General features: G+C 44.7%; 2 protein-coding genes and 1 long non-coding RNA gene across 5 annotated transcripts; all 3 read right to left on the bottom strand.

Annotated features, from left to right (window-relative positions):
• Positions 1-24,969: 24,969 nt before the first annotated feature.
• LOC142084390 (uncharacterized) lies at positions 24,970-41,048 on the bottom strand. The gene is made up of 4 exons (XR_012674350.1): positions 38,763-41,048; positions 36,580-36,774; positions 32,917-33,120; positions 24,970-30,063 (listed from the first exon to the last, which is right to left on the bottom strand). It is a non-coding gene; the product is annotated as an uncharacterized LOC142084390 (long non-coding RNA).
• Positions 41,049-43,030: 1,982 nt separating this feature from the next.
• Positions 43,031-75,131, bottom strand: SMC3 (structural maintenance of chromosomes 3). 3 transcript variants are annotated; one of them, XM_075155031.1, is made up of 29 exons: positions 74,902-75,131; positions 70,637-70,712; positions 69,051-69,089; positions 68,152-68,219; positions 67,704-67,775; positions 67,439-67,518; positions 66,780-66,858; positions 65,302-65,419; positions 64,075-64,250; positions 63,809-63,889; positions 63,387-63,551; positions 62,726-62,847; positions 62,089-62,302; positions 60,332-60,435; positions 60,006-60,105; positions 59,349-59,509; positions 57,857-57,998; positions 56,446-56,596; positions 55,288-55,440; positions 52,806-52,957; positions 52,432-52,590; positions 51,622-51,729; positions 51,111-51,219; positions 50,203-50,450; positions 49,869-50,081; positions 48,978-49,169; positions 48,633-48,810; positions 47,943-48,049; positions 43,031-46,511 (listed from the first exon to the last, which is right to left on the bottom strand). In XM_075155031.1, the coding sequence occupies exons 1-29, from the start codon at positions 74,914-74,916 to the stop codon at positions 46,485-46,487; spliced, it is 3,609 nt and encodes a 1,202-aa protein (XP_075011132.1). In that variant the 5' UTR covers positions 74,917-75,131; the 3' UTR covers positions 43,031-46,484. The 3 variants fall into 3 exon arrangements, with proteins under 3 accessions (XP_075011132.1, XP_075011131.1, XP_075011133.1); XM_075155030.1 differs by lacking the exon at positions 43,031-46,511 and adding an exon at positions 46,576-47,633; XM_075155032.1 differs by lacking the exons at positions 43,031-46,511; positions 62,089-62,302; positions 62,726-62,847 and adding an exon at positions 46,576-47,633.
• A 13,709-nt stretch (positions 75,132-88,840) lies between these two features.
• On the bottom strand, positions 88,841-99,394 carry DUSP5 (dual specificity phosphatase 5). Its single transcript, XM_075155029.1, has 4 exons — positions 98,831-99,394; positions 94,356-94,498; positions 92,731-92,950; positions 88,841-90,455 (listed from the first exon to the last, which is right to left on the bottom strand). The coding sequence occupies exons 1-4, from the start codon at positions 99,222-99,224 to the stop codon at positions 90,055-90,057; spliced, it is 1,158 nt and encodes a 385-aa protein (XP_075011130.1). The 5' UTR covers positions 99,225-99,394; the 3' UTR covers positions 88,841-90,054.
• Between the last annotated feature and the right edge of the window lie 44,785 nt (positions 99,395-144,179).

Here is a 144,179-nt window from a genome sequence, read left to right as displayed (position 1 = left end):
ACTTCTTTTCGGTATGCAGTAAGATTCAAAAGTGTGATGGCATTTGAGAGCAACACAGAAATTTAAGGTAACTGCCCCAAACAGGTCAGTGAGTGGGTGGGACAGGCTGGCAGCAGACAGAGCCACTGCAGCCACAGGGGCTATAGGTTATTCCTGTGCTACAGGTTATCCCTGTGCTGGTAGGGGCAGAAATGACTGCTGATGGTCAGCTGCTGAAGAGAAATGCTGTCCAAAGAATGCACCGGAGAGCAACTCAGCAGCCAAACATTGTGTTTTGTATAGTCATAGTTGCCTTTAGTATCGCCCACTTTTCCCATCAGGAATGCCCAGCATCCTATGTTATTTCTGGCCCATGATGCGTGTGCTGTAGGGCTCGCTCGTGCTGCAAGAGAAGCTGGACGTGCTCCTTGCCAGCAAGGGACTAGCACTACTTCGGACATGCAAAGCAGAGTTTATACAACAGCACTTAGATCCATTTCTGTGAAACTTGCTCCATGGCTGAAAGCCAACAAGGGTCAACAACAGGCAGCAGTTTGGTTTCACAGTGGATCCCCTTTACAGATAGCCCTGGGCTGACACATCCCACCGCGCTCCTTGAGGTCTTTTGTTCCAGGAAGACAAAGCCAAGCCCTTGACAGGGCAACCTGTGGAGTGCTCAGCAAATTAAACCTCTGGACTGGCTTTCCCAGGCAGCCATTCCCATTTTACTTTCAAGACTTCCAATATCCCTAAGGAGATATGCAACAGGGTTATTATCCACAGCTCAAGAAAGCATATTTAAGGATGTATACATATACATACACACTATACAAAGCCACTCTTCCACAATCCCCAACCCTCCAACAATCGGGTCAGGCTAACCTCATCACAAATTTATTAAAAATGTGGTAAAACCTATAGAAGGCGTACCTTATAGAAGTTGCCGTAAAAGTTACATTGTGCCACAGGCCATGCAATAATCTGAAATCTCAACTGACCCAAAAGTCAAAGCATTAGGGGGACTTTGGAACATTTCGGGTCTGTCTGGTTTTAGAATCACATCTTGAAAATATAATGACAGTTTCCATCACACCAATGCTTTGACCCAGACTGCCCCAGAAACGTGGTAAGAAAGCAATGGACCTTTTGGGCAACATGTTTTATTGTATACATCATCATCCTAACACCGTTTTTACACAATTCCCTGGTTAAATGAGCACAGGTCTTTTTGGAGGACACAACAGCTGTGTGTGAGACCACAATGGAGTATTTATATGTTGGGAAAGCTTTGCAATATTAATAGCTAAAATTGTGAATGATCTCTAAAATAGGAGTTCCTTAAAATAATAAAAATGTATATAAGTGCACAAACACACACATACCAAAAATCATATGTGCATATAAAAATGTTGATACATTACATACATATTTATTACTAATGTTGAAATGTTTTCTATTCCACCTGTGTGATATGCTACACAAGAAAGTTATTTCCTCTGGTTTTGTTATCAGATCACGTGACAGGAATCTTTGTATTATTTCTGTACGTTTTAGTGAACACCACTTTATGACCTGGCTCTTTAGTTTTATTACCCACTTAAACAAATATATTTCACATACCATTTTTGGAAATAAAAATGAGGATGCTTCAAATTCTTCAAATAAAGTCTACTATTAAAACTATGTAAAGCCACAATATGAAGAAAACATAAGAATTTTTATAGTCTAATTTTAAAACCATATGTTTAGCTCAGCTAATAAATCTGTTCATGTAAACTCTACAGCATTCAAACAAACATATAAATGCTCAAGCCACTAAAAGCCAGATATAGTTTCTAGTTCTCCAGTTATTTAATCCAATCTACTGAAGAGGACATTAGAGAATTTAAAGTGTCTGCTTTAAAATGAGACAAAGCTGGTAAGATATTTTCAAACAGGCGTACCAATTCCAACATAGTTCCTTTGGCCACCTTGAGAAATGCACTTTTAAGATTATCTCGAAGTAATATTAGCAATTCCACTAGATTTGCGTCATACCCATAAAACTCTCCTTTCCCTTTCAGTGCTTTTCGATCAATTTTGAAGGTAACTGCTGTGCTGATCTCCAGCTTATATTGAACAGATGAGCGCTAGTAAATCAAAAGCTGTCCAAATCTCCTACTGTGGATTAACATATACATAATGGCTGCTTGCCCATGACTGGAAATCCTTCTGATCGCTTAATGCTGTCAGGTGCTTCATTTCCAATGGCCAAAACACAATGTAAGATTCCAGAGGACAAATTCTTCAGGCTCCATTTCAAGCACAGAGGTATGTTAACGCCATTAAAACCCACTGATTTTGTCAAGATGCTTTTGTCAAGAATGTGTTTCAGTAATGCATGATAACTATGTTCATTTACAAAAACAAATACCCAAAAAAATCAGTTTTGAAAGCTAAACAGCAGCAGAAGAGGCAAAGATGACAGCAGCAGAAGTTCTGTGGGTACTCTTAGTATAACATTTCTAATATTGGACTACAGTCTCCAGCTGGACAAAAGAAAATCTTTGACTATAACTAGACTTATAAAAAACCCATTGTCAAGGTGAACGTCGTGTCCATATTTCAGTCTTAAAATGCAACTTTTCATTTCTGAAAGAATAAGGGGTCTGTGTATTTCTTTACAAGACGTAAAATGCTCACATAAATCTCCGTGCTGTCAAATTTTCAGTCTTAAGTCAAAAATGGGCAACAGGACAGCATGAACAGAGGCAGCGGCCAGCCGAGGCAGGAGGATTTACAGAAGAGATGGATTGCCAAGGGTTTTCTGGAGAGGGCAGGGAGACGGTGGAAGCTTGCAACAAATTAATGAGCAAACTGTTCCAAGCACCAAGACTGGTATGGGAAGATGTGTCCAAAAGACTGCGGCTCCAGGTTTGCATTACTTAACATCACCGTCTAGCTATCTAACTATACTGTCACTAAACACCGTGAATAGCAACACGTTTCTCACCAGCAATACAAATGCGCTGTCATCTAACACCCAAGCCAATGAAATCTCCAGTATTTCTGGGAAGTGGGAGCGGGAAGTATGTGGAAATACACCAGTCAGATCAACAGCGTATGGGATTTGCCTGGGGAGGTGTAACCACACTTATTGCCGTCCCCAGGTACCAGCCACCCTGAAGAAAGTTTGCAGCAGGTGGTTTACTCATTTAGCTGTCAAAGGCAGGACTACATATGAACTCCCACATGCACACTCCAGGAGTATGTGGATGCTGAAGGAAATGCCTTTCAAAACTTACCACCTCACCCAGCTTCAGGTACCTGACAAAACACCAGTGACCCAGCACAGTGGAGCCTGATCACTGCTTGACCAGACACGGGAAACTGCAGGGAAGACTCTCCCGAGATCTCTGACACCACAGCTGCTCCCACTGACAAAAGCAAAGGAACCAGGAAAACACTGAGAAGGAAAGAGCACGTATCTCCATTTTGTACTACGTCTAGGGTCAACAGCCAGTCCCGAAAGAGGATGCAAAGAAACACTGTGTGCTCTCAGGAGTGTCCTTTTCACTGTGAAAGGGGTCAGCTGGGAAGAAGTCCCACAGCCTGTGCTTCAAACAGCTGATAGTCAAAGAAATCGAGGGACAGATGTCACAGGGGACAGAGACGGACAGATGCCCTTTTTCCTGCGTACCTCTGGGTGCAACGCACAGCGTTAACGGGACGGTGTGTTACGGGCACTGCGCTGGGAGATGATGGTTTGAAGGAGGAAAGCACACCCTCTGCAGGCTGAAACTAAGAGACTGGAAAACATTATTTCTCTACGCAAGCAAAGAGGATTCAATTTAATTTTGAAGGTGGTTGACAGAGATTTTTCATAGACTCACTGAAGTGCAGGAAGAAGAATTCAGTATATCCAAATCAGTAGAAAAGAGGGACAAATCTATGGTTTATAAGCAGTTCCACTGCATCTCCTGTGCTGGGGCCACATCACCCCTTCCACCCAAACAAAAGAAAAGGCGTATAAACAAAATAAAATAGGAATAAGCTTGCACAGAACAGAAGATTTTAAGAAAAAAAGTGTAACAAAACATTTTCATATATTACATAATTTTCTGTTATTAAGGTCAAACGAAAATTATTTGTTTGAATTCTTTTTACTATTTTTTTTAAACTGTGCTTCTTCACAATATTTTCCGAAAGAAAAACATGGAACAGATACACAAAAACATCACCTACTTGCTCATTTTTTAACAGAGCAAAATAGATTTTAAACACTTACCACGAGGCTTCCATCACTGTAAAAAACTACAGAACTACAAATTAAGCATAACACTAATTAAACAAACATGGAGTAGCTAAAGTGTGTCCACAGAAAAGATGAATATAATTATAGTTCAGCAATTTGAGAAGAGAATATTTTGAATAAGTAGGTAATTAAGTTAAGAGAGGCCTAAAGAAAGATTTCACACTCACATTCGTATGCTGAAGCAGTTTAAAAATAGAGAGCAAGAACTGCCTGACTTCACCTTTTAATTTTAGCTGGGTGATGAGCTGGTCCCAAAGACAGAAAGGCACAGCAGGATTTTTTCTCAGCAAAGTGCCCTTCGTATTTTTATGCGAAGGAAATGCGGTATGTTCTATTAATATCCTGCTGTAGCCCTAGATAAGTCTAGGCACCCTTTCAATCATCAAAAAGTTCTGGTTTCTTCCTTCAAATCGCTTGTACTCTCAAAGACGTACACACAAGTTGGAGAACCTCCCGACTGCCCCGGCCACTTCACAGGTAAATAATGTCCACACAGAAAAAGACACTTGTTTAGTTTCCCATGGTCACCTCTTGCAATTACTAAAGCTATAAGTATGCCACTTTTTCTCTCATGAGGAGGAAAAAGCAAACGACAGAGTTTGCACCTTGAGAAAAGTTTAACTTCATTCTCACTTGAAATTAATAGGCGGAAAAGAAAACGTTGATACCAGCTAGACCAAGACTACATTGCAGAAAGGAAGGAAAAAAAAAAAAAAGTTGTTTGATGTGATGTAATGCTGGTATATTGCCTAGGTTCTTCCGAAGAAGCTGGGGAGACATACACAGGCTTTTCCCAGCATAAAGAAAGATTGATTCTTCTTTTGGGTACGCCTCCCTCACACACCTCACCTTCCTGACATGCCTCTGATTAACCTAACCCAAACACAACCTTCCCCACAGCAAGTCCCAGCCCATCCAACACTGTTTCAGTCTGGCAAATTCTTGCAGCGCAGCAGGGCTGAAACCCTTCCTGGTCAATAGCATCTCAGGGAGAACTTTTCTGTCCTTCAGGGAATGGTGGAAATGGAGGATAACCAGCATGCAGATTATTTTTCCAACATATTCTTCCCAAAGTGACAGCTATCCAAGTGAAGGTCAGATTCTCCCCAAAATCCTCAACTGTCTCAAAAGTACCTTTTTAACTAAGACTAATTTTGCTTGATAGATGGTAATGGTTAAAACCTAGGCAGGAGTCCGAGTTAACACTGCAGTGAAAACAAGCCTGCTAAACTCTCCCCTCGTCTTCCACAGTTGCATTCCCTTGCTTGTATTTTAGACCAACAATCAGCAGTAAGACTCTAGATTCATCTGCCCACTCTTACGTTTAGTCTTTAATTATGGATTCATCTTAGGCTCCACCTGTAAACTTCTTACATGTGTAAATCCTGGTCACTGATTCACTCCAGCTACTTCTGTGAAAAAGTATTTGCAAATTTTATTTGCCAGGGAGATGAAATGCGAGTTAGTGCAAGTTTGCATTAACATCCTGCTGGTCAGCAATTACTAGGCGAGGATGCCCTGCCATTCTTATCTGTAGCCCACTGTCTTGGTGAATTGTTTGCCCAAAAGCATAGGAGGTCCATGCTGTCCTCTTCGTGACCTGCTTCCCATCCATTCAGTTCTTGAGGAAATAAAGCAGAGCACACCACTTATGCAGGTGAACCTAGGAAGATACATGTAGTTTGCTTATACCCATATACCCGATATCTTTTGTTTTTTAAAACCATCTTGCATTTTTAATTACTGTATTTTTTTCCACAATCCTACCCCAACCCCAATTCATGTTAGAAGTTCCATATTGTTCTGAAAACTTTTTTCCATTATGAGATACAGATGAAGGGCATCATCTTTTCTTCCAGGTGAAACTGCTCTGCATTTCATTTGTACACATGTAATTAGCTCATTTACTCTTATCACTCCTAGCATTTCTAGTTTAAGTGTCCGATACCAAAACTGGCCTGGGCATCAACAGCACTCTATCCCCACCACAGGAATGACATCTTCCACTTGACTTCTTGCATTAAATGAAGTTAAAGCACTTGAAACTAAGGATTGAAGAGATGACCAATTCCGTTTCTTTTACTGAAGATCCCTCTAATTTAATCAAAAATGCCTCCTTGCAAGAAGGTTGTCAGCTGATATTTTTACCTTCTCCTGCTTAAGTTCAACACAAAGTTTGTAGGGCGGGAGCATCACTCACTGTATCACTATTTATAGTTACTTAATCTATCCTTATCCTAACAAGACCCTAATCAACAAAGCTTCTGATCCTCCTAAATTAAAATTTTAACATGAAGGAATTTTTGTTTGAAGGAGCTTTTAATATGAATGAAATTTCTGCTTTTCTTGCTCTAAAAAAAAATTATTTGAAAATTCAATTAAAAGACCACCACCAATCCTTCTTCCTTTCCTTTTCATAAATAGTTCAGATAATGCTTTGCTATCACCCTCCTGTGTAAAGAAATCATTCATGGGTTATAGGTATGAGAGGCTGGTTTTAGGTAGCAGATGATAAAGAGATTCAATTTATCCTTGCCTCTTCTAGAAAGGGAAAAAACATCCCTTTGGAAGCGTTTACCATGCAGTAAGCATCCCTTCCTTCTACACAGTCCCTTCAGCAAGGTAATACACTGGACTCCACCAAGTGACAAGTACATCCTTGGCAAAGCAGTTCAGATTTCAGAAGGAAACGTACAAAGTATTCATTAATTGCTCAAACAAGCAGCCAAATCTGAGTTTGCTACCAGAGCCCATCCAGCAGGATCCAAATCCAGGGGAATGATAGGAACCTCTCCTCTGGCTTTATTAGGCTGCCAGGTAGGGTCCTAGTATATAAGAAGCATTCTTCAGAGTTTATCAAAGATGTGATACAGCCACTGGTTTTACTGCATGTGGATAGAGCAACGAGCCTATAGGGGATGTGGTCTTGAAGCCAGTTTTCCAGCTGCTCCAGCAACATCATTACCATCAAACCCTGGCACGCGAAAGAAACGCCTGCTGCTCTCACCACTGCCACCCATGCAGTTCTGTTCTTAGAGTAGTGGTCACTCCTAAAAGCTGGTCACTCTGCCAGCTTCGCTACAGATAAATAAGTACAATTACCTCAGGGAATTTAAATTAAGAGCTGTCTTTCTGTCTCACAGAGTTATATATGACTCTGTCATGTTTAAGCTTAAAGAAGCATTTTTTCTACCTCCCTTGATGATTCTGTTACTGCTTAAGAGCAGGGGCTGGAGGTGGGGGGCGGGAAGTGATGTACTCCAAATCCCCTCGAATTACTGACATGTTTAACCCCAGATCTGGGTCCATTTGTCACAAGTCACACCCTTGGACAGTCTCTGCCTTGTCCACTGGGAGTCAACCAGCAAGCCCTCCTCCCACACTGTGCTATTTGCACAAACTGCTGACTTGGAGGAAAAAAGTAGATACAGAACTGGTTTGCTTCTAGAGAGGTCCCCCTGGCATCCAGCTAAGAAGTGAGAAAACTAAATATAACAAACTTAAAACTACAATTATTGTAGGGGAGCTTGCCAGAGCCGCTCTGAAGCTCCTAATGGTCTGTCAGGGATTTATGGATCAGCTGTGAAAATTTACTCACAGCTAAAACTTGCCAATCAAGTCCTCGGCTTTGGAACACTGCTACCAACTTTCACATAATACAGCTTGAAATTGTAGAAGTGCCAAAGCAAAACAGTATGGTTTAATGCTTCAAAGAAGGACACAGAAAAGAAAAATCCATCATACTAAACAGATCAATAAGAAATGTGGGGGGATTCTCTCTTCTGAGTGTTTGCATCTTTGTGTAAAAGGGTCTTATATTCTACAGAGCGGGGGGAGATTACAAACAGACCAGTGCCAAGTACCGCCAAAATGGACAGTAAGAGACAGGATGTTGTACAGAAAAGGCTACAAATGGCTGTCTTGCAGTTCAGAGCAGATTCCCCCCGTAAATTATGCCAGCAAGCCAGAAAGTAATCTTAGTTGCTGATATTTTATGTCCTTGCCATATGGATTAGGATAAAAGGGGATCTTCATAAAATTTATAAAATTTTTGAATATAGGGGGAAATACCACAAAATTGTTATTTTCCTGTTATTACATTAAAAAACAGCAGCAAATGTAACAAAAAAAAATCCTGAGAACTTACACAGAAAACAAAGCAAGTAGCCAACTTAAACGAGAGATGTAAGACAGTGCAATATATAAGGCGTGTTGACTTACTCTGCACAGATACACTTTAACCATCTAAACAAAATGACTAAATCACTTCTAGCGTTTGCAAATTTCTATTTTACTCCTTTTTTTTTTTTTAAGGAAATTCAATCCTTTAATACTTTGCAATGAAGAAAATCTACAAAGCCTAGGTTGAACAGTAATGATCCCTTGTCTTCTAGAAGTCTAATCTACCAAAGATACACTGATACGTGATTAACTTAAATTTTATTGTCAAATTTGAAGTAGTTAATTAGCACTTCTTACTTCTCCAGGAGCTGGAAAAAAGAAGGTATGTTCAACTAAAATCCAAAACAGTAGAGGAAATACAAGAGTTGACTTGGGTTCAAGTACCACAGAACTTTTATTCTTTTGTTTACACCACTTTACCGATGAACCTGTTTGCCCACACTGCCAACAGAGGTATCCCAGTCAACCACTATTCTTCTGTATTACTTACGAACATATTCACCTCTAGACACATCAATGACACTCTCTTAAGCGTAATGCACATCAGAGTAACTTGAGGCAAACCTCCTGGGCCATCTCAAAGAGAGTCAACAGAAAGATGCCAGCAAAAGGGTAAGCCCTGCCTCTAGCGTGAGGAGAAGGTTGCTACAGTACAGAATAGTGACCTTGAATGAAGCAGTAAATAAAGAAAAGAGCCCAATGTTTGGTTGTCAGTTGGCAGGATGGTGGAAAGCTGTAGGTGACCTTACAAGAATGTGCCATGAGTGGAGCACAAATGGATGGCGCGGAGCACATGGATGGCAGGGGTGTGAATGTTAAGATGTGTTAATGGAAGAGTTTGGAAGATAAGAGGAGCCTAGGGCTGAAAAAAAATCTCACCCTAGTTTGCTAATATTTCTCTCTATGGTTTTAGGAGACAAGAGTCATCTTTTCTCCAAATCCCATCCTCAGTCTGAATTGTGCATAATCTCTGACTTTCCTCTGCTCTCCCCCAAAAAAGAATTTTATGGAGGGGAGCAGAGGAAATCTCTGACAATCTCTGGAGTGGCATCCAGACTGCAAAACACACAAACACACATAGCTATGCACAGCTCTGCAGAGGCTGGAGCAAACTTCTCTGTACCAGAAATTAATCTGCTCTCACTCTAATTCCAGGCAGAGCAGAAAGCACGGTGAAAAAGACATTATTAAAGCATTATACGGCATTTTGTTCTCAATAAGTATTTTGTAATTTTATTTTACAGTTTTTTAAATAACTGAGGCCAAAAGTTGGTCAGTGTAATGAACTGTATGTGTCATCAACCTAATAAAACTACTCAGTGCATCTTCCCCTAAGAAGAGATCATGTTAATCTGCAGAGACAGAAATAATATTTCTTACTGCAGAAACAGACTGTGGTCAATTTACTGCTGCTTTTCAACTATACAATATGCAAAAGTCCACAGAAGAGTATTTGTTTTCTCAGTAAAGGAAATGTCAGCCATCAAGCCACTTGTTGCAGAGGTACTTAAAGTCTATTTTTTAAAACAAAGATTCAGATGTCAATAAAAATGCAAGAGCAACTCCTGCACATTTCCAGAAGTGGCCCTAGCTCACAGACACCATCAACTCACACATTTCCCCCCTTGAGGAAAAAAGCCACAATGTGTAAAACTGTAGCTTTTGACACTACCAAATTCAAGACATTTTACATTGCCTGAATTCTAATACTCTGCAGCCTACTGTACAGAAAATCATAGATTTATGGCAAGTTAAGGAAAGCTGAAACTAGATAACATCAGATGCTTTAGGTATCTCAAAAGCCAGTAGGCCAGGGAAGGGACCAGGTGATCAGAAGTCAGCCAGGGAGCTTGCTCATAACCTGCCCACGATACCATTTTCTCTGTCCATCCTGGCCAGCAGAAGACATTACTCAAGGGAACAGGAGTTAAACACTTCCCTGTCTTTTCCTAGAAAGAAGTATAAGGAGAAGTGAAGAAGCAGAATATTACCCCAACCCTCTGAAAGCAGTCAGCATCATTAACATTTCATGTAACACAGGCTTTAGGGTTAAAACCATGCAGGAGATGGACTACACTTCACAAGCAGTATAGCTGCAGATTCGTATCACCCTCAGAGGCAGGCAGGGCTCATGGCATCTCTGGAACTTTCTGCAAAGGCTGGTGAGACACCTGCATGTCTTCAAACAACGGAGATGATGGAGGACAAACATGAACAGCATCATTTACTGCAACAGCCTCACAGCACAACTCCATGCTGGTCCTGCTCAATGCCCATTTAGCTCACCTCCCAACACGGACACGCAGAAAACTAACAACAAATCCATCTTCCTTGTAGTTCCTCAGATGCACAAGATAAATACGCAGCTTGTGGTACAATTAATATCAGTTAAACACACATTTCACAAGTTTACATACACGCACACATAAAAAACCCTACAGTAAGCCTGCAACAAAATAAGTGCCTGTGCAGTCATAAATACTGATCCTTTAAGAAAACAAGCCTTTGCCCCCTTCCTGCAACAGAACACCCAATGCTTTTATTTGGCATTTTTTCTAAACAGGCAAGAGGCATTTGTAAAACGGGCTAGGCTTGGGTTGTCAGAACAGGACAGATATTAAACGTTTCTAAAACCCAAAGGAGCAGGTTTTCTGGTTTCACCCAGTGTGTCAAGTGACAGCTTCATTGTGACGGGTCATTAATGTGACAAAGAGAAGGCAGCTGGACATAGAGGGGCAGAGGCTAACAGAGCTATTACATCCTTAAATCAACAATAAAATGTTACAAAGGATGAAGACGGAGAAGAAAGGGACAAGTATATTCATGGGAATAAAGTCAGTCTGATAAAGTGTCTAGCTGCAAATGAGATCAAAGGCGATTGTTTAAATTAAAAAAAAAATCAAGACAGCTTACTCTTCAGAAAAGGCAGATTCTATTTGAAGGAGTATTTTAAAGTGACTAAAATTATTATTTCATGCAAACAATCCATTTTTTACCCTCCTAAATAAATTTCTGTAGTCCTCTATGAAGTATAAATATATCTTTGAAGATCTAGTTCCTCCCATTTTGACAGCCCCCAGAAAGGATCAGAACTAAAAGATATTGAGGTTTTTACCCATCTCCATTTTCCTTTCCTCCAAATGGGGTCAGAAAGATTTTAGCATCATGACCCCAGTAGCTCAGCAGGTCACACGTAGCTACTCACTCTCAGGTGCACACAGCTTTGAATGGATAAGGGCTGAATTAAAAGGAAAACCAAAAGAACACATTTCCCAGTCTTCCCATTGATGGGAACAGTAGTATTAAATTTCCAATAAAAGAGCAACATCCAGGCAACTTAGTTACAGTAAAGAGGACTCCATTGCCATGTGTTGTGGTCCAAAAACCACTTATTATATTGCTTCTTATGAAGTATGTATTATTTAACTTTTTACTAAAGTCAATATCACTGCTGTTATCTCTCTCTCCACTAAAATAAGTGAAAGAATTTTGACATTTCTGGGCAACTAAGAATTGATTGATAACTGATAATATAAGCCAGATTACATGGAGAAGTTTGCATGCAAGGCATTCCTTCTAAATTCTTTTTTCTGACGCTTTTCCACTCTGTACCTCTGTGCTCTCTCTTTAAGCCTTAAATTCAATTTTATTTGCTTTTCTCCCAATAAGCTGTTAAGTTTTAAATGAGAGTTTAAAAAAAAAACAAACAGAAAAAAAACCAAAGACAAACACAAAAGATTTCAAGACAAAGAAACCCACACTTTCAGTCATTTTTGTTTAAAACAGAGAACATCCATATGATTAATCCATCTTTAAGCTCTGGGTCACACCTGATACACAGGAGGGGTCATTGGTTTCCATAAAAAAAAAAAATTTTTAAAAAAGTATTTTAAATGAGAAATGTTAAGAAAAGGAAATGTTAAGAGAAAAGAGAAATTATAATTACCTGACTTTAAGGTAGTTATCATCGCTGATGCTACTTTTTGTAAGCAACTAAACTTAAAAGTGAAGCACCCCCGGGTCTCCCTGTCCCTGCCCCTCCATGCACACACAGATTTGGTACACACATTCTAAGTCCTGATTTTAATGTCGGGTGAGGTCTAAGAAGAGTCTCAATAATTACACAGCAAGGAGACAGACAATTCCGAGAAAACTGAGGTTCTCTCGCTGTGTGTTTCATAACATACTGAGACGATGAATGGGAAACACAAGGAGGAGTTTAATAACGCGGGTTTAGTTCCCACATTCTCTGGCGAGTCCCACACCATGCAGTCTGCTTTTTCAGCTCCTGTCCCTTGTTTTGGTAAGGCTCCTCAGCTAAGACAGCTACAGCACTTTCTGTTTTGTTTTCATGTCCATTCAGGGCCGTTACAGTTGTCACGAATTATCTGTCGGCTAGGGAAGCAACTCAGATTTTGGAGATGTACTTTTAAAAGGCAAATAAATATGGAAAGCCTGGATCAGTAACAGTAAGAAGAGAAACAGTAAAACTAGTGTTTCTCCTAATATCCCCTTGTTAAGTATCAGTTTAGCCTTTGCCATATATGCCAAACTATTTGCCATGACTAATGTATATAATGGGAGTACATTTCATATTTTATCTCTCCTGAGAGACCTTGAGTTGGGAAAAAAAAAGAAAGAAAAAAGAAAAAGAAAACCTCACACTTCACACAAAGTAAACACACATGGAAAAAATCGGAAAGCACATGCTTAAACATAACAGGTTTAAGTTTTAAATAAAAAAAAAGTTGGAGGTTATTTTTCCCAACAACTTTCCTCCTCGCTGCTATAGGAAATAAAGGACTCAAAGCATTCAGCACCAGCCTGCTTACTCCTGTCTGCCCCCAGAACTGGCACAAACTGATGACGACTCTGGTGCAGATGTTGGAAATTCCATCTTCCTTCCAGAGAAGCTCAAAATCTCCAGGGCACAACCCCTTCGAAAAAAAAAATTAACTTTGGTTTTCCCCCCATTGTTTTAAGATGTCTTTATTCAATTTATAAAACAAACATATGCTCCTGTATCAACACAGGAGGTTAAAAACTGCTCCATTGCCACTGGACAGATATTACCCATGACAAATCATTAGAACCGAAAGCATGCAACCAGCCATTAAAACATACAAAGAGATTGCATTTCAATACAATTAGGTCTCAAAATTATGGAGTTTACTTGCGGCATGTTTTAAGCAAGAACTTTCACAGAAAGCACTCTTCATGCAACACCTTTATAGTTAGCTCACAGCTACCACTCGGTCCTTTCTCTCAGTTATTTCCAGCTAGTTGCTCCATCAGACTGCAATGAATCACACACCTGAAATTATTAATAGGAGTCTCCACTCTCTCATGCTGCTTAGGCACTGCAGTCAATCTAACAGCAGGTGCTAAAATTTGTCACACACTGAGCTGTCATCTAAAACTTACATTTTGCAATTCCACCTCCAAATTACAAACAAAAATCTTCTCGTAAGAGCAGACTTACCTAAAGAGGGAAAAAAAAACCCAAACCAAAACAGCAGTTGCAAAAACGTATTAAGACCTTTCTGTGCAGAACCGGTATCTGAGGTCTTTTCAGAGATTTCCCATACGTGTTTCACTTGCTAGTGCTACAGGCCCTACCCTGCATTTCCACTCCTTCCCTACAACCGCAGTGGAAACCAGTTATGAACTCTAACCAACACCATCACAACCGTCCTTCTCAGTCTTCTCAGTCTTCTGCTTTATTTCATATGCAAGCGTATGGTTTTGTAAGTCGTCATCCTCTGTAGCGTGTAAATTCAGGTTTCCCTTCCCCACCAGCTTTTCATTTGCAGCTCTACAACCTAAGGGCTTTGACTGCAATAAGGTTTTTACTTTTGGAAAATAAGAAGTATTCTCCCATCAAACATCAGAACAACCTGCGCAGATAGAAAGCTTTAACTGCTCTGTAAATCTTACGATTGGACCTTTATTATCAACTGAAATGACGTTGTCACTCGGGGGAAAAATACAACATGTAGACAGCATATTTCAATTTATATCTTATAGTATTTGGGTACTATCAGCAGGGAATTTCAAAGTAGAGATTCGGTTATATTTTAATATTAAAATTACATTATAAATGTTAAACAGAGAGACATTTAAAGAATATTGTACATGCTACCTGCGTTGCATGAGTTCAGCCAACGTAGCTGCTACCACAAACATTTCAGATCTCCAGTTTTGCTAAATTTTAATCCTTGTTCAATGCTCAGCGTTCACAGTGAAAGTTTACCAGCTGCCCATGTAGGAAGTAATTTTTTTAAATTATATTGGTTGTCACCTAACATCTGTAAAAATTTCTAACAAAAGTACTGGGGGAAAGAAAGAAGGAATCCAGGGAGCATTTTAACTTTAAATGGTATAAGAAAAATAGAAATGTTGAAACAGGGAGATCCAGTTAAACACCACACAATATTCTGACCTACACCGCTCTGAATTAGCATTCTGCGACTGCACACTTGTTTACTGCAGCTCGCAAAGCAAAAAGACTGCAATTATTAAAAAAAAAAAAACAGTCAAGAAAATCAAAATGCTCAGGAAAAGAGGCCAATGTTTCTTTTCCTAATAATGAAACCGCAACTTTGTTTTGTAGAAGAATCGCTGCTTTCCTTTCCATCCTATTTTGCCAGGCATAATAGCTGTTCTAGCATATTAGAAATAAATTCAGAAGAGCCATTTAATATATTTCTTAACATCTCACTTCCTAACAATCACCGAATATCTAATTCAGATTATAAAACACCAGGTTATTATCAGTAAAGCAAAATATAATTTGTCTGTGTTTCCAATTAAATGCAGGGTGGAAATTTATTAATTATCAGGTAAACGCAGGGCGCACACCAAATTATGCGGCACGGTTACAAAACTGTATGATCAAGTTGCAGGACCTTAGATGGAGATGTTCGACATTTGCCATTCTGCGTCACGTTACCATGACAAGGAGCGGTCAGAACATGGCACCTCTCTCAAATCTTTCCATTAAAGATAGGCTCAGAAGGAAACGATTTCAAGTTTTCCTACCTATAATTTGCTAGCAGGCACGACCGGCAAAAACGCGATGCCTTTGTACATAATGTGCGCCACATGAGAAATACAATCACGAAGCAGCCTCAACAGATTTACCTATTGGACTTGCAATACACATCCACATAAAGTCTCGATAAACGTGAAAAAATAAGGGCTGTCTTTAGAGACCGTAGTTTAAAATTCAAGACTGATTTTGAGTAAGTGTAAATTACCTTCTGGTTGCACAAAACTCATACGTAGCACTGCAGCTGCCCAGCGGAGTTAGGAAGCGACCATTAGTATTTCAGTTTCAATGCAAACTCCCAAGTCTATATTTCCAAGTAGGAATAAAAATGTGGGTAACAAGAACCGTTAACGTTTTCACGATTAAGTTACAAAACATAATTTAAAAGCAAACAGACAAAAAGAAAACCAAACATCAAGAAATTCATGGGCCACACTCCACAGCAACTTTAGAAGTTGAGTTTCATACATATTTACAAAAGAGAACACGATTCCCAACTTAAAATAACATTCATACTCTTAAGTTTGCTGTAACATTAAAGCATTCGTGCACATATATATTTATATACATGTAGGTATGTATTTTGCAAATACAAGTGAGAGAATGGAAAGCATTTCCTCCGTTAGTTACGTTGTTGGATTTTGTTGACGAACTGATAAAGGAGATGCCTAAGCCAGCGCCTTTCACAAAGCGGTTGTTGCAGGAAAGCAGCGCAAGCCCAGCTGCGAGGCCGCCGCAGCTCAACAGTGCTTTGTCATACTGGCGTTTTGCTTGACGGCTGAACACAGGCTCAGTCCAGTTGGTGGCCTGGGACATAATGTCAAAAGCGTTTCTCAACCTATGCCGCTGCGCAGCGCCCTGCGTCCTGATCGTCAACTCAAGCAGCAAATCTTAAAGTAATAGAATGCAATTCTGATGGCTCCGTAACTGGGCATTCGTTAGTAGATTTACTGCTCTGTTAAAAGCCCCTATCTCTTTTAACACGTTAAGACTTGGGAAAAATCAGATACAGTGCATGCAACCATCTTGAATCAGCACAGATCAACTTATGGGTTACTCATGCTTCACGTACTAACTACGGAGCATTTGGTTTGTCTTCAAGCTTCTCATTTAGCCAGAAAAGTATCGCTCACACCACTGCATCTGCATGGCAAAAGTACTTTTCCCCTCTTTCCGGATGGAAAACGAAACAGCAAAATGCCATTCACATCGTTGCCCCCATTAACAAGCCTTCCACGCACGGACGGGCTACTCTTTCTGTGACAGTTTTGCAGAGATGCGATCGCTTCTGGCACAACACGAGCTCCCTCGCTCCGGGCCTGGCGAGGAGACGCCTCAGCCCGCAAGCAGAGGAGCGGCTGCAGGTCCCGGCACCCGGCAGCAGCCACGGAAAGGCGAAGAAAACTTTCCCGACCGAGCTGCCGGGCGGCGCGGATCCCGAGGAACCGCGGTTGCCGGGAAGAGCCCTCGGAAAACCGACACAAGCGGCTTTTCGGGCGGAAAACTTCTGCTGGGAAGCAGGACCGGTGCCGGTCTTTAGAGGGGTACGTGTCCCGCATCAGCGGGGACGGCCCCGCCGCCTACCGCACGCCCGCTGCGCCGGGCGGCGGAGGCGAGGCTCAGCCCCGCGGGGCACCGCTCGGCCGGGGCCGGGCCGACCGTCCGCCCGCCCGGCTGTCAGTCTGGGCGCGGGGGAGGGAAGGGGGGAACCGCCGCCGGGGAGGGAGAGCGACCCGCGCCTGCCCGCCCGCCCTCCCGGCCCGGCGGAACGCGGGGCGGCTCTTACTTGTGGAGGAGCTGGGGCAGGCTGGGCGGCGGCGGCATCCCTCGACCGGGGCCCCGGCTGGGGGCCCCGCTGCGGGCATCGCTCTCCGGCGGGTCAGCGCCGCGGGGGGCCGGGGCCTGGCTCATGGCAGCGGTGGGGACCATGCGGGGAGGCCCCTGCGGCGGGAGGCGCGGGTGGCCGCGCAGCCCAACGCCGCCGCGGTGGCGGGAGGGAGGGGGCAGAGGACCGGCCCTGGAGGCAACCGCGCTCCCCCCGCCGCCCCCCCGCCGGGCTGCGGCCGGGCTGGCGACGGCGGGACAGGCAACCCCCTGCGGCTGCCGCCGTGGCTGAGCCCGCCCTGCGGGAGGGCTGCCGCTACCGGCCGGGGGCGGCCGGCGCCGCGCGGGAGCCTCAGCGGCGCTGGCGGGGCCGGAGGGGCGGGCGGCGCCCCCGGCCCGGCCCCCCCCGCGGGCCGCTCCCGCCGGCCCCACCTGGGCGCCGGGCCCGCTCCCGCCCGCCCGCCCCCCGCCGGCACCTGCCCGGCGGGAGGGACCCCCGCCCCGGGGCAGCCCGGCGGCCGGCACAAGCGGTTTTGTCCCTTGTCCTGGCCGGGGCGGGGTGGCCGGGGTGTACCTGGCCGTGCCGGGGCTCGCCCCGGGGGCTGCGCTCGTAAAAGAAAGGGCAGTGTGGTGAAGAGCCAGCGGCGCCGGCCTGTTCGCGCTCCGGCAGTGGTTTACATCGAATCTTTCCCCTTCCCAAGGGCAGGGGGAAAAAGCGTGCGCATTATTTTAATCTCTCACGATAACACCTCTGCAGAAATGTTATTAGTCATTTATCAGACATAGGCTCTGTCAGCTGATACAAAAAGGGAGAGTATGCCCCAGCCAACAATACAAACCTTCTCAACTAACAGAGTCATCCCTAAAGCAAATCCCCAGTCTGGGCCCAACCAAAGAACCTGCTTTTAATAAAGGATCGTCAGTCTTGGGCTCCCCCCTTCCAAATACATGCATTAGCGGGATCAAGACCCACTCAGCAAGGCTTTACTCACTGTTTTAATAACACAGGATTAAAGATTAGAATTGCCGCACGATGATACGGTGTGACAAAAAGGTTTTACCTGCACATATTTTGGGAGGACATTGCAGATGACCGATGGAGCAGAAATTGTGCTGCTTGTGCCAAATAAGTAACACTGAAAACGTTGTTTCCAGGTCTTCTTGCTTCCTTTGTAACGTGCTCTGTCTATTAGAGAGGGCCGAGTCAAAGACCATTTCAATACTTGCTCCTGCGCTGCCTCTGTATGCCATGCACCCTCCCCCCAACACACTCACACACGCACAGAGGAAAGCAGAAACATCCCAGCTTCTTTGAAAAATTAATCCTAATTCAGGGGAAAGATTAATTTTGGAGGGGGTCAGGTTCTCCTCCCCTCTGCACCTGGCATAGTCATTTACAAGTATGTAGCCTTGTAAATGGGTACAAAATACTGCCACCAGTGACTGGAAAATTTTAAGTTATTTGCATTTATCACGTACTTTGCACTTTGCAGATGGAGAGCGCCAACCAGGTGCAGGGCAGTGGAGAATCGGGCCATATTTCAGTTGCACAGTTACTTAGTAGTAACGTAACACCAAATGCACCTTCTAAAATGAATGGCAACCAGCACTTGTTTAGACACATTGACTTCCACACACTATATTCTGAGAAATACAAACAACAGAGACCACAGAGCTCCACATCCTTTCCCCCAAGGATTTGTTTTCTGGTTCAGCGCTGTGCAGCTAATAGATGGCTGATTTTCCAGCAAAGGAAAGGTAAGATATGGCAGACAGGTGAGGCGATGCATGGAAACAAAAAGTTTAGCATGTGGTGCTATCTTTGCCTGAGGTTTGAAGTGAGTCTCAGGTGTCCACTGGTCATCCACAGAAAAGTGGCTTTGTGTGAATTTCCTTCTTGTTACAGCAGCAGAGAAAGCCCTTGAGAGACCGAGCGACAGCCACTTTCTGCTGCCTGTAATTATTTGAGGAAGTGAAAGATGGTGACTCATGGCTCAGAGGGCAGCAAGAGCACAGCTATGACACTAATGCATGGCCCTGGATTAGAAGGTGGATAGTCACAAGAACGTGTTACCTCGCACAGACAGTTATATTACCTCACTTGCAAAAATGGATCAAGTGTGTTTTACTAGGCACTACTATTTCTGCATTTAATACATACAGTGTACAACCTGGCACTCAGACTCAGCATGGGGTCTTAAAACTCTGCAAAGATTTTCTCCATTCACTCTCTTTAAAGCCACAGTCCTCATCCCCACATCTGCTTTTTGTCAAGGTTTTTTCTCTTTTTCTGTCATACCATGGTGTTTGGCTTGGCACAATGCAGTGTGGCAGGAGCACTGTCCCCTCACCCCCAGCTGGTCCCTGCCTTACCAGAACACACCAGCACAAGGTCTCTCGGATACCGAGGTATTTCACTGGTTGTCCTACATGGAAATAAATGGGTGGGTGTATTACTGCTTGTGAACAAGCACACACTGACTAAGGTTCACAGACTCTCTTATTCAAGAAATCAACACGAACAGTTTTCTCACCAAGCCTTACAGTATTTCTGGAGCGCTGCCATAAGAGAGGAATAACAGTAGCTGGGCCAAACAACATAGTTTTAGGGTCTGGATTTTGCAGTAGAACTGAACAAGTGCAAACTGCTATACAAGCTCCTATTCTCCTAATATGGAATGTGGTTGCTTACGCACGTGAGAAATCGTATCCGTAGTTTTTTTTCCCTTGGCTGGAGTCACATTCTGTGTTACTGTAACTGTCAGCTAATGGTGATTTTGGCAACGAACTTGGCAAAACGCTGACTTTCCTGTTGCTGATGTCCAATTTATTAAATATCTACGATTTTAGATTAAAACTGTTTTTTCAAAATATCCATGCCATGGGTGTTAATGAGTACTCATGCAAAAAAAGCCTCCTAGCTAATAATTTCAGCTGAGAGTAATATGCTTAATAATATTTGGAGATGCAGTAAAAACAACCCCCACCTTTTACAATGCCTTTTTTGGTTTTCCAGTTGTAGGAGTCTGCATGCTAAAACTGAAATCCTGATTTAACTGCTGTTCTAATTTGCATGAGTATAAATCAGAAGCAGCTCTCTGGTATATGTGAACTCACGGCCAGAATATTTAATTTTTAGGAGGGTAGATTAACAAAGGCACAGGCAGAACCCAGAGAAAAGAAAGGGACCATAAAGAAGAAAAGTGATGGAGCCAGGCACACACGGGATACTGTGTCCCCAAATAGTTCAGCGTCAAATAATAAAAATAGCTGTAACTTCATTGCTTTAAGAGCTTAATTAACCATAGAGTTACACAGTAGCAAGGAAACATCTAAGAATAAAAGATTATGTCAAGTCAATATGCCTATTAGTCCGACTAAGACCTTTCGCTGGTTCGTGCCTGAACCTGTCTGTTTCTCTGTGACCTGAAATTTAATCTTTTTTGAATTCAATACCCTAAATGTAATCATCTGTGAAATTAATATATAATCAACCCTCCATTATCAGAGGAAACGGGGTTGAAAAAACTGAAAGAAAACCTAGATAATGGTTGGCCTGTTCATAAGCATTGTGCCCTAGCGTAAACGTCCTGCTCAGTTAAGCTGCAAAGTGCAGAACCACTGCATGTCTAACATGGCTTATTCCCGAACTGGGTAAGGCACCCAGAAATAGTGAAGAATAAACTCTTTTTTTTTACTGTTACTACAGTGCACAGGAATTTTAATTCATGTTTATAAAGTATGATCTAGATAGTGTTGTGATGGTTCTGCAAGCAGCAGTAAAATAGTCATTAAAATACAAAAATGATTTCATGAAGAATAAGATGTCAGCTCTTAAATAGGATTGAAGTAACATAAGTATCCAGTTGCAGGAATAAAAAACTTCATCTAGGAAGAATGGCAACATCGTACACATCCAAACACACTGTGGAGGGAGGCAGGGAAGTACTCTCTTACTCGACTTCCAAAACTAATGAAGGAAAATACCTACAAATTCTGGAAAAAGGATGAAAAACACTTCAGGCCTGGCAGATTATGATTATTAACACATTAGCTTTTCCCAGGTTACACTGAACCCTGTTTCCGGAGCTTGCTGTGCATGTTTGCTTGTTGTTCTCGCCAATCGTTGTTTGGATAGAGAAGCTGAAGACTGAATCAGAAATTTCCAGTGCCCGGGTATATGAAATCTGCCTTCTGGGTAAGTCTCTATTCACTTCTATGAGCTTTTGCTATCAGCCTCTCCTGAAAAATATTTCAGTCAGCACCACTTTTCACTTGTTCCTTTTTGGTGATTTTCCTTGCACTGGATGTGAATGGAAACAAGTAGCCACAACTGGTAGTTCTTTTGCAGTTACTCTTGCTTTGCCTTTTCCTGCACCCACGCAGGCTCTGCTGCCAATGGCTGCATGTCAGTGGAATGCTGATGTTTAGAAATACTCAGGGTACATTACAAAGGTCCAGGTAAAATTTAGCTCAGGGGCGCAGGTTGCTTTATAAGCAAACAAAAAAAAATTTCTGACATTTGAAAGTACCAGAAAGTTTCCTAATGGTTTGAAAGGAAACTACAGCAGAGATCTAGTGCTTTAAAAGTGTTTGGCTATAGAGCTGATGTTTTTATAGGGGAACAGCATCACCTGAAGAATTTGACTAAACACCTTAGGTTGGAAGCAGAATAATCAGCCATGAACAATCAGAAAATGAAGCTTCATGAATGACACAGCCTTGTTCCAGATCTGCGAAACGAGAAAGACAAAACTCAGGAGCTGGACTGACCGCTGCAGTGATAATCACGAGGCTTCAAGATTCAAGCAGATCAAGATGCAAAAGGATAACCTCTGGAGACAAGCTAGCAGACACTCAAGCACGGAGAGCTAAGACTTTCAAATATGCTGGGGCAGCCAGCTCATGAAAGACAAATACTGCAGAATTTTAGACCTGATGCAGAACAATGTGGAATAAATTAATGTTGCCCTTTTGTATTTACTGTGAAAAGCTATACAACCCCTCAGCACCTCAAGCTGGTGACAGAGTAATCCTCAATTCACATATTGTAAATTTAGAAAAGATTGGAATGTGCAACTGATCATACCTAGGATGTTTACACATGCTGTTTGATCCCAAAATACTGGCTTATGTCATTCATGGCTTGTGTCATGCTCCTTTCTAGCTTCAGAAATGGCAAATGTTTACCATTTTAACTACGTTAGCCAACTGCTTAAAGAAAAGCAAAAAGGAAGCAAAGAAAGCATAATGGGCACAGTAAAAAATGAATGTTAAATTACCCTGAGGAACAACTGTGCTTTTAAAAAAGTCCTTGATGTTACTTTCGGCTCTTGAGATAACCAAAACGTGCATGTTAATAATGCAACTTATCTTTCCATGCCTTCACTATTACATACTTCAATTCATATCATGGCATAACTGGTCTGTTTCCACTCATCCTCACTTCTGGTTCTCATCCTTCGTGACCCCAGAAGCACAAGAGAATTTACAATAATTGCTTATTTATTTGTTTACCCCACCCCTTTCTAATGCATGTGTGCTTATATTGGGAATTTTCTCCTCTCATGCCCAAAGTTGTGGATAATAACTGGTACCCCTTTACTATTAGTGAATATAGCCATAATTAATATATTTAGTACAGATTTTACTTCAGTCATTTTTAATTTTTAAGCGTATTAGATTAGAAATAATATCCAGCCCTTAAAAAGCTTAATTTCTCAAGCCTTTAAATACTAATTCTTCTTTATGTGCATGCAAGTTCTATGCTGGAGGCAAAGTCTAAACCTTAATGGCTTCTTTTCCCATGGAAAAACATTGATTTTTGCAAAACTGCTGAGTACCATTTGATAAGGATGAATACTACTGATGCTCAAGGACAAACTGAACATAATTTAGAACGCAAAGTAGGGCATTTTAAAATTTTATATGAAGACACTGATTTCTAAAAGTATGCATATGTAGTTCAGTACCAAACACTGCACATCTTATGTGCCTATAACTGGTATTTGGCCATAGTGATTTTATCATCTTGTAGAGTTGGGCCCTTATTAACCAAGCAAAATATTAAATTTTGTCATCAAAGTCCTGCATGAATTTTGCTGCAAGTCATTTTAGTAGCAAACCAAACCCCTCTTCACTTAGAGGCCCTTGATTATTGATAGTTCTTGTACACTTGTTCTCGTACTGATGCTGAACACCAGCAGGGACTAAGCTGAGCATTTAAAGCATCTGGGTTTTAAAACAAGAAAGAAGAGTGGGTAGCTATCAAGAAAACCTTGTATTTCCTTAAGTAGTACAGTTCATGGGGGGTTTGTGCTTGGCATGCTGTCTCCAACACAAAATCAGATTTATTTTTTATTATCATTTTTCTGATGAAAATTTTCTCATATTGGAAACATCTGGCGACCGATGGGGTTATCATACCTAACTTCTGCTTTGGTGTCTTTAGAGCCAGCATGTGATGGGCAACAGGAAAAGATAAATATCACTGAAAGCAGGCAGGGATGAGAGACCTATCCCTGTCAGGAAGACTGGTCTGGACTAAAATGACTGACACACACTGATCTGGTCTCTGGCAAACAGATCTATTCCTGGGACCTCTCACTTGCAAAAGATGTTCCGCAGGACTGAGTTTTTGACAGGCCACTTGTCCGAGGCCTGTCTGCTGGTGTGAGCTGCCTAGGTGCTCTGACTCCGGGAAGGTGCAAAGCTCGTGCCGTGCGAACGCCAGAGCTGCAGTGCCTCCCCACGGACCGAGGGAGAGCTCCGTCCCCCTTGTCTGCTGACAAATTGCACAGCTGTGGTGTTACATGTCAGCACTTGCATTGCGGATCTCCAGAGACAAACCAGGAATGTTCTGCATGCCAGACAGTGGCGCTGAGCCATTACATTGAGACAACCTTCTTGAGGGAACCGTGGGCCCTGAGTGAACGAGAAGAGTGGGGAATCCACTGACGTTCTGACCCGCAGCCATGTAACAAGAGGCAGCCTACTGCAGCGAGGCCAGCTCTACAGCTGAAAGAGAAGATGTCTTACAAAAATGTGCTAAATCCATGCACCATTTGCTGCGTAGATACTACGCTGATTTGAAACGACTCGCATGGCATTTAGATAAGGTAGGTGAGACTGTATGTCCCTGAAGTCTGAGGTATGCTTTCATCAACATTCATGGTGAGCCTGAAATTATTTGATGATGTTTATCATCACCTGGAATGCTTCCAGTGGAAAACATGATCTTGCTGACCTGGAATCTAACTCAGATCCTGCAACCTATATATTCGGAGTAAGAGTCAACAGACAAATTCACATTGACATTTAATGCAGAGAAGCAAAAGGACTCTGAAGTTACCTGAAATGATCTGCTCACCTGTTGAGGTAATCTAAAATTAGCCTTTCCGTTCAGAACCTCCAGTTCTTCCTTGTTTCACTGAACTATGACAGCTGCTAACTTTTCTCCAGCTCCTTCCCCTTTAGAAAAGCTAAAAGGGCTTTTAAAGTCATATTCCTACTGGGAATCTGAAGAATCTCCATTGGATTGTAGAAATAGATTTTGTAAATAATTATCACAGGGACTGAAAAAATGACAAAGCAGTCTTGAGAGATAGACAATCATGGAGGGAAAAAAACCACCCATTATTGTAACCATGGAGGAAAAAAGTAACCGCTATTATCTGTGATGACAGATTAGTTTACTGAAACATATGACATCTAGGATAGGGAAAGAATAAGAATAAAAAAACCTTTGACTTGAACTCTGGAGGGCTTCCTTTGTTGCTTCCCACTTTAGCAGCAAGTTTACCTCTTTCTTTATCAGCATCTTGTGAGAAAGGGCATAGAAAAAGAAAAGCAAGGACAAATACTGGGATAAAAAGAAACACGAATTGAAGAGCAATAACGCATGGTCACAGGTAACACAGCAAAAGCTTCACTGTCTCAGAAAATGTTCTTAAAAGAAAACTAGTGACACACTGTAGATGAGGCTACAAGATGAGGGATGCCCAGCTTCTTGGAAAACTTCACTCACAGCTGGTATGAGTGTTTGCTGTCAAACTAGAAAGGTGTATCATTTGGGAATCTGTAAGGGTTAAGTCCTTTTCCTATATTGTTATTCGACAGTCTGGGTAACAGAACAGAAATCTGCATGTGGGGTAAGGTGTTGTAGGCAAACTGGAGCAGAGAAAGAGTTTTCAGAATGATTTGGAGAGATCAGGGAAACGGTCTGAAAAATACAGGATTCAACTGAGCAAGGACAGGTGCCAACTCCTGTACTTAAGAAGGAAAAATATTGTCTGGGAAAGTACAGGATGGGGAATAACTAGATGGATAACAGTTGTTCTGAATAGGACTTGGGGAGTATTAGAGTATCAGAGCTGAACATGAGTTGGCAACATCATGCTGTCGCAAAGAAGGCATCCATCAGCCTGAGCTGTACAAGTAGGAGTTTTGTCTCATATAATTCCCTTATTTTTCTTGGTGGTGACAAAGCCTAAGTAAGAGCACTACATCCAGTCTGGCAGTTGCACTTTAAGTAGGAAGTGGATTGAGCAATTCAGAAGAAAGGATAAGACTAATCAAAAGCCTACAAAAGAAGAGCCACAAAAAAAGGATGATGGAAAGGGTATTGTTCAGTCTAGAAAGGAGAAGTCTGAAGGCAGAAAATAACCTTTAAAGAGGAATGGAATAAATTGTTTTTGATACCCAGGGTGGAGAAGATGGAAGAAAGCAGTCTTAAATTACAGCAACAGAAGTTCAGATGAAACCTCCTAATGGCAAATGAGAGAGTATGCCGAATTTTGAAACCTCTGACACTAGCAGTTTTAAAAAAACTGCACAAAACGTCTGTCAGGAATGATTTAAACATGATCCACCTTTGGGGCAGGAGGAGGGATTAGATCACTCCTAGGTGTCCCATTTTGCATGATTACAGGAGTGAGCAGGCTCTGGGGTGGCAATGAAATACGCAAAATCCCTTGGAAAGCAAGAAGTGCAAAAGTTGATATAACTCATGTAGTTTACAGGCTCCAGCAATTCTTCACAGTCCTTACAAGTCCATGGTTCAAGAGATTTTAAGCTGGCCAACAGTTTATGTTAATAAATGGCAAGACGCATCTGAAGAGGGTCTTGAAGGTAACGAATAGATACAGTCAACGTAAAGAAGAATAAAAGGCCATTTTATTAGGGAGAGAGACAGAAGCAGAGATCACACAAACATTTTAAATATTTGTATTTGTTCCTAGTGAGAAGGTAAGTCATGGAGTGTCTCTCAGAAATGCATCCCTCTCCCAGACACAGAAGCCATTGCAGGCACAGGCCCTTAACAGACAGCAAGATTTCACACATGGAATATATCTTAAATTCAGCTCCATCCAGGAAGTCCTAAACCAGAGCCTAAGGAAACCTTAGTTTAACTGATGCTTGTTTAAGTCCAAATTATTAAATATTTTAGCTAATAGGCAGTATCTGTTTAAGCAAAAGCCCTGAAGAAGCCATATAAAATACAAAATAAATACTGTCATGTCAGGATACTCCGCACTTAAAAAGAATCCTGGCTGAACAGTCAGATGCTTTAATCCACTCATAAACCCAGTACCTTTTCCCTCCACTGTTAAAAAAAGACGCGTGATGAGAATGTGGCTAGTAATCCTGGGGTGAAACAAGCAGCATAAAACCCACCCATCAGTCACAGTCCACAAAGCTTTTACTTGGACTGCCCTTGGCTGTTATAACACATCATTACTAATCTTCCAAACATTACACACATACAATGTGGAATGCAAGAACTGCCATGCAGTCCATCAACAGAGTGAAGCAAAGCCATTGGATTAGTTCAGTCTCAGGAATCAAGGGAAAAAAAAAAAAACAAAAAACAACAACAAAAGCACCCTACCACCCTTCAGTCAGGGAAAGTCCTTACCTGAAATCACTTACGAAATTAATTCTGATTTCCAGAAATGCTCAGTTATAAAACTGGGAAAACTCACAGTAGTCTCCTTGAACCAAACAACATTTTAGGCACTGAAAGCCCCCTTAGCTTTAGTAGTTTACAAGGAAATTAATTAGATTGTAGTTACAATATACAGACTTTTCTGTATTTTTTTTCTTTAATTGGGCACCTGCAGGACGAAAAGCTATAAAAAAGAAAAAGAAGCTTTTAAAATCGTACCTTTCTTCTTCTTTTTTTGCCTTTCCACTTGTTTTTTCATAGAGAACTTGATATTTCACACAGTTTTTTCCAGTAAGCAGATCAATTACTGAAAAAATGCAGCTTCAGGCAAATTTATCAATCAGCTCATGTTGAACTCAGCCCATGAGAAAGGTATTGATATCATTCATCTTCATTTTTCTCACAGTCACAGTTGTATCCTTACTCTCTTTCAAGAGTTTCAAGAGACACACTAAAACTTTAAGCAGCGTCACAGACATTACAAGTGAGGTCACATGCTTGAGAGAAGCAAGGAAACTTCTCAGGACCTCTGAGATATAAACAAAAACCCAGTGATAAGGACAGACAGAGGGAAGGTAAGACAGACCTAAAGGAAAAATTTAATCCTGAATAGTTCCAGTTTGATAAAATTGTAAGTAACTAAAAATAGGTTCTTAGTAAAGACAAATGTCAGGAAAGTTCAAACTCCTCTGCCTTTTCAGAGCATTAATTTGAACTGCAGGTTCCCATCTCTCCAAAGATACCTCAATTACCAGTCTGCTAGGTTTCTAGGACTGGTCTCTTTTTTTGTATTGAATCTACTTTCGCTAATATAAACATGCAAAAGGCAAAGCAGCAGGAATTCATTTCGCATGCATGTCACCTCTCCCTAGGTCTGACTTCTGGTGAAGCTTCCGTAAGATCCGAGGTTCTTTTTTCTTTCTCTTTGTTTTGGAATAAATATCTAAGGGTAAAACAACTTCCTTCATTTCTCAAAATATTCTCATAAAAGTTGCTTTTTGGGTCAAGCTGAAACAAAATAGAGTTTGGCCAATGACCAGAAGCAGTTCTTTGGCTGCAGTATTTGCTTCCAGTTGACCTTTCTGAAAGTCTCCAGCTAAAACGTCTGTCCTTTCCTAGGACACGATTACAGGACAATATATTATTTGGTTCACATTGCGAAAAACAACTTTCCGAACTTTTCATCAAGAAATTCAGCAGCTCCACACTGTGGAGAAGAGACATGAAGAAGGCAGGAGATCCAACTGCTCTTCTTATATTTGCTTTTCCAGGGCATATTATGGAGTAGGAGAAGCAATGGGGAAAAAAAGAGTTTGTCAGTATGGAACCAAGCATGCAGCCTTCTTCAGTACAAATGGGTGACAGGAGTTTGCTCAGCATGGCTTGTATTATACACCCTATCTGCCTCGGCATTGACACCAAGCAGACAAGTCAGCCACAGGCCCTTCCTAGAAGGCTTTAAGTGCAAAAGGCATATGGGATTTGTAGGCAGCAGGAACTAAGGCTGCTCGTCTTACACTGGCTGCAGCACACAAAGCTGCAGGCATCTTGTATCCCAGGGAGCTGGGAACGAGGTAAGGAGATACAATCACTCTTAATCTTTTTCTTGTCCCAGCTACCTGAGTGGAGTCATCACCAGAGGCATAAGCAATGAGCTCCCTAGAAATTCTGCTTCATTGGCACAGATCATGATGCTCAAACTGTCTATTAAACATTGCAGTCGGATAGCATACGTTTATCCCCTCTTCCTCAACCATATTTTCCAAGAAATCTCTTCTGCTCCATCCTTCATGTAGGCAGAAAAAGCCAAAAGCCCTAATTAACTTCTGATTGAACTTCCATTAACTTAAATGTAGGGCTTGCAGCCATTATCACAGCCTGGAAGACAACAGATGTTAGATATGCTAAAGTAAGCTGGCACCAGCCTCACTAGGTAGCCTCAGGCAACACAGGAAAATGTCAGTAAACTTGTACCTAGCAACAAAATCATCTCTAAAGAAGAGATCCAAAAATTTTCAGGAATTGGTGGCTCCTTCTCTCTGTCCTCGGTGACTAAAAGCTTGGAAAAAATTGCAATCTCTATGTTGCATTTCCTTAAATTCCATCTTTTTTCCTAGTAATTCTTCTGCCTTATTAGTGCTATGTTATAAAGTTTTTCTGAGTCATCTGAACAACCTCCTGCTTTTTTCACATGGGACCTGGCTGAGCCATCAGTGACTTAGCTGGTGGTGATCCATACCCAGCCTGTGCTGAGTGTGTTCAGCCGAGAGCTGCTAACACTCATCCTGGCTTCCCAAACCACAACTGCTGCTGCTGGTTAAGGCAACAAAAGGCGCAGGGAGGCTCACACGCATCGCAAGGCTCACACACTATGAGCCCATCTCCTGCTGACAGGAGCAGCCTTCCTGCTGGGCCCTCTGAAGGGGAGGAGCGCTGCACCAGGATGGGGGGAGGCGGTGGAAAGTTATTGCTGGAGTGCTGAAGGAGGAAAGTAGGACTGGAAGCCAGAGGGGAGGCAGCAGTGGCTAAAAAAGGACAGAAGTTAGGAGATAAAGCATGGAGGGAGCCAAGGACTGGCTGGGCTTCCAGGGTGGGGTCTCCTGGGTACCTTTGGCAAAGCAGTAGCAATCAACCAACCTGTAGGTAGGGAACCTCAGCTCTTCAGAGCCTCGAGAGGCACTCAGCGTTCACCTCTAAGGCCTCTGCCTGAGCAGCGACGAAGCACTGCAGCAGAAACACCACCCTGGATCTGGGATTCAGCACGAACAGGCAATTCCGGTGAAGGACCTCAGAGAGACATAGGGATGTGTGTATATATATATATATATAAAAATATATATATATGTTTTTTAAACCAGGACGGATAGCTAAGGCTCCATCCCACAAGGCACTGCCCAGTTCCTGTAGCTTGCAGAGTCTCCTGACAGCACCAAAAACACTGCTAGAGCTTATGAGAGATTAGGGCAGCCAGAAGGACCCAGCCCATTGGGTCTGAGGGTGCAGCACTCACCAGGAGCCTCCATCACCTCAAGGAAACGGCCCCAGTTACACAAGTTACAGACACCTCTGCTACTCCCCAGGCAGTGAGAACAGAACCCCTTTCTGGGGGAGCATCCACATAAAAGGTAATATGTCCGGATGACAGCATGTAGTAAACGATACCATAAATTGCTTAACAGTAGCATATTGTTCCACTGAGGTATTTGCTTCATTATTCCAGCTGGCGGTGAGTTTATGCTCTGAAACATAAGGATTGGTGGCCCTTGACATTTTATCCAAGCTAGTCTGACTACAGATGCTGTTCTTATAATCACAAGTGCCTAATCCTCATTTTCAAAATGTTTTTAAATTGTCTTAACAGCATCCTACAACTGTAAGCACCACAGCTTAAATGGAAGTTATTATTTGTTTTATATTAGCAGCTCATAACCCACTTCTGAAGAGAGCCCTAAAGTGCGAGGCTGCGTGGAGAGCCTTTCACACTCTCCTCCCTTCGAGCAATCCCATTACAGTATCTGGCTCCCATTCTGGATACGGCCCTGAGTCATTCAAGAAATTTGTGGTAAACCTGGGTATTGAAACTAGCTCTCCCAAAGGCTCATCCAGAGCTTATTTAAGTCAACAGAAGTCTTTCCAATTGATTTCAATTAACTTTTGAGCAGGTTCTGAGTCTCGGGGCACTGCCCTTGCTGTCACAGCATGCTTTTTGTACTGCTCATTTTATACACCTATCAGATTTCTTCCAACAATTCTTTCCAAATTAAATTGCCTTAGGGTGTAAGGGAACATTTCAGAGAGATGAGGGATTGTAAGCTAGCCTATTCTCATTGAAAAAATTCAATGTGACTTGGATACCTATCTCCAATTTGTGTCATTTTAAATTTTCCCCTTAATCAAGCCAGACCTGTCTGCAATGCCTTTCCCCATTTTTATCTCTTTTCTGTGGATCACTTTTGCTGTCTTTTCTGATGCATAATGGGAAGATGACAGGAGATCCTGGCACAGGTGGGCACTAGACATCACTGAGAGTCTGATGCACAAGAAATCCATCTCAAAGAGTACAATCCCAGAAAAAGGATTTATTAAAAATGGATGAAATTGGGTATTAGTTTAGTTGAGATGTGCTCCTCCAGTTTTACCCTGATTCCAGTAGTACATAAAAAAAAGCTGGAGTGCTGCCATAACAAACTAGGCTTATCATTTTCCAGTGGCTTTAATATGGGTCAAAGCACTTAATCAGCCAATATTAATTTATTTTAGTATTCCCTGGGGAAACCCAGGGTGACTTTAACATAGAGCTCCTTCTAGCTATTTAAACAAAGAAGAAATGGAAGGACATCCGCTGTGATTTATTTTCTGTGGATGATCAGTGGAGAAATTGGATACGCATGACACACATTCATTTAGTCCTCACTTCCCTTTGATGATTAGGGCTGAATTTTCATTCTGGTGTATGGGGATTTGTGTGTGTCACTCCAAACAACAAGCATCATACATTTAAGTCCAAATGTAACTTTCCAAGAGTGAAGTTCAGAGGCACAAAACTCCAGTGTAAGTGGCAAAAATAGAGTATTATAATTGCATGCAAGCAATATTTATGTTCTAAAATTGAAGCTTGAGCTTGACTGAGTTTGTAGTTAAGATCCTTTCCCCAGCTTTAGTGAAAAAAGCACATTGGAAAGATGTGCAGGCATCAACTTAATTAAATCTATAATAATTGATTAGCCATTTCAAAACATCTGTTACTTGGTCCTTTGTACATTATTGCGAATAACCTCAATAATGAGGTGTGACCAATTGTTTTATTGCGTGAGCATTACAGCTTCAGTAGAGGAAGGCTGAAGAGGCATAGCTGTAGCTCGAACTGATCGCAGTGAAATGCTAGGTCTGTGTAGCCAAGTGATGGAATTCCATTTGTTTATAACAATCATTTGTTTATTAATATAACCTTTTTATAGACTGTGAGAATCAGACAGAACTGTGAGCAACTGTTTTTCAGAAACAGTCACTTTACCCTTCAGGAATACCTGACATTCATGAGAAGAAAGGAGTTCTCCAAACAAAAGCTAATGGAAGGATGAAAAAAAGCTTTATAATGGATTATAAAGCTTTGTAATCGCTGCTGGCAAACCCCGCGGTGATCTGAAAGGCTACTACTATGGCGTAATATTTTCCAGTTTTCAGCAGTCCCAACGTCAAGTGATACAAGCAATAAAGCTCTCCCTTCCTTTCCCCTGTAAGACTATTCCATACATCACATTGTGAGCAAGTTTTATTTTTGGACTGTGATGAACACCTCACAGGATCAGGCCAGTAGCAAGGCACCAAGCACGTGGTAATGATACATCACATGGATTCAAAAGCAACTGCCTTCTACCACTGCAGCACTGGGCGCACTCATTGAAATGACCACAGAATTAAAAATACAGCACAATCACACTGCTGTATGAAACCCGAAGAAATACAATCTTGACTAAATAACCACACTGCGCTCAGATACTAAACATCTGGTGAATCTATTTTAAAATAGACATGTCCCCCTGGTCAGGTCTCAGCACTAGAGCGGGGATTCGGTCCCAAGGAATCAGACGCGAGCACTCACAACCACACACGCGCACCGCAAGAATGGGAAAGACCAACCTTGAACGTGCCCGAGCTGCATCCAGCAAAAGACAGGTGGCAACAGCAAGCAACTGAAGCTCTACTTCGAGGAGGCAGCAGCTGCGAAGCTGCCTCTGCTTCATTTGCAGATAACCATCCTTGACCCAGCTCCAGAGAGGGTGCTAATACGTTCAGTTTCTGAAATACCTCAGTCTTCTGTGTACATGTATTTTATGCATAAATCTGGAGAAGGGGAAAAAAAAGCAATGGAAATATAACTTTTTGGTATCTAAGGTTTATGTCTGGCCATTTGAGAAAACTGAGCAATTCTACTAAGCTGGAACAATGCTACAGCTGTGTTTCAGTTGGGAAGCTTAAAACAAATTGCTTGAGGGAAGTGAGAGAAGAGTAAAGGTTTTTAATAGGCATTGTCATGCAGAAGAGTGAAACAGAGAAAACATTCTCTTCTGTTATTCCTCAGCAGAGTTCAGATTTCCTAATTTCAGGCATTAGTGTTTCAAAACCTTTGCAGTGGAAGCTCCAGAGGACTCCCGTGCCAGCAGGAGGCTCGGGCTGCAATGCACTGAGAAAACTTAAGTCCGATAATCCTCACACAAAATTTCCATGCTGGAGCATTTAATATTGTAATTTCCAGCACACATGGATAAACCCCTGCTGGAAGGATAACACAAAACAAACACATTCCCACCGGACGGGCAATTTCAGCTCTGATTCCACATAATAGATTGCATAATACACTCGGGGAAGCCGTTTTTTCAGCATCTTCACTGAACATTCCAGAAGAATTTCAGTGGAAACTGTAATATTAACAGCATCCTATGCACAAAGGCAAGGGATGGGCAGGCCTACAACTTCATGACAAACACACTGTCCAGCTGGAATTCTTCCGCCAGGCTGTTCTCAACCCGTATTTGCCCTCCCAGTTTTCAGACATTTTTCCTGACAGGCTAGGCAGCCAGTAAGTGATCTTTTCCTCCGTCACCATCCCAGCTCAAGGACTACAAGACAGGACTTTTACTGCTATAAACAGGACTCCTTTAAACAAACAATAAATGACTAGTCTTAAACTTTTTTGAATCATCTATGATAAGATTTTTCATTAGGGCACAGTTTCTGGGCCTGTTATCAGGACGTCAATTTTGGTGGAAAGAAGGTTAAAACAAACAGAACACCCAAGTCCCAAACCCATAACCCATCTCAGATACACTCCAACAGGGATCCCACCAGTGAACATGATTTGTGGACCCTGGATACTGTTAAAGTCTTACTGTAGAAAACTGTAATGCTCGTGAGTTTTATTTGGCTTTGAAAGCATTTTTTAAGCAGTTCGTCTTTTAGGTCATAGAGTAAATGTGAAAATTTGAAAACAATTTAGCCTTTCAGACTAATTATTGATACCTACACAGCTTTGGGTTTGATTTCTTATTCTCTTTCTTTGCAAATTCTACAATTAGATGGGTAAAACCAGCACATTTTGTATGGATTATTACACTGACAGGGGTTGAAAGCACTTGGCCTACAGCCTTGTATCTCACTGCATGGCCAAGGCCTCTGATAGTCCTTCAGAAATAGACCTTACATCAAATCTTGTTGCTTCATTAGAGGCATACTTTCTTGGTCTGCTTTCCAAAAATCTTTCAAGGCATCCAGTAATTGTGTGCTAAGCCACTCAAATCACAGGTGGTGGAGGACCAATAAACGAGACTGAAGTAGACTTTATTGGCAAAACTCATGCACGTTTGCCTGCAGCTGATTTTTTACTGCAACTACTTTCCCTCTTTGGGGTTCCTTGCCTAAAAACCTATGACCCAGAACAATGTGTAGAAATTACAGAAGGGTTGAGCTTCCCATGGAGCATTTAGACACTTCCACAATGTTTAGTGTGTGCTCCTTCACCTTGTGTCCATTCCTGATTCTATGGAAAGCATTCCTTTTACTTTCTTAAATATTTTTAAGTAACTGCTAAAATATTGCCATACCATTTTTCCAGAGATCAATAGGAACTGTTGATCAAATCTGAAAAGGATATGTAATTGATAAGACAAATACAGTAAAAATTATTATTCAGGTCCTCACACCAGTGTGGACTTAAACTGGACAATTACAGCTAAGTATCCTGTAGAATTTAACTCAAAATTGACTGCAATAAAACATTTCAATTTCTTACAAAAGCCACGTATCATCACTCTACACATCAATCTGCCTGAAAGATGAGACAAGCTGAGGGATCAGCTCATGCAGCAGAGTGAACCCACCATTCCAAAAGGTCTTTGGAAATGGGTATGTTTTAGCGATCCCTCACCCAACTTGCAGTTAGGTCTCTCATTTCTGAATAAGCACCTGAAGAATTGTCTCTCCCACTTCTGTTCTCAAAAAAAGGGTTGTATTTTTCCTAAATCCCAAGTTTGTCCAGAGAAAACTCAAATTGAAGAGGTATTTTCAAGGTCTTATTAAAAAAAAAAAAGAATGAAAAATAGGTATTTTCCCAACTCTTTGTTAGGACAGGATTATTATTTGTATATCTGAATGGTTTTTAAGTAAAATTATTTATTTTAATTCATTGTAACAGTACTACTATTAAAAACAAAACAAAAAAATCGAACTCCTGCATTTTTGAGCCCTTAACACGTGTAGCACAGACAGCAGAATTCACTGACTGTGTATCCCTGAAAGTTCAACATACGTCTCTATCACAGTCCACCGCTTCAGCTTTTATACCCTTATCCAGGCATAATGCTGCTCTCTTTTGCAGCGAAGTGACATGAAAGCAGTTGTTAGCATTACAACCACGTGACAATTTCCAATAAATTTCAAAATTAAATAAGCCCCTTTCCAGTGATTCTTTGATGTCATCTAATTTTCTGCCAGTCGATAAAGTCAGAGAGACAGAAGTCTCAAAGTAATCTGAATTTTATGGTTCCAAACTTTTCTTCCCTACAAGGAGCAAACCATTTTCTGCTTCAATCTTTGAGGGATTATTAAGACAGAGGAACTATTATAACAACAATGAAGGGAATGTTTGATTTTCATATCAACTCATAAGGCCATCTCTGTTCTTGAAACTGAGATCCCTTATGCTGTGGTATACACTGGGAACAGATCAAAAGTTGCCCAATCTCAAAGGCTTATTAACACTTCAAGACTAATAAAAGCATCAGGAAAACAGTCGCATTAAACTTTTTATTAGTCACCCCACCACCACCACTCCATTCTCCTCACACCGAGTTTACATGCAGTCTATTCATTTTCTCTTCCTCTACGTCACTCCATAATAAGAAGTCCCAGTAAAGTCACAAAGAGAGAGGTTTATCGGTTTTTCAAGCTAAATTTGACAGATGTGTTGATGTGATGCTTAGGGACGTGGTTTAGTGGTGGACTTGGCAGTGCTAGGTTTATGGTTGGACTCCATCTTAAAGGTCTTTTCCAAAGTAAATGATTCTATGATTCTAAATCCCAGCAGGAAAAACCGAGGCTATGTTTGTGCTGCCTCTGATGGGAGGGCCAAGGCTCCCTCATGGCAGATCTACTCATTTTCTATACTGTGGTCCTGCAAGTGCCTGTGAACGTACGCTCTGGACCGCGTCTGAGGGGGTAGCACAGCATCCAATCAGTGCAGCCGCTTCATCTGCCGAGGCGGGCAAGCACAGGGATTCACATACCTGTGACCGCTCTCAGACCAACCTTTTGGTGCAGCATAGGCAGGGCCTCATCTCATCTCAGAGCAGCAATCTCATCTGTCAGCAGACAACCACAGTTGAGTCTAGGCAGGCTCTGAGAGGGGCTGGACTCTTCTCAAGCAGCTATTTGTATTTGCAGTTATCATCCTGCAGCGTCAACCTCTTCAGCTGCTTCACCTCCAGAGAGAACTGCTTGGACCTGCAAGACAAACCTCTGAACACTGCAGCCAAAACAGGTGCAAAAACATGTACTTGAAATTAGCCAAGTGAAGAGAAGAGCTGAAAACTAACAACCCCTGGGAGTCGTTGGGCTAAATAATATTGTGCATAGAATTTGCATAGCATGACTCATAATTTTTCCCTGTCAGAGGAAATCCTGATCTAGAATGACAAGAGAGTTATTCTTTTCCAAGCATCCTACATCTGCTGTGTCATCAGATGTTGTGTTTTGATTACGTTCCATGTGTAGGAATTTCCTCATTGCTGGTCAACTCCATTAAATCTCCTTCCATCATTCCCTCCGCTAGCTCAGTATCACCTCTTCCAAAGATGTTAACGCAAATGTCATGATACTCGGTACCATCTTTTAGCCTTATGTGATGGAGTCGTATCACTGCGCGGGAATTTCAGGTTTCAACTAAAAAAGTTCCTGGCCTTCCTGGGTACACACAACTGCTTTGAAGTATGGTTTGCATGCACCTTTAAAGGCCAAAAGAGAAGCATCAAACAAAAAGAACCTACCACCTTTTATTTAAAAACAAACAAGGCCTCATGATTTCCATACAGTCTCAATTTTTTTTTTAATACTTGACTCATCATTTTGTAACACCACTGGCAATACTGCAGAAGCCCCTTCCCTGCAGAGCTGCACAGGCGCTCATATATCTCTGTGATGACTGCCAACAGCAGTAAATAAGCCTTCCAGTCTTACACTCATGCTAAAGATCTAGCTGTTTACAGAAAAGCTTCCCAAAGATTCCCCAAGTGCTTGCAGAGATCTTTACCACTGCAAGCTGTTACGTGAAGTCTTCTGTATCTACACACTTAATCCAAAGCCCAATAAAGTCAGTAGAAAAATCCCTGTTAATCTCAGAAAGCTTTGGATCAAGTTCTACAGTTACTACTACTACCTTGGTTTATAGGGGTAAACCTTCGTATCTGTTTGGCTGCTCATACTTATGTCACTATCATATATTTTTATTCCAGGCAAAGGGCAAAATGGAATGAGCCAAGACAAATTTACTTGGCTTTCTATTTCTGTTTCATCAAGCTTTCATCTGTCTCAGTGACATCTAAGTGTGTCTGCATTTAACATTTTCAGACCTACGTTCAATCCATTTGATTTCAAGTGTCCTCTGCCATTTTTGGTGCAAATTAGGAAGTGTCCCATTTCTGTTTTGAAAAACTAGCCCACTCATTAACTTTAGGCTTAAATAAAGTACTCTTCCAAGTATTCGCTACATGCGTGAAGGAAGTTCCTATTATCGCATTCTTAATGTTACTGTAAATGGATCCCTCCTCCTTGCATGGCATCTCAGGCCTGTGGGTGCATAACATACTGGAGAATTACCCTAGGAAATTGAGGACTGAGCCATCGTGGTCTCAGCCGTGAAGGTCACAGACCCGGGCTCCAGACCTTGACCTTGGCTGACTGTGCGACAGTGCCAACATACCAGGAAAGAGGAGAGTGGGGGGAAAGGGTGAGCAGACATTGGAGACAGATGGCCTAATTCATCATCCATCAGAAATAAAAAAAAAAAAACTGTTCCAAGCATTATACACAGAGCGATGTTTGTAAATTCCACAACTGTGGAGACCTGCCAAGCCATTATACACACACCCATACTGCAGTCACTGTGCATAGCTCCCGAAAAGTGAAGTCAGGAGAAACTGCAAAGCATAAAGGGTGCTCAGCTCTGAGAAAATTTGTTCATAAAATGATTATCCAAGTCCTGGTGGAATGAAAAACATGTAGAAGTTAGGGACTGACAGGATATTACAGTTTATTCATGAACAGTGCATTTATGCAATGCATAGCTAAGTTATCCATGGATGTGATTCTAGATATCATGTACCTAATTAGCTTCTTTCAACACCTTTTTTATTTTGCTCTTAATAGTTTCCCAATTGCACCTGCTTGATTGTGTGTCCTGCTAAATAAAATTCTCTAGTCACCAAGCAGAATACCTCATAGGAACTGGCAATGCTGGTGACGCTGCTCGGGAGGGATGGCATGCAGACCAAACAGAGGTTTTCCCAGACCATGTTCTTTGGTTACTCTGCAAAGAGAATGAAGGAGCATCCTGGATCCTGCCTTGGATTTTTTGGCATCTAGAAATTCACAGAGAGCAAGGAAACATAGTGGCATCAGTAATGCTGTTTGTAGCACAGACTGAGTCCTCCAAGTGGTTTTATGAGCACAACTTCCCTACAGACAAAGACAACAGCAGCCATTGAGTTACTGAATGTCACAAAGCAAGTTCCAGAGAGCTTTATCACGGCCTTTGTCCACCCCTTTAGCTCTCTTTCGACACAGGCCAACATCTATGCACTTACACAACAAAGAGTTATTAATACAGCCTCCACAATCAGCCAGTGTAAAAACCCACACGTAGATCCTAGGGCTCCAGTCAGGGATTCCTTAGGAGCACATGGTATGAATAACACTGCAAATTCTTGTCACCGATCTGAAACTGCAACCCACTGAGCAGTCCTTCGATTGCCAGGTGACCTCGGAAGGATCAGACAGGAGAAGGGACTTGTTCTGTGCAAGCAGGTTCAATAAGCAAACACACCCAACAATCCAAATGTCCTTGTCTGACTGCCAGTTTCCAAGTTCATGATTCTGGCTCGCTCTCCTAGAAGCTGGTGGTGTGTCAGAGAACCAGCACAACACACCCTTCTGCTACCTCAGAGCCCTCCATGGGCTCCTACAGTGAAGCCACTTCTCTTGAACTCTTACACAGTCAAGATGAAAACAACACCCTGGCTGTCCTGGGAACCTCCTCTCCAGTTTTATTGTGCCAGCTGTATCCATCCATGTTTTCCCCTCGTCTCGCTGCACATTCCAGAAATCAGCCCAAGCCGCCTCACTCAGCAACTCAAGAACGAGGAGGAATTAGACAACAAAGCAGAAGTGTACTGTGCTGAATATTGCCAGCTGATCCCCGTTCCGACAGTGAACATTTTACTCGCTGTTTGAACAACTACTCTACATCCAGAGTGTGCCCCAGCCTCCTGAAGAATGGAGAGGAGGAACTAAAAAGCAGAAAGCAAACAAGCATTCTCCAGTTTCTCCTGCTTATTCCAGCTACCCACCAGATTATTAATTCATGAAAACGAAGTCCTCCTCCTCCATCCAGTTTGTGGTCTCCCTGCTTTACGGGTACACTGGACATATGACTTACATTGAGCATCTAATCTATGTGTGATTCTCTTACAGCTTGGACCCTTGATGTCTTATGTGGCAGATGGACATGTCTCCCCAAGGAGACAACTCCAAATGGTCATTAGGGATTCAGGCGAGACACACTAGTACAACCCCAGCTATTTTACCTCCCCACCTCTTTTGAAGGAGCACCACTGTGTGGGTTCCGTTCTCTTATTTACCCTGAAATTTGCAAGAGACCTTTTACAGACTTAATCTAGATACACAGACCATTATGCATGAAAGCTTTTACATATATTCTGTAAATACAGTTGTGAACACACCTTTTAGAGTGTCCCTTATTAAAGAAGAGATTTGAATGTTGCCATGCTTCCGAGTTGTGCATCCACCTACCTACCTAGGTACCCATCTGAATCTCGTTCTTTAGCATCAGAGCCATCTTACAAGCTTCAGCATAATTATCTTTGTGGGGTAAGAAAGGATTCATGAAGGCAAAGAGAGGTCGAGTGATTTAAAACTTGGGCTCAGAGGCACCAGAGCATTTTTCTGTTGGAAATTTGTTCTTTGAATGAACCAGAGAACAAACCAAATAACGCCCAGGATCTGGCACCAATCAAGAAAGATCCCCTTGAACTTCATCCTCAGTCTGTGTCACCTCTGGTAAGGCCCACGGAAAATCTGAGGGCCAAAAATACTGGGGCACTGACTGAAAAGTGGTCAAAGAACTGTCATGCATAAAACAAGAAGAGGCTTGGCAAAGGACTGTTTTTTTGAAAGGGTTATGTAACCATAACAGTGATGGGTGACATGGTATCTTTTCAAGATAAATAATCAACACCGTAACCCATCAAATACCCCAAAACTGTTATCTAGTGGCAAATCTACATGATCATATTGTAGGCAAGTGCAACTGCAAAAAAAGTGTTAGGACTCCAGAATTGTCCCGGCCCATGTTTTTTGAGCCTTTTAAAAAACCAGACAATTTTAAAAGATGTTTTTTAAAACAGGTATTAGATACCACCACCGTGCATTTTAAGAACTGAGTGTAAATACCTCCTCTGCATTACAGTGCTTTTATCATCTAAGCAAGCAAAAACCATCAGACAATATATTGAATATAGCACTAGGCTAAAGCGGAAGAGAATATTTCCTTAATATATGTCTTTATATATTCTAAATAAATATAAAATATTTATGGAATATGAAAATATATGAATTTTATATAAAAATTTCTATATATTTATATACAAATTATATTTTAATAGTATATTGTAATGTGTAATATTATGTAATATACATATATTATATATATTCTAAAATTTGTAAATCCCTCCTAGTTGTTATGGCAGCTACATAGAGGAACCCTACGTAGTTTTGGTTTCTGCAGTATCTGTCAGTTTGTAGGTAATCACAAAGCAGTGGGAATGTAATTTATTCCCAAGTAGTCAGTGTTGTGAACTACAGCTGTACTTGAGAGATTCCAGCTACTCAATATTTACAAGTTTGAATTCTAAAACTGACCAGAAACTCATTTACAAGCTCAGACTTCCCCCCAGTTTAAGCCAGGGGGTGAAGTGTTTTCCCCTGCACTATGAGGGCCTACATTCAGCTGGCTAGATGCTGTTTGGGTGGTCTGAACGCTGAAGGTCATGGATGCGTTTTTATCCTTAAACTAAGCAGAAAAACTCGAGCTCTTCTGGAGAGAGAGAGAGAGATTTTCATTGTGCTCAAAGCTCCAGCAGCATCTGCCTACAACCTTTAGTGATATCAACAGCAACTAGATGATGTACTTCTGACCCACATACATGCTCTGTCTGGAATACCTCCTATTTAAAGCATAGTATACACAGATGCTATATCATTGAGGTCCTGTAACCCAACAAACAATAGCAATACATTCTCTCAGGCATAGCTGCAGAGTGGATGCTAAATGCTGATCCCGCCCAATGGAAATCTCATTTCTAGAATGGTGGGAACCATCAGGCATCAGAACCTGAGAACATGCATGTTATTTCTCATATTTACATTTCCACACAGAGGAATAAAGCTATCTCAAATGCAAGCCATGATTATAGTAAGAAATTACAAGTTCTTCTTTGCCTTAGCTAATAGAAGTTTGGAGGCATTTCAGAAGAATAATGCAATTCTCCTACAAGTGAAGTGCAACGTGAAGTGGCTGCTGATTCAGTAGCACTGAAAACTAATGCTGGGCTCAGCATTGTTACAAAAACTTATAGGCTAAATGTATCCTCTTTGAACACAGTTAACACTTAGCTCAAACTGCAGCAACAGAGGAATCCAAGGACTACTGAACAATGATTTCGTCCATCATTGTTGCTGCATTATATAAGAAACGTTTGTCTGAGACAAAATACATAGGCAGAAAACTAAAATTAAAAAGCTGAACTCGAGGCAATCAAGGTTAACAAAAACAAGAGATGCCCCCTCGTGGTTACAGTCAGAGGTAGCAAAGGAAAGACAAACGGAGAAGGAAAGAGTAAAAACTACACTAAAGGAAGAGCAAGGCAGAATAACCAGAAATAAGGATCTCAGCCTAACCGGCTTCTCTGCACTTCAGTTGACTGTAAGAGGGAGAAGACAGACATCATGCCAGGACTGAGGTGAAAAATGCCTCCAATTAAAATAATCCCCAAATATGCTTATAATTGCACTAAAAGGAAATGTTATGTATTTGCTTTTCTGTAAAACCAAATCCACTCTTTCATAACGCTCTTTGGAAAGTAAGATAGTATCACTAGTGAAATGAACTTAAGTGCACATGTGAAAAGATTTAGATTTTGTTACTGGGAATGCTTTTGCTGACTATTAGGGAGATAGTAAAAGCATCCATTGTGTCTAATGAGGAATGAAAGCAGATGCTGGAAATAAAGACTTTCCAGGGTCTAAGGTTACTTTTCCCTAGGAAAATATTTTGAAACAATATCTGAGGACTCTCAGCTTGTAAAATCAGCAGGGCTCCGCTAAGAGTCAATAAAAAAGTGTCATTCCTCCCCAGGTGAAGAGCTGTTATCTGTTAGAACCTGGTGCTCCAAAAGCATAGCAGCTGTTCTTCAGAAGTGCTCTCGTGTGCCTATGGATAAATACACTTAGACGGGAGCAGCTGAGAGGATCCCAGTAGTTGCCAACTTCAACAGTCAGGGTAACTCCCTTCATACCTCCAATTTGAGGGAAGAATTTTAACAGAAGTTTGTCCCCTCTATTCATCCCTGCCTTGGGAATCACCAACTCCCACATCCACAGGTTCAGCTGCAAGGAGAGAACAATGACTTCATTCACTAGAAAAAATTATTAATCATTTCTCATAGAGGAACCAGATTCTTACACTTTTGTGACAATTTTTCAGATTTTTTTTTTTTTACTTTACTTAGACAGTGTTTATTTTTTACATAAATTTATGCACACATTTTTCTGGAATGGCACAGTTCTACCCAATATGAACATTTTAGCAAATTATTAAAATCTTAAAGGCTTTTATAAATTTTTAAGCAAAAAGTGTAATTTATTCCCATTTACTTACAGTCTTGTCCATGTAAAACTATTTATAATTTGTATTTCTCTATTTGTTCAGGATCCTCATGACTACTGTAATAGTCTCTGGAATTCCAAAAACCTCATAGAAAAGCTTTGATTTTACCCTCAACTTTAACAATAAAGCAAATTTCCTTTTTGCATTTAGTCCAGTTTGGCTCCATCTCCTGCCCAAAGTTACAAACTACATCTTGTAACATTTACATAAGATTACAAATACAAAATTCAAAGGTGTTAATCTTTTAATCTTACAAAGTACTTGAAGAAAGTTTGCTAGAGATGAAAACCATCCTAAGATATCAGAAATAATCAGTGATTCAACTGATAAGTTTCACATATTGATAATAAAGAAAATGAACAGTTGAACACCTATACTGGAGACATTCAGCAGTTACATCACATTGGTATTTCCCAGGTGACTTTCAAGCTTGTAGTAGGAAACGCAGCCCAGGTGGACATCCAGAAAATAGTAGTTGCATTTTACTGGAAGGACAAGTATAACCAGAAAAATGAAAATAAAATGGTAACATTATCAAGTTTCATGTTTCTGGATCATACCAATAATGATTTTTTTCCCCGTACACTAGGTCAACAGAAGCTGCACTCCTGATACTGACCCAGAATACAACCACAGCCCTGTGTCGCCATGTTCCTGAGAAGCATCTACCAGAGCCACTATGCAGATCCTGCAGGCAATACGTCTAAGCCCAGGCTCCCTGGGCATAAAGAGTAGGTGCACCATGGGGCACCCAGGATTTCTACAGTTTCTGGGAAGTCCTACAGTTCAGAGCAAACGTATAGTTTCACTGAATTCTGCCTTAAACTTCCAGGTGGAAAAAATAGGACACCTGTAAAGAAACTCAAGGGCGCAGTGACTCTCAACAAGGCTTATTTTTAAGACTCTAGGAAGAATTTAAAGCACTGGCAGACAGAAAAGGCAATTTGTAAACTAAAATGTTGAGGGGACCACCACAAACAGAACACAACAAACACATACACCTTGGAAACCTATCACTCCAATCACTGCATTTTGCAACAGCTGTGTCACATCTTCAGATTTAAGCAGCAATCAGAAGCAAATCATTAGGGGGCAGACAGCAAAGCAAACTTTTCTGTCACTCCTGACCTTAATCATGGCCAAAACCAGGCTGGGAAAACCACAATCCTCCCTTAGGTTGTATGTACTGGCATTTTTTCCAAGCCAATTCTTCCTCCTTTGTACAGGACTTTCCTTAAAACATACAGCAAGGGATGAGGTTCTGGTTTTCCTACTTTCATGCAGTTCTCTCTCATGCAATTTATTTTCCAATACAGTGAGCTGGTATGGATTTTGCTAAATAACCTACCGCACTCTATCCCTGTTTGATGCCCTCTTCAATTCTAACTATAGCTTCTAACTTAGCAACCCAAGCTCGCTGTAGGGCATCGCAGCACCACACAAAGGCTGTGCTTTGACATCTGGAGGACGTGCTGTGTAAGTTATTTCAGCTTTCCCCATTCCAGTCCCATGCATGCCAGCATTACTGGTAACACACTCACTCAGTGAATCAGATGAAGGAACCGATGCCATTAAATTTCTTCACTCTTGCAGTATGTGGCTGCACAGCAGAGAGGCATCACAGCATTGAGAATGAGCATGTGGGAAGGGGTATGCTCACAGGAAAACAAGGCATCAACTTAGAAAGCAGCCCCTCTAGAAATACCACTTTTAAAGGACAGAATAAAGTTTAGTAGTTATTTAGGTTTAAACAAAAAATTAACCACCACCCCCCAAACTTACCTTGAAAAGGGATTCTGAAAGTCTTGATAAATCTCCCAAGTTTTGTGCTAGTTCTAAACTTTGGTCTTTAGTAGACAAGAAATTGAAGTGATAGCTAAAGGCTTGCCTAGTCTTACCCTGCATAGTATTAACCCAGTATTCAGTTGTGTTTCCACCAGCTTGCTAGTTACCCGTTTTCCTTCTGTGCTTGATAACAAACTTAATGCTAGATTCAACCCAGAGGAAAATTCCTAACACAGCTGAAATTACTCAAGTTACTCAGCTGCATTTAGGCTCTATTATGCTGAGCACTGTACATAAAAAAGCCCTCTGCTCTACTAATCTACTCCCACTTTAATGAGATTATTTGATAAAATTAATGATGAGTCTTTGATGGATTTAGTATTACATGTCTTAATAAGCACAGTAATTAGCTTCATGGCCTATGAACCACTTATCTCTTCCAAAATTCAAACTAACAACTGTCAAGCTGATGCCCTAGCACTGGCAAACCTAATGAGCTAGCTGAGAGCGCAGCCTGCTATTACCACAGCCAAGCTACATATCTGATGGTCATAGAGCACAGACACTTCAAGTGTGTCCTTAAATGCACTGGATCAAACAGCATGAAATCAGTAACCTTAGGTATTAATCTCTGGCTAGGTTCTTTAGATCCTTCTCTGGACTTTGAACTCACTTGTTTCACCTGTGAGTAACTCAGGAATGCTTTGCTCTGTAGCCACCCTAAATGCATATTCAGAGCTCTGTATGCAGAGGATAAATTTCAAATTCTTCAAGGTTCTCAAATATAAAGTCTATTCACATGCTAAAAATTTTGGAAGCATTTGGGTTACTTTGGCTTCAAGGGTTTGTTTCAGGTTTTGTATCCTACCCTCTCTTCACTGAGAAAAGTCTACTATGTAGCTAGTGACTCCCTAGAACTAGAGAATGCCTTGTTATGTCAGGTACAACTTCTTCCTCCTTCTGGCTTAGACTTACTGCAGCTAGTAATTTCCTACATGACTATCATTCCCTGGGGAAGTTACTCCATACCAACTTTAGTATTCTTCTCTTATCCCGCCTTGTACGGCAAGTACATGCACTCCTCAGCTCAGGAGACTTGCAATCAGTTCACGCTCTCCTTTCCTGCACTTCCTGAAGTTCTCAGTGGGGAGAGCAAGGGTGCTTGCAGATGAAAAACTATCAGACAGCTTTATTCTTCCACTTTGTTGAAAGTGCCCTACAGAGTAAATGCAGTATACAAGTTCACTGTTTCTCACTGTACTATTTAAAGTAACATAAGGTACTGTTTAAGGTTATTTTATTTTTATATATATACTATTGCAACACCAACTGATTTTGTTTTCACAACTGCTTTGCTATCTAAGAAATATATGGTTCAAGGTAAAACCTTAAGTTTTCCAGAATAACACAGCAAATTATTCAATACCCCTTTGCAAAAAGCCTAGACAGTAGGAAGAGATTCACATTTTGATTGGTGACTGTCACTTGGCTGAAGTTATGCTGGTCTCTCAGGCTGAAGGGATATGATGGAGGAATTCTTACGCTGGCCAAGATGCCAGGGAAAAAAAAGAGGGCTGTGATTTGTCTTAATACAGTTCTGGGGTCTTTTCAGACTTCTCAGTATCTTCTGATACTTACATTTTTTTCAGTTCAGTCACCAGAACACTATGAATTTGGACAAGCATGGATTTGGGGCATTGGCAATGTGCAAAAAAGGGGGAAAAGAAGTAAGAATGGCTTGAAAGAATTGTTTTGTCTCATACTTCTGAAATATGCAGCTCAAATATGACCAAACAGTATTTACTCCATCTCAGTGGAATCCTCTAAAGCAAGACAATACAAACCAAAAACTTAACGTATACAAGTTACAGCGATAAAACCAATCATTTTAATTGAAGCCATTTAAAAAAACGATGTGAGGCAATATAAATGCTAAAATTATACTTAAGGAATAGCTACCACTTTCTGAAAAGCTTTAAAACAGCAACAGACACTTTACAAAAGATTTGAGGGAAGAGAATAAAATTTCCAAACTACAGGTATTGTATAAAGGTAACATTAACAATTATCTTATAAAATACAGCAACAGAGACAAAATGGAAACTCAAGCTCCTTTGAAACTAAGACTTCCGGGGTCTTGGTTAAAATGTATGTTCAAAAACTATTTTAAACAAGGACTAAATACTTCGTATTTTAAATTTACAGGTCCCTGGCATAAACATAGCACTATACACATCTTCCAAACAAGCAGTAAGTACAATTTCGTTTAGCCATGCGTGGTGTCATCTTCTACAAAGTCTTTGGCCATTTCTGCTGTGATCACATCAATATGACTAACCTGGTGGAACAAAAAGTAGTATACAGTTATTACAGTATATCCTGCAGAATAAGAGAGACTTATTTCTGAAGGCTCAGGACTCAGCAACAGGCCTATAATCGATTTCTAATCTCCTTTAAAGAATATGACAAAGGACATCTGTAGATATTTAAATTCTTTTTCAGGAAGGTTACACAAGACTGCTATATAACTAGAAATTCATCACTGAAATAAGACTGATTCACTTTCAACTAGACTTTCAAGTCGAGTCTCAAATGCACAATTCGATAAGGTTCTCAGTAAATACCATAACTGAAACACATTATTTACCTTGTTTCTGAATTTTACACCATAGAACTTGTCAGCTGACTCAAGCAGTTCAGGCCTAAAAGTTGTTGTAATAAACTGAGCATGTTCAGCTAGTTCCATAATCATATCTAAAAAAAGAACACAAGAATTCTTTAATGTAATCTTTTCAATAACACGGGACAGGTCTTGGTATGAGACAGGCAAAGAGTTTGCTATGCCTTATTCAACATGAGGTTTCGGTTAATAAAAAAAAAAAAAACAACCAAAACAAAACCACCCGCAAATCAAGAAAGGATCCATACCAGATTTTTAAATGTTATCATTAATTCCAGTACCAACTCTGACAAATCCAGCCATTCAGCAAAATCAGTGGGGTATTAAACTTCTATGATGAGAAACAGAGTAAGCAATTTTCCAACAATGCAATGAGGTAAAGGCTCATTTTTTAAACCAAACTACACTTCAAAACAGGACTATTTCCACCACACTGAAGCGTAGCAAGGAGACCCTTTAGACACAGTACACAACACAGAGCTTCTACCTAAAACCAAGTTCATGAAAGCTTCAGAAGGCACAAAGTTAAATTCTAACACACGTGTCAGGATATTCAAAAATGTGCCTTTATGATTAAAAGCTTTTATCTTAGACATCAGGGATGAGAAGACAGACTATCACTTTCAACCACAATGAAGAATAAAGGTAGACAGCTACCTGAAACAGCTTTTCTGTGCTGAGCATCCAGGGCTTGGTCAATTTCATCAAACAAGTAAAATGGAGCTGGATCACATTTCTGGATAGCAAATATCAGGGCTAGGGCCACTAATGATTTCTGTCCACCTGAGAGTTGCTGCATTTCTCTCATTTCACCCTGCTTCCCTGTGAATGATACCTAAGAAAACAATGCAACAGCAAGATGATTTCAAAATATTAAACCACAACATCACTTGCTATTATAGTAAATAAACAGGACCAATTAAACATTGCCTTTTAAAAATATAGTTAAAAGGCAATCTAAATGAATATTCAGAGGACTGAAACACAAATATTTTTCTTTACCCTTATGCCAACTCCAGTGAACTGGTCTACAGATGGTACACTGCTCTGAGATCCAGATCCCCTTTCACTCTCAGTGCTGCCTTCACCTTCATCCTGGGACTGACTGCCCTCCACATCTCCTTTCTTCATCACTAACGTGGCCTTGCCACCAGGGACTAACTTCTGGAATACTTCACTGAAATTTTTTGACACCTGAAAAAGAAACAGTCAATACACCAGCTCATTTTTACATAATGAAATCAATTGCAGACAACAGTGTTTTTACATGATCACACTAAGCATCTGCTTCAAAGCAGAGATCCACATTCATTCTTAAGCACAAGTAGGAGAGAGAAACATACACTATACAGAGCTTGGTTTAAAAACATCTAAGCCAACTGTTCTTGTTGAGTATAAGAATTTTGACGAATTTTTCAAGAAAATGGTAGAATTAAAACATAAAAGAGCAGCAAAAGTAAGTATTATTTATTTCAGTAAACCTCAGAGAGATCTCAGTTACACAAATGATCTTTTAAGAGAAGACTTCACATACTTCGTAGTTAAGATCCTTTGTTAACATTAGGAGTTACTTTCACTAAATCTGGAGAATGGATTTGCTGCAGAGTTTATTGCCAGACATTCCCCAGAAAGGGTTGTATGTAGTACAAAGATTCACCAGAAAGGAAGTTTAAGAGGTTTAAAGCAAAACTAGAGTTGTAATACAACCAAGATGAGCACCTATTTAAAACGCTATCCTATTTTTTTTTTCAGTATTAAAAAACCCCACAAACCTCAAGTTACGTGATACTGCCATAAATGTACTTAATATCTGCTTCTTCCCATATAGCTGCTACATAATGGGACAATTTGATTTCAGCGCCAGTATCTTTACAATTGTTGCCATTTTGTTACCTGTTTGAAAGTCAGCTGAATAGCCTCATATTTCCTGAGCTCAAGGACATTCATCAGCTCCATGATGGACTTGTAGCCTCTGTCCAGTTCCTCTTGTCTTTTTATCAATTTTTCCTTCTGCTCTGAGAAATTCACAAACTGATCTAAAGCTTTTTTATTAACGTGACTGTATTTCTTTAGTTCCGTATTGCACTGCTCCAGTTTGCGGAATAACTGTAAATGGAAAATATTAATGTATCAAAGTGACTTGCAATTCTAGACATATTTGACACTCAAGATATACGTGACGCTAACATTTCAGGTAATGAAACATGAAACCAAGCACACTTATTACCTGCTTCAAACTTAAAGTCTGATACTTTTCAAAAGCCTCCTGTGGAAGTGAACCCAACTCTCGGATTTTCTTCATGCATTCCTCTTTCTTCTTGAGGAGCATGCCTTGCCTGTTAGTCATTTTTTCAAGTTCTTTTGTGTCGTGGTTAATGGCATCCATATGCTCCTTTTCCATGTTCTTCCAGCGTTCCATGCTCTTTTGAAGCTCTTTAATTCCTGCTTCTGTTTTGTCAATAGAATTATCCAGATCTGAGATATTGGGGGAAAGCACAAAAGCCAGTGGTAAATCTTACATGCCTGCATAAAATCAGCAATTACCCACTCAAGTATTTATGAAACAAAAAGATAATCTAAAGAAAAAGACCTATTAATGAATAGGAAGTTAATTTTAAGACAAAAAGCTGAAAATCCCTCTCTTTTCTTCCCCATGAGTATAAGGCTTAAAAAAAGAACCTAACAAACATACTAAGGTCATATTGTTAAAGTCTAGAAAGGAAGCAAAAAAACCAAGATTGAGCCATACAGATGCTATTTCCTATTTGATAGCAACTTAAGTTTTAGATAGGTTAGACAAAATTCAAGAACAACTATACAAGATCATGCTCGTATGAAGGTTGCTTCAAAAGTACTATGCCCTGAAGCCAGAAGTCTGTTATCACCAACACATACTTACTGGTATTACAGTGTGCAACTGTGGACACTGTTATTTATGTATTACATGCACAAAATTTTGTTTCACTTATCTTTTGGAGTAAGTTCCAAAAATCTATTACACACTATGTAACTACTACAGCATATTTGAAATTAATGATTACTTCTCATATTACAGTCTATTTCTAAACCAAAATATGCTATGTGTGAAGTTTCAAAACCCTGGAAATTTTTCTTTGAAAAAATGATGCTACCAACCATCTGACCGAGCCAGTGTATCTTTCACTCGTTTGTTGATAGCCTCAAGTTCCGACGTTGTAGCAGTGAGAACTGTGCCACCTTCTGTTTCTCGTAGCTCATTCAGTTCCTATGGGATAAAGTAAATGCCACCAAGCTTCAGCATGGAGGGGAACAAAAGTATCAGCCAGACAAACCACTTATCTTCTGCTACTCTACATATAACTGTATTAAATATTTTAGTAAAGTTTTAGAGAATAGTTAGATTTTCAAACACATCTGCCATTATGATGGCCCTATTTATACATAGGCTGTGTATTTAGCGTAGGATTTCTGTCAAAAATTCACATGCCTAAAATACTGTGCTGAAATTTAAGTAAAACACTTAACTCAGCTTGGATATAAGGAAACAAAATCTACCAGAGGTAATACAGGGTAATGAATGAATATTTATCAAATGATTAATACATTAAAGCCCTGGAAATAAACCAAAAACAGATTGCAAAAAGTACATTTAAGAGAAAATCCTTACTTGTTCCACTTGGTCTAAGCGTTTTCTCAGATTCTCATTGAGATATGTTTCAACTCTTGTGATAATGCCTTCTAGCTTAATCCTCTCATTCAAAAGCTGTCTGTTTTCCTGAAAAAATGAAAAAGTATATTAATTGCCTTAACTGACTCCTAAACAACTCTTTTTTTTTCTTTTTAAAAAAATTAATACAAAAAAAACACTCTTCACACAATTCTGTATTAAAATAGCACACAATTCTTTGGACTCTTGCTCTAATTTTAACAGGTAGAAAGAACTAAACAGTAAATATTTTTGCAGCTGTCTAGTGTAAAAGTCAACCATACAAAGCAGTAAGTTTCTTAAAACTGTATTAGCATCTGAATCCAATTCTTAAACCCAGAAGAGCTTTAGAAAGTATACTTAAGTAGTATTTTTTCAACAACATGGGTGTCAGACAAATCCTTAGTTTTTGTCTCATCTACCACATGCTTAAAGGCACCGTTTTATTCTCCCCACACTGTTCATCATTCCTTTCAGATGATATCCATTTGTGTTTATTGTTGTAAAGTCCAAGAGCAGGAGCAAGGAAACTGTGATGATTCCAACACAAACAGCCATAATTCTCACATAATACAGGTAGTAAAATTCACCCAGCACTTGAGAAAAACATGGAAATACACTTTGCAGATGAGAAAACTCCAAACATGCCTGCCTACTACTGATGAAATACTACTTTAATTACACTGTATTGTGACTTTTCGTACAAAAGGACAAAAGTTTATTGGGAAGAAAGGCACCACATTTAATGGCAAGATATTTTCATTTCCTTACTTGCTGTAGTTGTCGAATTTCATCATTAAGAGCATCCACACGTTTCTGATCTTCGAGACTGAGCTGAGACAACAAATCTGTCCCCAGTTCTGCTTTTAATGATTCTCTAGTTGACTCCATAGCATGTAAACTGGCCTCCAAGCTCTGCAAACTGCGTTGCTATAGAACAGGTATTAGACAGAATCATTCCTCAAAGTGATTTGTATGAATTTCACTTTTCTGTTTACATAAACATATTTTTGTGACATATCTCTAGTCATCTCTTCATATGTCATATTATGATGTTAACCAGAAAGGAATGCAAGTTTATCAATAATATTAATGAAACAATTAATATAAAACCAGTAACAGCTTTCAATATCCCCATACTGTACCTTAGGCATAAATGTCTTTTCAGACTGCTGCCTTTTCTCCTTCAGCATTTTCATCTCTGACAAAATACTGTCTCGAGAGGCTTTGAACTTTCTCTGCTGTGTCTCAATTTGCTGCATTTGGTTCATTAGCTGGTCAATCTCATTATTAATCCATGCCATGGGCTAAGGAAAACTCTGTCCTTATTTTAAAAGGCACTTTATACCTACTAGTACCTTCAATTTTTATTCCGTTTGGCATATTCAGCTGCCATCAAAATAAAAACGAACAAATAAAAAACACCACAAAACCAAAATATTCAGTTATACACGAGAAATCAAGAACCATCAACAAAAGTAACTTGAGCACTCTTATCCATACCAAGAACAAACAAGGAAAGCTTCATTTAGCTGTTAATTTTACAACATGGTACTTAGAAGAACACAGGGATACATTTGAACTTGTAAGGAAAACTCAGATCTTACAAAATATAGAAAAGCAGATGCCTACATTTAGAAAGAAATATTAGAACAATACAATTACCCCTTACTTAATTCTGAGGCAAAAAAGTGTAATTTGTTCATGCTAATTTTGATATAATGACTTAAGTCATGGTGCAGAGCTTGCAGATGATTCTGTTTTAATTTATGTTGAATTGCTAACATCATGTTACTCCTACTACAATGTATATTTTAACATAACAACAACTGAAGTGTCCTAAAAATTAAATAATTCCCCTAAGCAGAGGTTACAGTAAAACACTTCACTACATACTTAAACATTCTAAGAAAACTGAATGAGCTACAGAACAGAAAGTTAGCAGGAATAGGTATTTTACTTTCAAAATGACTGAGGTCTGTTTGTGGTATGTTCTAAAAGTTACTGTCCGACTGCAGTAACATCTCTTATTACAGTCACTGATCCCTTCACAGCCACATAGGAATTTGTCAGTTAGATGAGCCTATATCTACCTATATCCCCTAGAGACCCCTCCTCAAAAAGAAACCCAAGCCTAAAGATTTTGACTTAAATGATAGCAAGAAAGTAGTCTTGGTTAAAAGTTAAGTTATACTGAAACCAAAGGATCCAACAGGTAATTGGGGAATTTAACTACAAGTAGCAGGAATTCAAGCTCCCATTCTTAACTACAAAAAGCAGCTACCTGTACAATGCACGCTGGGATTAGTGTTAAAATTAGTTTCTGCACAAATCCTTTTAAACCATACGCCTACATATTTGTAGTTTAAAAAAGATGGAAGGAAGGAGAAAATGCCACACTTAAATACTTAATTGTAGATACACAAATCGAGTCCTGCACATTGCTTACAGGTAACAATAAGAAGGGTGAAAGACATTCATTATCACTGGTGCATGTAAAGCCAGTTGGCAAATTCAGTCTATTTAAGTCACATTTAACAGACCATTTCGACATTCTTCCACTGACTTAACAAGACATAGGTACATACTTTTAAAGTTTTGCTACTCATCTGTGGATGTAAACATAGGCTTCAGTGTTCTGCTTATCTGCTGCCCCAAAAATGTCTCTAATGCACTGCTGCAGGTCAAAAAACAAAGGAGTTCAGTTCAAATGACAGAATGACCTGGATAATGGAGAAGAAAATTGTATAAACGTCCCCTGCTCCCAAATTCTAGATATTGGATCTCAAAAGGACACTGTAGCATTAAAGAATTTAGAGAAAAAGGTGACAGTTACTTGACTTTTCACACAAAGAGACTGAAAAGACCAAGCCTGTCAAGCAACTCAGAGCTTAATTACAATGTAAGGCTCTCCATCTCCTCCCCACAGCATAAGTGGACTATGTAACACACCAATTCAGGACACAAGTACTAAAAATACAGCATGATTCAGAAGAGGCAGTGAAGATTTACACAGATAACAAGAATATCTGGTTATAGCAGTTACTACATCAAACTCTAGAAGGAATAGAAAGCCTCAAAGTTTAGGGTTTAACCCCATCTCTCAGCTTTAAAGATCAAGATAAAATTTTAACAGGGACAGATTACTAAAGCTCCTTTTTCCTGAAGCCTACAGTGCCAGCCAGTCTCTGAAGCAAACTACTGGACAAGGTGTGCTTCAATTACTATTTTTCAGTCAAGTTTCCCTAGTATGGAGTTTTACCAAAAAGTTAACAGCAGTGGTATAGAAATGATTTCTTAACTAGTTGCATTGATCTAAAAATTATTTTTAAAAAAGAATACAATTCAGGCATATAAACAATGGATATGTTTTAAAATCTGTTATTTTCACTGGTTGCACACCAATTTTCACATGTAGGGGTTTTGTTTGTTTCTGTTTTACCATTGATTTACTTGTTACTAGAGTCCCTACAGTAACATATAGAACCAGGCTGCACAAGCAACAATCAAAACAATGCCACAGCTAATATATAACATTATGTTAATCTCCTGTTTTTCATCTATCACTGTAACTGCAAAACAAAAGCTTTGTCATCACACAACCTTTCCCCAAGAACAAAAGGATATTTTCAATGTTTCTGCGTAAGTTTTCATTGAGTTTTGCTTCGAGTTCACCAAGTTCTTCTTCTGCCTTTCTAACATCTTTTTGCAATTCAAGCCGAGATTTCCTTGTGTCATAATAACCTCCAGTCAAAGCACCACGATGGCTGACTTGATCACCTAAGAGCATAACAGAGTGAGACTATAAACCGCATGCTACACGCTCTCCATAGCGTTCTGCGCAGTTTCTGCAACACAACTTAGCAGATTAACTAAAACATTTCAACTAACCTACAGAAGTGCTGCATCAGTATCAGGAATCACACATGTATGTTTACAGTAATTAGGGAAATGTTTATTTCTGTATTCAATTTAAAGTGAATCTCCTTTCTCAAGACCAACACAGACTGCTATAATCTCCTTTAAGCATCAGCTTATTTTTTGTTTTTAATTAACTTCTGAAACCATGCAGCTTGAAGGAAAAAAATACTTACATTAAGGGAAAAATGCAAATGCCTAGCACTACCAGTTTAAAAAAAAAAAAATCTCAAGTCTTCTGTAAGGGAGAAAACAAAAGGGAGGCTGAATAATTAGCAGCATCTGTGGCTTGTAGAGTATGCTGTTACTGAAAAATTAATCATTTCCTCCTCAGACATCCTTAGGAATTTTTTCACATTGACTTTAAGAGACAAAAAGTCAACAATGAGCCTTCAGGGAATCTGCCCTCCAAGAACAGGCAATTAACAAAAGATATAGATTATTTCAGAGAACATAACGTGTAGTTGTGTCTGGTTCGCAGAAGAATTCACCTTGCACTTATCAGCAATTAAGGCCGTACATTTGCACCCTGAACACTGGTTTAAGTTTGTGGAAAACACCATAAATACTCCAGGAAAACAAACGCCTGTTAAATTGGATGAATACAAACCTAATCTGCTTTACAATTCTCAGGATGGAGATACATAGCTACTAATTTTTAGATCATAAGAAAATACAATGACTTGTGAAGAAATTCTGTATTTTTAAGCACTGTACTTAACCAAGTGCAACCTTGTACATCTCAGTCAAGTATACTATTATTTAAATAAATTTACTTTGACAACACTAACAGATCATGTTTAATGAGCCTCACATTCCAGGGATCCTATTTTTACAATAAATAATTTATAAAATTGCAATATTTACCTTCCAGAGTAATACAATCCATAGTGAAAGCTCTGGCCAGCTGGGTAGACACTTCCATGCTACGACAAATTAGAGTCTTTCCAAAAACATGTTTGAAAGCTTTGTCAAATCTTGGATTGTATCTCAGCTTACTGATCATAGGAATAGCATCCTGAAGTGACAGTGATTTTAATGAGAAGAACATATTGATACAAATATGGCAAGCGTATTGCAACTAATTCATACACAGAATTCAAGAGAGCGCTGGAAAAAAGAAACTACCATCAAGAGTAAAAATAGAATATACTCCAGCCTTATAACAAGAATTTCTAAAAGTTCAGCACATCTCAAATTCACTGAATATTAACATTGTCTTCCTAATCAATAAACTTCTAGAATGAAGACTTCTGGAGCTGTGTGTATCATTATTTACATACAGGATGTCAAACCCTGAACTCAAAGCACAATACTGTGAATGATATAAACAGCTGTCAGTTGGTAAAAGGATGACACGCTGACTGAACATTCCCACGACAAACACAAACACTCTATGGAAATCAAGTGCAAGATTTTGCAATTTTAGCTTTTAACAGTTAGGCTTGAGCTTCAAGTCAATAAGTCTACCAGGAATCTCATCCGAGTATTAAACTGCTACTGAAACAAGCTGAGTAAGTATCATAAATTGGCAGTAAAATTTTCTTCCTCCAAAAAATTATTCCTTTCTGTAGAGAGCAGGACACAAACATTAACACAGTTTTACTAGTAAAGCCCTCCCAAAACAACCACGCTAGAAGTCTGATTGTTTCCTGTTTATTTTTTCTTATGTTTATTGGGGGTTGGGGGAATCTATTTTTAAAGAACTTATTTAAAAGATAAATGATTATTGTAGGAAGCAGTTAACATTTACACAATTAATTCACTGCTGAAATTTAAAATAAGAGCAGATACTTTCTTGAAATGTATTTCAGAACCACTTTTTAAATGGTTGTCACTGAAGGTTTATTTATGCATTTTTAAATATAAAAACACAACTCGTTTCCAGTAACTTTGAGAAATTGTCCATGGCTGTAACATGTAACACGGCTCTTCAGCTTTTGTCCATGGCAGCATTTCAGCTTAAAGAATTACAATTCAGTAATTCAGGCAATTATCGACAATCAGAATTTTATTGTAAAATTCTACTTCTTTTTAGTATCATCTATTCACTTGTAAGGTGAAGTTAAACTTTAAAGAGCAAATACCTGGTAGGAAAGCAAGTATTTTCCTATAACAGAGCTTTTTATGTTGAGAAGCATACATTAGAAGTAGTATTTAATTGCAGACATTCAACAGCAAACCACGTGGTGGGCATAAGCAACATACACAAACAATTCAAAGTATGAGCCTTTGTAATTAGGAAGTGAAGGAAGGTTCAAAAGGAACTCTAACTCACATTAGTCTCAGGATATGCAGTATCTCTAACATCCAGCTTGTTCAGAGGGAGGAAAGTAACTTCTCCAGGAAGGTTCATTTTGTTAAATTCCATTAGGATCTTTGTACTGACCTCATCAGAATCCACAATGTGATAAAACAACCTAATTAACAAGCCCAACAAATAAACAAAATTTTACTGTGCTAAGAGCACTAACATATTTGTATGGGAACAGTAAGCATGCAGGTACTATTAAATAACGTATCAACATAAAGCTGCATTGCATTTTCTCTTCAAGTCTGTGCCTTAGAATAAGCAAGCGGATACATTCTATTCACTTGCATTAAACTGGGATCCGCCAAGAATTTTACATTCCACCCTCCAGTCAATATGCAAATAGTGTCACTGTGTACATAGCCTTTTTTGGTTCAACTGCAAACCTCTGTTCCCCATAGCATTTCAATATACAATATTCAGCCCTCTTTGCATGGATTTACAGAGTTTGCACCATATGCCTCTGCATACATTCAACAGAAACAGAGACCACATCTACCTCCCTGTGCATGATTGGGACTAGCATCAGAGGGATTGAAATAAGCGATCTTTCTTTTGCAAGTTGAACTACAGTTTGCTTGTTACCGCTTTTTCCAAACTATGGGGCACAACAGGATTCAGAGAGAACTATGAAGTAGTTTGAAGGGACACCCTTGTTCAGACAGACACAGATGTTTCGGATGAGGGACTGCATTTCAAATTGTGGCAGCATCAACATTTCTATGTGATAGTTTGCAAGATCATGTCACCTCTGTCCTCTTTCCTGCCCTTTTGCCACTACCTACATTTCACTAGAACAAGAACTTGTATGACTACTCATGAATTGGAACAGGGGACTGATCACACAAAAAGACAATTTAAATTAATTTGAAGTGTCAGATGCTGCAGGAAGTAGTGGGTCACTCAACAGGCACTTACTCCTTCTAGACCACACATTACACAGACTCATTAATACTCAACATCTTTTCAGATAGCTTTTAAATAGCAGTTTTTGACAGTTTAGAGACCATCCTCACCCATGAAATTTTCCAGTGTAAATGAAAAAATTCTTACTGATTTTTATCATTGAAACATCAGCATTGCTTACTGTAGAATTCTCCACACCAGAAGATGCCGTCCGCTTTATTCAATGTAGCTCAGCCTCACCACCAATCTTTCTGGCAAATGTCAGGAGTGTGGGTCTGGGGCCTTTTTTAGGGGTCTTTGTGTGGTTTTTGCTTAGGTTTTTTTAGACAAGATCAAGAGCAGCTAGGACTAATTTTTAAATAAGCAGAATTATTCTTAGTTCCTTCTCAAAAGAGTAGTAGTTTGATCATGCTATATAGAAGGCACTTTGACAAAAAAAGGATGACAGCTCAAGTTCAAAAGAGTAAAACTTTCAGTAGCAACTGGCACCAACAACTAAATTGTAACACTGCAGCTGCTTTAACGTAAGTAACACTAAAGAGCATATAATTACCTGTTCCCTGCAGTAACTTCAACACAGGTGTAGAAAGCTGGTTCGCATTCAAAGTTATTCATCACAATGCCATGATAGCCATTTAGAACATGCTGGTTTATGCCTTTTCGACGGAAGTGCTCCAAAACTTTGTTTATGCTGTCTATACCATTCAAAATGGCCTGTTAAAATATAACTCATTATTGAATTGTTTTACATTAACCGCCAGTAAAAGATGTAGAAGAAATATCCATTTTACCTTTAACTTTGTGAAAATCATAACCTTCTTTTTTGCCAAGTTCCTAACCTCTAATGGAAGATACCTAAATATTTGAGGGTGGTTTTTTGTTTGTTTGTTTGTTGTTTTTTTTTTTTGTTTTTTTTTTTTTTTAAAAAAAGCAAAAAGATATCAGAAGAAATTTTAGAAGTATTCCATTTCTACCTGGTCTCCTTACCTCTCCTCAATTACCTTAAGCTTACAAAACTGGTTTCCAAGTAGTTTTAGAGCTATAGATATTTGAAAAATTCAGCTTACAAATATAATTTGTCCATCTTAATTATGACAGTAAGACCATAACCAAAAGAAATAACTGTCCCATCTTTCAGATATGACTATGACTTGTTCTTTAAGAATAAGAAAAGCTTCCACAAGGAATTCTCATATACAAGGTATCTTACCTTTCCTGTTGCTGCTCTGAGAAGCTGCTGTTTCTTTTCTAAATCCTCCCGCTTTGCAGCAAGAGCTTGTTGTTCTGCATTCTCTTCTCTCCATAGATAACTACAGAACAAAAAAATTAAAATATTTTAAGCGTGAATGAAGTCTGAAGATTTTTTTTTTATTATTATTATTAATCTCAAAGACTGCTAATCTAATGGGAAGGTGAAGAGCAGGAGTTCATACATGGCTATATTTAAAAAACATACCTACATGCCATGTTAACAACTACACAGTTGGGGTCCTTCACATTAAGTGAGATTCAGACATATTTCAATTAATTACTAACTTTCTTTCGCTCTGTAGTTCATCCTTTTTATTTTTCACTTCATAGTATTTTCTGTCCAGTTCCTCAACACGAGCCTTCACTTCATTAAGATCCTGGTCCAGTTTCTAACAAAAAGAAAAGAACAGTATGAAACTACAGCGCGCTCTGTTCAAAAATCTTTCTTTTATTCAACACTAAATTACTACTTAAAATTCAGAAACAATTCCTACAAACGTTTTAACCAATTCACAACAAACTGGAAAAGCACTAAGAATAAATACATCTTTGTAAGGGAACAGTAACAAGATGAAGTTACCAAGTAGACTGCAAGGCTACCGAGTTGAACTGTGCATCCGAGTGTTACAGTGAAATGGCTCACTGTAAATCATGGTAAGAAACTGAATCAAAACAGTAACTATCATACACATAACTATGTGTAATCATGCTCTGAAATAACATTTGTGATAAGAACATACATACTAGTCTTGTACATACCATGCCGTACTGCTATTAGTCAAAAATCTTAAGCCTGCTCTCCAGCAGTACTAGTACTTTACACAGCTGCTGTCAACAGCATGCTGTTTAAGCCAATGACCAGACATCCTCCTCTTGCTCACTTAACACTTGCCATTTTCAAAGCAGCTCAGGGCTAGCACTCAGAAAATGTTTTCATAGTTATCTGTGTACAGGAGGACTAGCTGCGTTCTCAAAACATAGCCAAGTTTTTCCAACCTAACTTTGCAAGTAACTTTGCAAGCTCTCCATCATGTTCACCCAAGACACCTCCCCTTTGAACAACAAAAAGCTATACAACTCTCATCCTAAGTATAAATCAACCTTCCTTAAGGAGAAAAAGAAAACCAAGACATGTTTATAAAAGGAATCAAAGGCCACCTCAAATTTAACCTCTTCAATTCTACAGAATCCCTATTGAGCAGTACAATATAATTACAAACAGTCAGTGGTAAATGCCATTTCTTTTATTCACCAACCCAGAGAATCATTACTTTGCTAATGTGGGCCCCATCCAAACAGTATTTTAGTAGAACACCATGATCTTTGTACATTCCTAGATTTTTTCAGACTGATCCTTGATTTCGGTAGATATATTACACAAAAGACCAAAAGCACTGTCTATCAGCACATGCAGGGTAGCAGCATTGGCACTGGACGCTCTCCCATCATAAGTGCAGGGATTTTCACCCCTGTAGCTCCTAGCAGGAGTGGTATTTTTGGATTGTACTGCTGTATTTGCAGGGTAAGAGCTCTTTCTGAACGGAAATTAAAATCTGAAAGTTATGCAGATAATACTGAGACAGATTAATCTTCTAACATGGATAGGGACGCAACTTGTAAACAGTTGCAATCGTGGTGCAAAGGTGCAGTGCTTGCAGCAGGTTTAAAAGATCCTCTGCTTAGGGAAAATAAAGAGAAGAGTGAAAACACAGACGTCTATAAGTGAACATAACAAATTGTTATCTATATGAAATGGCCATGTTCAACACAGACAAGAGCAAGGCAAAGCTAAGTCTCTTCCTGAAAACTCAGGCCAAACACTTTGGGGAAAGCACCAGAAAAAAAGTCAACATACAGAGTGAAGTTAGATGCAGTGCTAAAGGGAGTTCAGAGTTTATCTGCAGATGTTTTCAGTAATACATTTTTAAAAGACTGCACCCAACCAGAAAGTCTCATCTTCCTTATAAATAGGCACGAAAGTCTAATTGTCCAAGATTAAGTGTTCAAGCCTTCTCTCAAAAAGTAACAAGCTGAAAACTTACACTGTACTGTTCTAAATTTTTCTCCTTGTTTGCCTCTGTATCCTCTAAATCCTTGTGTATAGCTGCAATCTGCCGCTTCTTGTCATTGATGGCTTGATCTAAAGACTTCAGTTCTTTCTTTATCCACTTATCTCTTTCTTCTTTGGAAGTAAACTGGCTTCCTCGACCTTGTTTTGCGTAAAGATCTGTTCTTTCCTGCGTAGCCTGTGCAAGTCTATTTTGAGAGGGGAAAGACATGCTGTATTATAAAGAAATCTTGAATATATTAAGAGCAAGCATTAAGAATTACCATAAGAATCTCCAAAAAGTGTCAAACCAGGCTCTAAAATTTAAGCATCAAATCAGTAACAAAAAGAAAAGGATCATGTTATAAACCATAAAATCACCCAGAAGACTTCACAAAACAAAAAGTCAACAATAGCCCACAAAAGTGGTTAAGCTTAAAAATTAATTTCACCAAATGCTGTTCCTCCCCAACAATAAAGGAGGCTTTTTACAGACCATCTGTAAGTACATATAGCTACCCCATTCTCAAACAACAAGTACAAATCCAAGTTAATTGCACATATGGATAGCCTTGATAGTATCTTGGGTTTTTTAAAAATGCTTTGACTCCCCATTGTAGAATGCCACAGACCTAGCAATTCCCCTCTCTTCTTTTTCTTTTACACTGTTGAATTTCGGCTCCGTTTCTGCTAATTCTTTCTGCTTCTCCTCAATTTTCTCAAGAAGCTTTTGCCTCTCTTTTAACAGTCTTTTCTGAAAGTCAAACAAACCAGTATTTAAAGTTAGGTAGTATCAGGAACTGTATTATTAGATAAATACACACTTCTACAGAATAATTTAATCGTAAGATTGCAAGATGCCATTGTTTCTCTGATACTACGCTGTTTCAACACTTAACAGAAGTGAATTCAGTTCCAATCAGGACAGCAAAGAGGGATGAAAGGAAGCATTCTCAAGAAGCTAAACTACACAAGCAAGGAAGGTCTGTATGGGCCAAACAACCAAGTTCAAATTAGTGCTATAAACAAAACTCTCCTTCCCAATTCTTGCAGCAATTAAGATTACGAGAATTATAGGTGCTTGATTTTGCAACATGCAGGATGATAAAGGAGCATAACACAGGAGTCTATGTTTACATCCCCTAGAAGGACACTGAAGACACAAAAAACTAAGATATCTGTCTTGCAAACCTTAGAAAATAATGAAAGGCTGCAGACTAAAACCAAAACTTCAACGTACAAGTATACTACCCTGTGCCAATGACATTTTAAGACTTCACCACTGTTACGTACCCTTTGTTCACTGTTGCCAGCTAATTCATCCTGCAGATCTTTAGCCTTCAGCTCTAATTTAGTCCTCTGTTTAATCTGCTCCTGTCTTTCAGCACTAAGTTGTTCTTTCTCTTCTTTCATTGCTGAAATCTTTGTCTTCAGTTCTCGAACTTGCCGTTCTATTTCCTATGCAAATTTAAGTATGTAGTATCTTAAACACTGCATGCACATTTCAGTATCTATCAAAACTCACAAGATCGTTATTATGTAGATAAAGATACACTAGAAGTGTGAAAAACTTCTCCTGTTTCCAAACAGGATGAAAGCGTAAAATAGAATTTAACACTCTCTTAGAACACCCCCCCTCCCAAAAAAAAAAAAACACCACACCAAACACAAAGCAAAACACACCTCTGAAGAGCCCTTGTTAAAAGTATCTTTACCTCCATTTTATCTCTAGCGTCTTGCTGTGCATCTCTCAGCTGCCTGGATTTCTCTCCACTTGTCTCTCGTTTGGCAGAAAGCTGTACGGAAATATCACCAATAGCTTAAGTAGCAAGATTCTGTTTTAGTGCTAGTTCCAGAAAGTAAATAATTTGTTAAATTAGTGAAGAACATTGACAGGATTCTATCAAGGAACACAAGGAGACATTGGCAAAAAGCAAATCAACAGCTCATATTACATTTTGTATTAGCCAAGATATTTTACCTCATCAAGCTTAGCTCGGGTTTCATTAAGCTCCTGATTATAAATGGTGTATTCCAATGCTCTCCTCATTTTATCCCATTTCTGGTACTGAGCCAGCTCTTCTTTCTCCTCTTCTAGGGTATGCAGTCTCTCTTCAATGTATTTCAACAACTCATTGATCTTCTCTCGCTTACCCTCTTTAGAAAAGATGACAAGATTGAAGTTCAGTTAACACTGTAATACATTCCCACACCTTTAAAGCTATTGAATCTCCTCCAGGGATTAACTATTTGTCAGCAGTTACGAGATGTGAAAAGGAGAACCCATGTCCAGAAGTTCCCCCAAAAGACATCCTAACAGCAGAACTGTTGATACTAGCTATATAAGGCAACACAAGCATGTAGTCTCTTGGCTCACACACTTAAAATAATTATAGACTATACTACATAAACTTTAGAGTTTGCATAGCAGTTTGGATCACTGCCAACTGACATCACTCATGTGTTTTGAGCAGTACAAATACCCCTATTAGCCTAGCTAAAAAGTTTTATTACTAAAAGAACACACAAAGTCACTTATTAAATCTTCTGAGATATTTAAAATTCAAGGAGGAAATGTGACATGCTCTGTATCGTTTAACATATCACAAATAAAATCTGTCTAGCAATTAGCTTTACTGAAAAAGCCATAAACCTTTAGAGTTAACAGAATTACTGTGGCATTGTCATGGTTTAACCCCAGCCAGCAAAAATAAACGCCACGCAGCCGCTCGATCACCCCCCCCCGGTGGGATGGGGGAGAGAATCGGGAGGGCACAAGTAGGAAAGCTCCCGGGTTGAGATAAAAACAGTTTAATAATTGAAATAAAACTAAGTAGAACAGTAATAATAATGAGAACAACAACAATAACAGAATACACAAAGCAGGCAATGCACAACGCAACCGCTCGCCGACCGCATGTCACGAACAGGGGGCGAGCCCCCCCCCACACCTGGTTTTTATACTGAGCGTGATGTCACATGGTATAGAATACCCCATTGGCCAGCTGGGTCCACCACCCCGGCTGTGCTCCCCCCTCCCGGTGCAAGCATCACCCAGCAACAGCCAAAGCATCAATGGGCCATCAACGCTCCTTTCACACCGAACCCAAAACACAGCACACCCCCCAGGCTACTGGGAAGAAAGTTAACCCTGTCCCAGCTGGAACCAGGACAGGCATAAAGCATTAATTTCTTAAACTATTTTTACCTGTTTCTTTCATTAGTGAAATACTCTCTTCTTTACGTTCATCGTACACTCTGGTACCAGCTACTTCTCTTAGTAACTTCAGTCTTTGTGAGTCAGGAGCTGTGGCCATCTGGTTGATCTGAAAATTCAAGATCTATGATTTCAATAGCCTGCTCTGGATGTAAGGCTAACCACAACAGATCAAAGATTGCACTTTTTTTGCTGTGCCTGCTTGCCTGAGGTTTTGGCAGGAAGATTCAGATACCTAGTATATACTATACTGCTCTCCTTTTGAGACAATTACTTTAGGACAGCAAGTATTCTGCTTGTAATGGATTTTGTTGGTTTTCAAACGCTACTGGTTATTGCCAAAACTCAAGATACTAGTATTACGTAAACTGAAGAAATCATTACCCGCTCAAAATTACGTTTAGAGAAACTCGAGTTTGGGCTTTTAAGTCCTGGTGCTAAACCACATAGTTTAAACACCTCCACAAAACTAGACCAATATGTAGGGGTTATAAATCTCAGAATAATTCAGGTAATGAAACACTCATTAATCCAACATTAAATCAGTCATACAATTGAACCCGACGTAACACTTTCCTTCAATAGAATTTCAGTGTTTACATTCTTTTATAAGAAGGTAACTATTTCTAATTTGTATTATATTAAAACCAGTATGTGTATTTTGCCTGTAAGAGTCATGTGCACCACTACAAAACACAAGTGAATTTCCAGCTGAAGTTGTTTCTTCCAAATACACACGTTCAGCTGTATAGGAAAATTTATCCTGATAAACATTTGAGAAACTGTACTGCTGGATCAGCATTTCTGCCATCAAGTGCTTCTCAAGATTCCTGCATTCCCCTTTTAAGTATGCCTTTCAGTAATCTTTTGGAGCTGACAGTTATCAGTGTCTCCACGGTGTCCCACCCTGTGATCCATTACAAGTAATCTGTCCTTTGACGCCAGATCTGGGTGTCCTTTGAAAGCTCTGGTAAGCCTGCTTGGGTCTTGAAGACCAGTTAATACAGGCCATGCTGTGAGCCCTTTCCCTGCTCTGTGTGTTCACTTTTGGTGCTTCCACATGTTTCCACTCATCCTTCATTGACAGTATTTTTAGCTTCTTAAAATTCTCTACGATTACTTTACTGCCTCATCTTACGGCCCAGAAATCTATGAATTTACACTGAAATAGTCATAGGAATTAAGTTTGCTTTGTATTTAAGTACACAGAAAAGCATGTGATTGCAAAGATTACTATGAAAAAAAACTTTTCTAAATATCACCATTACAGACTTTAAAAATTCTTTCTTAAAATCGACATAAATGACTAAAACAGTAGTATTTGCAAAAGCGGCATCTACAAGAACTGTTTCAAACCAAAATGGATTTAGGTTTTGGTTTACTTCTGCAATAATTGAACTAAGTTTGGCATCTAGGAAACATGATACTCTTGACAGTGATTTCTCCCACTTTGTGAAAAAGAATCTTACCTTTCCTTGTTTGACAATATAGTAGGGATTACTGCGAGAAAATCCAGCACTTTCAAGAAGATTCATTACATCATTTTTCCTGAAATGTTATTGTGAATCTATTAAAAACACTTACAGTAGAAGTGACAGCTGTAAAAATTCAGTGAAGTATCACAACTATACATCACATACTATAATCACTGTGTGTAATGCATGGTCTGTTTGAAGAAGCTTCTTTATTTGATAATAGCCAATTCTAAAATGAAATGAAAGAATAAAAATGGAAAATACCTAAAATATTGTAACGTTGGAAAGAGATTAAGAAAGAAGCACCTTGAAGCAAAGAGGAGGCAAATACAGGTAAAGATATCGCAAGGAAGGATATGAAACAACCTAAAGTCTGGTTAACTCTTCTATTTAAAAAAGCCCTGAAAGAAATATTATATAAACAGTTAAACATCACGTTAAGTCTGCTGTCTAAGTCTGCTGTCTAATGCATAAGGACTAACGTCCTTGCTGTCAAACTACCAGGACTCAGTATTACACAACTAAATTAGTATTGCTCATGGAACTTGTGAGAATTAGTTTATTTCGGGCTAGAGATGCAAGCGTTCGGTGTGACTAGAGAATTTTACAGAAATACTACTAGTCTCATTCAGCTAAGGAAAAGAAGTACCTACGTCACCATTTTCTTGTCTAAGAAATATTGGTCCTTCTTGGCTCCAATGACTCTGCGAAGTGAGACTTCCTCTTTATCAATCTTAAGAAAACAAAACCCAGTAAGTTTAAATGCTTGCAGTAGGTATGTATAACTAATCCAGAATGTTTATGGCACTTTTTGTCAGAACTGACTCAAAAGCAGTTACCGTACTGAAGACTTCTATAATACTGAGATACTAGAGTCTGAAGTGATCGTCTATTTCTGAAGTAGTGTATTCAACTTACCGGTAACCTGTTGTCCGAATTGTCAAAAATAATTTCCACAAACGCTGAAATAACACGAGGACCTGTACCTTCCTAAGAAAGAAGATATTTTGGTTAGATAATTCCCACCTTAGAAGGATTTTGAGCTCATTCATCTCCCCTTCTCCCTGACAATCCCACTTCCCCTTTTCTTCCAAGGATTTCAGAGTCAAGAGCATCTGTGTAAGATCCAATACATATATTTTTATTTCTGAAAATCTTGGATACACATTCACCAATGTGCATTATCAGCATAATGTATTATTTTGTAATAAATTCCCTTTTGCCAAAGGTAAACAAAAGACGTTTAAGGATGCTTCCAAAATAATTGCCTTAAAATATCCACAGCCCAGCAATTTACCATTTTTTGTAGTAACATTCAAACGCATTAACTTATTCTTTAGTCTTGTTGTTATACACCTTCACTTACATGCAACAAAGCCAGTCTCTGCTCTGGGCGAAGATGACTAAACTCATCACTGAGGACAAACTGAATTGCTGTAATAAAATAGTAAAGAAACAGAGGATTTATTCTTTCCTTTAGGGAGATATGCAGCAGTTTCTTTAACTCAAAACATAGTGTTTTACTGTTGTATAGCACAATCATGCCGCTGCTAATATCTTACAGTGTTTCTTCATTAAAAACCTTAATCTGCTAGATCTTTATCACTCAGCCTGCTGTACACTAGAATTTCTCTGAAGAAGTCTCATTGTCACCACCTTACTAGTTCACTGCATAAGCATTAACAATGCTGCACAAGTAGGATTCATGAGCTTTCCTCTACAAATACATAGCACACAGGCTAGGTTAAACATATCGCTAAAATACTTAACACTTGGCAATTTATAATTTATACCATCACAAAGGCCACTAACACCTTTGGCTAGCGTCTTTGCTCCTCCACAGATGCTCCCACCCCACAAAATCCCCCTCATAACCATAGGTTAAAAGATTGTATAAGCTGTGCCATACTGCTATGGAATCAGCTTAGAATTTAGCCACTAAGAATGTCTGAAGTAATTGTAAATACCACAATCAGCTTTCAAGGTGGGTGACTTTTAGAACTTCTAGAATCAGTTTCCCCCTGTAAATACTTTTTTGCCATTTAAAAATCTTAGAAGGCCCTTAGTAAGAGAAGCCAAATACTGGGGAAAAACTTGAAGGTACATATTAAACATTGAGATCTGCCTTTCATCATTATCAAGTAATGACCAATCTGCCACTCCTTGTTGAGGAGGAACATTTGGTAAATCAACTTCTGGCAAAAACAAAGAAACCTGGTATCATCAGCATCCCCATGCTATTATATTAAGAAATCCATTGCTTACCATAAAAAAAGTTGCTTTTTCCAGATCCATTTCTTCCCACTGAAAATTAAAACACAGAGTATAACCTCAAGTTGATGTGAGTTAACATTGCAATGTACATTAAATTTTGCATATAAATATTCAAGAACAGAGCCAAAAAAAATCTCAAGGGGATGAGGCAAACTTAGTAGGTGAATCACTTAGTCATTGTCTGAGAACAAGAGAGCAGTCCTTTCCCCACTCAAATACATTACAATGACTTACGAACTCCAATACTATTCCACAATGAGAATAGTTAAACCAATCCTATTTATTCCCATCCTTTTAATACTGATCTCCTGGTGGGATAAAAACAGTAGACCTAAATCCAATTCTTCTGGTCCCAGCATCAATTTTTTATATTTAACCAAAGGAAATCACTTGCCTGTACATTCAGGTTGATGGTATGAACTTCAGGTAGAGCATGAACTTCTTAATATTCCACTTGCTAATTCAGCAATGTTTTGTTTTAAAAAGACTGGAAGATGTACTATATCTATTTAAAAAATAAAGGTATAAGAACACTGCACTACGCTAAAATACAGTAATCTCAGTGCTCACTCTGATGTGTTTCAGCAAGGCTCAGTGTCTTATCTTTAAGATCAAAATTTCAAAACTGCTTGCCTTCCAGCAGCAATGACCATCCCAGGCTTTTCATCCCTTCCTGCCTACATGCCCTCCAGATTCACCTCATCCCCAAAACTACTTGGGATTGCTATGAAGTCTTTAAAAAGGCAAAAAATAGTGAAGCCAGATTTCATCCACCCCTTTTAAAAACACCAATACCTGGATAAAGTTTTAGCTCCCACTAAAGTAACATTATATAATAGGACACGCTATTCAGGTCATATCCATGTTTTTTCCAGTCTCAAGAGTAAATCCTGGCTACTAAGTTTTTATGCCCAAAACTGACTGTTTTCTGTTGGATCAGCAGTCTCAAAGTTGCTGCAAAATCACTAAAATCAATGCAAATGAAAAGGCAGGACCAGGCATCCATGGGCAAAAATAGGAAGAGGCGTGAGAATGGTGGACAACAACATGCTGTTAGATTAGATGTTATTTATGAAACTACACTTTGAAACTTGTATTATACTTCTTGACAGTCCACATTCCAGAAATTCATTCCTCCATAACTAGAAGAAAGAGGATCTTCTTCTCTGCAGCAGTTTATAGTAGCTAGTGTGCTTACTTATCAAAAATGCAAACAACAACAACAACAAAAAAGAATCCCATACAAATTCTCTGCTGCTGTTCCTGCAAGGACAGCCTTTAAAGGGGTCTGGCTGATACAGAGATCTGCACCTATGAAGAACTTTACAGACCTCACTCAATTTCTGAAGACTCAGACATACTATTGTCACAGTAAAATTGAATGCTAGCATTACTTTGCTGTAAGTGGAATACGCCTTGTGACATGTTAAGACAACTGTAAAGAAGTTTCTGAAACAGAAAATACAGTCATCAAATGTAGGCAGAATATTAAAAACTATAAAGGACTTCAATGTAAACATCATCTGAAATAACAGTGCAACTCTAGTTAGTGTTAAAAGACAAGTATCAGAACTCACCAATGACATTGTGTTTTGAGCTGAATGGGTCCACAATGGTTTGGTCCCTGTAGCTTCGAAAGCCCTGAATGATTACCTAATAAGAAGAGTGAGTTATTTTAACAAAGTGCTCTCTGTTCTTTAACTATAATGTTTTACAGAATATTTACATCAATTATAATAGACTTGATTTCCCCCGCCCTTCCCGCACACTCTTCAACTTTCCAGCTCAAGATCAGCAACTTACCTCGTAGAACTTGCCTCTTAAACCTCACTTTAGGGACAGATTTTTCTCCCCACATCACAAGAGATGCTGGTACTTATTTAGATCAAAGCACAATGAACAAGAGAGTTCCAAGAGTCTTTTTGTAACGAACTACACAAAAAGATACATTTGCATCAAATATTACATTCAGGAAAGAAACCCCCAATATAACAAGCGCTTATCCTAGTACAGCCAGATTTATATTTAATTTTTATAATGCAATCCACATACAGCATACAAATTCTACTTGCAAATTCTCCAAGCAGAGCAATTGCAGACTGCAAAAACTATACCAGACACTACCTGTTTTACATGCAATACAGTCTTACTTTGTTTTACTGTGCAACCTAGAGGGAAAAGTAAAAAAGCAAGCTATCTTGGTGCTAGTGAATTCACTTCCTAAATAGACAAAATACAAACCTACACAATTAACTTCAGGAGCCACACACCAAATGGTCATCTAGAAGCAGCATGTCAAATTTCAACTACTCATTTTCAGTAGTGATTTGAGGTTTGCCAGGCCATGTAACATACAAGGTACAGAGTGACAATATCCCAGTACTTCAGCGGTTCTGCACAGCAGCAAAATTGATCCAACTTCCAGCATGCATATTCCAGCATTAAGCAACCTTTTCCAAACATTAAAGCTGTGCTGAAAGACTATACAGCAGCTTTGCTCTGCTCAGTAAGACATCAGAAAGACAGCAGCCACCTGAAAAGTTTTGATGTTTGCAGATCTTTCAGCAAGAATGCTTACAAAAGGACTAGAATCGACATTTAATTGTTACGTCCTTTGCCCACCTCTTCCCCAGAAGCAGCAAGATATTGTTAAAATAATGCCAATGTTTCACCATGATAGCTATCATAAACTAAGAATTACTTGTTAGGAAGACAGCAAAACATCTTACAAGATATTTCTCAATATTATTACTGCTTAAGTTTAGAATGTGAAATTATTTAGACTTTGTTTTGTAATGTCTATGGTCCCATCACCATTTTCTATTTTTCTGAACATGGTCATCCCTTCTCTCACATCTTCAAGTATTAAAATAGCCCATGTTCCAGAAGATAAACATAATACTTGGTATCTGAGAAGCACATACAAAACTTCAGCAAAAAGTCTAAAAGTAGTACTGTAAACATTAAAGCAAGCCTTTTCCCCCCACTACAAAAGCCTACATTAATTGTCCACTGGAGCAACTCAATAAACAGTTCCCTTCAGAACCACATTCATATTCCGTAATATTCTGGTAGCACGCTACGCAAACGGTGGGGAAAAAATCCTGCCCATAAAATTTACTAGACAAAAGACTGGGAGAAGGAAGTGCCTTGATTTATTCATGCAAACTTCGGTCTTAAGTCTTTCTCCCACTATGTGACAGCCCATTATCAAGGATTATCACAGAAAACTCGTCTTGCCACCCGTTTATACTAGTGGATTAAAACCGTCTCACCAAAACTGAATGAAAACACCATGCCAGACAGGAAATCAAGCACTCAAGTTTATAAAAATTGAAATGAAATAAAACTTAAATGGCATTAACTAACTTTCAATCAGAAATCACAGAGTCATGCTCTTCCCAGGCACCACATCTTCCGTGTCAAATCCTCTTTGCAAAATTATTTCATTACTGGAATCTAAAGCTAAAAATATGGGTAGACAGAAAGTTCCTAATCCTTGACCATCAAACATCAGATCTAAGCAACAGCAGCTATTTTGGAAAAGGAATAGTCTGCCACTTCCCCCTCTAAACCTTTTTGGAATTGCAACTGTCTATGCTCCCTTTCCTCGGGCAAGATACAGTTCCCATGAAGTACCTGCACTGTATTCAGATCTAAATCCAAAGCAACTGTATTGGAAGTAATTAGGGATTTCAGAATGTAATGGACCAAACTACAGAAAGCAAAGTTTAAGACAATGTATTAACTGAAGACTACCTAGTCAGTCACTGTGGCTGTGAACACAGATCCCCACCTCCCCTGGTCTGCCTCCTCTTGCCAGATGGAGACCTCCGCATTAATAGCAAGCTCTGCCTCAATACCAGTGGCTTTCAAAGGAAAAAGAGGAACAGCAAATCTTATTTGGGTCTTGCCACCAACTCTAGGCCACAGCAACTATGTTCAACTCGTTCTGATTTTGAAAAATAAATAAGAATTAAAAAATAAAAACCAAAACAAAAAACCAACAACATTTGGCAAACATGCTGCTTCCCAATTCACCCGATTTCAAGAAAAAAAAGTGAAAAGAATGGGCAAAAAATTTGCTCTCTAGCAGTTTTACAGTTTACCTGTAACAATCTAAAAACATACAGATTGTAATAGTTCATCTACTTTATTCTCAAAAGAACCTGAAAACCTCTACAAAAAGCTAAAAACAACGAATCGTTATTTCTTGGATATTACTATAGAAGCACAAAATTTTACAACCCACATACTCAGGCACCACAAGAGTATAATACAGGGAGACTGTGAACACCATTTCCCCCCCCCCAAAGTTTTTTCCTAGATGGCTTCTCACTTCATCCATCCTACATAATCTGAAACATCGTAACTTCTTTATTTCCTTATATACCCCAGATTAAGACTTAAATAATTTTAATCTTCAAACTCCAGGAACGCTTTCTGGGAAGCAACAAAATAAGGGATATTGGTGGAACCAAATTCACCCTCATCCGTTTTATTCTCATGTTCACACCTTGTTATGCTCTCTTCTATAGCTCCTAGAACAGTATTGGTTATTGACCACCTAAATTACTTTTTTCCCAGATGAAACTCATTTCCCCTGTTCTGACTTATTTGGACTTGTTACTCTGATTCTATAGATGTTCACTGCTGTTTACTTCTGTGCAATTCAAATTCGGAAAACAAGAATTCTTATCCAAAGACTTTAAAGCAATATGCGCACCTACAATGATAGAGTGATTTACTAAAACATGATCAAAAGGCATTTGAAACGCTCCCTAGTCAGCCAAACAGCTGATGAAAACCTGATTTCTATGTAGAATATGCACTTTTAAGCATGATAAAGTATTCTTCTTAATAAAGATACCCGCAGGGTGTCAGAAAGCCAGATAAATTTTGAGTTCATGAGAAATGAGAATGCTAGCAGGCTTTGTATGAACATGCAGAGACAATGGTACGAAAGCAGCCATAAAAATTCAACCATTCTGTGCAATATACTATGCAATACGATTGCAGGGATATACTATAGAAGTAACATTAATGATCGCCTCAATCTTAAAAACTGTTTGGAAAAGGTCCATACAAGGCCCTTCTTTTTAACTGAACGTTAGCTGCACATTGCTTGTCAAGGATGAAGTACAATAGGTTAAATGGTCCATGCCCGGGGGCCGAAGGCATCACCCCAATACAAACAGTAACTGTTGTTTCTCCCGGGGGAAGGGGCAGACAGAACCAGTTTGAATTGAAACCCCAAATACAGTCACATTTCCCCACTGAAACCACATGCAGATTTAAAAAAAAAGTAAAAAAGAAGAGAACCCACAACTTTAACAGCTGAAAGCCGCTGCCCGACAGCTCAGGACAGCCCCTTGTTTGTGTACGAGCACCCCGTGGGTACAAGCCTCCCGGCGTTGGGTCGGCCGTCGCCTGGAGGGCCGGACCACCAGGGCCGCCCCGTCCAAAACCCCACAGAACCCGCGAACAAGTCCCGGGCCCAAGAGGGCCTCCCCCCAACGCCACTTCACACCTGCAATGAATGAAATCAGCCGCGGGAACCGGGAGAGAAAAGGCACCCGCCAGCCTACACGGCTGACTTGCTCCGCGGCTGGGTCGGGGACGCCCCCCCACCCCCAGCAAGGGCCGCGGTCTCCCCCCCGGGACAGGGGCGAACCAAGCAAAGGCCTTCGGACCCGCCACCAGCCAGCGGGCCTCTTGCTGCGAGCCGGGACCTGGGTCTGCCGCTCGCCCAGAGGTTGAAGACCCCCCCAGCGCCGGGACAGGGCAGAGCAGGCCCAGGCCGCACCGCACAAGGTGGGCGGCTTGGACCCCGCCAGCTTACCTGCTTGATGTACATGTCTGCCAAGGATGGGGGAGGCGCCCGCCCCGGTGCCTCCTGCCGTCGCTCAGCCCGCCCTCACCGTCTCTTCCCGGCACGAATTCTCGGCGTGACCCCCGGGTCTCCGCCGCCGACTCCTCCCGCCCCTTCAGACTCCCCAGACCTCCCAGCGCAGCGCCCCGCTCACCCCTCACGCAAACAAAATGGCGGCGGAGCCTCCCCATCCCGACCCGGCGCCAACCATTCAGCACGCGGTGGAGGGGGAGGTGCGGAGCAGAGAACGCGCCCTGTTCCGCCGGAGAAGGGACACCTCAAGGGACAGTAGGGAGTCCCTTTCTTTCAGCTTTTAAATTGCCTCACTGGCCTTTTTGAAGGTGCTCTGAGGCGGAGAAGGCGGGTGGTACTGCTTCCCCTCGCAGTAGCGGTCCCCCCAGGGAGTTGGGAAAAGTGGTTTCTCCCCCTGAGGGGCGGGTTGGGCGCCAAAGGCAAGTGTGAGCCCAGCGGGGGAAAGTGGCGGGGCGGGAGGGGGCGCGGCGCCGCTCGCCTGCAGGGGGCGCTGCCCGGCCGGGGGCCGGGGGCCGGGGGCCGGGGGCCGGGGGCCGGGGGCCGGGGGCCGGGGGCCGGGGGCCGGGGGCCGGGGGCCGGGGGCCGGGGGCCGGGACAAGGGACAAGGGACACGGCGGAGGTTTGACGCCAGGGAGAAACGCGCTGTACACCGTGCCCTGTCCTCTCCCGAGGTGGAGGGGCAGTAAAAGTGCTCACCCAGAATGCAAAATAAAACCTTAATAAAACCTTGATCTTAAATCCTGACTCTTATTTGAGGATCTTAAAAAAAATAAATCGATTAAAAAAAGAGGAATTAGCAGCGTTAGTCCCTGCGGCTGGGCCCCAGCATGCCCCCTCACCCCCAGTGTGCCTCCTCGCCCACCCCACCAGGCCAGAGGCTCCCGGCCTGCCCCAGTGGCTGCGCAGGGCTGGGAGCGTAGGGCCGTGAGGTGTGGATTTCAGTCCCTTCTCCAGTTTTTAGCTTATTTACATCTGGTTTTGCTCTTTGTTTCCGCTATGCCGACTCCAGTCCCTCCAGCGAGGCAACATGAAGTCGCGCTGGACAGGGCCGAGCAGCCTCCAGGTGCGAGGTGCCGCGGCGCGGGGCCCAGGCGCCCTGGCAGGCCTCGGTGCCTCTGAGAGCCGAGCTCTGTGTCCGCCGCGAAAAGCCTGGGCAAAGCCAAGTACGTGCCCAGGGTGAGCCGAGTAAGAGGAATGGTGCGAAATGGTCTCAGGAAAACAGAAAGATTAGCTTGAGTCTGTACCCACTCCTTTATCTCCTGGAGAGCCACTATTCAGCTCCCCAAAGGAGCTGTCAAACACACAAAATAAGCAAAACGAAGGAAGAGAAACATTAATTTTCTTCTAATCTCTTTCAGTTACAGTAATTTCAGGTGTTATTGTGACAACAGTAGGGGCAGGACGTCTCAGAGAAAACGCAATTTTCAATTTGACAGTACTCCTTCAAAAATACAGCTGTAGCCAACATTTCTATACATGGGATAGAATTACTGTACTGATCCTCCTAACACTAATAAAAACTAGATTTAAACAGAACGGTCGACTTCCTGCCTCTCCTGGAATAATAGGTGGATGAATTACTTTCCTTGCTTAACAGGAAAATCTCCCCAGTCCCAACCATTCTTAACTGCCATGTAATGAAATGGTTTTACTAAAGGCCCATCAGGAGGCTATTGTAACAGATTCCACCTGCACCTTTAAAGAAATGGTTCATTGTTTCTTCAGAAAACACAGTGCTTAAAAAACTAAAGCGTTTAATGATTGCTCCACAAACAAATTCAGAATTAAAATGTCCTGCCTTACTGTTCTGCCTTTACTTTTAAATAGCTCAGTTCAATGGTACCTGGGGGAAAAATATTTTCTCCATTTGCATTTTCAAAATTCCTTTCATTTTAGGATTTTGGGGAATTCTAAATGCTTAAATGAGTCTTACAACTTCTTTCTGGGATTGGTTTGTTTAATGGAATTTACTCTTCACTTTTTCCAGGGTGAAGTGAATTACAGATGCCAGTACTTCGAGTCCCAGCTGCCTGGCCCATCCAAGGGGACTCACTGGCAGGGGGGAGAAGAGAGTTTAGAAGGAAAAGGAAGTCGAATTCCCCAGTTTTCCTCACAATACACTCAATCAATCCTATACCGGGTTATAAGAATTATTTACATCCATTTTTGTGTTAATATTTGCATGTAAATAAATTGCACAGATTTAGACACTCCAGATAAACTTGTAATTTTCCACATCACCCCCTGAAACACTCAGGCGGGAGAAAACAGCAATATGTTTTATGCATTTGAAACTCCATTGGCACTGCACAGCAGGCAGTGCAGTCTGACCTCTGCTGAAACACATCAGCGAAGGTTTTGTCGCAACAAGCAGCTGGGATACCTCCTCACTAACAGCCTTCTCCGACCAAGGGTAGAAGGACCACGCTGTGTTACTCATCCCTGTTTCTCAGGGCAGTAATAGGTATAGAAACATTTTTAAATTGACAGGTTTTAAAATTCATTCCTCTTTGTCTTTTGCTTTTAGAGGTACAGGATGCCTTGAGTCATGTTTTCGAGCTTTCATTTGTAGTTCAGAAACTTATTTTCACTTAATCATAGACTCCCAGAGCAAGGATTTAATCTTCCTCCCCTGAAGAGGGGGTTCAGAGTCACCAAGGTGGCAATCACCTGAGGAAAATTTTGCCTTTTCTCTTGGCTGCTGCACTGACGTTATTGTGCCTGGATGCACCAAGTCCTCTTGAAAACCCTGGCTTGAGTCGAAGCTCTAAGAGCCGAGATCCCACAACTTGCTGGTCCATGGCTGGTGCCCCAGGCAGCTTGCTGTTGTGGTGCACCAAGAAGTGCATCACCCTCTGTATTATGAACAGGCACAAATAAGGACCCAGGATCCTTTTTATCCCCAGGTGTTCATTCCCTCTTGAGGACTTAAGATATACAGCATACTCCTGCAATTTGGAGATGACTTACGTATGTCTGCAGATGTGCACAGACACCAGGTTATATTTATTCATAGGAATAAAACCATATCTCACTGATATTTCATCAACAAACACTCCCACCAGCGTGACGTGCTTGCAAAAATAGCAACTGTATTCATTCAGGATTATGTAGCAAATGATTGCCTAGTTCAAAGTGTGTTTCAAATACATCTGTAGGCCCCTGCATACAGGTTTTGTCACATAGCTTTTAGAGATTTGTATTTAAGGGAGTGGAGGGGTGGGGTGGGGTAGATGTTATATTTTTCATTATTCTTCTGGTTTTGCAGTCCCTACTGAAAATATGCACCCAACCCAAGGGCGATGTGTGTCATTTTTATTCTGTCAAGCTGCCGTGGCTGTAGGAGTGCAGAAAGCTGGCAGCTAGTAAAAGAGCACACTTTATTCAGAACCTGCAAACATATAATCAGTGCTTGCTACATGTGGAGTTCACCTCGCTTCAGTAGGTGCTGCAGAGCTTTTTTCTATGGCCCTGTTTTAAAAGTAGTGTTCTTCTATAAATATGCTAGAATGAAACGGTAGCATTAGAAAGGAGAAAGTGGGAACACTGCTTTAATTCATCTAGGCTTCATCGGCATAAAAATACATCAGGTGTTTCTTTCATGAAGCTTAACGGGAATATATAGATGGGATTTCAAGTCTGTAGTATTTTTTTTTCTCTTCTCCGTAAAATTTCTCTCAGAAAAAAACATGTTAAACTATTGTGGGGGAAAAAAAGCATTTTACGTGTATTATTAACCTCTTCTATTACCACTTTCAGTTGTGAACCAACATGTGTTTAGATTGCTTTCATTCATGAATGGCTGCAATCACTGAGGTATTTACTGCCATTTTTAAATGACTGCAGAAATCTGTAGGCTCATCACAACATCAATTGCTCGTACTTCATCACTTGAAGTCGTAGCAAGTGGCAGGGGAGGCAGAGTGCTGCTGGGGGCACTTCTCCTTCGTGTTGGTGTCCCAGCAGAATCTCAGGAGCAAACCCAGGACCTGGGCTTTGGTTAGACCCTGCAGAAACCAGTGTTTAATGGCACTCTCAACACACGACCAGATATTCTGATAGTATCATTTCAGCTTGCGAAACAAAGACAGTGAGAAAGTATCTTGCCCAAGGTCGAGCAGGGTAACTGTGGGACAGCCAAGAACACCTCTCCTCCTGAACTACCCAGGTCGAGCATGAATCCTAAGGCAGCAAGGCCATAGCGCATCTTTCTCTCGCCTTTGAATTCAGTGGAGGTTCTAGCAGGTGAAGTGAGAGAAACCAGCCCTTTCTCGACAGAGCTGGGCATGCACATCCGTCTCAGTGCTCTCAACCCACCAGGCTTTTGAGGAATAAGGAGCACTTATTCTGAAAAACATGCAATTCATCCACACGTAACATTTTCTTGGAAAGGAAACCTATCTCTTGAGCAAAGTTACCGAGCTCTTTTGCTCTCAAGCCCTGTAGTCGCCCCTGTGCCTTGCAATGCAAGAGCCCCCCACCAAAACTTGCAGAAATGCCTCTATCTTTGTCAGTGGGCAACTGCCTGTCAAAAAACTTCAAAGAGGAAGCCCTAGGCCTGCAAGACCCTTAAAAAGCTCTGTTTGATAAGGGGTGGATGTAATTACAGGTTCAGATGCTGGCTGCACAGCATTAGTCAGTGATATCTGTGTTGCAATGATGGACACCCATTCCCACCACCCGCAGACCCTTTTCTTGCTCTTTTTTGTCTCGTGCTGATGTTGTGGCAGGCAGCGGACACCCCTGTTTCCCTGCCCGCAGCGGCCCCCGAGGGGTGCCAGGGGTGATATGCCATAAGGCATCTATGTACCTATATACAAAGTGCAAAATTGCAACCAGTGGTGATAACGGCACTTGTTGCTGTGATTTGGGAGCGATCCGGTGCTGCTGCCCTAAGCTCCTTTCAGAGGAGGAGAGCAGAGCCGTAGCTGCTCAGTCGCTCCTGCCAGCCCAGCCCCGGGAGGCAGCCGGGCAGCGGGTGGCCGAATGCCTCCGCTGCCCGGCACCACGTGCAGATCATTAGCTCTTCTCCGCGAGGCGGCTGCCGTGCATTTTATAAGCTGCTGGAGGTGGAAGGGCAGCCGTCCTGCCAGGCCCCAGGAGACCTGCCGAGCTCTCCCGTTATTTCCTCACGGGGGGTGCTCTGCCGACCACGAAGAGCACCGGAGTCTTTTTTTGCTTTTTCTTTTCCGACTCTGTTTCCATTCACTTTAAACAACTCAAAACAGGCAGGCAGTTTCTTTTTAAAAATAAAAAAAGAAGTTTCTCTTGATCTTTATGTTCCTTTGAATGTGTAAAAGTAAATAATTATTGTTGACTGTTAAGTATTCACCCATAAACCCATTAATCCAAAAACATTCTAAGAAAGCTAACACGCTTGTCAAGAAGAGAGTGGCAGGGTAAAACAACAGCGTAAAATAAACAAGAGAAAAAGGTCCCTTTTAAAAAAGATGTATTTTATTATGAATGAATCTGCTACAGGTTTATTAAGGGAAAGCAGTTGTTCTGCTCATTGTCTTTCAGCCGAGCCTTTCTATGAATAAAATGTGGTTGTGGTTGAATTAATTTCACTTAGTTTACTAATTTTATAAAGCAAGCCATCTCAACACACACGAAACGAATTACACCCCCGGGTGCCGCGGCGGGGCCGTGCCGGGAGCTCTGCCGGCAGGGGGCGCGGGCCGGGCCGGCTCCCACTGCGGGGCGAGAGGGGCCGCATCCTGCCGAAGGGTGGAATCCATCTATGTTTTTCTTTGCTCTGATGCAACAAAGAGCTTTGTTGCCTTTGGAAATTTTGTGAAAGAAAATATTGCTCTGTGTTTTTTCCTTTTTTTAATCCCCAGACAAGGGAAGAGTCCCGCAGTGGCCTCTTTATGGGGTCGGCTGTGCTGGAGGGCACCCCCAGATGCACCCCCAGACCTGTTTTCGGGTGGGTCAGGTGTGAAGGAGAAGCGAATCGGGGACGCTGCACCCTGCAGAGCCATTGCCCCTGGTGGCTGCCCCAGCAGCAAGGGTGGTAGCCCATAGCACCCCTTGGCTTCGGTGGGGGCTGCCCTGGAGCGGGGCTGGGTCGGCACCAGCTCACCGGCATCAGGGCAGGGGGGTGGCTGCTTTTGGGGAGCTGCATGACATTCCCGGGGGGGGGGCATCCACCAGCAGGGCTCAGGGTCAGCCCTGGGAGGACAGGATCAACTGGTTCTCATCAAAATAAATCATAAGCCAGGGTGATCCCTGAAGACCTGCCTAATCCCAAACGCCAGGTGAAAGATCGCCAGCTCAGACAGCAGCGCGAGCCTGGGAGATCAGGAGGTGAATTAACAACAGTCAATTTTACTTCCAAAGAATCTCCTCATGTTCAAGCGAGCAGTAAATGCGATCTTGACAGTAAGAGAGCCACGCACACATAAATATACGCATCCCATCTGCGGGACTGGCGGCTTGCTCTGAAGCTGTGTCCGCAGAAAAACCGATTATTTGCTGTATGAAGGAGTGGGTGAGGGACCGAGGGGAAGCGGCGGTGCCTGTCCCAGCCCCGGAGGTGTTGCTGGTTAGATGATATCATTGACCAAAGGGATATTTTGCAACCCGTTCCCAGCAGTGCCGGGACACAGACTAACCGAGAGCCACAGAGACTCCCTGGGGGAGTTGGCGGGTGGATGCAGAGAAGTGGCTGAATGTCTGCGCTCAGCGTGCGTGGTGAGCCAGGCTGCGGGGCAAAGGGCAGAGACAGCTCGCGTGGGTCTGCGACCCAGGCTGCCTCGTTTCAGGGCAGCTTTTTCAGTCTTTGTGGCCGGTACAAAAAAAATTACATTGACAGAGATGCCAGACTGGACATCTGACTTCCACAGAGCATCCTGAAATACCGAAAAATCCCTTTCCTCCTGCCTCTGCTCCACACTAGCACCCTGCAAGGAGGTGGCTGCGGTAAATTTGTAATTAGATTAGAACAAAAATCATGTTTTTGGCTGACCACATCCATCCAACAAAGTAATACACATCCAAACTGACAAATCACATCAGAATCACATTGCCTGGATTTTACTCCCACTTTGAGCCATCCGTCTGCAGCCTCCGGATCCACAAACAAATGTGATTTTCTAACTGGGGCACCAAAACCAGCCTCAGGAAAAGGCAGACTCCTTTCTGCGAGGCATTTTCACACTAAGGCAGGTGAGCTGCTGGCCTTATGGCATCTGACCAACTTTCACAAGCTGCAGCAACTTCACCTGACACCGGGTGACCTCCCCTAAGTGTGATATTTCCTCCTGTCCTTTGAAGATCAAAGGACAGCAAAGATAACTTCCAGCTTTATCATGGAAACTAAAATCACTACCCCAGGCATTATCTTGGACCCCCCTCCCGCTCAGCATTAGCGCTCAGCATTTCTCAGGCTCTTCCCAGGCTGAGCCCAGGGGCCGCAGGACATCCTCCTATCACACCCAAGCTGGCAGGCTTCACCGGTGCAGCTTTTCACAGTTCAGTCAAGATAACAGGCATCTTTTTTATCTTTTCCAGCCCTCCAGTGAAGCGTCTTGCTGTTTGTTCTACGTGATCTCCCCTTGCCCTGGCCTGCTGTCTCCCCCCGGTGTCCTCAGCTCCCTCCTGGAGGGGGGCTGAAGAGAAGGAAATGGGAAAAGAAACTGAGAAACCGAGATGGGAACACTGTCTGAAGCCTCTTGGCAGCCTCCCCTGCTGTCTGCAGACATCCTCCACTCGTCCCGATGACCTTTCCCCAGGACCCCACAAGCCAGAGCATCGAGCAGGGCAGCAGCCGGTTATGCAGAAGCCTTGTGCTTCCCCCTTCCTCCCCACGCAGATGGCCAAGGTGTATCCCCATCAGATGTCACATTCAAGTCCAGAAACCCAGAAAAGCTCCTCGCAGCTGGGTTTGGTAATCAGAACTGCCAGGAGCCACTTTAGCACTTAGTAGCACAGGGAACAACATACCCTCCCCTTCTCCCTACCGGTGGCCCCTGGTCAATTCTCTCGAGCATATCTCCCCGTGTATGTCACGCTGACTGCCAGAAAACCAGCTGCTCTTCACAGCTGGATTTAGTAAACTGAACCATGTCAATGCTTTAGCTCTCAGTAGCACACAGATTTCTTGCCACCCACCCAGGGCTCCCATCACCTGCTTCCTGGCAGAGCGGCTGCTCTACCCCATGGTGGTTGTCTGAAGGCGCTGCCCAATTGGTTTTGTTTTTAAAAATAAAATGTTATATCCTGGGGGGAAAAGGAAAAAAAAAAAACAAACAACAAACTCTCTCTTGTAATATGGAACATATGGCCTCACAAGCACAGTACAACAAATACATCACGGTAACGAGATGTTGTGCTTAGGGTAGCCTTTGTCCATGGGTCTAACGTGCATTGCAAACATTCGAAAGAAGCTTTATGCCTTTTTCAGAATGAGATCAATATCATTATCCCTGATGTAAGGCAGGATGCAGAGACATACGGATAAGCCTGCAAGAAACATCTAGAGAGAAATTCAGGTCCACTCTAGCAGCAAAATACTTCTTGTGTGAGCAAAGCCACATCAGCAAAGCTCTGCTTTGTACCGACAGAGCAGAAACATCCTCTGCAGGAGAAATGAGCTGTGCTGCGGAAAACACAGTTCTGCTGCTACAATCCTTTTCTATATACTCAAGGGATCATCTGGTCAGCTCGGTCAGTCCAGGTCTCACTCACTTCCTTTATGCTTTTGACAAATGTGACTGTGCCAGCAGGAGTGCACAGAGCAGCTGCATCGCTTGCCCTGGAAAGCCAAGGGCAGAGCCCACAATCGATCCCAGACTGCCTGACCCCCCGGGCTCTCCGTTAGCCACAGTAATTACTCGAGGCAACGTGGACATTGCTAGGGAGACTGCGGGTTGAAAGCATCTCTAGGAGATGAACGTGCACAGTTCTGCTCCATCCTTGTTAGAAATCTGCTTCCTCTTGGCCAGCCTCTCAGGGCCCAGCCAGATGGCAGTTAATGGTCATGCTGGAATTCATGTCAATTGATTTTCCAGTTAACTTGGCTTAACATGATTGGAGGCATTAGAGCAGAGAGGATATATCCATTGTTCCAGTTTGAGTCCTGTAGACCTCATATTCCATTTCAATGCAGCATCAAGTTTAGTTCCAATTAGAACAAACGGTTTCTTAAAATAAAGATTTAACGTAAAGATTCATCCAGGGCCTGATCCGAAGCACATTGTGTTCAGGGGCCGTCCTCCCCACTGAAGGCAATAGGCTTTGGATCAGGGCCTGGAGGCAGCTTGCAATGTATAGGCAATTTAATAACAAGAGATGACTCACTATCAAATGCTGTCTGCTTTACAAAGGAGTCTCAGAAATGGAGTATCTGTGTGACAGAAATAAACCACTATTCACACACCCACCCCCCAAAAAAAAGGGAGCCCGTGAAAAACTACATTATCACTTCACTTGGGAGACTTAAGCCTCGTCCGATGAACCCTTACTCATGTGAGTAACTTTACTAACAGGAGCAGCTCAGTAAAACCAAGTCTGGAAAAACGGTTATGCCAAAGGGGTTTGAGGTCTTTATCACTTTGCCTGTCATTTCGGAGCATCTAACAGTCACAGCAGAGCAGACACCTTTACGTGCTGCCTGTCCTGAAATCCTAGTCGTGACCGCAGCGAGCCTGGGCTGGGGCAGGGACCCCTGTGTCACGTAGCTGTAGGGTTTACACTACAGGTGTTTGCCACTTCTGCTCACATACAGCACGCCCAATGGGTCCCATGGATGCTTGTCTCCTAGAGATGCTTTCCACCTGTGGTCTCCCTAGCATGGGTCCTATTCTGGCGTAGGCAAAAAATCCCTGACAGAAATGTGAGAGTCCTAGGGCAATGCTGTCCCTTTGGGCTTTGTGCTTCTTTCTCCCTTTCTATCTACCACAGTCACTCCTGATCTGGAGTTACTGGCTTTCTGGTGTTTATACAGCTCCTAGCACAACAGGTCCTGCTAGGATTCCCAGGGGCTACAAATAACAGCCAGTGACTTCCATGGGGTAGGCTAGTACTTGAAAGGGAAACCTAGGGGCCATAAATCCTCTTTTATAACTAGACAAAGCTGGAAGAAGTGCTGAGCATTTCGGCTATAACCACAGAAGCCGTTTCTCTTGGTAACCTTTACATTCCCTGCAAGCGTTCACAGGCGGGATGCATAGGGATGCAGCACCGCTGCTAATAGAAAAATGAACCCATTTGGTAAGCCTTACTTAGATGTCAGAGTACTTTGAATTTTGAAGCTGAAATAAACAGATCAAAATGACCCCATAGTTTATAATGCAATGGTAAAACAAAGTAGGACTTTACCACTGAGGCCCTAGTGTCAGAACTTAATTTGATTTTCTCTGATGACTCAACCTATTTCACAAGCTATTTTCATATTCCTTATTTAGCGAACTTACTCATGTCTCGGTAAAAGCCTATGATGTGATAAAGCCAAGGAACCGTAATGTGTGGTACTGGTAACACCTCCCACGCCAAAAAAAAATCCTACTTCCATATTTATGTGGGTCTGCAAATTGGTTCTTGCCTTTTTCTCCCCAGAGAGTGAGCTGGCAGCGCGTCTCCTCTCCAATTAGCATGAAGCCGTGAAAAGTGGAGATGGAGGGTCAAATTCACAATGCCTGGAGCCTCACTTACTTTTGCCATGTTTCAGGCACATTTGGAATTCCCGGCAAGGCAAGTGTTGTTTTTATCATACAAATAAAAACGCCTGCAGAATACCTTGTTCATTCACGCTTTGTCTCCTGAAAAAAAGAAGCGAAGAAGAGCTACCTACCTTGTGTTGGGATGGCATCCCACCCAGGGATGGGCACCTCAGTATAAACGCCCCGTGGAGCAGATGAATTTTACCTGAGTTTTACTGGTCAGGATGTAATTTCTGCCTTTTGGAAAGTCCTTTAATCAGAGAAGCAGGAGAAGCCTTTGTAACCAGCATAGGCTGTAAATCACACCAGCAAATGTATGGACTAAAAGAACACAGAGGGACACCTAAGAACAACACCCACCCATCCACCCCCACCCCAGATCTCTTCCTAATCTGATTTGCAACCATGTAAAGACATATATTTCTTGTGGCAGTTTTTTTGAAGAGTTTGTTTGTCTTGGAGGCAGAAATGAAAGGCAGCCTGTGCAAAGCAGAGACAGGGGCTGAGTAACAGCACTCACATGACTGCTCTTTGCAAGCCTAAAAGCAAGGGACCGAAAGCTACATGGCACAAGCCCTCTTCAGTCCCACACCAGGATCTGAAACAGCTCCTGAGTGACACCAAGGAGTCCAGGACATAAGTGTCCACGAGTCCATGTCCTGGCATGACATAAGGAGTCCAGGAGTGTAATGGAGAGAGATGCTCACATCCCAGGGCAGCCCTGAACCAGCACTTCCATGGGCAGCAGAAACTGCAAAATCCCCTTTTCTGTGACATTTCCTCTCATCTTCTTTGGATTCAGGTATCATAAGGGATAAGCTCTAATCAAAGTTTTGCCTAAGGGTACAGCATTCCTGGCATCTTTCCCTCATTTGCATTTTCTGATGTCTGAAAGCATTGTGCTATAGACTTCCCCTTGCTGTTACAGCTACGTAGGTCTCTACCTTCCATCAGAACTTCGTTTTTGAGATCCCTTCTCCTCTACCAAGCTCATTTGGCAGATGGACACAGGTACATTGAACCAGCCAGTTCAGCCCCCACCACTGTCAGCCCCCATCCTTCAGCTCTGACATTACCCGTACACCTGCCTGATCTGAACTTCCATCCCTAGGAGTGAGCTACCCCAAACCAAGCCCATCTGGGCAATAAAAGCCCCCTAAGCCTTCCATCCTACCTAATCTGGTGAATTTGCTCAGCACACAAGCTACAAAACACTGTCAGAGCTGTTCCTTTCCCTAAGGATAGAGGTAGCTGTTGTGTGCTGGTGTCTGGAAGCAGAGAACCAGCGTTCCTGCCCTGCCCATGCGGGTTCAAACTCACACATCCCATCTCTCAGGTAAACATCCTGACTTGTCACACTCACCTTCGCACATTGGCGCTTGGGTCCTCAGCTCCTCCCTGCCCGTGGGAGCAGCATGGCCAGGGAGGAGAGCACGTACTCTCACCCCAGAGCCCTGCAGTCAGATGGCTGTGAAGTCCCCTCAGAAAGGTGGGATCTGCCAAGTTGGCCAAGGGAGGAGCTGAGCTGGGGGCAGAGGTCTTACATTAGCACTGAAACAGCGGAGCAGGCACCAGCACAAGCGTGGGAGCACATCCCTCTGGGTGGCAGCATTTACACCCCGCTCTGCCCTGGATGCTGGGGCTTCCTTCAGCCTGCAGGGAGGAGACGTGGGTTGGAACCAGCCAAGCAGAGGGGAACGGTGCCCTGGACAGGACAACCTCAGGCTGCTGTGCCCAGGCATGACAACAACCCCTTTTCAGACTCCCGCAGGGCTCTGACCTTCTATCCTTGCTGAATCCCAGCCCAGCGTCTTCTCCTGCCAACATTATCCACCGACACACTGTGCTAAAGCCCAGGATCAGAGCCCCTCTCCAAAACCAGAACAGCTGCCTTCCCTCTCTGCTAAATACCTGGCTCCTCCGCCTGGCCTGTGATCTTTTCCAGCTGCTGTGGTCAAATTACCCAGGCCAGCAGTCCCTCCATTAACCCCTTCAGCCCGCTGCCTCCTGCTCTGCAGGTTCCCATGGCAAACATCATCAGCTCTGCAGAGGGTTTCAGCTTCCTCATCCTTGAGAAACAAAGCCGGTCATCCCCCCAGAAGGGGTTTTATGCTGAGAGCTGTTGGCTGCTCTGTTTCTGCCAAGGCTGTAGGTCTCTGGTCAGGATGCGGTCCATCTCGCCAAGCCTACCAGCCTTTCTGCTCTGGAGGGTCTTGCGGGGGGCTGAAAAGCATTTTCACTGCGACTGGCCCTGGGTTTCCAGATACCACTTTCTAGAGCAATCAGATCTCTTAGAAAATTAATTGATCTGCTCTTATTAGATCACCTGCCTCACCTCCCCAGCTGCTGGTTCCCATTCAGGTTTCCCAGAGCCCAGGCAGGGCTGCTGCCATGTCCCCCTGACACAGGGAAGAAATCCAGGGCTCATCTCCAACGACAGCTTCTCACCTGTGAGATTTGCTTCCCAGGGGGAAAGGAAGTTACAAATGGATGAGCCCCAGATGCTCTGTAACTCACCCAGACCTCTACCATAAACTTTTAGACTCAATAACTTGGAAATGCAGGTTATAAATGTGCTGCAGTGATGAGCCAGAAAGAGCACAAAAACTTCCAGCTGAAAAAGGGTATCAAATGACTCAGAAATGCTGGCACTTCAAATTAATTTTTTTCATTAAAAAAAGTGAAAAGATGAGCATTACCCACATGCCCTGGTCCCTGGCATGATGCTCACGCCCTCTGGTGCCACGAGCCACCCACGAGCATCACGCCAGGGACCAGGGCAGGTAGCATCCCATGGGATGTGCTCGGGAAGGAAGTGGGGGCCATGCCTGCTTCAGATTTTCATCTTCAGCAGGATGGCAAAGCTTATATATGTGTGAACATGCGTGAATCAAAACAGAAGTGCCTGCCCAGCCGCTGGGAAATGACACCACTGTGACTCATGTTTAAAACAATCCTCCCCCTCACCTTCTCCCCTCCATAGACATGCACCTTGGAGGCTTTCAGCACAGAGCCCAGTGGGCTTATCCTCCTCTTCTACCTCCTTACACCACTTTTTGAGTGTCTCATGTGACCATGGAGTTTCTCAGGTGTCCTCTCCTGCCACTGAGCTCTGCCAAAGCACTTTTGCAGCTCACTCCAAGTACAACAAGCAGCTTTCTTTTCCTGGCATTTTTTTATTTCCTTTTTTTTTTTTTTTTTTTTTTTTTTTTTACACACACCATAAAAACCATTGCAGGTCTTCTTTCACATTCACGAGATCTCCTGGAAATTATTGCCATTTCCCATACATAATACATATTAAAAAAAGGAAAAGGTCAACAGACAAAGAGCTGCTCGTTCTGAACTCCCTGCAGACACAGAAGCCAATGCAAGTGAGAGAGAAATCGGTTTTCACGGACAAAGGCTGGCTAGAAGTGACCACATGCGCTAAGCAAGCCACGTAACACTGAACGAGACCACTTGACCACACACATCGGGAACACTTGGGAAGGGATGGAGGAAGATATGGCTTGGAGCCGAGCTTGTCAGGTATTTTTGGTGTAAAATCCAGCAGTTACAGTGTTATCTGATGGGAAGTAACTCAGATGAGGATTGTGGAGACATTCAAGTATTCTAGGGCTGTTCTTAAATAACAGATGGGAGGATAATAGCTCAGCAGGGTAGCCTGATAGCTTCGGTTAAGTCCCCTGCTTTAGTTAAAAGCACATCCAGTACAAAGGCAAACGCAGAAGTACAGGAAATACCACACCTGAATGGATCCACGGTCTGGTTTGGTATCCAGTTACACTGTGGTCAATACCTGACACTTCAGAGGCCGGAGCAGGAGAGGGGATTTTCACCTGGTTGTGCAACAGTGTCCTGGGAAAGGAGCCTCCTCCTGCCACCCCAGCCCGTTGCTCCCTGAAACATGACACAGGAGAGGGGAGGAGGAAAGCCGGAGAAAAAGCAGAACGAATATTCACTCCCACCACCTCTGCGGTTGCAAAGGTGGTGCTTTTCGTTTTGCTTTCTTCCCTGCTGCTGCTGTTTATTGCTTGAAACTTTAAATAAGGGTCTTTTCAAAAATAAGAAGCAAAGGAGATAGGAACAGAGAACATAGTAAATGGATTTCTCATTGCTCCCCAGGAATCTGGAAACAGTAGTGGGTGCACACTCTGTGGATAAAAACCTAAAAAAGCACTTTTTCTTTTTTTAAAAAAAGGACAATGAAAGTTCAGAAAACCTGCCACACGTAGAGCACTTGCGTCTTACAGTCACAGCACTTGCGTCTTACAGTCACAGCATATGGGAAGTATGACCCACGACAACCACTCCCTCTCAGACTAAGTCAATGAGGTTTCTCTATTGCACGTTCATGAAATGTTCTTGTTGGGGTCACAGTTCGGATCAGAGGACCGCACCAGCTCCGGTCTCCCCAGGGTGTTCAGCAGGACGAAGATGCCGTCATCGGGCTGAGTTTCAGCTGGTGGACGGGAGAGTGGATGGGCACAGAACTCAACACTGAGGTAGGAAAGGCAAAACACGAGCCTTCAAAGTTTTTGCCTAACGTCAGTTCTTCTGCAAAGAAAGACGCAGCTTCTCTTTTGCATGAGGCAACGGGGGGGCTGGGAGTGGAAGACAAGATCTCTGACTCGTATTGTAGCAACTGGCCCATGAAACCAAAGTTTGGTGAGATCAGGCTCCGGCGCTGCTTGATGTAATCGAAGGCTTCCTCCAGGCGGAACTTCTTCGTCTTCATGAGATATGCCATGCAGATGGTGGGAGAGCGCGAAATCCCCGCTTCACAGTGCACCAGGATCTTGCCCCCCGTTCGTCTGATGTAATCTAGTAGAAAGAAAGTCATTGCAGGCGTCAGTTGTCATTCGGGATGGAGAGGACGCTGCGACACGCACCCGGCACTGGAGGTGGAGCATGGCACACAGCCAGTCCACCAGCAAGGAGAGGCTTGCTCTTCTGTTGGGTACTAAGAGTAACATGGAGATTAAAAGGGAAGGGGGACAAAACCCAGCCCAAGATGGAGCTGAGCTGCAGATGACACTTGGTTTCAGAATCTGTGGATCCTGATTTGGTTCTTTCTGCATTTAGGAAAGTCCGTCCCTGTCTCCTTCCCACATGCCCATTTCTCTTTTGGAACAACTGACCTGGCAGAGCATTGAGAGACAGAGGTCAGGTATCTGGGCAACGCTTGCGTTCACTGTACCTGCATTTCTCTGCCGTACCTGCATTTCTCTGCCGTACCTGCATTTCTCTGCCGTACCTGCATTTCTCTGCCGTACCTGCATTTCTCTGCCTGCGGCTCAAAGTACTGACCCAAGCCCAGCCTGGCCAGCCCTCCCACCGTCAGGTCTTTCAGAAGCTGCAGGGCTTCCTCTCATCAGCTTTGCTAGAAAAACAGGACTTTTCTTTAAAGTCCAAACCTAACTCCCTGCTTGGCCAGTTAGCAGCAAACAGCAATACCAGGAGCTGAGCCCTTGGTGGGTACCCTTGGGTGGAGAGGCTGAGCTCACTCCCTGGGGCCTCACCACAAAGCACACAAGGACGGGTAGGCAGTTGCTAATTACAGCTCGGTTAAAGGATGCTCGGACTTAAGTCAGGATATAAAAGGCTTATGCAAAGCACCCATTTTACACAACAGGAGCCACTGTGGTTACTCACACAACACAATGATTGTTATTAGATTAAAGAGAATGTGCTTAAAATAAGCCCTTTCCATACAAAAATACAGTTCAAAAATAGATGTTCTCTGCTCTATTGCCTTGAGCAATATGTTCAAGCTCCAATTTATGGATAACTGTGCTGAGTGTAGTGCTCAGTGAAACAACACAGGGCTGAGCAAGTTATCATTTGCCTGTCTTCGATTGTCTGCCGGGGGATGGGTGCCACCACGACCGGTTATATTTAACTATTGCACAAAATAAGGAAGACATGGTTTTGAGTCATCCCCAGCACCTATACCACATGCCCAATTTTAAAAGAAAGTGAAAACTAAAGTCATTCTCAAAACCTGGGAAATTTCCAAGTGACTCAACAACTATCAGAAGGGGCTGGGGGTGGGACAGAAGAGTGCTGTGAATTAGCATTTCCCTGAAAGGTGTGAGAAGTCCCTTACAAGGAAGGGGAAGGGCTCAGAGGGCACCCTCAGATCAGGTTTTTGTAATTCTGCCTGCATTGTCAAAGAACTCAAACTCCGCTGAGCAATGAGTCCAGTGAGTCTGTAACTGGGGTTTTATTCTCTCTCTCGAATGTCCCTGGAGAGCAACAGCACCGATTTCAACACCCGATCTCCACCCAGGCTCAGGCTGCTCCACCCCACTAAGCCACCCTGTGCCTCTCGAGGAGGAGCCTCTCCCTTGTGCTACCTGGCACGGCTGGTGTGCCACTCACCTACCCAGCCACTCACCTACCCAGCCACTCACCTACCCAGCCACTCACCTACCCAGCCTAGCACAGGAAGATTTGGGAGGGGATGGCCCAAAGTTTTCTAAAGGCCTCCTCATTTTTTTGCATTGGGGTATTTGATTAAAGGGTGAGATATCAGCATGATCAAAAGGAGAAATGGAAAGTGCTCTGTGATGAGGGGAGACACTGGATTTCTAAGACCCCGGCTTTGGGATATCTCAGCACAGCAAGGCAATAAGCTGACTCTGCTTCGCCTGGCTTTTGCAGGGTCTGGCATGCAAGTCCAAGGAACGAATACGGTTTTTCCCTTTACAAAAATCCATAGATTTGGTGTTATTCAACCATACTTCTTTGCTCCCTGTCATGCTGAAGTTACACCTACGCTTGCTTTGCAAAGAAAATAAAGCTAATCAGCTCACTCGCCTCGTCTGCCTGACGGCAGTCAAGAGGAGGCATTTTCCTTCCTTGGCCTCCCAGCCTGGAGAGGAGGACAGAGACCTTGCTCTGAATGTCCCTCTTCCTTCCTTCCTCATGAAAATCCCTCTGCCAGGAGAGATGCTGGGGAAGGGAGGGAGCTTAAACTTTCACTGTGACATCTGGGAACATACAGAAAATGATGTGTCCTCCCCACCAATATGTATTTTAAAATAAATGAATTTAAAATACATGAAGATCTGGAAATTTGTTAATTTGGACCTACCGATGAAGTCGATGGCTTCCTGGAAGTGTGAGCTGATGTCCGCCGTGTGACTGTCCTCCACCGGGATCCACTTGTAGCAATACTGGTCTTTGAAGGACTCCGAGCTTTTCCTGGAGACGTTGAGCAGGGCCGTGATGTGCAGGTTGGCGAGAAACTCGCACTTGGAAGCGTGATAGGCACTACCAAGGTAGAGAAAAGGCAGGATTTCGACTGGACCGCCCTGGAAGAGAAGGAGCAGAAACATGTAACTCCTTTTCAAGGGTATTTGAGTCCTGATACTCGAGAGAGAGGCAAGGGAGCCTGCATGGGTGCCCGCTCCCTCCCTCGCTGGCGTTTTTGGGCCCCAGTGCTGCCGGCCAGTGAATCACTGCGATGGCAAAGCCCACGCAGGAGAAAGGTTTTCATTTTCTTGTCCACATCTGCGAGGTACAAAGTCAGATCCAGCCCACTCGTGTGCAGGATGTTTCTGGCTTTCTTTGAAGCGCTGCCCCTCGGGACGCACCCGAAGCGCTTTCATATGTGAGGCCCGTTCCCTCTGAGGCTTTACCGACATACGGGCGGGGTGGGGAGCCATGTCCAAGCAGGGAGGAAGAAGAGGATGGAGGAAGAGGCTGCTCTAGCTCAGCCCAGGGCTCAGCCCTTCCGCTCACACCTCCAAAGGTGAAGCAAAGCAAAAAAATGGAGCAAGGCTCCCTGCCCCCCCTTCCTGGGGCGCAGAGCCCGCCGCGTCACCCGCCCCGAGATGTCATCTCGGTTCCTTCTTCCTCAGCGCAAGCACAGGCTGGGTGACGAACCCGCGAAAGAAAAAAAGCCACCGCCTGACACAAGGGTTTCGGAGATCACAGGTAACTTTCCATGATGCACAAGAGCTGCTGCCAGCCCCTGCCTGCGAGAAACTGGCTTTCTAGCCCCCCGAGCTGCCCGCCCGGCGGGTCCCATGCACCGGGGACAGCCGGGAGCCGCCCGCGGTGGCAGGACGGAGGCTGGGGCGGGAGGTGCTCCCGGGGGAGCAGAGGGGCATCACCCGGGGGCTCCCCCGGCGCCAGGAAACGCACGCCCCGGCGGAAGCGGCCCGACCGCAGGCTGACATCTCGGAGCACACGTATTCCCCAGGCTGGGCGGGCGCGGGGGCGCGACGACTTCCCCCCGTGGAAAGCCCGCTCCCCTGCCCCAGGACGGCTCTCAAGAGCCACTGCCTCTTCTCAGAAGCGGCCCCACGGCCCCGGCCCCCCTCCGCCAGCACCGGAGCCCTCCTGGGGTCTCGGAGGAGGCGCAGGCAAAGCGTGCTCCTTTGTCTGCCAGAAAAATGACTCTCCTGGCAGCCTCTCCCCTGCCCGTTTTAAGTCTCCTGGGGAGGCGCGAGCTGCCCATGGCTCACGCTGCCTGGCTGTGAGATAAAGACAGGTCGCAAATAGAGTTTTGGGGCTAGACAGATTTTTTTTCCTCCTTCTGCTGCCAAATTTTGAAGCCAGGTGGAGGCGATGCTGACCAGCAGCATGCACAGGGCATCTTATTCAACGCACAGGCACGGGGGCCCCCGGCACCCTGCCAGCCTCCAACAGAGGCCGGTGGCAGGAGGGAGAAGACCCAAGGGGAAGGTCACCCGCCGCGGCTGTGACACACACCTGGTCGTAAGCGGGTTTAGGGTTGGCACTCTGCTTCTCACAATGGCTGGCGAGGTTTCTCTCCGCCTCGGTCTTCTCCGGGAAAATGAGTTTTCCATCCACGCAGCACTCAGGATATTGCGAGTTAAAAGTTTCATATCCCCCTAGGGAAGGGTAAAAAAAAAAAAAGAAAAGAAACATGAATGTTTGCATTTCCAAAAACCGGTTTAATTAAAGTGGAGGAGAAATGAAGCTCGGGTGCCTGCAATGCAGCAGGATAGCACACGGCGATGGGCCCTGGGGTGTTAATGAGTGGCAGTGCTCCCCTGGGGAAGCGGGTTTGTTTAAAAGGCTGCAGGCACCCGAAGAAAAACCTCCGATACTGCTGACAATTATCAACTTGCCAAAAGCGGGTGAATCCAGATTCAAACTGTTAGTGAATGTAATTGTTGAGTCTAGCAACCATTAACTCCAGTACAGCGGGGACTAAACTCCCTCCCCCAGGTTTTATATATTAGCACTATTGCCAGCATTTGAGATGGAGACTTCTGTACTCAGTAGTCATCCTCTCTAAATCTGTTACTACTATATACACTGTGACAACATAAGAAATGTTTTATTTGCATTTTTGAATGGACATAGCACAAGAGGGGGATGCTTGCAACTGTGTCATTAATCACCACAATGCACAAGACAGCAAGGTAATAAAGACAGTCCCATTGAAACCAATCTATTAAATAACAGCTATAAAACTTAATGAAATCCTGTGACAGCATTTGACAACTGAATAGCCCCACATGAGCTATTCTGCATGGTTAAGTACTGCATTCGTTTCATTCAGTGCAATGCTAATGAAAAGGAATTAATCCTATTATTACATTGTTACTCGAAGTTTGTCGTCAGCTAAATTGTTGCCTGTTTCCAGGCTGGGAATATGCTGCACAAAAGCACATAATCTCCAAAATGAACGTGAATAAGTCAGGTAGCAGAAGCAGCCTGGAAATATCAGTGGTGTGCCACGTGTCTACCACCTGTGCATTTTCAGAACAAAAATGATTGGCAAAAGCTCTCAAACAGCTAGGTTCAATAATCCTTTGGAGTGTGGCCCTTAAGTAAACAAGGCTCAGAAAGCAAACCCTCCGATGCGATTCATTCACCTGCAACTGTTTCACCCTGATAAGCAGTGTCGGTGTGGGCGCCCCGGTGCAAGGAAGGGTTTCGAAACAAAGGAAGTGCTGAAGATCTGAGCAGCCGCAGGGCCCCCGCCACCCTCGCTGCCAGGGCTGCCCGGTACGGCTACCTCTGACATTTCAGCCCCGTAACGCCGGTGTCTCATTTGTTTGCAATGTTTGAGCAGATGTGTTCTCAAATTCATGACGTGCTACTGTCGCCCACTCAGTCCTGCCGTGGGGCCCTCGTGTTACAAGCAGCCAGCATGATCCAAAGCCCACTGAACATGATGAAAACGTCTGTTTTCCATGACGGAGGGCAGGATGGTGACTTTGCAGTCAACTGGCGCTCAGCACCTGCACTTTTCCTCCTACCCCCCAGCCACACTCAGCCAGCTCGCCCCAGAGCTCCCAGCGTGAGGCAGAGGGTCAAGCAGCCAAGTGACCATGGAGACTATGGGGGGGGTGATAAAATGATATCCACAACAACTGGGTTGATAAAATGATATCCCTAACAACTTGTAGTGTGAAAAGTCAACAAACACAAGCAGCTCTCCAGACTCCTCTGCTCTCCTAATCTCCAACTGCCCTTCATGGGGTGGACTTATAAATCCTCTTGTTTTGCATAGCTGACCTTATCTCCCCCTGCCCAACCACTGCCATCACATAGGAAAAATATGTCCAGTTTATATAAATAGCCATTATCCCCATTTACGCCCCACGTTGTTGTTTTTACTCTTGAATGAATACAGAAGTCTGCCCTAGCCAAATCAGCGTGTGTGTTCGAACAGACATGCATGTCTCATGTCTCTGGGGCAGCTAACGCATGCAGCTGGCGAATGGTTAATTACAAGCCTTGGGGATCAGGATATTTGCAGGCCATTCTTACAGTGAGTCATCTTCTCATCCCATCCTCCAGCAATCTCCTCTCTTCCCCCTCCCCACTCAACCTAGCTTCCCTGAGGTCATTTCTGCAAATACTAGATTGCTCATCACAGAGAGCTGGGTTGCGCTTTGGTTTTAATCGATAAATAATAGAATCCTTGTCAGCACCAAGGGAGGATCCGTTATTTCATCTTTCTGCAAGCTCTTCTTCCCCCGCCACACAAACACTCTCACCCTGCTGGGGCTGAGTTCACCCAGAATGAAAACTGCACCTACACAGACAAAAGATGTGACACAGTCAACCCCTAGAAGCCAGAAAGCGAGGGAAGGAACAGGGCAACTGGGCTTGCAATTGCTCTGCACTAGCTGCCCTGCCTGGGGCCAGATCCCCAGGATACTTGGTGACCTGGAGGGGGTGACCTGCTCATATCTTATCTCATCACTGTGACTTCCAAGATGAGACCACCTTAGCCCTTAAGCGGCCAGCACCTCCTCCCAGCTCCCCCACACCTAGGGAGAACAGGAATATAAGGAGGGAACCTCAAGGAGGTTTTATTTCTGGTGGTTTTACAGCCCATTATTTGCAAGGTCGGTGCTACAGACCCCCAAAGGACCCTTTCTTCTGATCAGTGCCCAGTGCTTCAGGATGATTTATATCCCCACTGTCCGAGATCTTCCCCCAGACCACAACAGCTTCCTGAGGGTCCGTGGTCCCGGTGAATCAGTGCTGCCCACTGAGTCACTGGCTCCTCGGGCCACACTGGATCTGAAATGGAGCTGCAGGATCACGGGCCTGATCCTGCAACCCAGAACACTTCCAGCAAAGCAAAGGGGAACAGCAGCAGGAAAAGGAGGAAACTTTCTCATCCACTAAGGGGTAATTCTTTTAGCCTCAAATCTTTCATGATAAGACACTTTGCAATACACAAAAGGTACAAAGCACAGCCTACCTCAAAACCCCACCCCAGATAAACTGCCCACAGCCGCAGTCACCACTTCAAAGCATGGGGCTGGTACATGAGGAGGGAAGGACGATCTCGTGGCTAAACAAGCAGGCTGAGAGTCAGCAGAGCTTAGTTCAGCCCCTGCTTTGCCACGTACTTCCCAGCGTGACCCTGGAGATGTTTCTTCATCCCTAATTTAATGGGGTCCCCAGGGATTTGCCTGGCCCAGCACAGTGCAAGTATCCCTGCCCTGCAGCAGCAGAATTGATGCTTTTGGGGTGACTGTCAGACCCCAGGGTAGGCTGGCGGTGCCCAGACAGAGCCAGGGTGGTGGCAAACCACCCTAGGAGTCTCTCTCCCCCTTGGTACCGGGCAATGCCCAGGCTGGAGGTGCCTCTACCCCGGTGGGGATGCCCTTCGGGCACTGGTCGTTATAGGAGGCACAAACTGGGCACATCAGGATAAAAACTAGTGTGATAAAAGGCTTAATAAAAGTGAATTAACCCTGGCCGGTGAGGACAGAGGGGCAGAGTTTATTCAAGAAACATCGCCTGGTTTCCTCCTCTATTCATGACTTCCCCATGGCCTCAGGATATGGCAAGGGGGGTTGTTCGGGAACTCCTACTTCGGCGTGGCCCCGCTCCGGGGAGCCCCGGCAGCCGGGTGTGCGGTGCTACGGGCGGGAGCGTCCCCGGCCGGGCACTGCCCCGCTTCGAGGGGAGGCACGGGGGAGGGAGGGGGGCTGAGAACACGGAGAGGGCAAAAGGACAAAGGCGCTGACAAGAGAAATGGAGGGGAGGCAGGGATGGGAGGGCAGAGAAAGGGCGGGCTGCTATTTTTTTTATCGTTTTATTATCCCCGGGTTACACCGAAGGAAAACAAAGAACCGCAATCAAAGGGCTATAATACACGTGTGGGGAGGAGGTATTTCTGTCCCCCGACAAGCCCCGGAGTTTCGGCTATGGGTTTCCCCTGCCAGCCTCGATATGCCCGACGGAGAGATAAACCTCTCCGCCCTGGGTGGCGGAGCGGGCACCCATCCCCGGGTTTAGGGCGCCCTACACGGGCCGCCCCGTGTCACCGGGCAGAGAGCGAGGCGCGGTGGCCTCGGCTCTCCTCTTACCCGCGGAGCTGATTGTGTTTTCCACGCAGCCCCAATCTCCCTCGTCTCCCTCTCCCTCTGATAACCTGCAACTTCTGTCCTTCTTCCCTAATATTCTTTGCTTTTCATCAGCCTCTTAAACGTGCTGCGGGGGTGAGCGGAAAGGCATTTGGGCTCAGCCCGCAGAGTCTATCCGGGATTTATTTCTAGTGGGTGGAAAAGAAACGAAATCCCGGCGTTACCTCCCTGCCCTCCACCAATAATCAGGTTAACTGCGGGGCGGTGGTGGCGGACGAGAGAGGGCGGGAGCACCGCCGCTATCCGGAGGGGCTTTGAGGGTCGATCCGCGCCGCTCCCCCCAACCCCTGCCCCCCCTTTCCCCGCCCCGCCTCTCACCTTTCAGGAAGCAGACCCTGGCCCCAGCCTCCGGCAGGCTGGAGAGCAGGGCGTTGAGGACGATCTGGGCCGTGCTGTCCTTCTTCAGCTTCTGCCAGTGCCCCGTGCCCTGGTCCAGCACCACCACGGCTGCCAGGCGGGCGGTCCCCGCCGCCCCCTCGCCGCCGAGCAGCAGCCGGGCGCGGGCGGCCGCGTCGGGCACCACGAAGTGGAGCGGCACGGCCCCGCCGCGGGCCCTCCGCATCACCACCGAGTTGAGGTTGACGTTGAGCGAGCCGCGGAGGCAGGAGGCCGAGTAGGACAGGTAGGGCCGGCAGTCCAGCACCAGGCAGCGGGAGGGCTCCTTCCGCAGGAGCTTCCGCAGCTGGCGGCAGTCGAGGGACGTGACCTTCATGCCGGCCGTGGGTAGCGCCCCGCCGCAGCCGGGGCAGGAGCGAGGAGAGCGGCAGGAGGGTGCCCGCTGGGGAGTCCCGGGGCGACCGCGGGAGCGCGGGGCCGCAGGGGCTCGGCCGGCCGCAACGGGACGGGAGGGACGGACGGAGGCACCGCGGCACCGCGCCGAGCCCGGGCAGGGAATCCCAGCCGCTGCCACCGGGCATTTATATGAATGGGAGGCCGGGCACTGACGACACTGCCCATATAAGGGGAGTGACGCGCCCGCCTTCCAAACATGGGCATCCCCCGCCCCGCGCCGCCCGGCGCACCGCCCCCTGGCGGGGATCCCCTCCCTCCCTGGCAGCGGGCGGGGGCCGCGGCCGCGCAGGCAGCGTTAGTCAGGCTCGGAGGCAGAGGAAGCTGAAAAACGCCGCAAAAATTCTCCAGTCATCGGCCTGAGGCTCATCCCAGCATCACCGCTCCCCCTCCCCAGCCGGCGAGGAGAGCCGGGAAGCGTGCCGCAGGGGGGGGGGGAGGAGGAGGAGGGAAAGGAGGAAGAGCAGCGCTGGGGCAGGTTTCTCACACCAGGTTGCAAACGGGGTTTCAGTTCCCCTTATTCCCCCCTCACTCTGTATGTCCTCACCCCCAGCAAAGCCCGAGCACAGGCAGGCCTGCCTGCACCTGCCTGCTCAGGGGGTGGGAGCGGCCGGCTCCCACACCCCCTCGGGAAGAGGTGGGTCCCCTGCCTGGGCTGCAGTTCGCATCAAGGCAGCTCTGTAGCCGAGTGATAAGCGTGGACTGCCTGGGGAACATCCCCGAGGATGTGGTTACCTGGCCCAAGGTTTACAGCCTGGCAGCAAAGGAGGAAACAAGGAGTAACAGCCTGGGACAAAGCAAGATGTGCCATTTCTGCAGAATTAATGAATGCTCTGGAGGGGGGGGTCAGGGATGGGAGGGCCACCTGCAACAGAACAATTGCTGGCATGGCTGTTTGGGGGGATCTTATGTCCCTTCCCTTGTGGCAAACTTCTAGGCTGCAAGACTGTGCCTCAAGGACCTGCAGGACTTGCGCTACAGAGCTCAGGCTGTGCCTTGTCCAGGAGTCATGACACTCAGACACACGGGAATTAGGAAATTTGGCACTTGCCCTTTCCTTCTAGATAAATTTTGCAAAGTGACCAAAAAGAGAACTGGAAATTGCTGGAAGAAGTTAAGCAGAAGGACGAGCTCCAGCCAAGCTCATTACAGCCCGGGCAGATGACAGTGGAGCTCCCTAAGAGCAGGGTGTCATTTATTCTGATGGCGCCCTGAAAGTATGTTCACCTCAACGGCAGGCAGGAAGTGCCATCCCTGCCTCAGATTGCCTGCAGCTGAAACAGAAGCATGAAAGAGTCTGTGCGAGGAAAATGTTCAAGCTGATTGAAAGAATAGCAACTCCTGGTTTCGAAGCACCTCCTCCTCCTCTTCCTCTTTTGAACCCCCTGCAGCCCCCAGCTGGGTCCTTCTAACCTGACCCCCCTCACTCCCCTCCTCTGAGTCAGTCAGGGTAGGAGACCGAACAAAAATAGAAACAGCTTGTGGGTAGGGGCAGATGTTCGCAGAGTGTCTTAGCGTGGGTGTTGTCTTCACCTGGCCACTGCCGTCAGGGCAGCCTGGCTCCTTCCCTTCTTCTGCACCCATCCTGGGAGGCAGCTGGGCATTGCCTCCGGCCGGAGCCGCATGGCTGGGTTAGACCACCATGTGCCAACATGGTCCCTGCCAGAACTGGATCCCCACCATGAGAAGCATCGTCACAGCCATGCCAAAAAGCTTCACATCATCCCATGACCCCCAATTCCTCCCCTGTATTTTTCACTAGGTGGGGAATCCGGCACGGGCAGGGGCGCAATGGCTTCTTCCCGCTCACACAGGAAACCTCCGGCACCGCCTGAACACAACCTGCCTTTCCTGCCTCCCAGCCCCCAGCTTCAGGAGCCGCTTCTTCCTCCCCGAGAAGCAGCCTGACTCCCTCGGGGCTCAGCCCCCAGTAACAGCCCAGCTGGTGAACTGGCCCCAGTACGGCACGGGGAGGGGAAGAGGGGCTGCGGGCAGATGCTAGCGCGCTCCTCCCTCCGGGGCGGAAGGAGGGGGCCAGCGCAGTCACACGAGAGCATCATTTCCTCTCAGGAAACCCAAGCGAAATGTGGAGGGGTGGGAAAGAGAGCTTTTTCCCCCCACACTCCTGGCTGAAGGGCTGGTCTGAAGGAGGGGGCAGATCATACCAGCCCAGAAAACAGACTCTCTGGGGAATACCTGATGTTTGGCCTGTACTGGTGGCAGGGTGTATATCACCAGACCTGACCTGCAGCTGACCTTCCTCCTTTTACACACCTAACGCTGAGCATCCAAACAACTGCCTTTCAGTAGATTACAGCTCTGCTTTTGTTTCTTAATGGAGTGAGTCATGACCACCTTTTTATTAGAAGAAAATAACAAGGCTAACAACAGCAGTACTAATGCTTCCTCCGCTGGTACTAATGCTTCCTCCGCTGCAGGGTGCTGGACGCAGAGTGTCCCTGACTTCTCTGCCCACCAGCGAAATGACTCGGTTGTACTTGGAAATAGATGAGCAATCGGCGCTGATGCTGTCAGGGCTGTGGATGGACATGGATACTTTACCCCGCTGGAGCAGCTCCTTCATTTTTCAGCTGCTCCCAGCCAGAAGGGAGAAAGGGGCTCGATTCCTGTAAATGGAGGTGGTTGAGTAACTTAAACCACGCTCTGCTTTAGGTAGGAAACTCCCCTCCTCCCTGCAGCACTTTACATCGTTCCCACTTAGGTTCTGCTGCATCTTTCTGCTCCTCCTCCCGCTTCCCCTTGATAATCTCCCAGGCTCTTTCGTCCTTTGTCTCGGGCTTTTATCGGGGCTTTCAGATCGGCTGGTCCTTTCCTTTTCTTCCAGGCTGTATTTCCCCTAACCTAGCTCATTCTTCCCTTCTCCCCTCCCCACCTCCTCTGGGCCCTTTGTTTCTGCTTGTTCTCAGTGCTGCAAAGGGAAACTTTCTCGCTGCAGCTGGGGAGAGGTGGCCCCAGCTCCTGGGGGGCACAGCTGGACCCCCACCCCAGGTAAAAGCTCCCAGGGCACAGCATCCGTGGGGTAGCATCCAGTGGGCATTGCTAAAGAGCAAAATGCTGTCTTTTGGAGAGAACAAAATTCAAAAGGAGCTTTAAAAAGGTGCTCAGGTGAATAAAAGAATGCCATTTCTTTGGAAGCAAAACAGACAGGATCAGCCAAGTTTCTAGGGCTCGAGTTGCCTGACCTGAGACAAGGGACGCCCTGTGCTGGGGGCTACATGTGTGCTTGTCACCCCAAACAGTTAACCCCAAACCTCAGCAAGACCGAAGGTGTGAGAAAGCCAGTGAGCTCTGGCTGCTGGAAAGGAGACCGCGGGGAAGGCAGATCAAGGGTCGCACAGGAGATCGGTCAGGGAGGTGGTGTATAGAGAACAACCTAAATGCCATGGAGTCCTAGTCTGGGGCTTGAGCTGCATTATATCCCTGCTGGGGCACAATCCTGAACCCGCATCCTCTGGTCGGTTGTGAAATGCAAGAAATTCCTCAGACGAACAAAGCATAGCACAAGACAGCAAAGAAGATGGGTTGGCATTTCTTTAATGTTATTAAGTTTTCCATAACATCAGTTTCTAATTTTGGAGTGGCTGATGTCAAAACACTTACAGCACAAGCAGTGAGATAAGTTTGTGCCGGTAAATGGAGAGCTGGAAGACAGGTAAATTTATACCCAGGGCTAAGGACAGCCGAGCAGTATTGTCAAGCTGAGACCTCATCGGTGTCATGACTTGGTCACCCTTGAGACAAAGTCTAACAAAACAGAGCAGATCATGAACATTAGCCTTGTTACGAATTTCTCTCAGTCTCAACAGAATAACCCGTTGACAAAAGCTGGTTCTAGAGGGTGAAAAGCACTATCACACACAGACTCTGCGCCAGGACAATCACCCCCCTTACTTTATGGCCCCATAGATGTGATTTGACATTGTGCTGGAATCTTTCTTCTTCCCTCTGAAAGCTAACAAAAAGATTAGTAACTGCTTGGGCATTTTCAATAAAAAGGAGTTCATACATTTTTCACTTTAAATCTACATTCTGTAACAAATCCATAATCATTAGTGACTATTCCCAAAGAATTAGAAAAAAATGCGTGCTACAACCTATACAATTAGGAAGAACCAACTGAATTTCGGTTTATTGTGGCCCCAAGTGTCTCTCAGACCTGGTTTATATTCCCAGCTCTGCTGCTGTAAAACAGAATTAAGCTAAACGGTGTGTTGGCTTGAATGGGAGTTGCCTGCGCTCAGCACTTCTGAAAATCAGGCTGAAAGGGAATCTCGGCCTTACGTCTGTTTTTTACCTGACTCATGCCTACGTGACTCCACTGACTGCTGCAAGCTGCTGTCAACAGCTGCTGTCAGGAGTGAAAGAGGAATAAACTAAACCTCCTGTCTCCTTTTAGAAGCTGTTGTTCTTTCTGTTCCACTAGCTGATTACTTACTCCCGCATACAGATGGACAGGCAATTTTTAAAACAGGAATTCCAGCTATCTGCACAATCAAGTTTCAATTTCTCCGCTTGCCCGACATGGCCCAGAGCATCGCGAGCCATATTGATGAAGCACTTGCCAGACCCAGTTATGAATGTAAAGAACCCATCTTCCCATTTCCAACCACGTACTATCCCTGGGGTAGCTGCACTAATTGCTTACATGGGAAAATGACTTGTGTAGTTAGCTGCCTTTAATGTGAGACAAAGCCCTTTTGTTCTTTTATCAACTTGCTAGTTCTCATTTGTTCTTTACTCTTCCTGCCGCTGTTTCCCCGCACACGTTTCTTGCCTTCTCGTCCTGCCTCTTCCCTTTTCCTGGATGTATTTCCCAGAAACCTGCTCCTCTTCCACACCGGCAGATCTCCCCCCACTAATAGCCATCGTCAGCCTGGCCAGGTTTTCACTCACATCTCCCGGCTATTCCTGCCCATCGGCACCCAACCAGCCTCTCATGCTGCGAATCCTAGTCCTTGTGTGTGGTTACTGCTTCTCTAGACTGTTGGCCGCCATCAAATGTCATAAAATACTCTTACACGTGCCATTTAATTGACTATTAGGACAAGCATAGTTTGGAGAAACTCTGGTTACTTTGGTTCAGATCTTTTGGAAGCAAATCTTATCATCGCTGAATCTGATTCCCTCTGCCTTGGTCTTTCTGGCTGACTCATTTCTTAAGCACCAGGTTGTTGCCTAGAGGGTATAATCACGTAAATATAATCCACTGCACAGTGTGTGTTACTATGCCCACTCCACCAAGAATGAGTACAGCTCCTGGGTACAGAAACAACTCCTTAAGCTCAAAATGGAGCAGCTCATGCTTTTAGCTGAGAATGTTTTGGAGCCATTTCAGTGGGCTAAACACAGATATAAGCAAACAAAATAAACACATTCAGTAAAATCCATTACATCTCTGTTTTCTATAGCATTACCAGGAGCAGGAAAAAACCCTCACTCCACAGCCCCTGCTTGTTCTCAGGGGTCCCCAGGCACAGCACAGGCAGGGCAACCAGTGGGTCATGACGCAGACCACAAACTCCCTCTCTTACTCCAGTACAAACATGGCATTGCACATCCCATGCCCGAAAAGCATTTTACCCCACCTTTGCAAAGAGAAACCAGACAAAAAGTAGATCTAGGCTTTGGTCTACCCTCTGGATATCACCCTAGATGGTATTTCTGGAGGGCATTTGGGTCTGCTGCAGGGTATCTAGAAGGCAGCTGCAGGGCTGGCCGGTGGGGAACGAGGAAACGGCTGGAGCCGGCGGGCTGGGGGAGGCGGCGGTGACAGCAGCCTGCAAAGATGCCACCCAGAGCTGCGAAGAGGAAGGAGATAAACCAGACCTCCTCCTGCACTGGGGGGTAACACAAGAGGTAATGGGCTTAAGTGAAGGAAGGCACATCTGCTGTAGGTGGAGGGAAGCTTCTCGGCGGCAGAGAGCGCCGGCGCTGGGGTCACTCGCCGCAGCAGGCTGCGGTTCTCCACGGCTGAAGGCTCCAAGAATAGGCTGAACAGAAGTCTGTCCGGAAAGACTTACGCAGAGTCTATCCTGCCCTGGGGTGGGGGTGGGCTGGATGACCTTTCAAGGACTCTTCCTACAAATCCTGGTTTTACAGGCTTGTGCAGATCACGTTCAGGCACACAAGTCTGTGACTTGGTAACTATCCTAAAATATATTAAATGACAAAGTAAACTGAATTAATAACTTGATTAATTTCTTTCTTTTTACTGAGGGTCCTTTCTGCTGAATTTGTTCTATGGTTACTTCAAATGTTGTCTCCCTCCCCTGATATCTGAATCATCCAGAGAAGAAGAAAAAAATTTGAATTAAATACTTTTTTCCCAAAATAAACGTAGTAAAATAAACTTGTAAAGGAGAAGAAATAATTTATGTCTTCTATGTTCATTTCTCCTAGGCTCCTACTTACTTAACCCCATTTAAACTTTGTATCAGCTTATGACATCCGGTGAAAGTACACTACAGCTTATTAAAATTTAAAGCTGTTACTCCAAGGGAAAACACTGAAAGCTCTTTTATGAATTAGCCAAGTCGGCAGGATGTGGCTTCGACTTTGTATCCTTTTGATGGCATAGCCCACTTGAGCATCTTTATAAAATAAAACTTCCCCATCACTTTCAGCCCATTACAGATTTCATTCTGTGCACCAAACCCTTTCGTGCCAGTAGGACTATGTTCCACCCCTGTATTTCACAGGCAAAGTAAGAGGGTATCATATGCTAACCCCATAAAACACATACCCCATAAAATACTATATTTAAGCTGAAGTAAATACTAACAAAATACTAACAAGCTGAAGTAAATACTAACAAAATACTAACAAAAATGTCGTTCATTTAAAAACAAGAGAGTTCAAAAAATTGGATGATACCTGCCATGCATTTGCTCACCTTTGTCCTGTAGGAAGGGCATGATCTGAGATCAGCAGGACCTGAGTGATGATTTGTACTGGTATTATCAAACAGCTGAACCAGTGCAGCACCTTGGCTTCTTTTAAGTCAACTTTGTATTGGAAACTCTTCCCAATACAATGCTGCTGCGTATAGTACGAGTCTTCCCCACAGTTTCCTACTGGCAGAAAAGAGCCCGAGGGGTGACATAGCTGATTTCCTCTGCAGATATGGCGAATGGCCTGTTGCACAGGAACTCTTGCAACAGAAAGTGCCTTGCTGTTAGCTGTGCAAACTGCACCCCCAGCAAGCCCTTGTAGGTACGGACAAAGTTGTCTTTTATTTAGCTCACGTTCCTGGGAAAGGGTGCTCTCCTCTGAGAAAGAGGCTGTTCCTACATGGGCTTACTTTCAAATGAGCTCCCTCGGTGGCTGCTTTGGCTTACACAAGTGCAGACAGGCCTTGGGTCCCTCAACTTCAAGTGCATTTAATCTCACTTCCTATGACTTCCTCCCCGAGGGCTTGGGGGCCTGGAAGAGGCTGGTGTATCAGATTTAAAAGGGGGATTTCCAGGTTTATTAAGACTCTCTTTTTTAATTAAAAAGAAAAAATTTCAAAGCCAGGCCCTTCCCCTAGCCCTTCCCAAGTTCCTCCTGGGAAATGCCCCTTCCGACAAGGACTGCTCATGGTGAAGGATCTCTAGGGCTACCTTATAGCCTATGGCTACCAGATAGTCCCATCCTACAGTCCTGATAAAGCGAGTCACAGCCAGTCCTCCAGAGCAGGAGGAAAACACTAACCCTACAAACTGCTGCTCGCTCTACCCCTCCTGCAACCAGTGGGCTCTGCTTCACTTTCCTTTGCTAAGTTATCTGCAGAAAGGTCCCAGAGGTCGTCACGCTGGAGGGGCTGGACCATCCTGCACCATCCCTTCACTCCAGTGTGGAGTGTCACCTCTGGCTGAAGACCAGCACGAGGCCGTCACATTTCACACCATTGCAGATATTTGCTGCGTGAATGTGTGCTGGAGGTCTTACAAAACACAGCTCTTGGGCTGTGAGCTTTGGCAGTCTTTATTATTCATGAACTGTGAGCAGGGACTTCAGTCATACAGCATCACGCTGCTCTCTGCCTACATGCAGGAAAATCTAGAAATCCAGGGGAAGAAAGCGTGCATCAGTACAACCTCACCATCCCATCAGCGCACACCGAAGAGGGCATTCAGGCTGGTCTGGAAGGATCTGTGTAGGCAGAAGTCGACTCACAGGGAAAAAGGGGTGGGAAGGGAACAAAACTGAGCTGGGAAACAATTTGTCACTTGCCAGAACATTTGTCCAGCATCGCTTGCGGTGATACTGGAAGCCCAGTTTGGGAGGGGGTGGTGAACCTCCATGATTGATGCTCAGCTCTCATTCCCAGCACTCTCCTCCTCCAGAAGCGTGATACAGACATGCACGTTCCCTCTCCCTTTCCTGCACCCCCAGGATCTCTTGGGAGCCCCCCGAAAGGCAGCATTCTGGGAAGTGCGGTTTGAGAGGCAGCTTCCCAGTTGGGAAGGCTGGTTGCTGGGACGTGCCACCACCCAGACCTTATTGGTGCTACTTTGGGAATTGGGACATCTGACACATATTCCACTGGCTGAATCACTGACAGTTTTTGGTTGTTTACAATACATCTCTTACCTATCAGGAAGGGCCAAAAATGTTTGTTTGGACTGATTTGGAAAGATCTTGGGCACCTGAACCCATCGGGCTTAGAGACACACGAAATAGCTTTGCCTTTAGAAACCATTCCACCAAGGGAGGTCAGTCCTAGAGAAACTGGTCACTGCGCAGCCGTGGTGTTCCTGTTGTCCACTTGAGCCTACAGACAACAGGCTGCTGAAGCTGCCGCTCCTTTTTTTATCCTGGCAACCCAGGAACTGACTACCCATGAAGAACTACTAAAGCTTTTCCGGGAATAAAGCACATTTGTGATATTGCTAGTCTGCTCCTGGGGCTTTGCCTGGCACTGCGCTGAGCTATGGATGCACGGTGACGGGGACTCTCTTTTCTATACCCATACCACATGGATCACGGCAGCACCCTCTGTGCATCATGCACTGCTAGCTAGCCAGAAATACCATCAGACCATATAAGTGTCCCACCAAGAAGCACACACACGGGGTGACACCTCTGAACACAAACCTCCAGAGGCAGGGAGGGAAGGCAGCCAGGAATGTGGAAAGTTCCGAGCTTCCCAGGAGTTCCCTCCGTTCGCTCCCTTCTTGTGGTGGGATGGCAAAGGGAGAGGAAAGTTGTAGCTACAGAATTGCAGCAGCAGGATGAGACAGGTCTGGAGAGTCACAGCTCGGCATGTATTTCCCATATGGTGGCACCATATGGTGACTCTACCTTGTCACAAGGTCAGCGTGACAGGACTGCCTGTGCATTTTCTACTGATGTGTTTAAAGAGGGGAGAAACCACCCTCACTGCAGCAGGAAGACCACAGGAGAGCTATTTGCACATTTTGGCAATAGCCCTACGTCATTCCTAAAGGCAGGTTAAGTATCTGCTCCTCTTTCCCACCGCCTGCCCAAGCCCTCTCCTCAAGGCAGCCTGGAGCCGCACAGAGCTCCTTGCAGGGGCCATGAGCAGACGTGAGTCCTCCCTGCCTAGGGCAGGCCTACAATCATTTTGGGACGAGAAAGACATTTCACCGTGGGGTTTCACTCTGATTGACACAGGTTAGACTGTCATTTCCCGAGGGCTCAGCTTGACCAACTCACACTTTGGACCTTCTTTGCTCTTTCCATGCTGCAGCCAGAGAGATGAAACGGTGTGTCTGCTCCGCGCCGGCCACCCACCCCGGCGTGGCGTAGGCGGCTCTATTTTAAGGTAATACCCAGGTTGTAAAAAAAAAAAACACCCAGGTGAGAGGTAGATGTGTGTGCTTCTGCTGCTCTCGCTGTGGGGTCAGAAACCTGCAAGAGGGAGATGGTGCGGATACCAGGGGGCAATCACTCCCCGAAGGAGCAGCAGGTAAGCATCCTTCCCTCAATTAACACTCACCTTCGCGCTATTTAGATCAGGCCCCAGGGGCTGGTGCTGGAGGGTCTTGCGGGGCTCAGCCTCCTCCCTACAGGCTTATTCCTTAACAAGAGGGCATTGTCCCTGCCCGCGGGAAGCCCGGCCTCATGACGCTGAGCAGGACAAAGGCTCGATTTACCCTGTGAAAGAGCTGGAAACCAGGAAGGGGCTGGAGGCAGCCAAAGCCCGCTCTCCGTCTGGGACTCTTTGGGGTTTGATGCAGTGGGGCGATCAGCTGCGGGCACAAGGGAGCGGGGCTCGGGGCCGCCTGCCTTCAGCAGGAACCGCTCTGGGACAGCGTGGAAGTGGGAGGTGTCGGGGCCTTATTGCTCCGATCCTCTCCGTTTCCCATGGCATAAATCAACAAGAGAAGCGCTCCAGATACTCCGCAGCCAGACATGAACATACTCTTTTTTTTTTTCACTTGACATTTAAGTTAAAGTCTCCTGCATTGCACATCCACCCTAGTGCACAAGAGGAAAACTGGGGCTTGATGTTTGGAAAAGCCACCTGTGATCCTCCAGCCTTTTCATGCTGGCAATGCTCTGCCTGTTTCAGAGGATGACGTACAGTGTGTTGTTCTTTCCGAGTGGTTTCTGCACTCCAAAAGAGTCCAGAAACTCCTGCCTCCTGCCATGCAGCAAGATAACCAAGACAGGAATACGGGGGACATTCAAACATCCCTCGGAATGCAGGCGAGGACCTGCAGAGAGAGAGGAGGGATCCCATGCCCAAAGCCATCAGATACCTGTGACCCAACACAGGACTGTCTCTCCCAGGACAAGTCACGCTGGTCAGTGACAGCAGCAAGACTCTTCGACTGCCCTCCTGGAGGGTGGAAAGAACCCCTCATTCCACCACCTCGGAGTTAAAAGAGCCAAAAAGGGTTGAAATTAAGAAGATAAGGGAAAAATTGTGGCAGTGTCTGAGGGAAGGTGGGAACATGGAGCCACAGATCACTTTGTACATCTCAGAGAGGGAGGAGCTCAGGGCAGGCAGTGATGGGGACCACACAAGTGTCTGACCTGGAGCGAGTCCTGAAACTGTTGTGAGAAATGCCTTCCTCCAGCCATAAATGGGGCAGTTTTCTAGCTCATCAGGTAATGACTTGGGCAGGTTGATCCTGACATCCTCCTCTGGGAGGAGGGCTGCTGTATCTAGACAAAAGCACGCAGACATGCAAAAAACCTCCCACAACCAAAACAAAAAAAATCCCACCCCAAACCCCAACCCCAAAGCACTTAATTGGGGCCAGGATTTAGCACCCACAATTTTTCACAGCAGGCAATTTTTTCCACCTATGCAGCTTCCATTCTTTGTCTGCAAAGTCAGTACTTAAGTAGAAGGCATTTCTCCAGTCCAGTCATGACTGACAGGATCATTAAAATACATATTTATTGCTGTGTATTGTAGATGTTAGCCTAAATTGGATCATTTTGGACACCCTGGGAGAAGCTACAGTGAGTCTGTCACGTTGGCTACCATGCAGACGTGGCCTGGGGAGGCAGGAGATGATGTGACATGCTGAGCTCAGTGCAGAAGGGGGTGGCCACACAGCCAGAAATAAACCCTGTCTTGTGGTGGACACTCATTAAACACTTTGCTGCAAATGATTCCCTCCTTCTCTTCCAGGCAGTTCAGGCACTCATGGCAGCTGGATACGGTAGAGACAAACCAGACAAATGATTGACATGAGTTTTGACCCTGACGTTTGGGATTATGAGACCTTACGAGTGCATTGCTGTCACATCAAATACTATCCCATTAATTCTCCAGTGAGCACAGGTCAGTGGGAGACAAAGCCCATCAGCAAGCAGCAATTGGTTGATATTTCCTTGCTGTTAAATGCTAATAGCTCCAGCTTGTAACTTCAGTCTCATTACCACACTGCAAAACCACCCAGATACAGGAATTCTCTCTTTCAGCTCCTTAAACTTTTTTCTTCTCTTTTCAGATGAGAGTTCAAGAAAGGATACGGAAGTAGAGGCAGTTTTGATGTCAGATTTTGGTTACAGCAGGCTCCTGTCTCCGTGATTAATTGCAAGGTTGTTTTAGCTGAAATGTGCATTGCAAAGGATTTATAAAAACAACTGTAATTAAACTCATATTGAGGCATTTTCTTTTGCTCTCACACATAAGAACTGGATTGCATCTGTACAGCAAGCTGTCAGCCAGCTTATTCTGCAGAACTAAAAAAGATGCTCTTGCTGTGGGTTGCTGCGGGCCTGATTTATGAAAGGTTCCTCCTAACAACGCAATCCCAGCTTGATTAGCTACATAGTGCCTACTCCTGAAAAGTGATTTTTCTATTTCTGTTTCTTCCTCCAGCGGGGGATTCCCTTTTAATTAGCTGCAGAAGAAAAATTGCGACAGAATTGGAGGCAGAGAGGGAGGAGAGTGTAGAGGTCAATTCTTTCAAGTCAGAAGGGTTATTTCTCACCAGCTACTGCAGAATATTTTGTCTATCACTTCCCTGAAGAAAATAAGTTGCAGTCCTATAGAAAATTTTGCAGGATTACTACAATTGAACTTGAAGTGCTCTCAGTCATCTGGCCTGCTTCCACTGCACACGGTGGATGAGACCAGCACAAAAAGGCAGCGATGGGAAGCAAAAGTCAATCAAGTTCATGTGAGAAATAAGACTCACATTTTTAGTAACGACGATGATTAACCACTGGAACAAACTACCAAAGGAAGTGGTGGAGTTTCCCTCTCTTGAAGTCTTCAAACCAAAAAATGCTCTAGTCAAGTAGGACTAACAGGGTTTGGCTCCGCTGGATCAGATCGTCACGCCTTGAAAACGATGAAACCGCGTACATGATGTGAAGATGCAGGGATCACATGGCTGTCCCATGTTCAGACACACTGGTTGAAACCTGTTAGCAACTCGCTGTATTGTAGCTACAAATAAGCTGTGTTTGTAATCGTTCAGACCGGCCCTTTTATCGCTGTGAAATGAGTAGGCAGGAGAGCGCATCCTTTAATGGGTGAGCGGGTGTGCTCGCCTGGGAAAGCAGCTATTTTACAGCTATGAGTGTTTGAAAACTGACAAGGACATCTTCCTGCGTGCTTGCAGCACCAGCCCTAAACTAAATCAATATTTTTAAGACAAACTCGTAACATGTCATTAAGGCAACTGATATTTGCAACGGCAAGTGAAAATAAGGTGTATGGGAACACCCGGCTTTTGCACTGAATCCACACAGAGATCAAAGAAGGGAAATAGAGAAGGAAAAGGACGCCATCCTACAGAGAGAGAGGGGAGCAGAGCTGCCTGGTGTGATCGTGTGTGGGGCTGGAGGCAGGGATGCCACAGCTCCTGGTCCCCAGGCCAGGGTCTGCACCGAGCAGCGCAGCGGGATGGTGCCACTAGCCCTCTTCTAGGAGGGAGCCGACCTCCCCAGCCTTCATGGTGGGAATGGTGGTCCCTGAAGCCACCACACAGTCAGGATCCACCTCACTATGGCCACTGTCACCTCAAAGGACGAGGCTCACACACAGCTGACCCAATAGACTTGAAAAATGCTTCCAGCCTCAGGGTGTTTGAACGATGGAGGATTTGTCCTTGGTGGGTCCCCCTTGGCGTGGTTCCCCTTGGTCCACTACCGTAGGTACACCTGGGGCTCTGCAGCCCCGGGGGCCGAACTTGAGGAGTGCGGCTCAGCTCCTTGGGCAACACAGAAAAACGGGAAGAAAGTTGAGTATTTATATCTGTTGTGGCTACAGCCCACTCGAGACTAGCAGCTGTTAAAACAGTCTCAGAAGTACAGCTCTGCTTCCACCCAAAGCAGGGACTACTTTGCCCTTACGGGGAGGTCATGCTCTTCAACTTCTCTTCATTTCTCTTGCATCTGGTGTGAAGAGCATTCAACTGTGAGAGTACACAAGTCCCCTGCCTGCCCGTGGGCAGAGAGATCACCAGTGCACAAACTACTAACTGAATCTGGATTAATTTTCCATTTCTAACGATTTGGGTTGACGCAAAGTAAAATCCTTCAGCAAATTCTCCTCCACCTAGTAGGAGAAACTCTCCTTCTGCCATACTAGAGACAAACAGAAAACCCAGCTGGGTTATGCTTGCACTTCCAATTAAGCCTCAGCCAGCAGACGGGGTAAAGGGGTAACTGCTTTGACTAAAACCCACCCAAAAGTCAGCAGTGTGCCTTGTGCCTCGGAGACCCCTGAGCAGGTGGATAGGATGGACATGGCGAATCCCAGGTGGGACCACCATTGACCTCCCCACCAGAGGGACGGTGCAGCCTGCCGCCCCGGGCCGGCTGTCCCGCGCAAGGACACCTCTGCGGCTCTGCCTGCTCCGTCCCTCTTCAATGGCCAACCTCCGCACCGGGATCCGGCCTCCCGTGAAAGGCAGCGCCCACGCCGAACCTGCCCGGGATGGAAGCGCATGGCCCCCGCCCCGGGGCCGCCGTGCTCCGCGTCGCCTGGCCGGTCAGCAGCAAAGCTTGTGACTTGCTCCGGCTGCACGCTGAGCACGGGGGGAACACGTCCCCGAGGGGAGCCGCGTGTGGGTCCTCCAGCGCCAGCAGCTTTGATAGCACATCTTCCAATTCAGGCCATGACTGATATTTCAGTTAGCTTTGATTTCATGCAAGCAAATTTAGAAGGATTTCATTGTTCATCTAGCGCTCAGCGTTACTTGAAGAGCTGTATCAGCCTCCCAGGCCATCTCTGGGCTTGTTTGCAAACACCAACCATTCCCACTTCAATTCAGGGTGCCTGTCAGCAGGGGAGACGTGCCCTCCCGGGCAGGGGAAATGCTTCACTTTCCCCAAGGCTGCAGCTTGCAGGAAGGCTGGAGGTTGAACAGTGTATACGGGTCATGCTTCCCGCATTTCTTCCCGATGCGCAGGAGTAGAGATGAATTCACTCTGCTGGGAAAGAACCGGAGTAGCTCAACCTGCAGAGATCCAGGGTGCCGTGGCTCGCACCGTGGAAGTCCCAGCAGGGCGTGAGAGCAGAGGCAGCAGCAATCATACAAACACTTGAACTGGCTAAACACACTTGATAAGATTTCTTCAGCACTTGTCAAGAGTGGGGTCTCAAAGGTGTTAACGAAGGTGGTCTCCAAACAAAGATCATCTCCAGGACATCTTACTGCAGAGGGTTCTCTGGACCCCCTCCCCCTGTGCTGCTCCTAACTATAGACCATCCAGCGATTGCTTGCCCAGGGTAACAGCCGCAAGACATTACACAGATTTGGGCACCTTCTGATGCCATTTAATTGCTGGAAACAAAGCAGAAGGGTGTTTTCCCTATAAGCTCAGAGAGTTTCCAGGGATCAGGTGCATTTTAGAGCTCTCCAGTGGGCTCTCCTTACACTTTGTGAGCACAGAATGAAACATCACAAGTAGTGGAAAGAGACAAAGAGAGAGAGAGGCGGTGCCAGAGATAACGAGATAAGAAAAGCAGGGTGTCATCATGTGCCTGATCCTGCAATCATTATCTCAGATGGTAATTCCCATTGCTTTCATCAGGGTCTCAGGCAAGAGGAGGAATGCCGGATCTGGCCCAGCATGTGTGATGATATCAGTGGTTCATTGTCACAGAGCTGGGAATTACTGCCAGCACGTTAACATCCCCTGCCACCCACGCCTTTATTCTATACCATCACATGCTCTAGAGAGTCGTTCGCTGCTGCTACACTCTGCTCAAAACACCGTGGCCATAAAGCTTTGGCAAAGGGTCCCCAGCTTTGGGTTTCCTCCTGCCATTCAAACCACTCCTACCAAACCAAACCACAGGGCTCATCCATGCCCAAAGCCCACGGCAGGGCTCAGCAGCCAGAGGCGAGGGGAGGGGAGATTAGTCAGCAGGCAGAGCGGCTGGGCTCCCCGGCCCGTCAATTTGTTTGTCTGATTTCAAGCGTGATGCAATCCGACAGCGGCATGAGGGTGCAGGGGTTTCATTATACACCCACTTGTCACCCACATTTTCTGCCCCTGACCCACTGAGGAGCAGCACACCTGCAGCACCGACATCAGCAGGTTTGGAAGCATTCGACACCCACAGCTGTATCTCTTGGTGCTGTGCAGATCTGTAGTCAGACAGGCAGATAGTACTTTATAAAAAAAGCTATATAAGAAACAGGGAAGAGCTTGCATCTTCTATTGCCATTCATAACTGGGCTTTATATCTCTGAGGGTAGAAGGAGAATCGGTTCTTGCTCTCCCTTGCCCGGGGAGTCACAGCGCTTGCCGGGAAGCGACCCGCGGGGTCGGGCTCTGGTTGTGTGCACACACACGCAGAGATGAGCCTGTGCATCACCGGTTTTCCTTTCATAGCTCAGGCCTAAAATATTCCTCACGCCTGTTTATTAAAAGGGACGGCCAGCCCCTCAACTCCCGGGATTTTGCTCCTGTTTCCAGTGAGAAGAGATGTGGTAACATCGCCAGTGCAGATGCAGCATTCCCAGTGGGAATGGGATGGAGCCGTGCATGCTGCTCCCCTCCCCAGCTTTCAGCAATGCTCCTAGCGACTCTGCAGCAAGCAAACAGCTCTCAACATCAAAGTGACAAGGAAAGGACATAGTCTGATTGAATTTGCTTGTGGTCAACAGGAAACTTTACCTCTCACTTTATATGTTAATCTACCCTTCATTTTCTCCCCCACTCTCCCGGAGGTGGACTCCCTCCTGGATCTGATAAGAGCCTCACCCTCATTAGGGCAATTAATTAGCCAGAGAAACACAGCACCAGAGAACCCAAAACCCAAGTAGGCCTTATGTTCCCTTTCAGTAATTCCTGTATCAGGCTTTGCTGAGATTTGTGTTTTTCAGTTGCATGTGTGACTCTCCACTGCCGGTTCCCTCCCTTGCCCGCTGGTCCTCCATGGATGTACCTAACAACAAGGGCGAGAAGTGACATTGCTTCAGGCCAGATTGTCTGTGAGGACTTTCTGAGTCCTCTTCCATTCAAGCTCCTGTGAAGCTCCATGTAGACTTCACCAGCTGCACGGCATGAGAGGATGTTCCTTATACACAGGGGCCTCAGACAAAGCAGAGCCCTGGTCTCTGGCATTAGGTATCTACCACAGGACTCCCCTTCTCCTGGCCTATGACCAGCCTGCCCAAGGGTGGTTGAACTCAAAGAAATGTCTTGCAAAGGTTGTCTTTCCCTAACGCATCAAGACTATGCTGCCGCTTGACCATCGCTCAGGCACTACAAAGTTTAATGCACATCTGTCTCTTTGACACCTCAGGACCTTCCCTGATCTGTAGGATGTCTCCCTATTTTTCCCCCTTCTCAGTAAAGCACAGAGGACAGGGCAGATGGTACACCATAAAAGCCATGTCCCTCCACGGAGCTCTTCTTCACAAGGCTGCGTGCAGAAATGAGGTGTTTTGGGCCCCTTTGTGTTGCATTGATAGCTCTCCAGGGCAGCACTTGGACCAGTAAGGGCAGCCTGCCCATCTCCCGGGTGGTCCAGCCTTCTGCGAGCCCCGATTTTGTAAAGAATGAAATCAGGGGAGCGAAACCACAGATGAGTCAACACTTACTAGCTGAATAGGACCCAGGGGAGGTGAACTGGGGACTTGACTCTGAAAGCAGATATGACGGGGCAAACGAGTGGCTGCAGAGGAAGGGCTGCCTTGGCAGAGTGAGGGGCAGTCTGGCAGGGGACAAGTCTGTCACCTGGAGACTGGCAGATCGAAGTGAACGAAACACAGGCTCTTGGAACTGGAAGAACGTGGTAGGTCAACAGAAGCTGGAAATAAGCACAAAGCCACGGGTTGCCTTTCAAACTTCGCATCCAAAATGAACAACAAAGCAAAGTCAACAAGCTCCTGGGGGTACTTGGCTTCCAGGCAGCTGGGTCTACAAACTCATAATGCAACTGAGAGGCACTCCAGGAGAGCTGAACGCTAATTTAGGTCAGTGCCATGCAAACGGGTTCGGGTAGTGAAAGGCTCCGGAAACCGAACCCCACCATTTGCTTTACAGTGGGAGGAAGCGAACCCACAGCTGCAGCTCTTGGTCTGCCGAGCGCGGGGCTTGGAGGGGCACCCCACGCTGCCACCTCCATGCGCACGTGATGCCAGGGTGCCTGGGCAGGGTGGACGGGGGACATGGAGCCTGCCCACCAGCTGAAGATATTCTGCTTTCCACGCAGCTCTGGCTCCGAGAGCCGTCCTGCAGTCGCACATCCAGCCGTGCAGCACGCGGCCGCCCGGCTCCCTCCTCGCTCTCAGCAGGAGCGCAGCCAGCAACGCGCTGTGCAATAACCCAGAGTAGGATTACAACCACTTCAGAGGAGGTTTCCCCTGGAGACTCACAGAAGACTGAATTTATTATATGTTTCCTGTTCGGCGAGTCCTTGGCGCTCTTTCACGCTGAGAGGTTACGGCCACCCTCTCACCGCAGCACTGCCGGCAGCCCAAAACCCAAACAGGAGTCGGTCTCATTTCTGCCCAAACTACCCCAAGGGCCCCGTTCTTCAGGGTGCTGACGGAGGGAGCGCGCGGGGGCAGACCCCCCGCAGACGGGGCACTGCAGGAGGGACACGGTCTGCTTTCACCCACCGGCCAGCCGATGTCCGTTTCCTATTTCAAGGCTGTTTTAATACCCCTGAAGCAAACAGATCTAAACAGCAGGATGATGTTTCAGCCCTCATTTGTGTGTGCATGGGAAGCCCTAATTCAGGCCAGTGCTGAGCTGAATGATGCCCGGTCCTTCCTCCACATCCCGATTGCCACTGGTGAGCTTTGGCAGCTTCTTCTTGCGACGGGGGCTTCACCCCTTTCTGTGCTCCTGCGCTACCCCCATGCACAGCCCCGAAGGCGGGCAGCGAGGTCGGGGAGCTGCAAACACTCACCCTGGGCCTCCGCGCTGCCCCATGGCTCTAATTGGCAACAGATGAAGCCAGACTATTTCCTGAGAGACAAGAGTTTTAACAATCCCTAAAGCCTCTTAGGCAGCAGCAATATCCTAAATGGGAGCTTTATTCTCCGCACCGCTTAACAGAGCCTGTATTCAGACATGAAATGCTGAAATACTCACTCAGGACTGGAAACCTTCCCCACAGGCCTGGGGTGTCCCGGATCACCCCGGGGACCTGCAGAAACCACTCACACCGATGAGCTGTAAAGGCCAGGAGGAATGGGATGCCCCAAACCAGAAAGCTCCTTGCTGGATTCAGAGGTCCCCCTCGAGCCCTGGACTCCCAAACCCCACTGAGTCTCCCCGGTCACAGGGGCAGCTTCCATGTCCCGACCCCTCCCCTGCGCAGGGGGGCAGTGGCACACGGACATTCCCAGCGCCGGTGGTGAAACCCAAGAGTGTGACCCTTGGTGCACCAGGACATTTTGCTTTCTAGGAAGCCAGAGGCTGCCCTACACTTGCAAACCAGGCCGATGGAGGGCAAAGCACCCCACTTGTCCCCTGTCTCACGCACAGGGGTGGAGGGCATATTGCCGATGGGGGCGGCAGGAATGAATCTGGGTTCACTGCAACTACCTCCTCCCAGTTTCATGCACTGTCCCCCGGCCTCCTCCCGGCCAGGGATGCTCAGCCCCTGCTGTGAAAGGGCGAGGGAGCCAGCAGCTGCCAAGGGTTCACGTGAGCTCGCAGCATTCCTCCAGAAGCTCCTCTAATCTCGGTGACCTCGGCGGGTGGACGGCAGCCAATTGCCATCGCTGCATCCTAAGCAGACATCGCTGCAAAGCCAAAGCAGTGTACCACTGGGGGAGTTAAAAGGGGGAAGAGGAAAAAAAAAAAAAAAAAAAAAGTTGCCTGGCCAGTCTAACTGCATTTGGTTGATCTGATTTCAGGCGTCTGCTAAGACACAGCATGCCTATTTATCATAATCAGCTTACTGCACAAGGACAGCGTTAACTAGGCTTTACTGGATTAAAACCTGCCAACTAATTCATAGCACCTACCCAACCAGTACAAGTGGGCTGAGTCTCTGTGCTTTGTTTGAAACAGTTTAGCTGGCATTAAGTAAAGGGGAGCACCTGGGGAAGGTGGAGGGGTACAAAGGCCCTATTGATCCATCAGCACTACAAGACATCCTGCAACGAAAGGGTGCGGGAAATAAAGAGGCTCTAAGTGCAGACAGGTTAACACAGAGCGGAGCTGTGAAAGCACTGAGCACACAGGCTGTATCTTGACAGGTTCCCTCTCATTCAAACTGCTCAAGGTTCTTTCTAAAATCACCAGCAATATGGCTTAGTGTCAGCTACAAAATTCAAACTAAACTGGAACTTGCAGATAAAACACGTTGTTAAACCAGCCTGGAGGTGCAAACATAGATGGATATGTTGAGGGGCTGGGGGATAAAGTAATGCAATATTTATTTTAGAAGTCCGAAAGAGCAAATGTTAACTACAGTGGAGCCACATCAGATAATATTGGTGTGAGCAAAAAATGGCATTTCACCTACAAATCCTACAAAAGGAAATGCAAAAATAAAGTTATGCTTACAAAAAACCCATAAAAGAAATCCCCACAGTGGAGTGTGGCTGGAAACCCTCAGCATCTGTGACAATAGCCCGGGGCAAACCCAAGTCCCTCTGCCACCTGGGCCATGGGCCACCGCACATGCTATAACCTCTCATCTAAGATCCACCTGTCTGGAGTCCCTGTAAAGCATGAGACATCTGATTTAAATATTTAAGGTGCTCCCTGTGAAGGTGATTGCTCTATAGGGAATTGCTCCACATGACAGTAAACTTCTGCTGGTCATTTACCAAAGGGGTCCTCAGATCATTGGGGAAAAGTTTCTGACCAGGACCAGCCATTCCTAAGTGCTAGGAACCCTTGCTTAGAAAAAAACCCCAACACATCCAAATCCTGATGCCTTCCTGCCACCATACCCATGGGTATTATCTCATCCATCCTCCTCAGGGAAGCAGTGGCCAGACCGTGAAGTGGAAGAGGCTGCAGCCTTGCCAGTGAGTTGTTCAGAGCTGTGTTGAACTCCCCTGCCCAACCCTCTCATCATCTCCACTTGTGTGCAGTGCTTTACCCCCAGTTCTCTTGTGGCTGTGGGGTTCTGGGACCCTGTATTTAGCCACAAAATCCCAGCGCCCCAGCATCAGAGATTTTGATTAGCTTGTGAGGTGCTCTCCAAGCCCAGCTCCTGTGGTCCTACAGGTTACCGCAAGGCAGCTGCTTTGATTAAAGACAAATGCAAACCATGTCCCCTGAAGGCTTCGACAAAAGAAGGAAACAAGGACCCAAGTGTACTCTCTTTGCATGGAAATCCCACACTGGGGGACAAGGGGAAGTGGCTTGACTCAGGATTTTTGCATGTTTGAGGTCGGCAGAGCTGATATTTGTGCATTGACACATTAGATAATTAAACACAGGCAGAGTCAGGTGTTGGCTGTAAGCTTCTTCCTCCATTCAAGCCTCCACCTCCTAAAATAGGGTATGACCTTTGATTTCCCAGTGACACCCACATCCTTATATAAAGATAGGAGCCGTTCCTCACCGGGGTGGACAGGGAGCTACTGCAGCTGCACTGGTTTGGCCATGGCTCCTACCCACATCCCGTAACACAATGCCTGTGACTTCACCCAATGGGCCCGGCTCCCTGCGCTACAGAAATCCCCAGATCCTAGAAGACAGAAGTGGATGTAGATGAACTACAGCAAAATGGCAAAAAAATAGGCCCAGGAATGTATTAAGCCACTCTAAGGACCTGCAAGATGACCAAAGGCTTGATGCATCAACATCCCTCTCTAGCCAGCCTGACCTTACAGTGGTCAGTGCTGCTTGTCTTGGTCCAGACACACCCCAGAAGGAGGTGTAGGAAATAGTAAATGGGAGGACCATAACCAGGCATTAAGGCTGATATTACACTGACTCCATTAACCCAAACTGGCAAGTTGCACATTCCAGGCTGAGTTCCTTGACAGGAGTTGCCAGACAGCCAACTCCAGCACCCCGCATTTATCACCCAGCTCCCACCCGGCTTCTACTCCGTTTGGTGGGACTCTGTCCCAGCAGATAAAGCACATTTACTGCCACCTCCCTGTTTATGCTGCTGCTTAATTTGCACATGAGCAATGTGTTGAGGTAAAGCCTCCAACTGCTCCCCTTGGCAGCAGCCAAGCAGCCTTTGCTGTGGTTGGGAGGAACGGGAGGAGGCGACGGGGCTGGGCCAGAGCAGGAGGTGGAAGGCACCAACTCCAAATATTTTTTGTCTCCCACCCACTCATGCTACTACTGGCACGTTTATTCCTGCAAGCCTTGATCCTTCGTGACTCAAGCAACACAAACCAGACCCAGCTCCTCTGCAACACCCACATCAAGGACTCCCTCCTACAAGAAAGTCAGTCCATCTGTAAGGCCTTTCCAACAATAAGCCTCGTCTCTCATTCCTCGAGTCCTCATATTCTTCATTGACAGCTCTGCTGCCAGTATGGCCAATGTGGTCTTATCAGCTGGGGAAATGCAGCTACAGGGGAGCCAGTCCTGACACCTCCAGGAGGACACATCCTGCTCTCCAGCTCACTTGCAGCAGCAGATAAGGGCTACATTACACCCAGCTCAAGCAGCGTGCAAAACTGTCCCTGGGAGGCTTCCAGGACTTAGGACACCGTGATGGGGAGCTGCAGGGCAGTGAGCATTATCTGAATGGAGTTAAGGTCCAAACAGTGAATTTTTTTTCCTCTCTTGCTTGCTGGTTATAGTCTTCTCTCCACTCAGCATCTCAATTTTCCCATCTGTACAAAGGGGCCAGTGATGCTCAGAGTACAAACCACCCCGCGCTGGCAAAGTGCTTCTTGTGGAAAGCTTGAGCACAGCGTAGGAGTCAGCTTACTGCACTTTAAAAGTGGCACAGGATAACCGATGCTTCATGTGCATGAAAAATGTCTGTGGACTTTTTGTACTGGGGCACTGTGAAGTCACACCCTGCCGACGGGTCTCCTGTGTGCACTGGAAGGATTCATCACCTAGACATGCAAGAGGCTGAAGATTGTTATGATTAATCTTTCTCTGTGATGTGGAGGTACTAAGGGACTCCAGCCTTCGGCCAGACTGGCACAAAGCCAGATACTGGATAAACACAGACCCAAAAGACCATTTCTGTCTCAAGGCGTTTATAACCTAAGATGCTCAACAGGAGTCTTATATGCAGCACTGGAGAATCCAAAGAAAAGGTGTAGTAGTTACACGTGAATGTGGAAAATATTCCAGGCTATTGCCAAGTCAACTTTGCATACTACAGTGCAGAATTCGGGGGTGATAAAGCTAATGGTAGTTTGTAATGCCTATGTAGGATGGATCCAGCATCCTTCCCAAGCTGGGGCTATGCACTCCAGGATTCCCAGGGTACTCAGAACATAAAGCACTAGTTCGCTTCAGTAAACCCTGGCTAACATCTATCTACTTCTTGCAGAACATGCTCAGCCAGGCAATCTGCCCTCCCACCGCCCCAGCCAGCCCTGAGCTAAGCACAGAGCCATCCCAAGAGGCTGCTGATGGAGGAGATGGACACCTCGGGGCGGTTTTGCAGCTGCACTGATTTAACAGCTAGCTACTTCCCCCGTCAGCCCCAGCGCAGCGAAAATACGGAGCCATCCCCTGCACAGCGGAGCAGAGTGAACCCACACGCCCAAGCAGATGGACAAAGATGTGCCCTACATGCCCCTGCCAGCTCCTGTTCGCACCAGCAGTACGTGAGCCACACTGGTAAACCAGGCAGCTACCTACCAGAAATAAATATGTACAGCAGTGAAACTGTACAGATGGAAAGCTCCTATTTCATCTGCGGCATCGTCTGCGGTCGTTCCAGCATTAGACACACCAGAGATCAGTTGTTGTTAGGTTCTTTTTGGTGTAGTCTCTTTAAAAAAATCCCTTAATTACATCCTAAATTAGACTATAGACAGGAAGGCTTCAAAATCGGAAAATCCAAACCACTTCTGCTTCTCAGTTGCAGAGGAACTCTTGAAAATCTCTCAGACACTAAAAAAAAACCCCAAACCAGTGCACTGCCCACCTTTCACACTCTCTGTTTGCTGGTAGGGTTCTGATTCCCTCTCTGTGGCGTGGAGCTTTCCCAGGATTGAGCAGGCAAGCTCAAAATCCAGTCAATCACTCCATCACTGCTGTGAGTTTTCTAAAATTTCTTACAAGGCAATGATTCATAAGAATAATTTTGTTACCTGATGAATAATATTTGCAGCGAGGGTGGACTGGCTGTCAGGAGACCAGTGCTTTGTTCCTGAATCTGATTGTGACTTGGTATAATTTTTATCTCCCTGTCAGCAAGTCACTTTTTATCTCTCTGTTTCTGTCACTTTTCCTTAATTTTTCTTTTTAGATGGGTTAAATTTTCTCACGCTATCTCCTCCGTAATGGGGCTGGGCTATGATTCCTGGAAACCGCTCTGCTGCTTTACCTTTTCAAATGGAAGGTGGAACTGGGAGCACAGTTTAACGTCCCTCCCTTTAAAATGTCATAAAGCCTCTTAATTCTCCTCCTTTAAGAGCTGGGTGCTATTTTCATGTCATAAAATAGGTACAGTGAGAGGATAAGTCAGTAAAAGTTGTTACTAAAATCAGAGGGATGTGGTTTTGTAACGGCTCAGAAAGGCTGCGTAAGATCATTTGTCCCCAGAGTGAGGGACCAAACCTCTCCCGAGCGGAGATTTTAGCAGTGCTCCAAACATCCTCTGTTCAGAGGAAACCCTGTTCATTAATATTTTTTATGACATAAAAGCCTTTTGCTTCTCTTTTGGTGGGGTAGAGAACAAAAGTTCTTCCAGTTATATAAGCAGGATCCCAAGATAGCTATTTTTTTCCATAAGGAAATATGTGAGTTCAAGGTTTTTATTTTTAATATAGAAGGAGCCTCACACTATCTAACAGAATACAACATGAAAACAGCCACCCTGGGAGAGACCAAAGATCCCTCTAACCCAGTAACCTGTCTCCAGCGGTTGCCCACAGCAGATGCCTAAGGGAAAAGCGTGAGGTTGAACGGGTGGCGAAGCTTCCCCAGCACGCTCTCCCCTTTGCAGCCGAAGGGTTTCCAGAGCCAGAGACACTGTGCTTATGTCTAACCACCCTTGATAGATATATTTTTTTTTTTTTGTCCTGCACCTATATCCCTGCAGGCCCCGGGCTGGCGCGATGCGAGATGCAGGGAGGCAAGAGCATGAGGGCGAACCTTTCGTGCGAGTGCAGGACCGCTCCTCCCGTCCGTGAGATGCTGCGCGGCCTCTGCTGCGATAAACGCCCCTCTCACACCTGCCCCCCACCTTCTGGCATGAGCAAGTGCCCAACAACCACAAATCGCCTGAGACTTCCCTTCCCGAGGACCTCCCTCGTCAGCCGCTGCCTTCGGTAGGAACCGAAGTAGGTCAATACAGAGAAACTAATGAAAATCCCACCCTTCATTAGCAGTTGCATTAACAGATATTGGCTCATCCTGAGTCATGACATAACTCTACCCGGTAACCCACATATTGTACACAGGGTATGTTTGCGCTGCAATCAAAGAAATAATCGTTGAGATGTTTACTGCAACCAGACGTTATATAATAGTTGTGGCTAGTCTTACTGGCTACATTGGTCACATAATTTAATATTTCCATGCTGATAACATAAGAGTAACAGGAAGCAAACAAGCAAAAAACCCACAGAAATCCAGTCAACAAAAATCTCTTCAAACAAATTTGCATTGATGTTGCTCTTCCGCCTCAAAACTTCCTCCTGTGTATCTCACTAGAGAATCCGGAGCACTTGGTGGGACCATCTCTGACCAGATTCAAAAGCATTTAGGTGCAGAGAGCCAGAGCAGGCTGGCTAGTCAGGGTTTCTAAAGCACTTGATTTTTTCAGGTTAAGAAATTGATACATAAATTTTAAGCTTGGGTTGGGTTCCCAGAGAAGCTACGTCATTAGGGTGGGATTCGTCTTCTGCCCATGCCTGTTTGATATTTAGGAGTTTGGTCTTTCCCAGTTGTCTAAGCCCCTAAGCAAAGGTATCTCCAGAGAATGACTTATCCCATCTTAAGATCGCAGCTAAGAGAATAAGGGGAACTGACTTTCACAGTGCTTCTCTCCTTTAACTATAGGAGAGTTATAGGAGAGAATAGGAGAGAATTATACAACTAGTTTACACCTCGTGTTTGGGTGATTAATACTAGGTGAGAAGAATTTCATTACCAGGTGCCCACATTTGTGTTTTAGATGTGACTTAAGTAGTGAGGACTTCAGGTCTGCTTCCAGATAACAGGGCTTTGGTTTTAAGGTGCTTTTGGAAATAGTCCTCTAAATATGTATTAACTATGACTGCAATGAGGGACGGGAAGCAGCAGAGCAATGTTCCCTCCCCAGTTCTGCCCAGGAGAGCTGTGTGTGTGTTTCAGCAAACTGCATGAACATCCGATGCCTTGTACATGTCCTCATGCAGCACTGAGCTGCTTCCCTCCAGCTCGGTCACCGTCAGGGTGGCAAGTCCTCACCGGGCAAGGTTTCTGCAGGGAGTCCTGCCGCAACCGCTGGTGATGCTACAAGTGCTCTCACAGAGCACATAGCATCTCAGAAGGTCTCTGAAGGTCTTATACGCCTCTCAAAACAGCGGTAATTTTGCATTTTGGGGCCTTCTCCAGTTAAGTTTTGAGTAGCCTCAACGATGGCAATTGCACAACCTCTCCAGGACCCTGTCCTGGTGCCTGACCACCCGCAGTGCATCAAATGCCTACGTCTGCCCGAGGGAGCTGCCCTGACGTGCGGGGGTCTGCCTTGGTTATTCTTAGCCACCATGAGCTCACTGAATAAGATCATTTCATATCCCTCCGTATAAAAACCTAATTATGTTAAGGCCTAGACACATGATGATTGAAAACTGTTGGGCAGATTAAAAGCTTCATATTCCATCTTATGCTCATCGAAGTATCCCGTGAAAACACACTACCTGCTAATTATGGGAATGCGCACGGGCCCGCTGGGTTTGTTTTTGCTATGTTATTACAATGTTGTACCTGGCAGGGTGAGCAGAGAGGTCAGGGCTGCAGATCAGTAAACAGGAACGAAACTGGGAAATCTTGAAGACAACTGTAAAGCAGAGTTTTTCCAGTCAAAGTTTGATCTATTATTGTAATGAATGTTGCATCCTGCGACAGGAAGGTAGAAAAATAACAGGAAGGATTCCAAGGAGAAGAGGACAAACCTACAGTCAGAGAGAGCTGGGCAAAGAAAGTCCTTGCAAGCTCATCAGCTTCGACTGAAAAATGACTTTCAGCTCACCCTGCATAATGTGATTTGTACGCTGTTCAGAGCAATCGTTAGATGAGGTAGTTAACTGGCCCTGTTATGTATTATGCTACAGGTGCAAGGTCTGGAATCCCACATAATTGCTGCATAGATCTAGATTTAGCTTATCATCGTTTTTTACATTAGCTTTTGAAAGAACAGAAAGAGCTTTGCGGTTGCCCTGCGCTGGGCTGGGAAGCCTGTCCCTCTCTCAGCCTTACCGGTGATCCACTGGCCAGGGAAGGGCTGTGGGCTGGCAAGCCCCGAGAAAGGGATGCGCAGCTCACACATGGGCAGCGCTGCATCCAGCTGCAATGACCCAGGCCGTCAGATCCAGTGTTTTGAAGAAGAAAATGAGCCAGGAAACAGATAAGGACCACCTACTAGCTACCCCTCTGAGTACACATGGGGCACCTTCCCCTCGGGGAACCCGAGAGGCTCCCCAGCCTCCTGACCCCCTCGTAACCAGACCCAGCGGTGTCCATGTGGAGGCTCATGCTCGGAGAGGCTAAGGGCTTTGCCCGAGGTCGCGCAGAAGGCGGCAGTGGCAGGGATGGTACCTACATCGTGCAAACCCCTGTCCTGGGCTTTAGCCACAAAAACATCACCGTTACGTAGTTAGGCTGTCTTGGCAAGGGGAGATCGGTTTTGTTTAGAAGCTTCTAGGAAAGCCTTGAGGCTTGTTTAGACAAGTACATCCCAGGGAGTTACAACAGCCTGCGCTGGTACTGCTTGCCGCAGCCCGTGCGAGGGGCACACGTACCCAGCACTCAGCCAGGCTCTCCGGCCATGCCCCGGCTTTGCCAGCACTGCCCCGGCACAGCTCGGCACCCGCAGCCATGCCGAGTCCCACCGGCTGCTGCTCGGGGCAGTGTGTCACGGCGTCCCACTAACCACGGCTCACCTGCCCTGGCAGAGTGACCCACACCGTTCTAATCTGTAAGTCCTTCAGCCTAACGCAATCCCCACTGGGACGGCTAGTAATTAACGCCATGCTAACCACTATCGAGGCGGGGCGCAGGGTGGAACCACTGGACGAACAAATAAAACCAGGACACTGAAACCAGGCTAGCGCCCTTCTAGCAATGTCACCTCTGCAGACAGCAGCCTGCTTTCCCCATCGGGACCCATGGGCACCCCGAGATCACAGCCGCGATGGGGGTGACTCACGTGAAGCTGGGCACGCCGACATGCCTGCTGTGCAGGAGGGCTGACACGGTGCAACGCCGGGAGCAGGTAAACGTCAGCCGGTGTGGTGCTGTGCCTTCGGTCGGGTGTTTGCTAGCAGGGAGCAGTGTGGGCAGATGAAAAGGGGGAGCAGAGGAGGTCAGTGCTGCAGCCCCACTGCTCGGCTTGCTCTCACCTGGTGGGAGGGCAACACCCGCTGCGGAGCCGAGCTTCGTGCTCTGAGTTTAGGTGACTCCCCGGCTCTCTGGCACCGATGGCGTAGCACCGCTGCCTCCGTGAGACTGCCGTCCTCGCTCTTCACCCGGGCTCTTTCAAACAGATTCCTCCTTTTTGCTCCATATACATGAGAGAAATAAGGTACAAGATTTTTTTTTTTTTTTTGGTCACTGTTGTATCACCCATCCACCTTTAAGAAAACATTTTTGTCTCTTTTTTAGCAAGGAGAGATGAAAACCTCTGGCCATGGGAAACCAGGGCTATCCTCCCTCAGGAAATCCTCTGATTAGAAGCTGAAATTTCATTTACTCATCCAATTATTTGCTGTGAGGTAACGGGGACTTGGCTTTTACTGCAGGGAAGCGACTTCCTCAAGAAGCCAACCGACTCTGCTGCTGCGAAATATAAATCACCTGTCACCAGATGTAGAGCCTGAATCCAGCTGGGGACCCTCCGTCCTCAGGGCTTTCCAGGTGCAGGAGAAACAGAAAGCCCCTGTCTCATTAAGCTTACAATTTAGGACAAAAAGACAACAGATGGATGCAGACAGACAGACAGACTGACAGACACCTCAGGAAGTACCAGAAGGCAGTAAGAATCACTAGACTGGTTGCAGAGCATTAGAGGCATCTTGGGAGAGGTCATGTACTGCTAGTTTAAGGATTTAACAACTGAATAATGGGATCACCAGTCAAGGAAGGTAGGAGCTGACATCCCAGGCAGGAGAGAGAGATGAGGGAGGATGGGCATGTGCCTCAAAAACGAGCCTGAGCAGTCTGTGTTCGGCGTGGTAAAGAAAGCAGCACGGGAAGGAGTCAGAGAGAAGATTGGTGTGACCAAAGCAATGGGCTTTGACCCCAGGCCAGGCAGCAGCAGCATTTTTAACCAGCTTTGTGTATTTTGTTCCTCTGATATTCCTGACCTGTGACGTTCCCAGGGAACTTATGCAATGCGGGAAAGCCAACCCGCTGGAGACCGAAATTACCTGATGGCCTCTTCAGTAGCCAGCTGCTTCATTTTTTCCAGTGAGGGAGGGAGAGCTAGGGGCAAAGGGACCTGAGCAAACCTGTTTCTTTTCTCAGCAAGGTAAATCCATCACATTTCTGCAACAAATTGCACTGTCAGGCCAAAATCTTCCCGCGGAGCACAAGCCCTGTCCCAGCCAGACTGACTCCTGCCATGTTGGGAGGACTCTGAGCCTGCTCTTCTTCACCCCTTCCTTACCTAGTCCTCCTCTCCCCCCATCCCTGGCCAGGAAGCCAGCCTGGCTCCTCGCCATGCCCCACCTGCACTCCCAGTGCTGGAGGAGAGCTGACTCCGCACAGGAGCTGCTGGGACAAGCTGCTCGTTTCCATCTTCCATCTTCCTCTCTCAAAGCAGCGTTAAACACAGCAGCAGGCATATATTAAATGACTTTAAGTTCACTTTATGCCTAGAGGCCTAAGGAACCTCTTGTTTCCTTTGTAAATAATTAGGGGGAGTTTGCTGAGGTCTCGCTAGGCTGCAGCTCGAACTGCTCCTGCATTTCCACCCCAGAGCGCTCAGGGCATGGAGAGCAGAGAGCAGGAGGGCTCAGAGGAATCATTTATCACAACAGCATTTGCAAAGACAAAGCCAGGTTTCCTGTTGCAGTGGCACATTCGAAAAATGCTTGACTTATGGGAGGAGGGGGAAGGAGACCTGCTCCTCTCTACCCTCCATAGCCACCCAGTTGGGCTTTGAAGGGACAGGGCTGTGGCTTGTTGCGATGTGCCGGGTGCCTGTGGATGGAGGGAGGCCAGGTACGATGAGCCTGGCAGCAGAGGACTGGCTGCGGCACGTGGAGGTCGGAGGAACCAGCCCCACCGTTCGCTAAAGGAGTGGGACGAACGCCCCACTCACCAGTTTGGGTTATGCTGCTACCACCAACACGAACCCACTCCTCTGCCAAAGCCACCCCTCCGTGCCACGCTCACCTTAACTCTGATCATTTCCCAAACCCTTGCAGAAATTAGGGGGAAGGGAGCACTCGACTGCCCAAAGCAACCCCCTCTCAGCTCCCTCCTCGGCTCACACGTCCCTGGGCGGATCAGCCATCACGTTTACACAGGGCATTTGTCAGTAACGATCCATCAGCTCATCTATGCTCAGCTCACCCAGCAATCCGCTCCATGGCTCTGTGCAACCAACGATGGTGAAAAGTCAAATCAATGCTGCACAGAAACGACTGAAACTGGCTTCCTGTTAGTCCATTGCCCGCCAAAGCCCTCTCCCCCTCCCCTCTGTTTTTAGAAAGTGAACATTTTAAAGACTAATTCTCTTACAAGGAGCCCTGAGAAGGAGAAAGGGACAGATCACACTCAACAGTGTTTCTCTGGCTTGGCGGCTGTTCACTAGTCAATCAAACGGACATCCGTGGGCACTCGTAAACAGCTTTGAGCTATCTGTGAATGTTGAACGTCAACGAATTGATGCTGGTCAGCTTGACAGCCAAGTGTACTGGAAAAAGAGCATCAGCACACATTTTGGCTTTTAGGCGTTCACTTCATGTTTGTAGATGCTTTGACATTTAAAGCAGGTTTCCCACTGGCTTTGTAGAGCTTATTTCCCCCTTGTCAATTTAAATTAAAAAAAAAAAAAAAATTAAAAAAAACCTTTTCACTTTAAAGAAAAAAGTTTACCTTTTCCACCCTGCCAGGAAATCAGATATAAATGACTCGAGATGCAGCCTGGCTGCCAGTTAAGGCTGTCAGCAGATGTCACTTGCAGAAGAATATTGCCTTGGTTCACAGGTTATCATGTCACCTGTCTTAAACACCCACTGCTTTACTGACACCACTGCAGTTTTGTGAGTGGCAAAGTAACGTTTGCAGGACCTTGTGTAGGTGCTGGTCTAAAACCAGTGGTGGCTCGTAGGTGCTAGCGCTTCCTCTGCTGCTGCTCCTCAGGCAATACCAGAAGCTGCTGTTGGCAGTGGAGCAGCACGTTTCCTCTTCAAAAGCCCATATTTTAGGAGTCCCAAAATGCAGGGGATTGGTGAGGGAGGCTGGGGGTGTCAATTCAATCTTGAGAGCCTGTGAAGAACAGAGATGTCAAAGAAGTCCTGGAGAAACGATCATGTTAGAAGGGATGTGGTACTGGCACCAAATTTGTGTTTGTGTGCACCCAGCTGTCTCCTCTGAATCCAAAACCATGATGGTGCAGGAGAGTTTGGGTTTATAGCGTAGGGAACACAGTTTCCCAAGTGATTGAGTCTTTCCTGGTCACAATTTGTCTTCCTGTAAAAAGAAAATTATTTCTAGATTACCTATGGAATTAGTCATTGCTCCTGAAATAAAATTTTTGTGGAGTAAAGCAACAGTCCTGAGCAGCAGCTTTGAGAGCCTGGAGCAGAAATCAAAATAAAATATCATCAAGAAGAGTTCTCAGTTCTTTAAAGCAGTAATGTTGCTCCCTGGGGAAGAGTATTCATCTGTAATGAAAACCATATTGCTTACATTTTTACGGCTGCACAACTCATCCTCTGTGAGGTTGACTCACCTCTGATGCTTATATGATGGGAGAGAGTAGAAATAATATTTTGCACCCAGAATGAGAGTTCACCCCAGACATTCCCAAAGCAGTAGGTTACTTTGTGTGCTACCGGTCAGGATTTGCCTCTAAGATCACGGCCACAGCAGAGAAATGAAGCCCTGAGCAGGTGAGAGAGCTCCCCAGCATCTCTGCACAAGTTGTGCTGTTTTACACCTCCTACATCGAGACACCAAGGAGGGCACATGGAGACTTCATGGTCCTTAGCCCACAGGTACTACCACAGATTTCAAGGATCCTTCAGGGAACAGAAGTCTCCACGGGAAATGCCCTCTAACTCTGTTCTAGTACTATCACAACCTCCTGCCCATACAAATTCCTGTTTCTTTAATGAAAAAGGAAACCTTTTCTTGTTCAACAAGAAAACCCTTTAGGTGCAGTTTCCAAAGAGCAGGAAGCTTGGTGGTGAAAGGCTGGAGCTTGATCCAGCAGCACTTCTAGAGAGCCAGACATGGACACCAGCAGCTGAGGAGTATCATCATATCTTGGACACAAGTTTGATATGCAGAATCATCAAAACTGGCACGTTGTTTTCTCTTACACCTCCTCCCCTTCCTGTACACTCTTTTGCCTAACGTAAGGCCAGAAAAGATGACCCATTTGAAGTTCTCTGAATACCTTCACCAGTCTCATTTTGAAAACCAATCCGTATCGGTAACATGTGGCACATGATGATTCAATTGACAAGCTGCCATTTTGAGCAACCTACACGTTTTGCTAGAAAATCTAGCAAATTTCCAAACACTGTCCTGGAGACTCTTGTGCAGCCCTTGACAAAACAGGCAGGGCCTTTTTCTTACATTGTCTGAAGACTCCAGGGCTGTGTGAACATACGAAAAGCGACATGTTAGCAAAACATTGCTCCATTCACACATTATGGGCCAGGCTAGTTGGCTAGTACCTACTCAGGACCAGGTCCTGCAGAAATAGTCCACACTGTGGTCCAGCAAGATTATCCCAAAACTCAACCATCCCTCTCCAATGGCATGAAGATTTCAGTGAGGGATGGGCTTTGTCACCACAGCCAAGTGAAATTCTGCACTGAAAACTTCCACCCAAGCAGGGAACTGCAAATGAGCTAGGGGAAGATGGTGATTTTTGAAGCGGGTTGTTGTACCTCTGTCAGGGACAGGCTGTTCCTAGGGCAGCCAACCTGTCTGGTCGCTGTAGCCAGGCATCCTGTCTTTGACAGCGGCCCGTAACAGATGCCTAGAGAAGATATAAATGCCAGGAAAGCCTGTAGTGACACTTCCCCAGAAATACCAGAGACTTCCTGGAACAAAGATAGTATCTCTATATTAAATAGCTCTCAGTGGATTTTTCATTCACCATTCTGTGCAAGATGAATTGTGTGAAAAAGCATCTTCTATTGTTCTAAAAACTGCTACCTGGTATTTTCATCATGTCATTCTCCCTAGTATAACATCTGCTCCCTCATCATCGTCCCTGTGCCACCCCAGATGTGACAGGTCCTGCAGCCCCATCCTAGCTGGTCAGACCTTGCCTACTTGGCCCTTTGCACAGAAGCTGCTCCAAGCACTCTCCTTACCTTTAGCAGTTCTGCTATAAGGCAACAAGTGACACACCAAAACCTTCATACAGCCAAGAGCTGTGTGGCGTATCTCAGCAGCAAGGTGAGAAATGGCTCCAGGAGTGACTTGGGTCCAAGATGACAGTGGCTCCCCAGGGCTCCTTTGATTGTGTTACGAGCCAGGATGGCCCTGACCAACCCCTTACAAGAGAATTGGACTTAAATATAGAAAAAGGTGAGCAGATGGACCAGGAGAAATGCTTCTTTGTCCTTTCGTGTTCTCAGATCTGGTAAACTGTGGAAGAGACCCCGTCCCAAGGAAGCCAAGGGAAGACCATGGCTGGTAATGTCTTGCACCAGGTGCACAAAGCAGGAGGGAATATGCTATAGATCAATGCTTCTCAAACCAGTTTTTGCTAAGGCTGTGCACAGCAAATTCTGTGTTACCACATATATCACTGAGCACATTTGTCTATGATGACTGCAAATGAGATCTCTGATAGTGATGCTCATGAAGGTCAAGCTCTAAAAGGACCTACCAATTTTCTACCATTATGATTGAAAGAGTCAGATCAAGTCACCAGTGTCTGAAATTATAGATGGCCCCAAGCATCCCCTACAAGAAAAGAGCCCTGCCTGTTGTAACCACGGCAATATGTGATTCAGATGCAGGTAACCATCTTTTGTTTCTTCTGAATTTGGTCAGGCCTTCAAAACATTGAGTCAGGTTTCAAATCAGCATAACCTCTTGCCGTCTTTTTTTAGTGAGTGGAGATACAATCACTCAGCACCAGAATGATGACACAGAAATCTGCAGTAGATGATCAAATGTGCAATAATACATTGATACTGGAGCCACCTCCTACAATTGATAGCTGCTTAGTCATTTCTCCATCCACCTCCTGTGATCAGCCCCACCTCTGCTACCCCTTCCACAGCTCCTTTCCCTGGGACACCCCTAACACGGGCTAAAAACACCCCTCTGTGCTCTCAGGAAACTGCAGAAACAAGGAAAAGCCTGTCTCGCTGCTGAGCCTGCTCTGTGTGTGCAAGTGATATTTTTAAACCATCGTGCAAAAGGATGCAGTTCCCATCAGCCAGGGCATGTCTGAGCTTCTGTGAGACAAGGCTTTCAATTTCAAAAGGCAGAAAATGTGGCATGTGCTACTGCTGTTGCTGTGGCAATACCCATGCGCAGTGAATGCTGTAGCATCAAGTCACATGTTAAATAAACACACAGCTACAACACAAATTAAACTAGCCCAGAGCAGCCGTTATTTAGATGGTGGACATTCTCTTAAAGCAAATGTTTTCTTTCCAATATTGCTATGAGAAGGCAAAATAAGCTAAGTCAATCTCAACTCACCAGAGACTGACTTAGCTGCTCTCTCTCCTGCTCTGCATGGCTGGGGGACACATCACCGGCTGAATCACCTGGACCCAGAAGAATGGGGCTTCTGCTTGTACTAGCACAAAGGATCTGACTTGCTCCCCATGCTTGTACTGTTGTGGCAGTAGACAAAGTTGGGGCACCCACATGTACAGGGTTGAGCTTTATGGATGGGGAGGAAAAGGATGAGAGAAGTGAAGATGCAACAGGCAGAGAAGATATAACACAGAGAATGAGTCATGGATCCATCGCCTGTGCTGCTCTCCAGCCCCAGGGAATACCATATTGCGAGTCTCCAGCAAGTGGTGACATCCATCTCGTGGCACAGGCTGTACTGCTTGGTTCTCTGCCCAAGACATGATTCCCGCCCTGCCTCTGGAGCACAGCTTGCAGAGGGGACCACGACTCAGTGTCTTGTCTGCACAGGCCTGGAAGCATCCTGAGCAGCCAAGGATGGACCCTCTCTGAGGGTGAGTGGCTCTGGCTGAGCTGCTGCTGCATGGGGCTGTTAAAGCAAGGAGCCTGCTTGGATAGAGAGAGAGAGAGGACACACGTTCCCCCTTCAGAGGCATTTGGAGGCTTGTTTGTAAGCCAGCCCTTGCCCTTTGGCTGTTCTGTCTCCTTAGGCTTCAAGCCTAGCCAGCCACCCCGTGTCTCCATCAGACACACAGGCCCTGACAAGGCAATGGCTATCAAAGAGGGCATGACAAACCCTTTGACTGCTGTTCTTCACCCAGACCCTGAGGAGCTTCACTGCTCATGCCCTGCTCTGTCCTGTGACAAACACGCTGATATAAGGACCCCCGCACCACTACAGACGCCCAGGTGATGTCCGTCCATGGCTTTGTTCATCATGCAAAATCAGCACATGTGAAAAGCAGTCACTTCTATTAGAGATGTTAAAATGCAGTTTTGGCACCTTAGGATGGCTTTTCAACAACGACTTCAGCAGCTGGCAGCTCCCACTGAAGGATGCAAACAGATTTTCAGAGGAGCTTAAGACCATTTGAGACACAAAGGGGCCCTTCTCTCACCTACAGCAGCCCGTTTCAGGGCCTTGGCTGAGTGCCTTTGCTCATTACCTCTTCTCTCTGCCCTGCAAAGGGAGACCGTTGCTGAAACTAGAGCTTGTTTCCCCTCCTCAAGTTTCAATGTAATTTTAGAATAGGTTCATGCTGGGAAGGATAAATCCTGATCTGCCTCCAACAAGAATCTCCACTACAAATAGTTGGAATTTTGGTTCAATCCAGGGTAGGGATGCAGGGACCAACACTGAACCTGGAATGAAGAACTGCCGCTGATTCAAGGTCTCTCTACCCCTCTCACCCCTTCCTGACTTTCTTAAATAAGGGAGAATACCTACCTTGAAATCTGCCAAATTATTTTTGTGGGAAAAAAAATTCCCAAAACAAAGACTGTGTCAGTATCAGTGAAGTGTTAAGTTTCAACTTTCTCATTTAGATTAATTTTCTCTTAACTTTAAACCTTTTGTCCTGCATTGATATATTTTTAATGTGAGTGATTTCTCTCTTCGTGTTTCCCGTTATTAAAACAAAATATTTAATTCTCCCAATATTTTTTTTTTAGTTTTTCTGTAACAAGCAAATTTAAATTAGATTGCAATTAAATTTGTTGCTGTTTAAAACAAAAGCAGATGTCAATGGAATGGAATCTGACTTCTCTTCATCCCTACTCTAAAGCATCCCATCAGAAGAATTCTAGAGAGCAAAGCACATCAAGAATAGCTACCTGCAGAATATAGCTGGGCACATATTCTAGGAAATTAAGTTGCATCTCAGCCCAGGAAATCAAGCATGATTAAGCAACTGAGATGATCTATGACAGCAGGAATCCCCCAACGATATGCATACCGAGTTCTGTCATTGAAGGATGATTAGCTGGAGATTTTATTCACAGGCTGGCTGACTCCAGCGTCACTGCGAGTGTGTTTCCCAGCAGCTGGCAATCCTCTGGGGTTTTCTGACTTCACGGCAGGCAGTACGGAGCATCACACTGCTCTGCTAACTATCCGTGCTCAGCGCTTGCGGGCTTACCCGGACCCTTCCCTCCCAGAGCAGGACACCGGTGCTCCCTCTTTCCCCTCTCTCACAGCAACCCATCTGTGAGCTCCCATTTCACTTCAACATGAAGCATTTGGGTTCACAGGAGATGTCAAACCCCAGTGTGGCCAACCAGCTCCTTACCTTTAGGACATGCCTCGCTCTTGCTTTGCACGTATCAGATGAGACCATCTATAATTCTCCCTGCAAAGATCCCTTGGTTGCACAGGCACTGCCTAAAGTCTGGGGACGGGCTGTAGCACTAAGGAAGGGGAACTGTCTTGCACAAGGAAAAAGCATTGGGTTCAAGACTTACACCCCTTATATTTCCTTCCCCAAGCTCACAAATGGCACTGGCTTCCTGTCACAGTATTACTGGCCTCTCACCAGCTTGTTCTCCCTCTTCTGAAATACTCCCATGGTGTCTCTATCCAGCCATCTTATCTTGAATGGCATCCAAAAGCTCTTCCCTTCCCTTCCCTTCCCTTCCCTTCCCTTCCTTTCCCTTCCCTTCCCTTCCCTTCCCTTCCCTTCCCTTCCCTTCCCTTCCCTTCCCTTCCCTTCCCTTCCCTTCCCATTGGCCTCTTGATTTCCAACACCACCTGCTCTTCAGCTTTGCATTTGCTCCGCTTAGCACAGGATTTTTGAGGATGCCACACAATACCTGACATGACTTTGCAGTACATGAAATCCCAAAGGCGCCTCTGGATGTCACAGCTATGCAAGCAGGTGCCCGGGATAAGGCACCAAGAGCCAAACAAGTCAATCACCCACGCGTGTGTATGTGTGTGTTGGTTTGCATCTTTGCTTTGTATTTTACAGGGAAAAAGGCAAACAAGCTCCCCCTTGCTAATAGTTCCTAAAAAGAGGCCTAAATCACAACCTCAGCCTGTCTCCTTCATGCCAGCACAGGCATTAGGTCACCAGCCTTGTCCTGCCAATAATTGTTAACTGCCCACAAACCCCTGCTGAAACAGGTTGGAGAGCTTTAGGAGCTAAATCCTCCTCCAGGGTTTCGAACAAGTTTTGTAAGACGGTTCAAAGCCTCAGCAGCTGGAACAGTGATACGATGTCATGTGCTGCAGATGAAGTGCTAATACTTGTCCATAATGGATTTGCTGGGATGTGTTTCACGTTTCCTCCACCTGTTGCCCCCCTCTCGTGGAGTCCGCCCTTCCCCTGGGTTTTGTCTTCATAACTTAAGATTCCGCAGGGAAGCGGAACTTGGTTGACCTTACTCTTTTTCACCTTACCTTCTTGTCTTATCCTGACATGAGAGCTCAGCAGTTCCCAGGGGCGGGATGCATGGTCTGGGGAGAAGGAGAACATGCACAGCCTCCTCTAAGGCTGTTACGCTAACCAGCTAATTAATAGCTTGCTGATTGCACTCTTAGAAGTAGTACAGTTAAAGGAGGACACACAGTGTATATCTTCTTTGCTTTAAGAGATGGTTGTAAATGAATTTACATATTACACAAAGTGGGATTATTTGGCTTGATACGTTACGTAATTATCCGGACCAGCTGGTGGGGAGAAATCATAAATAAAATCGAGCTCCTGCTCCGCTGCACAGATGGGATTTCTCTTCCCAGACCCACACGTTCAGTCTTGGTCCCGACATATTGTCTACGTACACAAAGTGGGTATATTAAGTGACGTGACTTTCCTGCCAAACATATACGACCTCCTAGAAGTTTACACTTGTGAGGAGAGAAGAATAAAGGTCTGCACTGTATCTAAACAGGCATCCTTCCAAGCATGCACTCTCAGACAGGTCTGGGGAAGAAAGGTTAAATGGTTGGAGCTCAGGAAACCTGGGTCCTCTCTCCTGCTTGGGCCACAAATTTCCTGAGAAAGTTTGGTTTCTGACCTCAATTTTTTCCCCTAAGAACACAAAAAAGTATTTGATGCTTTGTCCAAAGTGCCCATATACCACTAAAAGCTGTCTGAGATCCTAGATCCTTAGATTAACTCAGTGAGAGCCTGGTACTTTAAACCATATGTAGGCACTTAAGACCAGATTAAAAACCAAACACACACATGTAAGTGAGGTGACAAAGCATTTCTGTAGTCAAGCAGGGATCTAAGCCCAGGCCTCTAGTTAATGCCCAACTTATTTCTAAAACGGTCTGTCTGTGCCTCCGTTTCCCAAGCTATCAAATGGGGGGAAAAGGACTCCACTGCCTCTCAGGCGGGAAGCAAAGCTAAACATGTTCAGATTATCCACTCTTCAGGTATTGCATTGATGTATAAAGGACCAGGGACTGGCAGAAGTCACAAGAATCACAAATTAGAAATTAAAATTACTTTTAATAGCAAAATAAGCCACAGTACAAGTAGGGCCAAATCTCTTCAAAGTTCAGTTGCATCAAGGCCTGGAGTGCAATGAGGGCTGTGATAGAAACATTTTGGGGACAGTTCATTATGGGAACTAGCAGTGAAATGAAAACTGAACTTGCTCCCATGTTAGAGTTAAAGGCCAGTGGACTACCAGATCACTCAGTCTGACCTCCCGTAAGCTGTAAGCTTTCATGCGTCACCCAGCGTTTCCTCTCAAGCCTTACAGCTTGAGACTGACTAAAGCACAACCTCCAGAAAGTCTCAGCTTAACCGGCTGAAGGAGACCCTACCACTGGTCCCAAAGGTCACTCCCCTTTCGTGCGAGCGGGGCGGAGGCCTGGCTCAGGTCCCCGCACTTGTCACCGGAGGTGGAGGAGGAGGCGATTGCCTCCACTTTCCAGAGGAAGTCGCACGCCGGGTTCTGTCGCCCGGCTCACATCAGCGCCTACGTTGTCTTTGTCACGGCAACGGCAGATCCGTCAGACAGGCGTGCGCGGAGGGCTCCCGAATGCAGCATCCCACAGCGGGGCTGGAGCAGCGCGACTGGTCCGGGAGAGCGCACCGACTGCGTCAGACCCTGCGGCTTCCGAGAGAAACCATGTACGGCCCCGGCGAGAGCGGGGTGAGGCAGGCTGCACGCTTCTGCGGCAGGAAAGTGGTCTGTACGACATGGCTGATGTCACAATTGACTGACAGGGGGTTTGAGGAGTCCCCCTCCCTCTCCCAGCGGCTCAGCACCCCCCTGGCCAGCTCACTCCCTCCCCCTTTGCTTCCCCCACCCCCAAAACACTTCCTCTGCTGGGGCCAGTGCAAGCGGTGGTGGGACCGTGCTCTGGAGCTGATCCAGGTTCGTGCACACAAAAATCCATCCAAACCCAAACCACAGCCTGCTTTTTTTAGCAGGACTATTTTCAACCCCAACGGCACAACAGAGGGTGAAATGACACGTCATGGTGGAGCTGCTGCGACCGAAAGCGGGAAATGCTCTTCCTCCTCCCACCCCTGCTCGCCCCTGTCGCCATCCCTGCTCCCGGGATAAGTTCCCATTGCCTCCGTTGTGTTGGCTTTGGGGCTCCTAAGACCTGCTTCAGCTCATTAATCCAGCAGAAAATTATCTGTTTTGACTTGCTAGGTTATTTCTTTCACTGGGACACTTGGTGAACCCAGGTTAAACCACTCTTTGTAACCTCCTAAAAAAGCCCCTCCAGTGATTTCAGTGGTTGGGGTCACAGCACAGGCCACCGACGGCTGCCCTGCACAGGGAGGGGACAGCATGCAGCAGGGGGTGGGCGGGAGGAGAGCAGGGCTTGGCGCGGGGGGACCCTCTCAAACCCTCTTCATCTCCAAAGGAAACAGTGGCAAACAGCAGCCTGGACACAACACCAGCCATAATGATCCCAAATGAACCTTTGTTTTCTGCAGCAAATAAGGTGTGTTTTGTTCTTAACAACAGAAGAAAACCAGCCAGACCTAGAAGAGCACAGACAACATAGCAAAGCAACCTGATTTCTAAAAAACTACTTAAATTACTGCCTAAATAGGTGCATTTAGTTGCTGCATGTGGCTTTCCCAGTAAGTCAGTGGTTCTCTCGCTATTTGACTCTAGGGACCCTTGCCAACCTTCAAATTTTCACCAAAAAATGACTCCTTTTTTCGCTTCTAAGACTGCCAAAGAGCAGAGTCAATGGGGAAAATGCTTGGGAGCAGGGTTAAATAATTTGACAAGATGATCCACAGGGAGACTTGCAATGCTGTGAGAAAAGGGGACCTGCATTTTTTACGGTTCCCAATGCAACAGTAAAACACAGAGTTTTTCAGAAAGGTCAAGAATAAGGTTCATGACTGACAGTTAAATAACTGACCAGGCCCAGTGCTTTTCACAGCTTGCTCCGGTAGTGAAAGGAGTGCTGCACACACACAGCTGGGACCTGTGCCCCGGCTGTTTTGCACAGGGGAAGCACCAGCTGCCCTGATTTCCCTGCTGCAGCTCTGTTGCCCACAAATATTCTGTGGTCCAGCTGGGCTGCCACAGCAACTACATCTCCCAATTGTCTGATCATCTCTCTGGGTTATTTTTGAACTGGAGAGCTAAACGTACGCAGCCTCTGCAACACGTTCACGTGGTTGTCACACCTCGCAGAGCACACGGCACGTACCTGCACTGGAGCACGGCTAGCGGGACGGCCTGGGCATGCGACCACCCCATGGGTACCACGCTGGGATGTCCAACAATATACATTGCAATCTGCTGTAGGTGCCTCCAGGCATTTGGGTTCTGAAAAAAAGCTAAAATTAGCTGTCCAGGCAAAATCCCTATCTTTCCGCAGGGTCTTGATACTTGATTCTTACGTTGGCTTCTTTTGTACTGCAGGAGTCCATTTGCCCTCCTCCCCCAACACCACAGTGCCTTCTCCATTGAAAAGATGAAACCTCTCTGCAAAACCCTGGTGTTAGTTTGCTTTAGTCTCGTTATGATAATTGTTGAATAATTAAAAAATAAACCTGAAGAATGTTGAGTGCTTCTTTCTCTCTCCTCTTCCTCCCAATTACACAACACATTGATAAGATCATTAGTAATCATTTAACATCTGATTTTCATGTTTGTTGTTGCTGTTGCTGTAATATTTTTGCCTTTTAAAATTCCAGAACTTGGCTTTTCAAGAGTGACTGAGGTTGTGTGGGAGAGAAGTTTGCATCCTTGCCAGGGCCCCAAGGATATGCTTTATATCTGGACTGCTTAAAATCTCCCTCACCATCAAGGCTCCTGCTGCAGCTACCATCATTTCTATTTTGTTATTGTGTAGGACCTTATATTTTTGTCATGGTGTATGACCTTCTTAATCTAGAAATTTCACTCTAAGACAGAATGGTACTGCTTGCTTTCTTTTCCTGTTAGAAAACTTTGTTTAGTAACTTTAATTCAAAGGTCTCTTCTGCACTTGAGATGTGTGAACTGGGACCATATTTTCTACATAACCCAGATCAGAAAATTTCACAAAGTGGCTAATAACAAAATAAGAAGAGAGGTTCTCCCTTCCAAGCCAAACTATTCTATGATTCTATGATATAGGACGCAAATTGCTGTGACTTTGAGGAGCTCCCATTTGCTCTTTATTCTAAATACTGGGAAACAGATTTCCGAGTGCCTGGACAGTGCAGCAGCAGCACTCTTACCCTGCTACTGCAGAGCACACCTGGAGCGGTGCTGAACATGATTTGCTGTTCTGAAGGTGCCTTAATGCAAAACAAGAGTATGTTGAGGATCAACATCTATATGTGCCAGACATGAACAGCGAACACAACTGTCCAGGCAGGACCCTGTTTGAAGCCTGTACTGGGGTGCCCACTTGTCAGAGTCATACTTCGATCATCTGATGTCTCAGTGGGGTCTTCTTCATACAGCAATACCAATTGTCTTTAAGCTCTGTGATGGTCCTTGCTGACCCAACCACTGCCCAGATGTCTTGGAGACAGACTGCATCACAGAAAAGCTGCACAAACTCCAAAAAGCCCCCTGAAAACCCAACTGAAAGTCATCTACAGGCAGAGAGCCTTCCCAGGAATACCTTCAGGAGACAGCAATCCTTCTCAGGAGGATTACACTAAACCACTTACTCAGCTATAACAGACTTCGTGGTACAGTGCTATGCTAATCCTCACCCAGGAGATAAACACCTCATGCGATGGGAAGCTGATGTTATGTGAGTACTCTGTGTGTAATAAAACCTGCAGTAAAACAATGCTGCTAATGCATTATGAAGTCCTATTATGGATCAGTCCTACAGCTGCCTCTCAGGTAGAGCTGTTAACTGAGGTGATTGACTTACATTTGAACAAACTGCAGTCTTTGTTTTTGAAACAGATCTTTCTCTATCTGTGCATGGCCAGCATTTACAGCAGAGGTCCTCTGCTGCTGTCACTTCTTGGCATGTGATAGACTGAAAAGTCCCAGGGCTGCCCAGGGGACGCAGAGATCCAACCCCTTTTCATTGTAGTGGGGACGAGTCATTTTGCTCCCCCAGCCAAGCTTGAAAAATCTCACCCTTCGTTTTATTATTCAAAACATTTTCAGTTTTGCGGAGGAGGGTTTGCTGATATTTCAGAAATGAGAAGACAATTGCTTCGTGACCTAGGGAGCAAATGAGAGCTCGTTAGAAAGTGGGAAAGGATTGCGGGGGAGTTGCACATTTCCCACCTAACTCCTGTGGTTTTTTGCATTACAATTCAGTAGCTTAAACAAGGCTTCTACCACAGATCTTGTGATATAAGGTGTCTCCCAGGAAGCCCATCTTCTCAGGAGTCAGAGCATATCTAAGACCCTCAAGAGTTAATACCAAGAGTAAAAGCAGAGGTTTCTAGTTCACAAGACTGAAAAATGTGGGCAGTAGGAAGCCTCAAAATTCAGAAACAGGCCATCCATCAAAACAACCCACCTGGAAATCTTGGCTTTTTGTTGGTTTTGGAGTGGTTTTATTGCTTGTGCTTTAACCCCCAAGCACAGTGAGCGGTGTTACTGTGAGTACTTATCAACTTCCCTGCGTGTTGCCTTGGGAAAGAAAAACAGAAATGATTGTCCCATGTGGGATAAATTAGCACATACCTCTAAAGATGATGCTTCCTGGTCCATATATTGTAAGGCCAAACACAACCATAAAATTAATGTAGCCATTCTGGCCAAGCTGTGGTTGAGGTATACAGGTGATAGCAGACCAGAAAGCCTGTCCACTTCTTCTCATACTAACATCAGCGCTTTGCCTGAGCAGGACTCACAGGGCTCTTTCTCAGGCAGTGGCATCTCCTCCAGGGAAATCCCACCCAACTCTGTATCCTGTTCCTTGTGTCATGCTGGGTTTTGCTTTGCAGTCCCTCCATTAGTTGAGGGGCCAGCACTTTTGTTGGACCCAGTTGGTCTCTTTCAGCTGGGCATAAGGCAGAGTAACAAATAAATAAATACGCAGCTGACGTTTTGTGGTAGAATTTAGAGTCTCCTTTCTTCCCCCTTCTCTCAGCATTTTGTATGGAAAAAAGCTGCCAGAGATAGGTACTGCAATCTCGTCACTCCATCCAGCATGTACGGCTCTCTTCTGTTGTAATATTGCTACATTTCATTTACTCAGGGTCTTCAGAAGAACACGGTGCCTAAAATATTTATACTTGGAGCAACAAAGATAAAGTAAAAACCCCGGTTGTAGACAGTTGTCTATCAAGTTCACTATCAGTGTTGGATGTGCTCTTTGCTAGGGAGTTATTTTTCTCTTAAGGGAAATTTAAGAGAAGAAGCACAAGGCCTGTTAAATAAACCTTTTCTATCCAATTGTTAAATTGTCTGCGATTTCTCCTAGTGACAAAGCTGCACTGGACTGGTTACC

The sequence above is a fragment of the Calonectris borealis genome, chromosome 7 (genome assembly GCF_964195595.1).
Source record: "Calonectris borealis chromosome 7, bCalBor7.hap1.2, whole genome shotgun sequence".
Taxonomy (NCBI): domain Eukaryota; kingdom Metazoa; phylum Chordata; class Aves; order Procellariiformes; family Procellariidae; genus Calonectris; species Calonectris borealis.
This window is presented reverse-complemented; position numbering and strand designations above follow the sequence as displayed.

Excerpts from the sequence above, each read along its gene's own strand:
- SMC3 (XM_075155030.1), bottom strand. Across the intron at positions 52,958-55,287 it reads CTTACGCAGAAACATTGAAA|GGATTAATAATGAGATTGAC; the intron begins ATATCCTTTTGT and ends AGCCCATGGCAT. Across the intron at positions 51,220-51,621 it reads GCTTAGACCAAGTGGAACAA|GAACTGAATGAGCTACGAGA; the intron begins GTAAGGATTTTC and ends TTTATCCCATAG.
- DUSP5 (XM_075155029.1), bottom strand. The coding sequence starts at position 99,224 with ATGAAGGTCACGTCCCTCGACTGCCGCCAGCTGCGGAAGCTCCTGCGG. Across the intron at positions 94,499-98,830 it reads CAGGGTCTGCTTCCTGAAAG|GGGGATATGAAACTTTTAAC; the intron begins GTGAGAGGCGGG and ends ACCCTTCCCTAG. Across the intron at positions 90,456-92,730 it reads GGAAGCCATCGACTTCATCG|ATTACATCAGACGAACGGGG; the intron begins GTAGGTCCAAAT and ends TCTTTCTACTAG.